General features: G+C 40.2%; 1 protein-coding gene across 1 annotated transcript; it reads right to left on the bottom strand.

The window, feature by feature from the left end:
- Window positions 1-70,855: 70,855 nt before the first annotated feature.
- Window positions 70,856-143,813, bottom strand: def6.L (DEF6, guanine nucleotide exchange factor L homeolog). Its single transcript, NM_001089966.1, is given in 11 exon segments — window positions 70,856-71,161; window positions 75,982-76,072; window positions 87,619-87,817; window positions 90,880-91,046; window positions 99,898-100,196; window positions 102,613-102,721; window positions 111,680-111,826; window positions 112,033-112,251; window positions 114,288-114,464; window positions 116,055-116,195; window positions 143,378-143,813. Coding segments are annotated over 11 exon segments (1,791 nt in total). The 5' UTR covers window positions 143,474-143,813; the 3' UTR covers window positions 70,856-71,015.
- Between the last annotated feature and the right edge of the window lie 366 nt (window positions 143,814-144,179).

The following is a 144,179-nucleotide window of genomic DNA, read 5'->3' as shown; positions in this document are numbered from 1 at the left end:
GGGAGTTTCCTTAAATGAGAAGGATCTTGGGGTCTTTGTAGATAATACGTTGTCTAATTCTGGGCAGTGTCATTCTGTGGCTACTAAAGCAAATAAAGTTCTGTCTTGCATAAAAAAGGGCATTAACTCAAGGGATGAAAACATAATTATGCCTCTTTATAGGTCCCTGGTAAGGCCTCATCTGGAGTATGCTGTGCAGTTTTGGACTCCAGTCCTTAAGAGGGATATAAATGAGCTGGAGAGAGTGCAGAGACGTGCAACTAAATTGGTTAGAGGGACGGAAGACTTAAATTATGAGGGTAGACTGTCAAGGTTGGGGTTGTTTTCTCTGGAAAAAAGGCGCTTGCGAGGGGACATGATTACACTTTACAAGTACATTAGAGGACATTATAGACAAATGGCGGGGACCTTTTTACCCATAAAGTGGATCACCGTACCAGAGGCCACCCCTTTAGACTAGAAGAAAAGAACTTTCATTTGAAGCAACGTAGTGGGTTCTTTACAGTCAGGACAGTGAGGTTGTGGAATGCACTGCCGGGTGATGTTGTGATGGCTGATTCAGTTAATGCCTTTAAGAATGGCTTGGATGATTTTTTGGACAGACATAATATCAAAGGCTATTGTGATACTAAGCTCTATAGTTAGTATAAGTATGGGTATATATAATTTAATTAAAAGTAGGGATGGGTGTATGTATGGTGGGTTTTCATTTGGAGGGTTTGAACTTGATGGACTTTATCTTTTTGTGTATGTATGCTGGGTTTTCATTTGGAGGGGTTGAACTTGATGGACTTTGTCTTTTTTCAACCCAATTTAACTAACTATGTAACTATGTCCTGTTGCTATGCAATGAGAACCCACTTATCGGTGGGTATATGAACTTGACTGCATTATACTTGTCTAATAATCACATATGGGTTTAGGAGCAGTTTCATAGTGGTTACAACATACACAAAGATTTCAAGATATCCAATGTGATTTTATTATTACAATTTTTGGATATATTGTTGCACATCAATTATTTTCTGTTGATGGTAGCTTTTATTTCAAAAGAGGGGGATTATTTTTCCAATACATAGGAGTGTAAGATGGATGAATAATATTATGTTTTGTGTAATAACAGTAGTGCAGTTTATCCAACACAGTGGTGGAGGGTATACCATTTAAACATGAAACCCACGCTAGTACCATTTCTTTTCTGGATTGAGGTTTTGTACCACATTTAATATGGTAGTTTATGATTTTTCGCAACGCCTTCTGAAATATTGGGAGATTTTTTTACAAAATCCTTTACTGGCTTGAGTTCTTATTTAAAGGAGAACTAAGGCCTAACTACAGAAGTAGGCTAGAAATGTTGTACAATATATTTTGGGTTTCTATCCCATTGTAAGGCAACCACAGCCCTTTAGCAGGGAAGATCTGTGCCTCCAAAGATGCCCCAATAGCTCCCCATGTTCTTTTCTGCTGATTCACTGCACATGCTCTGTGCCAGTGTCGTACTGGGACACCAGGGGCCCACCCAAAAACCTTAGACAGGGGACCACCATAAAACTTTAGACCAGGGGCCCACTCTCAGTACTAATATTCTTCATCCCCTCAATCAACCTCTATTCTCCTAGTTTGTTTTCTTTATACTATAATCAATTATTCCATCTATTTAGCCTCTTTGTTCTCATAGAAATAGGGAATGGCCATGAAATAGACCAAAAGTTTAGCAGCATGAGGGCCCTCTGACACCTGGGCCCAACGGGAGTTTTCCTGGTATCCCGGTAGGCCAGTCCGATACTGCTCTGTGCTGCTGTCGGTTATTGAGCTTATGGACAGACTCACATGTGTATACAGTACACATAGAATATAAATATATATAAGACTGATTAGTAATTAATACAGATAATTACTACATGGCAGCACAAAAACCAGTACAACTTGTATGAGAATCTGATAATCAGCCTTGTAGTATCATCTTATATTACAGGCCAACCTCATTTTCTGCTTGATAATTTGCGATGGCTAATTAACCCTATGGTTAGCTTCTCAAAGCCCGGCTGAGATGCAGACAGTTTCGAAGAGATGGTCCCCTGTGACATGTTTGAAGTCCTGGATCATTGCTGCTATGAGAAGCTAAAACTTTAGGCTGGTGCAATAAGTGCAGTATATAAAATATGGCATTTTTAGCCATATAAAATTTTTGGGTTTCCTTTAAGAAATATAGGAGTTCTGCATCCTTTATTCCTTTCAGTAGTACTTATACAGGTAGATTGTATGTGCTGCTCCAGCAGTTAATTGTTTTATGTTTAAAATGTATATGTTTTATTGCTTATGTTTTAATGCTTACCCATTATTATGCTGCCACCTAGTGACCAAAAGCAAAAGGGGAGGCTCTTTGTTTGTAAAACCCTCCTCCTATTCCGTTCCTCATGTGTGATGTCAGTTCCTCCCATCATCCTTTTGTGTTCCTGCCTTCCATGAGTGAGGTTAGGAAATTAAATATTCTTTTTTGACCTGCAGCACTTGTACATCCACTGCTACATTTGTCCATCCACCCCAAATAAAGCACCAAGCGCCATCATGGGGGCATAGGGGGTACTAATGTACTGGGTCCGGGCCTAAAGGGGGGCCTGGCTGTACTGCACCTTTTAAAATAGCCACCCTTGACTGCAGAGCCGCATCTGTCGTAGTCCAGAATCGGCAAAGTCCGAAGAGCGGAAGTTGAAGTCCCGGAGCCACATAAAGACCCGAAGTCACTAAGGGGCCGAACTTGAAGTCCCGAAGCTGCGAAAAGACCTGGAGTCACAAAAGTAGTCAAAAAAGTCCTAAAGTCGCAAAAAGACCCAAAGTCACGAAAGGAGCCAAACTTGTTCCGAATCGGTGAAAAGACCCTGGGTACTGGTCCCAAATTTTTTATTATTTAACTTGTAGGAGGGCCCAATTTTTTAAAAAAACTTATGGGTGGCCCTGACGCCACAATTTTTTTAACTTATAAGGGGCCCTGACCATCAATGGCTTTTTCATAACTTGTGTGTGTGGTCTTTTAACTGTGGTGTGGGGCGGGATCTGGGGGGGCTCAGGGGGCCCCAAAAATGTTGTTGTATGGGGCTCCGTGATTTCTAATGGTGGCCTTGTACCAGCTCCATAAAGGTCCAGCAGGGAGGTCTCATGGGGAAAACAGCCATTATCACAGCAATTCACAGAATAGTCAAAAAGAATATAATTCGATAACCTGCTCTCACAGTGTATGTTCCATCAAGTCTCCATTCACTGGCAAGTCATTTATGTGCAATCTGCTTCCAAGCTAAATTCAAACTAACAACTCCCTGCAAGCACATGGTTACACAAGCACATGCTGTCACCTGTGAATGTTCAGTACTGTTTTATGCAACTGGATTGTGTTATTGTGCTACTCTCAGGGTCCTGCTATAACACTGCTGCAGTTTGCCCCACACTCCTGCCACTGTTGTAACTTTCTTAAAGATACAGTAACCATTTTCAGCAAAAGTGCAAAATGTCTCAGCAAGGCTCTGTACATTAATTTCCAACTGAATCTAAGCAAGCACACAGAGCTCACAGAGTATAAATCCATCTCAAAGGTCCAAAGAAAATTATGAGGCTACAAGGGACGAGTTTTCAAGTAATTTATCAGAACTATGAAATAGAACTGTGCACTGTATGTCTGTTCTTTCACATTCTAACAATGACGCAGCCGATTTAAGAGACGGTATAAACCACTTATTTGCTACCTATGAGTGTTTTCGGCGGCTGCTAGCTGATAACACTAAATACAATACCTTTTTAAGGGATACTAATATATAGGAATCCTCAGTAGAGCTAACCAAAACTGAAGCCTTAGACCAAGAGAGAGACCTTTCGCTAAATATAAAACAGAGCTCAGGATTGTACATTTGCAGTAGACCTGGTCTCACAGAACCTCATCATCACGATCTTATAAAACCTCTCGTTCTAGGAAATCTACACTAAGGGTTTTTTTTTCCACTTATTTATTATTACATTTTCCAGAAAATTGGCTTTGCCTTTTTTTTATCTGATTTTCACAAATTTCACAATTTTTTCAGAATTTTCACCCGAAAAATTTGGGGTATTGCATGAAACCCAGCATACATCAAAAAATCATTAGGACTTCTCCCATTGACTTATATGCAACCTCGACAGGTCTGAGATGCCGGATATTCAGATTCTGACTTTTCCATCCTCGGATTTTAATAAATTCCGAAAAATTCATGATTTTTCAAAAGTCTGATTGTATTAAAAAAAAACATGAATTTTTCATGATTTTTGCATTCGGAGTTTAGTAAATAACCCCCTGTGACAAGCTTATAGAGGCCCGTGCTAATGTGGAAGCAGCTAAGATGCAAATTTCCTATGCTAAAAGAGAGGCGAGCCTTAAAGCAGAGATGCAAGCTGGGGCTACATGCCTGCAAGCTGAGGCAGTAGCTGTGGCTGCACGCAAGCAAGCAAAAGCTGCACGCCAGAAATCTGAATCATCTGCTGAGGGCGCACACAAGCAAGCTGAAGCTGCATTGGAAATTCTTCAAATGGAAAAGGACATTAGCTATTGTAGGGACTCATAGCGTTAATACTAAAGTGTAAGGGTTAATTCCTCTCCCCAGGAGCCTCATGGCCTGAGATATGGGTTTTCTGCCTGAAGTTTCCAGGGGCAGAGCCTTTGGATTGGTGCAGCATGGCTGATCCCAAAATGAACCACAAGGTGGTGCTGTGCAACCATATAAAAGGGGATGGCATGTGCTCTGTCAGCCATTACAGTTTCAGGTTACAGTGATTGCTGTTATCTGCTGCAGATATTTGTTTCACTTTGGATAGAGTGACAACACAGGCAAAATGTAGGTTTCAGTGGAGTGCAATAGGCCTGCCAAAGGCTGGGCAGGATCCTCCAGTGCCTGGATAATTTCTGTATTCACCTTTGGAGATGGGTGAGAGATGCAGTTCAGCATGGATGTCGTTTTATGCTTGTGCTATAGACTGCGTTGGGAGCTGGAGACTACCATCTGTGTGACTCCCTTGGGAAGGGTAGGAAAAGATGAGGATCCAGTGATCTCCTGTTTATGGAAACAGGCTGTTTGTGAGCCTAATGTAACGGTTGGCACCCTGAATCTAGAACCAATGCCAAGCACCCTAGTCTCGGCTCGTGCTTCTGCCTGTAGCAGCCACCTTTGACCTCGGGAGGAGCCCTCAGCTACTCAGATGCCGCAAGAGGTGCAAGGTGAAAAGGTTCTAAACAAGCGAAGGGGCACAACTGTAAGCAAAGTTTAATGTCATCAACTGGAGCCATAGCCCTTCCATTTGACTAGATATTGTAACTTACCCGGCAAAAGGCGAGAGTCGAGGAGCTCTTGGATTTCAAATTCAGGCTGACCTTCTACCAACACTGGGGGAGGCAGAGACTGTTGGCGCACTTGTGTGGCAGGTTTCAGAAGAGACACATGAAAAGAATTAGAAATTTTGAAGTTATCAGGTAGTTTGAGACGAACAGAATAAGGGTTGATAATTTCAATGATAGGATAAGGACCAATAAACCTGGGCCCCAACTTGAGAGAAGGAACTTTTAATATTTTTTGTAGACAACCATACAGAGTCTCCTACCTGATATTTGGGTGCCTCTCTACGAGACCTATCAAATTTTTGCAAACTGTTTAACGGAAGAATTGACAGAGGGTACAGGGGACAAAGAACCAGAAAAAGAAAATGCTTTGGGATGTAAACCATTAACAGTAAAGAATGAAGATTCACCAGTTGAAGAATGAGTTGCATTATTTTAAGCAAATTCTGCCCAGGGTAATAGTTCAGCCCATGAGGACTGGTTGTCAGACACATAACACCTTAGAAATTGTTCAAGGGACTGGTTAACCCTTTCAGTTTGACCATTGGTTTGAGGGTGATAAGCGGTAGAAAATGACAACCTCAATCCCCACCAAGAAGCAGAATGCCCACCAAAATTTACTGTACCCCTCTTTTAGAAACAATATTGACCGGAAAACCATGTAACTTAAAAATATTAGAAATTAATAACTCGCCCAATGTTTTGGCAGAAGGGAGGTATGGGAGGGAAATGAAGTGGCTCATCTTGCTGAACCTATCCACCATCAGCCAAATCACAGTTTTTCCCTGAGAAGGGGGCAAATCAACAATAAAATCCATCGAAAGATGGGACCAGGGTTTATCAGGAATAGGTAGTGGACTCAACAAACCCTGTGACAAATTCCTAGAGGATTTCGACTTTTGACAGACAGGGCAAGAATTAACAAAATTTTTAGCGTCTTGCTTAAAGGAAGGCCACCAAATGCTACATGACAAAAGGGACACCGTTTTGGAGATGCCAGGGTGTCCTGACATTTTGGAATTGTGGGCTTCACCCACAACCTGTCCCCTAAGATCCTCAGGTACAAATAACCTCCCACAGGGAGTTTCTACGAGGGCAGAAGACTGAGCTGAGGATAATAGTGTGGCAAGGTCTGATCCCAGAGCTGCCACAATTAATTCACTAGGAATGATGGGAATGCACTCACTAGACTCAGCTGAATTGGATTCAAAACTCCTGGAGAGTGCCTTAGTGTTCTTGGAACCAGGCCTGTAGGTAAGTTAAACCTGGTAAAAAAACAACATCTGGCCTGCCTAGGATTCAACCGCTTGGCAGACTCGATATATAGCCGGTTTTTGTGGTCAGTAAAGACCATTATCAGATGTTTAGCCCCCTCCAACAGGTGCCACCCTTCCTCAAAGGCCCATTTGACAGCCAACAACTCTCTATTCCCAATGTCATAATTAGCCTCCGCAGGTGAAAAAGCACAAGGGTGTACCTTGTTGGTTGTTGGATGCCTTTGAGAAAGGACTGCCCCTGCTCCAATCTCAGAGGTGTCAACCTCTACAATGAAAGGAAGAGTGGTGTCAAGGTGACGAAGAATGGGGGCAGACACAAATTCCTTCTTGAGGAATTCAAAGGCTTGAATAGCCTCAGGGGACCACATGCTTGGATCTGCACCTTCTTTGGTTAAGTCTGTGATTGGAGCTACTATAAGGGAAAAGTTCTTAATAAATTGTCGATAGTAGTTGGCAAAACCCAAGAACATCTGGGTAGCACTTACAGAAAGAGGCTGAGCCCACTCTAGTAAGGCCTTAACCTTCCCAGGATCCATTTCTAGACCTTTGCTGGAGATATTGAACCCCATAAACTGAACAGAAGAAACCTCAAAAGGTTATTTCTCCTTAACATAAGCAAAACTTCCAGAACATGCTAACGATGATCAGATAGGTTAGGGGAAAAGATTAGAATGTCGCCTAACCCCAACAGGTCCCGGAAGATATCATCAACAAATTCCTGGAACACTGCAGAGGCGTTACAAAGACCAAACAGCATTACCAGATACTCGTAGTGGCTGTCCCTGGTGTTAAAGGCTGTTTTCTACTCATCCCCCTCCCTGATATGGATGAGGTTGTAAGCACCCCTAAGATCAAGCTTAGAATAAATTTTTTCATTTCTAACTTGATCAAACAATTCAGAAATCAAAGGAAGGGGGTAACGTTTTTGTATGGTGATCTTATTAAGACCCCTGTAGTCTATACAAGGGCAAAGACCACCATCTTTTTTCCCAACAAAAAAGAAACCCGCACCAGCAGGGGAACTAGAGGGTCTGATGAAACCCCTCTCAAGGTTTTCCTGGATATGCTCTCTCATTGCCTGGGCTTCAGGCAAGGAGAGAGGGTAAGTTCTACCATGAGGAGGAGAAGCACCTGGGACAAGGTCAATTGGACAGTCATACTGTCTGTGTGGGGGGTAAGGTCTCTGCGACTTTTTTAGAAAAAACATCAGCAAATTCAGCGTAAGCTGCAGGTAACCCTTCTAAAGATGTAGTAGCCAAGAGTAATCTGAAGCTCTGGAGCCAAGGTAATCCCAATATTAAAGGAGATGAAGCACCCTCAATAATATAAAAGGTTAATTCCTCACAGTACAGGTTGTTAGAAGACCTTAGTCTTCTTGCCTTTTTGACAAGGCAAAAGGAACCGGACTCCCCTGCAATCATCAGTGAACCATCTGGGATAAGAAGAAAACAGATTTGTTTGTACCTGCTAGTTTGTTACTTCTTATTCCAAACATGCTTTATCCTGCATTTCTCCTCCTTTCACTCTCATGCTTCATAAAACATTTTTCACTACCTCCTCCGGCAAGTCCCACTTCTATAAAAATCTCAGCCTCTCTTCTCTCCTCTCCTTCCCTCTCCACACATGAAGTTTATAAAGTACTCGGTTTAGCTATTCCACAAAACTCCTCCTTTTCATACAAACGAAGGACTTATAAATCCCACTCACACTTAGTCTTTCTTTCCTTTCTATTGCTGGCAGCTGGGGACATTTCCCCAAACCCTGGCCCTTACCCCATCCCAGTTATATCACGACCACGAGCTCCTTCTCTCCGGAGCAAATTCCAACAGTACAGAACACTTACTCCTATACCCAAAAACCCAGTTAATCTTTCCTGTGCTCTCTGGAATGCCAGATCTGTCTGCAACAAACTCACCGCTATACACGACCATTTCATTGCAAATTCCTTTAACCTACTCGCACTTACTGAAACCTGGCTTTCTCCTACTGACACCGCCTCACCTGCTGCCCTGTCCTATGGGGGCCTACACCTTACTCATACTCCCAGACCTGGTAACAGACCTGGAGGTGGGGTAGGTTTGCTTCTCTCTCCCCGCTGTACTTTTAAAGTTCTTCCACCTGTTCCCTCTTTATCATTCTCCTCATTTGAGGCTCACTGCATTAGGCTCTTTTCTCCGGTTTCACTGTGCATTGCTGTTATATATCGACCACCAGGACCAACTGCACAATTTCTGGACAACTTTGCTGCCTGGCTTCCTTACTTTCTTTCATCTAACATACCATCCATCATATTAGGTCACTTTAATATACCCGTTAACAACATTAACAACTCTTCTGTCTCTAAACTTCTTTCACTAACCTCCTCCCTAGGCTTATCTTTGTGCTCAGACTCCCCCTCTCACTCCAATGGTAATGCTCTGGATCTCATATTTACCAGACTCTGTTCAACCACCAATTTTACTAACTCACCATTTCCCCTCTCTGATCACAATATGCTCACATTTCAACTCTCACTAACTCCCTCCTCACCCCCTGCTATTCCCCAAACACGTACCTACCGTGACTTGCAAGCTATAGACGTGTCACATCTCTCTTCTTCCTTTGACTCTCTTCACTCTAATATCTCAGCCATCTCATGTCCTAATGTGGCTACCTCTGTCTACTATAGTACTCTCACCACTGCCCTAAATGAGCTTGCTCCTTTAAAAACTAAACATTCTAGACCCAAACCACTTCAACCTTGGCATACTGCTCATACAAAAGCGCTCCAAAGACACTCACGTGCACTTGAGCGTCGCTGGCGCAAATCCCGTTCAGAATCAGACTTTTGGAGCTACAAATCTGCCCTGCGCTCCTTTAACACCAGCCTCTTCCAAGCCAAACAAACATACTTTACTTCACTCATTAACTCCCTTTCTAAAAAACCAGCACAACTTTTCTCCACCTTTAACACTCTCCTTTCCCCTTCTCCACCCCCTCCATGCACATCTGTCTCTGCTCAAGATATTGCTGAGCACTTCAAAAACAAAATTGACACTATCAGAAGGGACATTACACTACTCAACCCCCCTAGACTTCCACCACCCTCCCTCCACACTCCCCAGTCCCTCCTGTGCTCCTTCACCCCTGTCACTGATGAGGAAGTCTCAAAGCTTCTGGCCTCTTCTCACCTTACCACCTGCCCGCTTGATCCAATTCCCTCAAAACTTCTCCGCAATACCAATCCGTGTCTAATCAAAGCCTTAACTCACCTATTTAATCTTTCCCTCTCAACTGGACTGTTTCCTTCTCAACTAAAACATGCTCTTGTCACCCCCATCCTGAAAAAACCCTCTCTTGATCCCTCCAATCTTGACAACCTCCGACCTATCTCTCTGCTACCTTTCATCTCTAAACTACTTGAGCGCCTAGTCTACAACCGACTTACCTCATTCCTCTCTGACAATAACCTGCTGGACCCCCTACAATCTGGTTTTAAGCCACAACACTCCACGGAAACTGCCCTGACTCGACTGACTAATGACCTTTTAACCGCTAAAGCCAACAATCACTTCTCACTACTAATACTGCTTGACCTCTCAGCCGCATTTGACACTGTAGATCACCCTCTCCTCCTCCAGTCCCTCCAGTCACTTGGCCTTCGTGACACAGCCCTGTCTTGGTTCTCTTCTTACATCACCAATCGTTCCTTCAGTGTCTCCTACAATGGAGTAGCATCTTCTCCCCTACCTCTTTCTGTTGGAGTTCCCCAAGGCTCTGTCCTGGGACCATTACTATTCTCCCTCTATACTTCCTCCCTTGGCAAATTAATAAATTCTTATGGTTTCCACTACCACCTCTATGCTGACGATACTCAGATCTATCTCTCATCTCCTGATCTCAACCCAGAACTCCTAACTCGCGTCTCCTCCTGCCTGTCCGCTATCTCTACCTGGATGTCACAACGCTACCTTAAATTAAACCTCTCTAAAACTGAAATGGTTCTCTTTCCTCGAACTAACACCAGTAGCATCCCCGAAGTATCCATCATAGTTAACAATTCCACTATCACCCCCTCTCCCCAGGCCCGGTGCCTTGGGGTTATCCTAGATTCTGCCCTGTCATTCACTCCTCATATCCAGTCACTTATTAAATCTTGTCACTTCCACCTAAGGAACATATCCAAAATACGATCATTTATCACCCAAGACGCTGCCAAAATTCTTATTCACTCTCTCATCATATCGCGTCTAGACTACTGTAACTCTCTTTTAATTGGCCTCCCCCTCCAGAGACTGTCACCTCTCCAGTCCATAATGAACACTGCTGCGAGGCTCATACACCTCAGCAACCGCTCCTCCTCTGCCTCGCCATTCTGTCAATCCCTGCACTGGCTTCCGTTACCTTTCAGAATCAAATTCAAATTAATGACACTGACTTTCAAAGCACTTCATAACTCTGCCCCACCCTACATCTCTAAACTCATCTCTATATACTCACCCACTCGCTTACTACGCTCCTCTACTGACCTGCTACTCAACTCTTCTCTCATTACCTCCTCACATGCTCGCATTCAAGACTTTGCAAGGGCTGCACCCCTCCTCTGGAACGCTCTCCCACGGTCTGTCCGACTTTCTCCCAACCTTTCTACTTTCAAGAAATCTCTGAAAACGCACTTCTTTCGAGAAGCCTACCCTCACTCTGCTTAACTACCAAACGCAATACCACATTTCTCACCCACTTAATTCGATCTTGCCCACTCCCACACCTTGTGTATTACTCCCTTCCCTTTAGACTGTATGCCTATGCATAGGGCCTTCCTCACCTTTTTGTACCTGTATTGATTGTGATGTTTGTTACTCCATATATTCTATGTATGTAATTCATGTGATGTAGTTGTATAATCACATTTACTTTACAGTGCTACGCAATATGTTGGCGCTATATAAATACATGTTAATAATAATAAAATAATAACCTGACCCCAAGGGTTTTTTATCCACCGCTAATATTCTCATGGGAGGATTTAAAGGGGTTAAGGGAATATTAAACCTTGTGCCGAAGGCAGTATCCAAGAAATTCTCCTCCGCCCCCTGAATCCACAAATGCGGAAACTTTGACAGAGCCCGTAGGCCAGGTTAAGACATGAGCAGTGATGGGCGAATTTATTCGCCAGGCGCGAATTTGTGCGATTCACCGCCAGCGAATAAATTCGTGGAACGGGCGCAAATTTTCGCCAGTGAATATGCGCCAGTGTCCAAATAAATTATTTATTTGTCGAAGCAAATTCGACCATCACTAGACATGAGATCATCCAAGTTGGTAGATAGAGGGTAGTTAACTAGACTGTCTTTGACTGTCTTTGACAGAGTCAGATAGCCCTATATGGAAGTGGCTATGAAGCTACAATATACCTCTGCATCCCGTTTTCCCTGGCGTAACGAATCGCGGATGATGATGCACAATCCGGGTCATCATAGAATACCGCCATGGTGTTAAAGAACGTTTCTAGGGAAAAGCGGGCAGGATCAGTGGAGGGTAATCTTAGGGCCCAAATTTGGGGATCACCCTGTAACAGGGTCATAACAAACCTCACTTTCTCCTCACCGGTTGTGAAAAATTGAGGGAAAAAGCTAAGGTAAAGTTTGCATGCCTCTTTAAATACGAAAAATGTTGTTCTATCCTCATTAAATTTTGTCAGGGAAGACAATTTGGGGTTCATGGGTTTTAGTAACGTTATACAACATGGCAGGAGAACCCACTGGAGCGCCCACAGGAGGGGTGACTACTGGACCTGGAGACTGTAGAGAAGAATCCAGTCGGCGGGTCAGATTATGAAAACCTTTCATCAGGTAATCTTGCCTCTGCTCATGTTCTTCCAGGCACTGTAACAGAGTGGTGAGTAGCGCATAAGTGGTGGAAGAAGCAGCGCCAGCAGGGCCATGACCTTCTTCATCCATGGCCCGTGATAATGTGACGGTTGGCACCCTGAATCTAGAACCAATGTCAAGCACCCTGGTCTCGGCTCATGCTTCTGCCTGTAGCAGCTGCCTTTGGCCTCGGGAGGAGCCCGCAGCTACTCAGATGCTGCCAGGTCATAAAACGAGAGGTGCAAGGCGAAATGTTCTAAACAAGCGAAGGGGCATGACTGTAAGCAAAGTTTTTGGGCAGAAGGTTGTGGTACAAGGTGTAAGGCAAAAATGTAGTCAAATGTAGCAGACAGAGAATAAGCGTAGTGAGGCAAGCAAGGGTCAAACCGGGAGATCAATCAGAAGAGATTTAGCAGAAGAGGTAGTCAGTATTCAGGCAAGGTTCATGGTTCCAGAGGTCAGTAGTCAAAAGCCAGGCAGGGGTCACAACAGGAATCAATCAGAATCAGGAACAGGATCAAACAGATAGCACAAGGCTCAAAAGCACCACAGAATAAACCTATCACGGGCAATGTGTGAATGAATGGAATCCCTTTAAATACCCTTTTGAATTTGCCCCATTGCACACGCTGGCGTGATGACACCAGCGCGCCCTCATCAATATTACCAACGAGACGCGGGCATTCTCTAAGTAGCCGCAATGGGGGCTGAAGAGGAGCTGCGGGGCGTCCCTGCCGTTGGCGTGGCGGGTGTCCCTGTCGCACCACTGGACCACCAGGGTGATTTTCATAAATGTTAGTCTCTCAAGTTTTGATGACTGCCCAGAGAATTACAGAGCCTGGAGATCTACATTTAAAGCTGTAATTGCTGACCTCAACCTCACAGCCAAAGAGGAACTTGATTTACTCATCAAATGGCTAGGTCCAGAGTCTGCAGATTGTTTGTAAGAGACCATGAGTTGTGCACGTTGACTTCCCAGATGCAGGTGGTGCTGCTGCTTGGGGCAGACTTGAACAAACACCGTGTCTCTTATAACAGACATCCCTCCTATTACAACCTCTTCAGCTAGCAAAACTTCTAGTGGAAAAACCGAAGATCCCAACCATCAGTGTCCAATACACAAGAAACCACTCCCACTTAAGAAATGTCGTGGGTTCAGGGCAAAGTCTTTGCAGGAGTGCAAGGAGCTTCTCCAGAAGTTTGGGGTTTGCTATAAGTGCTGTGCCTCCTTAGACCATTTCGCTAAGGACTGTAACGGTACTAAGTGCAGCAGTGACAAGCATTTCGCAGCAATTAAAGGTAACATTAATTTGCCTTTACCTATGCTAATTTAATTTGATGAAATACCTAATAACAGGGAGAAGATTCCCACACCAGAAGCTGCTTACCACCAACCCCACTTAAGACACCTAGATTCCTGTCATTGAAAAGGATGCATGAAATCCTGCTCTTGTTGGGGAGAGACATTCTCAGAGTCCAAAAGGTATGCCAACAGTGCAATGGTCCTCATGATGCTCCCTATGCACAAAGACTTGACTTAGGCTGAGTAATAGTGCGTGTTGTGTGCCTAGACAAAATGCACAGACCATCTGAAGTTGACTCCTTTAAAACTTGTGTATTGAGAAGTGGACGAGCAATGCACTTCAGACCGTGCCCTCATCATTTTAAGATAAAGGAGAATCCTAAAGATATGATCCCTGCATCCGGTGTCATGCCTATCTCTTGAGATTACAACTTTGGGGATAAAGTTTTTCATACTACAAATGATGACAACAAAATTGCACCTTCTGTTGGGGACAAAGAGTTCATTAGAATAATGGACATCAAATTCTTAAAAGACAACTCTAACAGTTGGATTGCAACTTCCAAACAATTGTGAGCAAGCCATGTCCAGATTTGCCTCACTGCATAGAACCCTTAAAAGCAAGCCTGAAATGAAAGACTATTTTGTTGCCTTTATGAAGAAAATATTTGACATTGATCGTGCTGAACCAGCCCCACCTCTACAAGAACATGATGAATGCTGGTACCTACCTTCCTTTGGCACATATCACCCACGCATACCTGTAATGAAAGCCTTTCAGTCTGATGATCATGCCACAGAATTTAAAGACTTAAACTTGTGAACAGAGAAGGTGCCCATTCAGAGAAGCCTAGGCTTAAGATGTGGCTTATTGAATGACAAATGTGGTTTCCAGATTGCCCCCGCAAAAAAACCATTTACCAGATGCGGTGTCTTAGCAATAGTGAACAGCCAGTATGATCCATTGGGGTTTGTAGCACCCATCACCAGGGCCGCCATTAGAAATCACGGGGCCCCGTACAACAAAATTTTTGGGGCCCCCTGGGCCCCGCCCACACTGACGACCAAGCTCCGCCCCATATCCCGCCCACATCGCAGTTAAAAGACCACACAGACATCAGCGCTAAAAAAGTAACCCCCCCCCACACAAGTTGTAAAAAGCTATTGATGGTCAGGGCCCCCTTATAAAAAAAATTGGGGCCCCAAAAAAAAAAAATTAAAAATTTTTTTTTTTTAAAAACATTGGTTAAAAAAAACTTGGGGCCCCAACAAAAAAAAATGTAAAAAAAACTAAAAAATAAACAAACATTGGTGGCAGGGGCCCCCTTCTAAGTTAAAAACAAATTGGGGCCCCAAAAAAAATTTGAAAAAAAATTAATTTTTTTTTGAAAAAAAAAAAAAAACATTGGCGGCAGGGGCCCCCTTATAAGTTAAAAACAAATTGGGGCCCCAAAAAAAAATTTGAAAAAAAATTAATTTTTAAAAAAAAAAAAAAAAAAACATTGGCGGCAGGGGCCCCCTTATAAGTTAAAAACAAATTGGGGCCCCAAAAAAAAATTTGAAAAAAAAATAATTTTTAAAAAAAAAAAAAAAAAACCTTGGCGGCAGGGGCCCCCTTATAAGTTAAAAACAAATTGGGGCCCCAAAAAAAAAATTTTTTTGAAAAAAAAATTTTTTTGAAAAAAAAATTTTTTTGAAAAAAAAATTTTTTTGAAAAAAAAAAATGGTGGCAGGGGCCCCCTTACAAGTTAAAAACAAATTGGGGCCCCAAAAAAATTTTTAAAAAAAAATAATTTTTTTTTGAAAAAAAAAAAAAACTGGTGGCAGGGGCCCCCTTACAAGTTAAAAAAATTTGGGGCCACCAAAAAGAAAATTAATTTTTTTTTTAAAAAAAAAACCCAAAAAAAAACAATGGTGGCAAGGGGCCCCTTACGAGTTAAAAAAAAAATTGGGGCCCCAAAAACAAAAGTTTTAAAAAAAAGATTGGTGGCAGGGGCCTATAGAATATTAAAATAATACATTGGTGGCCAGGGGATTAAAAAAAAAAAAAAACACAAACTGGTGTTCAGTAGAATTGAACTCATGGCTTCAGTACTTCAACTTCGCCTCCTTTCGTGACTTCGGGTCTTTTCACCGCTTCAGGACTTTCGGCTTCGGCTGTTTTCGTGACTTCGGGTCTTTGCGCTGCTTCAGGACTTCGGCTTCGGCTGTTTTCGTGACTTCGGGTCTTTTCGGCGCTTCGTGACTTCGGGACTTCGGCTTTTTCCGTGACTTCGGGTCTTTTCGTCGCATCGGCTTCGGCTTTTCGGCACTTCCGCATTCGGCACTGAAGAGGCAAGACGTACGGCTCGGGCGCTCGTAAGGGGGGCCCGGAAAATGCAGCGCTGCCGGGCCCCCCTTCATGCCCGGGCCCGGTACGCTTGTCCCCCCTGTCCCCCCCTGATGGCGGCCCTGCCCATCACCATACAAGGTAAATCTTTACTAAGACAGCTATCAGAGACTGTTAAAGACTGAGACACTCCTTTACCAATTGATAAGCAATCAAAATGGGAGTCATGGAAGCATTCCATGGAAGCTACATTAGATAGCTTTAAGAAGGGGTTGGATGGCTTTTTAGCAAGTAAGGGAATACAGGGTTATGGGAAATAGTTCATAGTCCAAGTTGATCCAGGGACTAGTCCGATTGCCATTTTGGAGTCAGGAAGGAATTTTCCCCCTCTAAGGCAAATTGGAGAGCCTTCAGAAGGGTTTTTTGCCTTCCTCTGGATCAACTGGCAGATAGGTAGTTAATAAAAAAAAAAAAGGTTGAACTCGATGGACATGTGTCTTTTTTCAACCTTACTTACTATGTTACTATGTTACTATGTATTCTATTAAGGCCCTGAAGCTTCACATACCTGGGTGCTTCAATCTATTTTGCTTCAAGTCAGAGGAAAGAAATCCATGTTTTCTCAGATGCATCTACTGAGGCTATAGCAGTTGTGGCCTACCTCAAGGTAAAAGACATTTATGGCCAACCTAGTGTATGTTTTCTGTTTGGCAGGGCTAAGTTAGCACCAAAGCCTGAGCACACACTCCCAAGGACGTGAACTTTGTATAACATTTGTGAACTTTTGTATAACACTTGGAATCCACAAAGGTGCTTTATTTGGGGTGGGTGGACAAATGTAGCAGGCTCCAGTGAAGTTATTCACTGGAGCCTGCTACATTTGTCCACCCACCCCAAATAAAGCATCTTTGTGGATTCCAAGTGTCAGATGAGTTCAGCTATGTGGCAATGATTGCCCTCAGTGGTTGTACCAGCTCTATACAGTCCCAGCAGGGAGGTCTCACAGGGAAATCAGCCATTATACAGCAATTGGAGTGTTTGTATATTGTATGAGATTAAACAATATTTTGTCTTAGCATAGTAACAGAGTAGGTTAGGTTAAAAAAAGATACACGTTCATCAAGTTCAACCATTTGACTCCATTTTAAACTGCCTAACTGCTAGTTGATCCAGAGGAAGGCGAAAAAAAAAAAACCCCATTTGAAGCCTCTCCGATTTGCCTCAGAGGGGGAAAAAATCCTTCCTGACTGGAGAGGCTTCAATTTTTTTTTGCCTTCCTCTGGATCAGCTAGCAGTTAGGCAGGTTATACTGTACAGTGCTACGCAATATGTTGGCGCTATATAAATACATGTTAATAATAATAATAATAATAATAATAATATATAGACTTAAAAGTTTGAACTTGATGGACATGTGTCTTTTTTTCAACCTAACTTATTATGTTACTATGCTACTATGTTCTGAGTGAGATGCCCCAAGATTCTGTTTTGCGTCCACTGTTATTCAATTTGTTTATTAATAATTTGGGGAAGGGAATTTTAAGCAAATTTTCTGTGTTTGCTAATGGCACAAAACTATGCAGGCCAATTGATTTCAACCAGGATGTATCATCCTTTCAGGGTAATCTAGACAAACTTGCAATTTGGGTGACAAGTAAAATTCTATGAGGATAAATGTGACATACCTCCCGACATCTGACAAATAGAAAGTGGGACAAAAAGATATGGTGCGCATAGCAATGCAGACATTTTTGATCATGCCCATTTTATGGTCACAACCCTAAATACCAAGTGTATAATGAATTTCGGGTTAGCAAGCAATGCCAGTCAGCAGCAGGAAGGGCGAGCAAGGAATTGTCCTGTAATAGAAGGGGTATAGATTGGGGAGGGTCATTCTTCCCCCTTTACAAAGCACTGGACAGGTACAATTTATGTATAGTTGTTAATTAAATCAGTGGCAAAACTACAGAGGAAGCAGATCCTGGGGGGGCAGGTCTGCTTTCTCTGTAGTGGGGCCCATAGGTGACAGCTGCAATTTTGACCGGGGGGGGGGCAAAATAGTTTTGACACTGAATGAAATCTTGAAAATACAAACAAAACTAGCTCAGTTTGAAAATCCAAAACAAGATTAGCTCAGTTACAAGGAAAAACTGGGATTGCTTAAACTGGATAAGAGGTGCTGTGGGGGGGGGGGCTATGTGATATGTAATTCTCTCTAATATATTATTCAACAGAAGATTCATTCAACAGACACATGGTAATTTTTTTACACTAGGAGGAAGGATGTTCCACCCTATGCAAAGTTTTTGGTTACAGTGAAACTAGTTCTCTTCATGGTGTTTTTAGAAAGTTTTTAGGAACTTAAAAAATATTACTTAATTAACTTTAAGTACAAATTTAATCCATAAACTGTTTCCTGTGCCCTTATGGAGTCAAGAATGAATGCTTCCCCCTTTGAAGCAAGGTTTAAGTTAGTTCCAATGAATCAACTAGTAGTTAATCAAATAGCACTAGGCACAAAGGTTGAAATTGATGGTCAAAATAAGCTTGCACCTTGTATCTACAATTAGATACGCAACACAGAATGGGCTCCAAATCCCAAAAGACAAGTAAAACATACCTCCCAACTGTCCCGTTTTGAGCGTGACAGTCCCGCTTTTGACAGCTCAACCCGCAGTCCCGTTTCTCTTTGATCTGCTGCAATGAACTGCCAGAAAAAGTTACAAAGTTTCTAACTTAATTGGCTCTTGGCAGGGAGCCCAGAACACATACTTAAGATACTTTTGTAACAGTTTTAGATACGATAAAAACGAAGACTCGCAGCTTAACCCTTTCACTGCCAGCCAATTTGGCCAAGTTGGAACTTCTATTGCCAGACCGTTTTTGAACATTTTTTGCTCTTTCACTTTAGGGGACTTTCCTGGGGGGGTCTTTTAGTTTACCCATGAAAACAAGATATTGTTTTTTTCAGGACAACCTAAGCTTTCAAAATATGCTAGAATTTAGTTGTCATTCCAGTCCTGTAAAAAGATATGGGCTTCTAAGTGTATAAAAAAAACAGTTTCACATGATACAAATGCATATATCAGAAGCATAATTTATTTTATGCATGAAAACATGGCAGATTTGGAAAGTTCTGTGTCTCCCGAACGAACCAATACCAAATATATATAATTTTATGGAGATTTCTCACTTCGATAGTTGAAAACTCCGAAGCAGTAAACTACCAAATTTCCAAAGCACCGCTCCACAAAACAGCATACATCTGATTTCAAGGCCAAACATTCCACTAACAGTAGGTTTACCCTAAAAAACTACCCCTTATTGGAAAGAACAGATTCTAACGAGTTCAAAATGGGTAAATATATATTTGTACTCCAAACTAACAAGTTGCAATTCTTTCCTAAAGTTAGCAGTTTTTATAAAAATGTGTTACATTTTTGAAAAATTACCTCAAAGTGTCCAGTCTACAGCATTGTATCTCCCACATATCATTATATACCAAGATACAACACCCCAAATATGAAAGCCCAGGGTCCGCTGAACAGTTTGATGCCCAATATGCATAGGTGCACCTAAGTATGTGGCATATAGGGGCCTCAGAACGAAGACACCCCATATGAGTTATCAGTTCTGGAATTCCAAATACTGCAAAATCTGCACATTTACATCATTTTTCAAGGGGCAAAAGTACAAAAATGTATGTTCACCCCAGAAAACCATATACTTTTGGAAAGTACACATTCCGACAAATCTAATATGGGTATGCACATCTTTCTACTCCAAAGTACCAAGCCGTAAAGCTTTCCTACATTTCGCAGTTTTTATGACATTACCGAAAATCAACTCGATATTGCAAATCTGAAGCATCGTATCTCACACATATCATTATATACCAAGATAAAATAACCTAAATAAGAAAGCCCGGGGTCCGCTGAACAGTTTGATGCCCAATATGCATAGGTGCACCTAAATATGTGGAGTATAGGGCCCCAGAACGAAGACACCCCATACGAGTTATCAGTTCTGGAATTCCAGATACTGCAAAATAAGCACATTTACAGCATTTTTCAAGGGGCAAAAGTACAAAAATGTATGTTCACCCCAGAAAACCATATGTTTTTGGAAAGTACACATTCTGACGAATCTAATATGGGTATGCGCGTCTTTCTACTCCAAAGTACCAAGCCGCAAAGCTTTCCTACATTTGGCAATTTTTATGACATTACAGAAAATCACCTCAATATTGCAACTCAGAAGCATCGTATCTCCCACATATCATTACATACCAAGATAAAACAGCTAAATATGAAAGCCCAGGGTCCGCTGAACAGTTTGATGCCCAATATGCATAGATGCACCTAAGTATGTGGAGTATAGGGGCCCCAGAACGAAGACACCCCATACGAGTTATCAGTTCTGGAATTCCAGATACTGCAAAATAAGCACATTTACAGCATTTTTCAAGGGGCAAAAGTACAAAAATGTATGTTCACCCCAGAAAACCATATGTTTTTGGAAAGTACACATTCTGACGAATCTAATATGGGTATGCGCGTCTTTCTACTCCAAAGTACCAAGCCGCAAAGCTTTCCTACATTTGGCAATTTTTATGACATTACAGAAAATCACCTCAATATTGCAACTCTGAAGCATCGTATCTCCCACATATCATTACATACCAAGATAAAACAGCTAAATATGAAAGCCCAGGGTCCCCTGAACAGTTTGATGCCCAATATGCATAGATGCACCTAAGTATGTGGAGTATAGGGGCCCCAGAACGAAGACACCCCATACGAGTTATCAGTTCTGGAATTCCAGATACTGCAAAATAAGCACATTTACAGCATTTTTCAAGGGGCAAAAGTACAAAAATGTATGTTCACCCCAGAAAACCATATGTTTTTGGAAAGTACACATTCTGACGAATCTAATATGGGTATGCACGTCTTTCTACTCCAAAGTACCAAGCCGCAAAGCTTTCCTACATTTGGCAGTTTTTATGACATTACAGAAAATCACCTCAATATTGCAACTCTGAAGCATCGTATCTCCCACATATCATTACATACCAAGATAAAACACCCTAAATATGAAAGCCCAGGGTCCGCTGAACAGTTTGATGCCCAATATGCATAGGTGCACCTAAGTATGTGGAGTATAGGGGCCCCAGAACGAAGACACCCCATACGAGTTATCAGTTCTGGAATTCCAAATACTGCAGAAGCCACAAAAAAGAAAGCTCTCTGTTTGATTTCAAATTAAGCAGAGAAATCCCTGTTTAAGGCAGGATTTTTTGTTCTCATTTGGTGTGTGAAGGTGTTAGCTACTTGGTGTGTGAATTTTGGGAAGTTTTGAGTTGATTTACTTTATTTAAAATCGATTTTTATTTTGACCCAGAAGGTGAGTGATTGCTAGCCCAGTTCCCTTCACTTCCTGTGGGCTACAAACTCACTGACAGATCCCCTACCCCTCCCCCACACCTGGGTGTCAGTTTCACTTGTTTTTTTTTTTTTTTTTTTTTTGTATTTAGTTTCAGCTGAAATTTATCACTATTTGCACAGATTGTGTGTGTGCTTTTACTTTTATCCTTGTTTTGTAAGGAGAGAAAGCTAAAGGGAGAAGGATTTAAGAAAATAAAACATTTTCTAGTAGCAGTGCAACTCCCAGGCACCTGCTCTCGTTAACCCTCTCCCTGCTAAAGCTTCTCATTGTTGCATTTACTTTTGCTGATTCATAGAATTAAGCTTACTTTTTTGTGGATTGTTTTGTAAAATAATGGGAGGGAATAAAAAACAAAATTATAAAAAAATACCTCAGGCTCCTAAAGGAAAAGGAGCTGAAAAACCTGGTTGTAGCTCTGCTAAAAAACACCAGTCACAGCCTTTGCCTAAAAGCTCCACTGCTTTTGTTTCTGCTGCTGCAGCCAATGTGACCACTGCTAAAAGTTTTGCACAGGCAGTGGCTACTGGCAACAACCCAAGCCAAGTCACTGCTGGGGTAGAGCAGCTTACAAGGAAGCATGGGTGTAATGACAGGAGCTCATGGCATAGAGGCTTACATAAAAGCTGCAGCTAAAGTGGTGGGCCCCTCTGTAATAGTGGCAGCAAGTAAAATGTATGGGAAAGCCATAATATTTGCCCGTACACTAACTGCAGTGCATACTCTAGTGCAGAGAGGCATCACAGTAGGGGGTAGTTATATCCCTGTAGAACCCCTAGAAGAATTAGGCATAAAGATAGTCCTATCTAATGTGCCCCCCTTCCTGCAAGACCATTTATTGCTACCCCACCTGCAAGCCCTCGGTGAAATAAAGTCAACTATTTCTAAACTTCCCTTGGGTTGCAAGGAGAGCAGATTGAGACATATCCTCTCTTTTAAAAGGCAGGTGCAATTACTTTTGCCTCGGGGTCAAGATACTATTGAGGGGTCCTTTGGTGTTCCATTTGAGGGGGTGCTGTATAAAAATTTTTATTGCACAGAAGAAGTGAGGTGCTTCCTTTGCAAGAACCTGGGACACACTCGCCAGAGTTGCCCCAAAGGGCATATTAAGACCACAGTCCCTGTTCCTGCCACCAGTACCTCTAATGCAACATCATACCCTGCTACAGCTATTGCTGCAGGCTCCTCAAAGGAGAAATCCCCTTCAGTAAAGAACCTTAAGGTGGTTGTTACACAACCCACCTCTGAAACCTCCAAACCTCCTCCTTCTTCACTCAAGTTATCTAAGGATGCAGTCTACATTTCAAATTCAGCAAAAGAGAAGGGGGGGGAGGAATGTCAATGCATCCCCCAGTGCTGCAGTTGTTTTTGCCAAAAACCAACTTAACCCTGTTATGAGCAATCCTAAGGGTGTGGGGGTGCCGGTGGTTGTAACACCTGTCATGGTGGAAGCAGAGAGTAGCATTTCCTCTTCAAATGATAAGAAAAAGAAGAGGAAATTTAAATCCAACAGGCTGATACCTGAGGAATGGGTTTCAGTGGTCAATGATGGAGCACCCCCATCCAAGGGCAAAAAGGGCAGCAAAACATCTGCTCCTCATGTGGTGATATTGTCTGGTCCAACTGTTGGATGCAATCAACTGGTGCCAGACCATGCACCTATAGACCCAGTTGGGGAAGAGGAGAGGATTATGGGTCTCCCCACAGAGTCAGGGGTGCTGCATCTGTCTCCAACAGAGGATCTTCCCCTGGAATATAAAGGGATGCCTAATGAAACCCCTGCAGAGTGGGCAGTAAGTGTTCCTGAGGTGTTGAGCTTTGGGAACTACAACCAACCTCAGTGTTTAGTGCCTCAGGGTATTTCACTCCAAGAAATGGAGAACATTGGGACAACCCCCATACAGGATCCTGCAGACAATGCTGCGAGGGAGGATAATGAGGCTAGAGTTGTAAATATGGAGGATAGCCAGACAGACTCTGTAAGGTCTACTGTGCATGTTAAGATCTCTCCTCCATTCTCTTCCACTGATCCCAATGTTATTGCCATTCAGGAGGCACAGGAGGCAGTGGAAAGAGCAGAGGTTGCCCATCGAGCCTCTAAAGCTCCTGTTGTTAAGGAGCCAATTCCATCTGCTACCCCTGAGCCAAACACCTCCAGTGGTGTTCCAAGCAAAATCCAAGTATTATCTGAGCCGTTGCAGGGTCTCCAGATAGCAGGTGCTTCTGATCCTTCTCCTGCAACTTCTTGTGTAGATATTATCAAAGCTCCAGTGGAGAGGGGGAATTATCAATCCCTTAGCCAAGAAGAGTTCTTGGATGAGGGGGCATCGAAGAGGAGGTTGACACAGTTGTGACAAATCCTTCTACCCCAATCATCCCAGCTGAGGAACTCAAGATGTTTCTTGAGAGCACCCTTGGTGTTAAATTGGGGAAGAAGCTACATATGGCTCTAGAGAAGTGGCATGATTTGACTTTGGTGATCAGTTCTGTGAGACAATACATCAAGGTCATAAAAGAGGCCAAAAACTATGGAACCGCAGAATATCTCCGTAGTGTTAAGTTCCACAAAAAGTGTTTGTCTCACCAGGCCTCTGTGAGGGCTAAAGCATTTACTAACACACAATAATGGCTCTAAGTATAAGCACTCTTAATACGAATGGCTGTCGGGAGCCTTTTAGAATGTTTCAGGTACTCTCCTTTCTACGCCAAGGAGGGTACTCTATGAGTTTCCTTCAAGAGACCCATATCACTCAGGAGTTTGAAGCGACCTGGCATCTGGAATGGAAGGGCAGAGTCTTTTTTAATCACCTCACATGGACGTCATGTGGGATGGTGACCTTGTTCTCAGAATCCTTCCAGCCAGAGGTACTGAGTGTTAATTCTGTAATCCCAGGCCGTCTGTTACATCTCCGGGTCCGGGAGTCTAGTGGAACATACAATCTGATAAACTTGTATGCCCCAACTACTGGACCAGAAAGAAAGTATTTTTTTGAAAGTTTATCAGCCTATATGGAGACAATTGACTCAGATGAAGCCGTGATTATAGGGGGTGATTTCAATTACACCCTTGAGGCTCGGGACCGAAATGTTCCCCAGAAAAGGGATTCATCTGAGTCAGCTTTGCGGGAACTCATTGCCCATTTCTCCTTGGTAGACATCTGGAGAGAACAACACCCAGAAACCGATGCTTTCACCTATGTTAGGGTGAGGGATGGCCGTGTGTCTCAGTCCCGGATTGATAGGTTTTATATATCTAGCCATATTATGTCACGAGTTCGGTCCAGTAATATTAGCTTGGCACCTTTCTCAGACCACAATTGTGCTTCTTTGATAGTGGCAGTTGCACCATCTCTGCCCAAAGCAGCCTATTACCACTTTAATAACAGCTTATTAAAGGATGAAGGGTTTGCAAAGGCAGTCCGGGGAATGTGGACAGACTGGAAGGGTTATCAGGATGAATTTGCCACACTGAGTCAATGGTGGGATGTAGGCAAGGTTCACCTAAAGCTCTTGTGTCAAGAGTATACAAAATGTTTGAGCAGACAGAAAAATGCAGAGATTGAGGCTCTGAATAGGGAGGTGCTTGATCTTGAGCAAAGGCTGTCAGGCTCTGAAGACCAAGCCATACAGTGTGAATATGTAGAAAAGAAAGAGACTCTGCGTAACATGGAACATCAACAGGCTCGTGGTGCTTATGTACGAAGCCGCATGCAGTTACTCTGTGATATGGATCGTGGCTCACGATTCTTCTATGCTCTGGAGAAGAAGAAGGGGAATCGAAAACAAATAACATGCCTTCTTGCGGAGGATGGCACCCCCCTTGAAGATCCGGAGGCTATCAGGGACACAGCCCGGGCCTTCTATCAGAACCTTTTTTCTCCGGATCCCATCTCTCCAGATGCCTGCAGGGAACTATGGAATGGGCTTCCAGTGGTTAGCGAGGAGAGAAGAGAGAGGTTGGAAAAACCAATCACTCTGAATGAACTCTCTCAAGCACTCCACTTAATGCCCCATAATAAATCTCCAGGGCTGGATGGATTGACTGTAGAGTTCTTCCAGTTCTTCTGGGATGCTCTGGGACATGATTTCCATAGGGTTCTAAATGAGGCCCTCAAGACCGGTGAGATGCCACTTTCTTGTCGTCGAGCAGTGTTATCACTGCTACCTAAGAAGGGGGATCTCCGCCTTATTAAGAATTGGCGACCGGTCTCATTGCTCAGCACAGACTATAAAATTGTAGCCAAAGCTATATCACTCAGGCTCAAGTCTGTGCTGGCAGAGGTGGTTCATCCTGACCAGTCCTATACAGTCCCCGGCCGGACAATTTTTGACAATGTCTTTCTGGTTCGGGATTTACTACATTTTGCCCGGAAGGCTGGTCTATCTCTCGCTTTTCTCTCCCTGGATCAAGAGAAGGCATTTGACAGAGTAGATCACCAATATCTTTTAGGCACTCTGCAAGCCTATAGCTTTGGCCCACAGTTTGTGAGATATCTGAAAACACTGTACACCTCTGCAGAGTGTCTAGTTAAAATCAACTGGTCTCTGACTGCACCTCTGGCCTTCAAACGAGGAGTTCGACAGGGATGCCCTTTGTCGGGATAGCTGTATGCACTGGCCATTGAGCCTTTCCTGTGTCTACTAAGGAAGAAGCTTACAGGACTGGTGCTCAGGGAACCTGACATGAGGGTAGTTCTTTCTGCATATGCTGATGATGTCATCCTTGTGGCCCAGGACCTAGTTAATCTTGAACGAGCACAAGAATGCCAAGAGGTTTACGCTGCTGCCTCATCAGCTCGGATCAACTGGACCAAGAGCTCAGGCCTTCTGGAAGGTCCTTTACATGTAGATTCTTTGCCTTCTGCTATTCGCAACATCTCATGGGAGACTAAAGTCATCAAATATTTAGGTGTCTATCTGTCAGCTGAAGAGCGTCCCGTTCCACAGAATTTCATTGAACTTGAGGAGCATGTTCTTACCCGCCTGGGAAAGTGGAAGGGTCTTGCTAAAATGCTTTCTATGAGGGGGAGGGCTTTGGTCATTAACCAGCTGGTGGCATCTCAACTCTGGTATAGGCTGACATGTCTTAGCCCAACCCAAGAATTCATTGCTAAAGTCCAGAGAAGGTTGCTGGACTTTCTCTGGATGGGAAAGCACTGGGTCTCTGCAGGTGTTTCAAGCCTACCCTTGAGAGAGGGAGGTCAGGGAGTTGTATGCATACGCTCTCAAGTACATACTTTCCGTCTCCAACAGATACAGAGATACTTGTATGCAGATCCTTCTCCACAGTGGTGTACCCTAGCATCCAGCTTTTATCATCAGGTATGCAACATGGGGTATGACAGGCAATTGTTTGTCATCAAACCTGAAGGATTCCTAAGAAGCCTCTCACCATTGCCGGCTTACTACCAAGAGACTCTAAAGACCTGGAGCATGGTAACTGTGCAAAGGCAAGGAGGCATTCAGGGGGAGGACATTCTAACTGAGCCCCTACTTTACAATCCATCATTAAAGACTAGAATGTTGGAGTCCACCAGCATCCGCCACCGCCTTTGCAGGGCTCAGCTAACCAGAGTTGGGGATTTTCTGGATTTCGAGAGGTCAGATTGGGTGGAAGCTCGGGCAGTTATGCCACGCATGGGGTACCTTACCACTAGAGTTCCACATTGTCTGCTCCAGGAGATCAAGAATAACCTCTCTCCTGAATCTCACACATTTATTGATGGGGTTTTACGTGGGGGAGAGCCACATCCACCTTGGAACTCTCCACCTCCAGCCATAAAAATAGCACCCAAGACCCGTCAATCCCCTGACACACCTCCTTCCCCCAACTTGAGCCAGTTGGAGAATTTTACCTCAACGTGCTTTTTTGACATGACAAGAAAGCTATTGTACTCCCTCATGCTCCACACTGTACACTTTCTTGCTCTTGTCTCCCGCTATGATACCATCTGGAGGCGGGTGTTTAATGAGGGTGAGAAACCCCAGTGGCGAGCCCTTTATTCCAGCCTGGTGCCCAGACCCACTGGCGACTTGAGTTGGAGAGTGCTCCATGGTGCTTTGAGCACAGGAGAGTACTTGGTCCATTTTACAGACTCCACAGCTGCTTGCCCATTCTGTGGCAAAAGGGAGTCTGTGTTTCATGCTTATTTTTCATGTGCCAGACTGCAACCTCTTTTGGCTCTTTTGAGGAAACTTCACCTGCAGTTCTGGTTACATTTTTCCCCTCACGTTTTTATTTTTGGACGCCCAGTATCCCGGGACAATCGAGAGAAAGACCTTTTCTTCAACTTGCTCCTAGCTTTAGCCAAACTAGCCATTCATAAGTCTAGAATGCAATGTTTGGAGGGTGGGAATCCTCTACCGGTAGAGGCTTTGTTCCGGGTGCTGGTGCGTTCCCGCATCCGAGCAGAGTACACCCAGGCAGTGTTTACTGGCCGGTTGAGTGAATTTGCTGACCAGTGGGCAATAGATGGGTTGCTTTGCTCAGTATCCCCAGATTTGGTTTCTGTTAAGAGAACTCTCACACTTCATATTTAAGTGCACTTTAATTTAAGTGACAGATCTATTATATTCATCATCAACATCTCCTTTGAGGTGTAATTCATTTTGGTGAGCAATCACTCACCTGTAATTTGAATAATATTCCAAATACTGCAAAATCACCACATTTACAGCATTTTTCAAGGGGCAAAAGTACAAAAATGTATGTTCACCCCAGAAAACCATATGTTTTTGGAAAGTACACATTCTGACGGATCTAATATGGGTATGCACGTCTTTCTACTCCAAAGTACCAATCCACAAAGCTTTCCTACATTTCGAAATTTTTATGACATTGCCGAAAATCACATCAATATTGCAACTCTGAAGCATCGTATCTCCCACATATCATTATATACCAAGATAAAACTCCCTAAACATGAAAGCCCAGGGTCCGCTGAACAGTTTGATGCCCAATATGCATAGGTGCACCTAAGTATGTGGCGTATAGGGGCCCCAGAACGAAGACACCCCATACGAGTTATCAGTTCTGGAATTCCAAATACTGCAAAATCAGAATATTTACAGCATTTTTCAAGGGGGCAAAAGTACAAAAATGTATGTTCACCCCAGAAAACCATATGTTTTTGGAAAGTACACATTCCGACGAATCTAATATGGGTATGCACGTCTTTCTACTCCAAAGTACCAAGCCGTAAAGCTTTCCTACATTTGGCAATTTTTATGACATTACAGAAAATCACCTCAATATTGCAACTCTGAAGCATCGTATCTCCCACATATCAATATATACCAAGAAAAAGCACCCTAAACATGAAAGTCTGGGGTACGCTGAACAGTTTGATACCCAATATGCATAGGTACCCCTAAGTATGTGGCATATAGGGGCCCCAGAAAGAAGACACCCCATACGAGTTCTGTAATTCCAGATACTGCATAATCAGCACATATACAGCATTTTGCAACAGGCAAAGGTACAAAAAACTAGGTTCACCCCAGAAAACCATATATTTTTGGAAAGTACACCTTCTGCCGAATAAAAATTTGCTAAAACTGTCTTTCTACTCCAAACGTACATACTGCAAAGCAACGCTAAAGGCAGTGGTTTTTATGATATTTCTGAAAATCTCCTAAAAATATTGCAGTTGGTCGCATTTATCTCACCCAATTTCTTACATACAATTGGAAAACACCCTAAATATTGACGCCAAGGGTCTACTGAACAGTTTGATGCCCAATATGCATAAATATACCAAAGCAGGTGGGCATGTGCGGACCCCAAATGAAAACAGTGCATAAGAATTTTCTCAGCTGTCAATTCGCCTTCTGTGAACATTGCGCCCTGACTGCATATAATGTGCCGTAAGACCCCCTAACAGTACAAAGACCCCCCAAAACCATATATTTTTGGAAAGTATACATTCTGCTGAATAAAAATTTGCTTCGACTGTCTTTCTACTCGAAACGTACATACTGCAAAGCAACGCCAAATGCAGCGGTTTTTATGATATTTCTGAAAATCGCCTAAAAATATTGCAGTTGGTCGCATTTATCTCACCCAATTTCTTATATACAATTAGAAAACACCATAAATATTGACGCTAAGGGTCTACTGAACAGTTTGATGCCCAATATGCATAGATAAACCAAAGCAGGTGGGCACGTGCGGACCCAAAATGAAAATAGTGCTTAAGAATTTTCTCGGCTGTCAATTCGCCTTCTGTGAAGATAGCACTCTGACTCCATATAATGTGCCGTAAGACCCCCTAACAGTACGAAGACCCCCCAAAACCATATCTTTTTGGAAAGTACACATTCTGCTGAATAAAAATTTGCTATAACTGTCTTTCTACTCCAAACTTACATACTGCAAAACTATGCTAAAGGCAGCGGTTTTTATGACATTTCTGAAAATCGCCTAAAAATATTGCAGTTGGTCGCATTTATCTCACCCAATTTCTTACATACAATTAGAAAACACCATAAATATTGACACTAAGGGTCTACTGAACAGTTTTGATGCCCAATATGCATAGATAAACCAAAGCAAGTGGGCACGTGCGGACCCCAAATAAAAACAGTGCATAAGAATTTTCTCGATTGTCAATTCAACTCCTGTGAACATAGCACTCTGACTGCATATAATGTGCCGTAAGACCCCCTAACAGTACAAAGACCCCCCAAAACCATATATTTTTGGAAAGTACACCTTGTGCCGAATAAAAATTTGCTAAAACTATCTTTCTGCTCCAAATGTACATACTGCAAAGCAACGCTAAAGGCAGTGGTTTTTATGATATTTCTGAAAATCACCAAAAAATATTGCAGTTGGTCGCATTTATCTCACCCAATTTCTTACATACAATTAGAAAACACCCTAAATATGGACACCAAGGGTCTACTGAACAGTTTGATGCCCAATATGCATAGATATACCAAAGCAGGTGGGCACGTGCGGACCCCAAATGAAAATAGTGCTTAAGAATTTTCTCGGCTGTCAATTCGCCTTCTGTGAAGATAGCACTCTGACTCCATGTAATGTGCCGTAAGACCCCCTAACAGTACGAAGACCCCCCAAAACCATATATTTTTGGAAAGTACACATTCTGCTAAATAAAAATTTGCTATAATTGTCTTTCTACTCCAAACTTACATACTGAAATACTATGCTAAAGGCAGCGGTTTTTATGACATTTCTGAAAATCGCCTAAAAATATTGCAGTTGGTCGCATTTATCTCACCCAATTTCTTACATACAATTAGAAAACACCATAAATATTGACACTAAGGGTCTACTGAACAGTTTGATGCCCAATATGCATAGACAAACCAAAGCAGGTGGGCACGTGCGGAACCCAAATAAAAACAGTGCATAAGAATTTTCTCGGCTGTCAATTCGACTCATGTGAACATAGCACTCTGACTGCATATAATGTGCCGTAAGACCCCCTAACCGTACAAAGACCCCCCCAAAACAATATATTTTTGGAAAGTACACCTTGTGCCGAATAAAAATTTGCTAAAATTATCTTTCTGCTCCAAATGTACATACTGCAAAGCAACGCTAAAGGCAGTGGTTTTTATGATATTTCTGAAAATCGCCTAAAAATATTGCAGTTGGTCGCATTCATCTCACCCAATTTCTTACATACAATTAGAAAACACCCTAAATATTGACGCCAAGGGTCTACTGAACAGTTTGATGCCCAATATGCATAGATAAACCAAAGCAGGTGGGCACGTGCGGACCCCAAATGAAAACAGTGCCTAAGAATTTTCTCGGACGTCAATTCGCCTCCTGTGAACATAGCACTCTTACTGCATATAATGTGCCATAATACCCCCTAACAGTACAAAGACCCCCCAAAACCATATATTTTTGGAAAGTACGCCTTGTGCCGAATAAAAATTTGCTAAAACTGTCTTTCTGCTCCAAATGTACATACTGCAAAGCAACGCTAAAGGCAGTGGTTTTTATGATATTTCTGAAAATCGCCTAAAAATATTGCAGTTGGTCGCATTTATCTCACCCAATTTCTTACATACAATTAGAAAACACCCTAAATATTGACACCATGGGTCTACTGAACAGTTTGATGCCCAATATGCATAAATATACCAAAGCAGGTGGGCACGTACGGACCCCAAATAAAAACAGTGCATAAGAATTTTCTCAGCTGTCAATTCGCCTTCTGTGAACATAGCACTCTGACTGCATATAATGTGCCGTAAGACCCCTAACAGTACAAAGACCCCCAAAACCATATATTTTTGGAAAGTACACATTCTGACGAACACAGAGTTGCTAAAAATATGTTTCTATCCCAAATTATCAAAGTGTAAATGAGGCTAAAAAATTACATAAGGAAAAACAATGCAAGCATAAAACTGCAATAAAAATCACAAAAAAGCAAATACAATTAGGAAAATCAACGAAAAAACAAAATAACTGATCCGACAGCGTGGTTAGAGATCAGAATGCTTGATCCAGTAGTCATGCTGTGAAATCTAAAGTTTTTAGGGAAATATCATAAGGGAAACTTGAACTAAAAAAACAAAAAAAAACCCCTATAAGTGTGTGTTTGTGTATGCATGGATGTACAGCTCTAAAAAGTGTATAAATATTTGCATATATGTATTTGAGTATGTAAATATGTGCAAAAGTTTGAAAAATCAAAAAAATCAAAAAAAAACAAAAAACTACTTTTACTAGTATGTGTACTGTGTATATGTAAATGCCTGTAAATGCCTGTAAATACCTGTAAATACCTGTAAATAAGTAAAAAAAAAGGGGCACTTACCAAATCTAGATGAAGAGGAGTCCTTTTCAGTGCTTTTCAGTTGAGACACGCTGAGTCACTGCACCAGGAAGTGCGTGGGCGGAGCAGGAGCATGTGCTGTGCTGCTGCTTGCGACATGGAAGCTGCTGAATCGGTTGCTGCGTCTCTCTGCGACCCTGGAGTGGAGGATCGCCGATCTTTTTCAGGTAAGCTCGTTGCCTAGGGGGTTCTGCTGCTAGCTGCTCCTCTCTGCACGCTGATTTTGCAGTGTGTGCAGAGAGAGAGCTGTTTTAGTAAAGAACGTAGCTCCTACGTTCTTGGCACTTAAAGCCTTTTTTCAAAGAACGTAGGAGCTACGTTCTTGGCAGTTAAAGGGCAATTCACCTTCATTGGCAAAACTGTAATAGCATATAAAAACCATAGAAATGTGTTCAAACTTTCACAACCTACCAAATTTTGTAAAATGGACATGGTAATTAGCGGGTGTGGCCACAAAAATGGGCTCGGTCAAAAAATGGCAATATCTTTTTGTCCCTCTTTCTGTTTCCAAAATGTTGGGAGCTATGAGTAAAAGGTTAAATACGTGTGCACTTCCTGTAAAAGACAAACCAGGTCTCTCCGATATTCTCCTACTCCCCACCAGCTTAACAGGCTCTTTAAAAACATTGTATCCCTGGAAAGCAGTCTGCTTTCACAAGATCCTGTACAAAGAAACATGTATCTGTCCCTGCCGTATATCTGATGCTTCTGAGAATCAATCAAATGTTTCTTTGTACAGGATCTATCCTAAACCTAAATTTAAGTTTAGGTTTGAGCTTCGTGGATTGACCCTTTGGAAGACCCGTAGTTGCACGAGGCAACCAGGAAGTGAATCAGAGTGTGGGGATTAGAGGAACAGGAGAAGGCAGCATACCGGATAACGGAGGATCCTGTGAGTATAGATGGTAGTTCTGACCAACAACATTGCGGGATTGCACAAATCGTCTTTATCGTTGTATCTTTGAGGATCAAAGAGGAGTGCAGAATTTTTGAAAGGAGACGGATTTCCAGGGATACAACGTTTTTAAGGAGACTGTTAAGCTGGTGGGGAGTAGGAGAATGTCGGAGAGATCTGGTTCGACTTTTACAGGAATGTAGGGACCTATAGGATATCCTATCCCTATAGAGTTAATTCCCTACCTCTTGTATGTAGTTCTCTTTTCCCTTGTTATTGGGCCAAGCCCTTCTAACTGGTAAAGTGTAACACCCACACCTATTGGACAAAGAGTGTAATGACACTCCCCTGCCACACTGCTATATAGTGTTGTGCAGGGAGTGTCCTCTTCCTCTTTGGCTCCTGGTGCTGCTGCTAGGTGAATCCCCATTGAGCCTGGGATCACCATAGGCTCCAGTAAGCATTTACCCCAGAGGGATCTGACACCTTTGGTGCTAAGTCGGGGACCAGGTAACCCCGTGAACGAGGACTAGCTAAGATAGTAAGATCTTGTTATAGACTCTCTAGGAGAGTAAGACAGAGAGGTGTAGCATAAAGAGCAGTTGTCGCTCCAACAAGGATTGTAGGAGGAAGTAGCTTCCCACAAGGCCTGTTTGCCTTTAGAGCAGGGAACTCAGTTGATAGGCATCTAGGTGAGCAAAGGACTACCTGTACCCTACCTGATCGATCCCGATCCCCTCACTGTGCAACGTCGGTTAAACTGGGAATTGATGTACACCTATCTGCCATATCCTTTGGGAGTCGCACCTGTACTGTCCAAAGTGATTCCACCTGCTGTGTCCTACCTATATTTGTAAGTAAACCTGTGGTCATTTGCCTCTGGCATAATAAATCTGTGCTCCTGTTTTACCTTTTAAAGAACCTCCTGGCGTCCATTATTCTATTTTACACTTATATGCCTGTGAGTTGTAGTTCAACTACAGTTTAAAGGGGAAGCTTCCATTTGGCGAAGGCTCTGCCCTGGGTGAGGATTCGCAATGTAACCCATGCTCTCTACCTAGCTGGTCACCCTTAACTCCTAATTGGCAGAATAGGCCAAGAAAGCGTTACATTTTTGGCGCCCAAAGTGGGGCCACGTCCCTAAATCCAGGCTATTTTTGTATTTTTGTGATTTAGTGTTTTTGTGCACTGTCGCTTTAAATTTTCGTGACAGGCGGCGGACCCGATTGGCAAAAGGCTGCCTGCACGTCTTTTTCTACTAAATTTGCTAGGTATTTTTCCCCTAGTATCACAGGGCCGTGGGTTCGGGCTTGGAGGTTCTATTTCCCGATACACAAGCCTGCGCCATTGTTTTTCCCGCGCAGTAACTGTTGGCACGCTTTTGGGATTAAGGCGGTCCCTGACGTCACGTCCCGCCGCCATTTTGTGAAGAGACTTTGCAGAGAGAGGACATGTGTATCACAACTCCACCTGTTTGTGCCTGGGGACTTCCGGCAGCTGCTTAGAAAGTTTCACTGCACTTCCTACTCTTCACACCAAGCGGTACCTGCTTGCTACCGTTTCTCATTTCAGCAAACCGGAGGATTTTTGCATCGCTCCTGTTCAAGGTGCTGCACCATCACGGACCACGGCTGTGGCCCTCCAAGTGCGGACCTTCCGGATTCCTTCACCAAGCATTGCCCTGCGGCTGCGGGCATAGTGGAGGACTACACTACATTCTTCATTCCGGTAAAACCCTTTTCCGTTATTATGGCTGACCATTCCTGGGAGGGTTGGGCGGATGCGGAAGAAACCCTGACTGGGGCCCCGCTGTTCTCGGATGAGGACATTGAAGATGTAGACTTTGGCCTTAGATATATTTGGGCCGGGACATATGGTGGAAAGCTTAATGTCCACTTTAACCGGATAGTTGTTCCCTACTGCGGGCACTGTACCCGTGAACTATCCACAGAGACCTGTAATTTCAACTCTTCGTGCCCCTATTGTTTCCACGAGTGCTGTTTAGGTCCCTATGTGCTTTATGCTGATCCTAAAAAGGGCATAAAGACAAAATCCATTGCTACAGACACGGATGGACTGTCTTCAGTGTCAGGAGACTCTGCTCCTGCACCTGTTCCCGCATATCCTCATCACCTCTCCTCAGTGCGGCCACCCACCATCCAAAGCCTGCCCACTCCTCTAAAGGCTTTGTCTATTTCACAGTCACAGGGAGTAGGTGCTAGTGGGGATGCAGCCACAAAGAGTGAGGACCCGCGTGTTCCACCCAGAGGGAGGGAGAGTACTATGCGCAGGAACCCAGATGTCGTACCTAGGCCTATCACTCCTAGGCCTGCCACACCCAGGCCTGCCACGCCTAGGCCGGCTACTCCTAAGCCAACCATTGCACCAAAAGATGAGGATTCATCCACAGTGGTTCCATCAGAGTATCCAAATTCTCAGCAGCCTGTTGCCTGCTTGTCTAAACCATTGCTATCTCCAGAGGCACAAGGATTCTGGGTTGCTCAGGGAAGGGCCGACCCTAAGAAGGCACGCACAGTTTCTAGGGTGCAACGTATTATCAATGCCCGTGTTTGTGACCGTTGGGGTAATCCAATGCCCTATGCACCTGAGTGGGTTTATGACGAAGAATGGCTTTATGGAGAACTTTTAAAGAAAACAGATGTAGGACCCAAGGGATTGTTTCAAAGCGATCCACAGAAGCGGCAGCGTGACATGGTCTTCCTCTGTGACACCCTCAGCGAATGGTGGTATGGGCGTACCATCTTAAAGCACCATGTTAAAAGTTGTGGGACGTTTCAAGAGGACCGCTTCTTCAGCTTGTCGTCCACTCTGCCTAATGGAGGGAAGGTAGAGAAACCTCACTCAAGAGTGAGAATTCCTCTTAGAGATGATTTGTTTACACTTGAGGATGTCGAAGTTTTGGGCCTTCTTCATTTCCTGATGTTCTTCAAGATTGATGCCCCAAGTTTTGGGCCTTCTTCATTGTTTTGTTCACTCATTGTTCCATTTCTGGACTTCTGAACATTGTCTGGAACTTGTAAATAGTTGGGTTCATGAGACAAAGACTGCTGAGCCCCCACCAAAACTCTTCTACCTCTAACTACTCGCTGAGTAGCACCTTTATTCTTTGCCTTACTACTCCCCAAGTGACTCTCAGAAACTTTGGACACTTGGGTAAGGGGGGTGTGATATGGAATAAAGCTTTTGGTTTTGGTGGGGTCATGTAACTCAACTGCAATGAAAATGATTGTTCATGTGTGAAAAGAAATCTATGCTAATTTTTCTTTTCAGCCAAGCCTGTGCCTGGACCTCCTGATACACTATGGATGGTTCAAGTATCGTACATTAAGTGCCTGAGTGTTCCTATAAGGACCTCATGAATGTAATAAAGTTATGCAACTGATGTTATTTGCACTGAAACTTATCCAATACAGTATTGCACTTTTGCTCTTTACTGTTCTTTTCTCCACAGTACCCATTGCTACCAGGTATTTCCTCAGGAGAGGATACCAGAAGAGTGATGTTCAATGGTATTATTGGTTTGCACTTATATATTCACTTTGTTACTATTGTGTCTATATCATTTCACCATTGTCGGGACGAAATGGATTTTCCCCCCGGGTGTATGTAGGGACCTATAGGATATCCTATCCCTATAGAGTTAATCCCCTACCTCTTGTATGTAGTTCTCTTTTCCCTTGTTATTGGGCCAAGCCCTTCTAACTGGTAAAGTGTAACAGACACACCTATTGGACAAAGAGTGTAATGACACTCCCCTGCCACACTGCTATATAGTGTTGTGCAGGGAGTGTCCTCTTCCTCTTTGGCTCCTGGTGCTGCTGATAGGTGAATCCCCATTGAGCCTGGGATCACCATAGGCCCCAGTAAGCATTTACCCCAGAGGGATCTGACACCTTTGGTGCTAAGTCGGGGACCAGGTAACCCCGTGAACGAGGACCAGCTAAGATAGTAAGATCTTGTTATAGACTCTCTAGGAGAGTTCAACTACAGTTTAAAGGGGGAAGCTTCCATTTGGCGAAGGCTCTGTCCTGGGTGAGGATTCGCAATGTAACACATGCTCACTACCTAGCTGGTCACCCTTAACTCCTAATTGGCAGAATAGGCCAAGAAAGCGTTACAGGAAGCATACATGTATTTAACCTTTTACTAGAAATTGATGGTCGTGTGTCTTTTTCAATTTCATCTACTGTGTTGCTGAGTGTATAACTGCATGAGGGCATAACTACAGAAAAATGTCCAACATTTAAACAAGTACTGAACTATACTGAACAAGTACTATACCAAAGAAATATGGTTATCATTTTATTAAAAAAATAAAAGATTTGAACTCATAAAGATCCAAACTATGAATAGCCCAAAAAAGTGTTTTAAAGGAGAATTCAACCCTTAACTAAGAAAAAAACCCTAACTCCCTACCCCACGTAGACCCCCCTCCCCCCCCGCCTAGCTGCTACCCCAGAGAAATTCCCTAACTTTTAACTTACCCCTCTGTGCAGATTCAAGGATCGCATTTCACGGCAGCCACCTTCTGGGTCTTCGTGTTTTTTTCAGTCTCTTCTGCAATCTCCGTCTATCTAGGCGAATGCAAACTGGGAAATTGCTCCAACTGCGCATGCGCTGCTTCACTGGTCTCAGTCTCAGATTATCAAATACCCAGAAGATGGCTGCCCTGAACTGCAATCCCTGAATCTGCACCGAGGGGTAAGTAAAAAGTTAGGGGAATTTCCCCCTAAGGTCTAGGGGAGTAGGGTGCACACAAAAGAGGGCAAGGGAGGTGTTGCACAACCCACAGTTTTACGCAAGAATCCACATTCTCATCCTCCTGGTGTTTTTTAACATATAGTCAGTGGAGTAGATCTACTCCATGTGGATCTACTGAAAAATATTTTATTAAAGGGAACACTACAGGGCAATAGTGCTTAATGATTGGGTTTTTTTTTTCTCAGTATGTATAATACCCAGCATTTGGGTCAGGGGTCCCCAACCTATTTTTTACCTGTAAAAAAGAGTTGGAGAGCAACACAAGCATGAAAAGGGGCTGTGATTTGCTCTTTGGTATCCCCTATGTGGACTGGCAGCCTACAGAAGGCTCTGTTTGGCAGTAGACATGGTTTTTATGCAACCAAAACTTGCCTCCAAACCTGGAATTCAAAAATAATCACCTGCTTTGAGGCCACTGAGAGCAACATCCAAGGAGTTGGTGAGCAACATATTGCTTACAAGCTACAGGTTGGGGATCACTGATTTAGGTGGTTGTACAAAAGGCTTAGCTAAATTCTCAGTGATTAATACATGACTTAGTACATAATCATTATTTTAAAGCAAATAGACGTAAAAAGGCTCCGCTGCCCATTGGTATAAACCAGGGATCTGCGACCTTTTGGACCCGTGAGCAACATTCAGAAGTAAAAGTAGTTGGGGAGCAACACTAGCTATGAAAAATGTTCTTGGGGTGCCAAATAAGTGCCATGATTTGCCATTTGGTAGCCCTATGTGGATTGTCAACCTACATTGAGGCTCTGTTTGGCAGTGCACCTGGTATTTATACAACCAAAACTTGCTTCCAAGCCAGGAATTCAAAAATAAGCTCCTGCTTTGAGTCCACTGGGAGCAACATCCAAGGGGTTGGAGAGCAACATGTTGCTCACGAGCTACTGGTTGGGGACAACTGTAACTAACAAGTACCTATTGGCTTATTTATCAAAATTCTAATTTGTGCAATCTTAGAGATTTTTTCTTCATCGAACAAACACACATTTTTAAAATGATTTGAATCCTTGTTTATCTACTAAAAAATCCAAATATAAAAAGTTTAGGGAAAAATAGCTTGAATTTTTACTTTTTTAATCGGTCAAAAAATTTGAAAAAAAAACTAAAATTGTCACATAAGGCTCCCATTGACTTTCCCATTGACTTCTGCGTGGATTTGGCAGCCATTTGTGGCCATTAATGCTAATCTTCTTACATTCCCTCTCATCTAGTATGGTTTCATGGGATTGTAAGGAAACTAATTTATTTATGATATTCAGAATAGGTTCACAGTATCACTCTGGCAAAATAAGATCTTTAACCCTTTCCCTGCCACCTGATTTGTCCTACTGCCAAGCAGTTTTTAGACATTTTGTACTCTTTCACTTTAAGGGCCTTTCCTGGGAGTGTCTTTTAGCTTACCCAGGAAAACAATATATTGTTTTTTCAGGATATAGGCTTCTAAGTGTCTAACAAAATTAAAAAAAATCATGTTTCACATAGTACAAACACATAAGATTTTATATTTAACATGGTTTTATAAACTACTGTGGTTTTATTTTTTTATAGTTTATTTCTATCTTGGGTGCTAAATAGCAAAGTTTGGTGTGCTAGTGTGCTTACAGCAAGTTTGTCACAACCTACTTTACTTTGCAGTTAGTTTTCCCTCAGTTTGAGGGGGTGGGGTTTGATCAGTTGCACCTGCTCTAGTGTTTAGCTGCTCTTAAGTGTTTGCTCTTTAACCCTTTCCCTGCCAGCCGTTTTGTCCTAGATGCGAACATCTACTGCCAAGCAGTTTTTAGATATTTTGCACTCTTTCACTTTAAGGGCCTTTCTTGGGGCGGTCTTTTAGTTTACCCAGGAAAACAATATATTGTTTTTTTCAGGACAACCTGAACTTTCAAAATATGCAAGAATTTTGGTGTAATTCTACTTCTGTAAAAAAATATAGGCTTCTAAGTGTCCAATAAAATGAAAAAACTCATGTTTCACAAAGAACAATCACATATATCAGAAACATCATTTATTTTATGTACGAGAACACAGCCAATTTGGAAAGGTCTATGTCTCCTGAACGCGGCAATACCAAATATATATAGTTTTATGGAGATTTCTCACTTGTATAGATCAAAATCTAGAAGCAGTAAACTTCCAGACCGCTCCCCAAACGGCATACTTCTGATTTCAAGGCCAAACATTCCACTAACAGTAGGTTTACCCTAGAAAACTATCCATTATTAGAAAGAACAGATTCTAGTGAATCAAAAATGGGTTAATATATCGTTGTACTCCAAACTACCAAGTTGCAATTGTTTCCTAAAGTTATAATGTTTTATAGAAATTGGTGAATTTTTTGAAAAATGACCTCAAAGCTTCCAATCTACAGAATCATATCTCCCACACATCATGAGGGATCAATGTAAAGCACCCCAAATATGAAAGCCTGGGGTCCACTGAACAGTTTGATGCCCAATATGTATAGGTGTACCCAAGCATGTGGCATATAGGGGCCCTAAAATGTAGACACCTCATTTGAGCTATCGGTTCTGTAATTCCAGATACTGCAAAATCAACACATTTGCATCGTTTTGGGGGGGGTGTAAAAGTAGAAAAAAGTAAGTTCACCCCAGAAAACCATATCTTTTCGGAAAGTACACATTCCCACGAATCTAAATTGGGTATGCATGTCTTTGTACTCCAAAGTACCAAGCCGCAAACCATTCCTAAATTTGGTGATTTTGGCAACATTTCCAAAAATCACCTCAAAATTTCTACCCTGCAGCATCGTATTACCCACATACTTTTAGGTATCAAGAGAAATCACCCCAAATATGAAAGCCTAGGGTCCTCTGAACAGTTTGATGCCCAATATGTATAGGTGTACCCAAGTACATGGCATACAGGGGCCCCAAAAGGAAGACCCCCATATGGTCTGTCATTTCAGTTACTGCAAAATCAACACATTTACATCGTTTTGGGGGGGTGTAAAAGTAGAAAAAAGTAAGTTCACCCCAGAAAACCATATATTTTCGGAAAGTACACATTCCCATGAATATAAATTGGGTACGCATGTCTTTGTACTCCAAAGTACCAAGCCGCAAACCATTCCTAAATTTGGTGATTTTGGCAACATTTCCAAAAATCACCTCAAAATTTCTACCCTGCAGCATCGTATTACCCACATACTTTTAGGTATCAAGAGAAATCACCCCAAATATGAAAGCCTAGGGTCCTCTGAACAGTTTGATGCCCAATATGTATAGGTGTACCCAAGTACATGGCATACAGGGGCCCCAAAATGAAGACCCCCATATGGTCTGTCATTTCAGATACTGCAAAATCAACACATTTACATCGTTTTGGGGGGGTGTAAAAGTAGAAAAAAGTAAGTTCACCCCAGAAAACCATATATTTTCGGAAAGTACACATTCCCATGAATCTAAATTGGGTATGCATGTCTTTGTACTCCAAAGTACCAAGCCGCAAACCATTCCTAAATTTGGTGATTATGGCAACATTTCCAAAAATCACCTCAAAATTTCTACCCTGTAGCATTGTATTACCCACATACTTTTAGGTATCATGAGAAATCACCCCAAATATGAAAGCCTAGGGTCCTCTGAACAGTTTGATGCCCAATATGTATAGGTGTACCCAAGCACATGGCATACAGGGGCCCCAAAAGGAAGAACCCCATATGGTCTGTCATTTCAGATACTGCAAAATCAACACATTTACATCATTTTGGGGGGGTCAAAAGTAGAAAAAAGTAAGTTCACCCCAGAAATTCATATATTTTCGGAAAGTACACATTCCCACGAATCTAAATTGGGTATGCATTTCTTTGTACTCCAAAGTACCAAGCCGCAAACCATTCCTAAATTTGGTGATTTTGGTGACATTTCCAAAAATCACCTCAAAATTTCTACCCTGCAGCATCGTATTACCCACATACTTTTATGTATCAAGAGAAATCACCCCAAATATGAAAGCCTAGGGTCCTCTGAACAGTTTGATGCCCAATATGTATAGGTGTACCCAAGCATGTGGCATACAGGGGCCCCTAAAGGAAGACTCCCATATGGTCTGTCATTTCAGGTACAGCAAAATCAACACATTTACATTGTTTTGGGGGGGTCAAAAGTAGAAAAAAGTAAGTTCACCCCAGAAAACCATATATTTTCGGAAAATACACATTCCCACGAATCTAAATTGGGTATGCATGTCTTTGTACTCCAAAGTACCAAGCCACAAACCATTCCTAAATTTGGTGATTTTGGCAACATTTCCAAAAATCACCTAAAAATTTCTACCCTGCAGCATCGTATTACCCACATACTTTTATGTATCAAGAGAAATCACCCCAAATATGAAAGCCTAGGGTCCTCTGAACAGTTTGATGCCCAATATGTATAGGTGTACCCAAGCATGTGGCATACAGGGGCCCCAAAAGGAAGACTCCCATATGGTCTATCATTTCAGGTACAGCAAAATCAACACATTTACATTGTTTTGGGGGGGTCAAAAGTAAAAAAAAATAAGTTCACCCCAGAAAACCATATATTTTCGGAAAGTACACATTCCCACAAATCTAAATTGGGTATGCATGTCTTTGTACTCCAAAGTACCAAGCCACAAACCATTCCTAAATTTGGTGATTTTGGCAACATTTCCAAAAATCACCTAAAAATTTCTATCCTGCAGCATCGTATTACCCACATACTTTTATGTATCAAGAGAAATCACCCTAAATATGAAAGCCTAGGGTCCACTGAACAGTTTGATGCCCAATATGTATAGGTGTACCCAAGCATATGGCATACAGGGGCCCCAAAAGGAAGACTCCCATATGGTCTGTCATTTCAGGTACAGCAAAATCAACACATTTACATTGTTTTGGTGGGGTCAAAAGTAAAAAAAAATAAGTTCACCCCACAAAACCATATATTTTCGGAAAGTACACATTCCCACGAATCTAAATTGGGTATGCATGTCTTTGTACTCCAAAGTACCAAGCCACAAACCATTCCTAAATTTGGTGATTTTGGCAACATTTCCAAAAATCACCTAAAAATTTCTACCCAGCAGCATCGTATTACCCACAAACTTTTAGGTATCAAGAGAAATCACCCCAAATATGAAAGCCTAGGGTCCTCTGAACAGTTTGATGCCCAATATGTATAGGTGTACCCAAGCATGTGGCATACAGGGGCCCTAAAATGAAGACTCCCATATGGTCTGTCATTTCAGGTACAGCAAAATCAACATATTTACATTGTTTTGGGGGGGTCAAAAGTAGAAAAAAGTAAGTTCACCCCAGGAAACCATATATTTTCGGAAAGTACACATTCCCACGAATCTAAATTGGGTATGCATGTCTTTGTACTCCAAAGTACCAAGCCGCAAACCATTCCTAAATTTGGTGATTTTGGCAACATTTCCAAAAATCACCTCAAAATTTCTAGCCTGCAGCATCGTATTACCCACATACTTTTAGGTATCAAGAGAAATCACCCCAAATATGAAAGCCTAGGGTCCTCTGAACAGTTTGATGCCCAATATGTATAGGTGTACCCAAGCATGTGGCATACAGGGGCCCTAAAATGTAGACACCTCATTTGAGCTATCGGTTCTGTAATTCCAGATACTGCAAAATCAACACATTTACATTGTTTTGGGGGGGTCAAAAGTAGAAAAAAGTAAGTTCACCCCAGAAAACCATATATTTTCGGAAAGTACACATTCCCACGAATCTAAATTGGGTATGCATGTCTTTGTACTCCAAAGTAACAAGCCACAAACCATTCCTAAATTTGGTGATTTTGGCGACATTTCCAAAAATCACCTCAAAATTTCTAGCCTGCAGCATCGTATTACCCACATACTTTTAGGTATCAAGAGAAATCACCCCAAATATGAAAGCCTAGGGTCCTCTGAACAGTTTGATGCCCAATATGTATAGGTGTACCCAAGCATGTGGCATACAGGGGCCCCAAAAGGAAGACTTCCATATGGTCTGTCATGTCAGGTACAGCAAAATCAACACATTTACATTGTTTTGGGGGGGCCAAAAGTAGAAAAAAGTAAGTTCACCCCAGAAAACCATATATTTTCGGAAAGTACACATTCCCACGAATCTAAATTGGGTATGCATGTCTTTGTACTCCAAAGTACCAAGCCGCAAACCATTCCTAAATTTGGTGATTTTGGCAACATTTCCAAAAATCACCTCAAAATTTCTACCCTGCAGCATCGTATTACCCACATACTTTTAGGTATCAAGAAAAATCACCCCAAATATGAAAGCTTAGGGTCCTCTGAACAGTTTGATGCCAAATATGTATAGGTGTACTTAAGCATGTGGCATACAGGGGCCCTAAAATGTAGACACCTCATTTGAGCTATCGGTTCTGTAATTCCAGATACTGCAAAATCAACACATTTACATTGTTTTGGGGAGGTCAAAAGTAGAAAAAAGTAAGTTCACCCCAGAAAACCATATATTTTCGGAAAGTACACATTCCCACGAATCTAAATTGGGTATGCATGTCTTTGTACTCCAAAGTAACAAGCCACAAACTATTCCTAAATTTGGTGATTTTGGCGACATTTCCAAAAATCACCTCAAAATTTCTAGCCTGCAGCATCGTATTACCCACATACTTTTAGGTATCAAGAGAAATCACCCCAAATATGAAAGCCTAGGGTCCTCTGAACAGTTTGATGCCCAATATGTATAGGTGTACCCAAGCATGTGGCATACAGGGGCCCCAAAAGAAAGACTTCCATATGGTCTGTCATGTCAGGTACAGCAAAATCAACACATTTACATTGTTTTGGGGGGGCCAAAAGTAGAAAAAAGTAAGTTCACCCCAGAAAACCATATATTTTCGGAAAGTACACATTCCCACGAATCTAAATTGGGTATGCATGTCTTTGTACTCCAAAGTACCAAGCCGCAAACCATTCCTAAATTTGGTGATTTTGGCAACATTTCCAAAAATCACCTCAAAATTTCTACCCTGCAGCATCGTATTACCCACATACTTTTAGGTATCAAGAAAAATCACCCCAAATATGAAAGCTTAGGGTCCTCTGAACAGTTTGATGCCAAATATGTATAGGTGTACTTAAGCATGTGGCATATAGGGGCCTAAAATGAAGACCCCCACCTCATATGGTCTGTCATTTCAGGTACTGCAAAATCAACACATTTACCTAGTTTTGGGGGCGGCAAAGTTAGAAAAAAATAAGTTCACCCCAGAAAGCCATATATTTTTGGAAAGTACACATTCCCACGAATCTAAATTGGGTATGCATGTCTTTGTACTCCAAAGTACCAAGCCGCAAACCATTCCTAAATTTGGTAATTTTGCCGACATTTCCAAAAATCACCTCAAAATTCTACCCTGCAGCATCATATAACCCACATACTTTTAGGTATCAAGAGAAATCACCTCAAATATGAAAGCCTATGGTCCTCTGAACAGTTTGATGCCAAATATGTATAGGTGGACCCAAGCACGCGGCATACAGGGGCCCCAAAAGGAAGATCCCCCATATGGTCTGTCATTTCAGATACTGCAAAATCAACACATTTACACAGTTTTGTGGGGTGCAAAAGTAGAAAACAGTAGGTTCACCCCAGAAAACCATATATTTTCGGAAAGTACACATTCCCACGAATCTAAATTGGGTATGATGTCTTTGTACTCCAAAGTACCAAGCCGCAAACCATTCCTAAATTTGGTGATTTTGCTGACATTTCCAAAAATCACCTAAAAATTTCTACCCTGCAGCATCGTATTACCCACATACTTTTAGGTATTAAGAGAAATCACCCCAAATATGAAAGCCTAGGGTCCTCTGAACAGTTTGATGCCCAATATGTATAGGTGTACCCAAGCACGTGGCATACAGGGGCCCCAAAAGGAAGACCCCCATATGGTCTGTCATTTCAGATACTGCAAAATCAACACATTTACATCGTTTGGGGGGGGGGCAAAAGTAGAAAAAAAGTAGGTTCACCCCAGAAAACCATATATTTTCGGAAAGTACACATTCCCATGAATCTAAATTGGGTATGCATGTCTTTGTAATCCAAAGTACCAAGCCGCAAACCATTCCTAAATTTGGTGATTTTGGTGACATTTCCAAAAATCACCTCAAAATTTCTACCCTGCAGCATCGTATTACACACATACTTTTAGGTATCAAGAGAAATCACCCCAAATATGAAAGCCTAGGGTCCTCTGAACAGTTTGATGCCCAATATGTATAGGTGTACCCAAGCACGTGGCATACAGGGGCCCCAAAAGGAAGACCCCCATATGGTCTGTCATTTCAGGTACAGCTAAATCAACACATTTACATTGTTTTGGGGGGGTCAAAAGTAGAAAAAAGTAAGTTCACCCCAGAAAACCATATATTTTCGGAAAGTACACATTCTCACGAATCTAAATTGGGTATGCATGTCTTTGTACTCCAAAGTACCAAGCCGCAAACCATTCCTAAATTTGGTAATTTTGCCGACATTTCCAAAAATCACCTCAAAATTCTACCCTGCAGCATCATATAACCCACATACTTTTAGGTATCAAGAGAAATCACCTCAAATATGAAAGCCTATGGTCCTCTGAACAGTTTGATGCCAAATATGTATAGGTGGACCCAAGCACGCGGCATACAGGGGCCCCAAAAGGAAGATCCCCCATATGGTCTGTCATTTCAGATACTGCAAAATCAACACATTTACACAGTTTTGTGGGGTGCAAAAGTAGAAAACAGTAGGTTCACCCCAGAAAACCATATATTTTCGGAAAGTACACATTCCCACGAATCTAAATTGGGTATGATGTCTTTGTACTCCAAAGTACCAAGCCGCAAACCATTCCTAAATTTGGTCATTTTGCTGACATTTCCAAAAATCACCTAAAAATTTCTACCCTGCAGCATCGTATTACCCACATACTTTTAGGTATTAAGAGAAATCACCCCAAATATGAAAGCCTAGGGTCCTCTGAACAGTTTGATGCCAAATATGTATAGGTGTACCCAAGCACGTGGCATACAGGGGCCCCAAAAGGAAGACCCCCATATGGTCTGTCATTTCAGATACTGCAAAATCAACACATTTACATCGTTTGGGGGGGGGGGCAAAAGTAGAAAAAAAGTAGGTTCACCCCAGAAAATCATATATTTTCGGAAAGTACACATTCCCATGAATCTAAATTGGGTATGCATGTCTTTGTAATCCAAAGTACCAAGCCGCAAACCATTCCTAAATTTGGTGATTTTGGTGACATTTCCAAAAATCACCTCAAAATTTCTACCCTGCAGCATCGTATTACACACATACTTTTAGGTATCAAGAGAAATCACCCCAAATATGAAAGCCTAGGGTCCTCTGAACAGTTTGATGCCCAATATGTATAGGTGTACCCAAGCACGTGGCATACAGGGGCCCCAAAAGGAAGACCCCCATATGGTCTGTCATTTCAGGTACAGCTAAATCAACACATTTACATTGTTTTGGGGGGGTCAAAAGTAGAAAAAAGTAAGTTCACCCCAGAAAACCATATATTTTCGGAAAGTACACATTCTCACGAATCTAAATTGGGTATGCATATCTTTGTACTCCAAAGTACCAAGCCGCAAACCATTCCTAAATTTGGTGATTTTGGTGACATTTCCAAAAATCACCTCAAAATTTCTAACCTGCAGCATCATATAACCCACATACTTTTAGGTATCAAGATAAATCACCCCAAATATGAAAGCCTAGGGTCCTCTGAACAGTTTGATGCCCAATATGTATAGGTGTACACAAGCACGTGGCATACAGGGGCCCCAAAAGGAAGACCCCCATATGGTCTGTCATTTCAGGTACTGCAAAATCAACACATTTATATTGTTTCGGGGGGCCCAAAGTAGAAAAAAGTAGGTTCATCCCAGAAAACCATATATTTTCGGAAAGTACACATTCCCACGAATCTAAATTGGGTATGCATGTCTTTGTACTCCAAAGTACCAAGCCGCAAACCATTCCTAAATTTGGTGATTTTGCTGACATTTCCAAAAATCACCTCAAAATTTCTACCTTGCAGCATCGTATTACCCACATACTTTTAGGAATCAAGAGAAATCACCCCAAATATGAAAGCCTAGGGTCCTCTGAACAGTTTGATGCCCAATATATATAGGTGTACCCAAACACGTGGCATACAGGGGGCCCAAAACGAAGACCCCCCCATATGGTCTGTCATTTCAGGTACTGCAAAAGCAACCCATTTACATCATTTTGAGAGGGGCAAAGTTAGAAAAGAGTAATTTCACCCCAGAACACCATATATTTTTCGGAAAGTACACATTCCCCCGAATACAAATTGGGTATGCATGTCTTTGTACTCCAAAGTACCATACTGCAAAGCTACGCTAAATGCTGTGGTTTTTATGACATTTCTAAAAAATCACCTAAAAATATTGTAATTGGCTGCATTTTTCTCACCCAATTTCTTACATACAATTGTAAAACACCCTAAATATTGATGCCAAGGGTCTACTGAACAGTTTGGTGCCCAATATGCATAGATACTGTATACCAAAGCAGCTGGCATGTGCGGACCCCAAATACAAATAGTGCATATGAATTTTCTCGGCTGCCGATTCGCCTTCTGTGAACAAAGACCTTTGACTGCGCATTGTGTGCCACAAGACCCTCCTAACGGCACATGGACCCCCAAAACCATATATATTTGGAAAGTACACATTCTGACTAACCCAAATTTGCTAAAAATGTGTTTGTACTCCAAATGATCAAAGAGCAAATGACGCTAAAAAAATGTAAGGAACAACAATGAAAGCATAAAATCCCAAAAATCAAATACAATTAGGCAAATCAATAAAATAACAAAATAACTGATCCAACAGTGTGGTTTGTGGTCAAAATGCTTGATCCACTAGTCACACTGGTAAAGCAACAGTTTTTTAGGGAATAACAAGAAGGAAACTGGTAAACTGAAGAACTAAAAAAAAAAAAAAACTAACAAAGATCCTATAAGTATGTGTTTGTGTATACATGTGTGTGTTTGTGTATACATGTGTGTACAGCTCTGACAAGTGTATAAGTGTGTGTATATCTGTATGTGACTCTGTAAAATACATAAAAAGCCAGTAAATTACAAAAAAAAAATCTACCTTTAGTTATATGTGTGCTGTGTATGTGTAAATGCATGTATGTATGTGTGATTGCATGTATGTGTGTGTGTAACTGTGTAAATAGAAGGGCACTTACAGTTTTTTGGAGAAGAAGGGATCAGAAGCAGATCTGCACACTCCAGGATCGCAGAGATCAACAGCAGGAAGTGCGTGGGCGGAGCTTCACACGAGGTCAGTCCAGGAAGAAGCAGCACAGTGGGAGCAGCATTCAGCACACAGGATCAGGTAAGAAGTCGGGTCCTGCGACAATCGCAGCACAGGACCCGACTGGCAGCCCCCTAGGCTAGTTGTTTAGGGGGTGGAGGGGCCAGGAGAACCTCTCTGCACTTTGATTTTTGCAGGAGTGCAGAGAGGCAGCTGATTAAAGAAAGAACGTAGCTCCTACGTTCTTGGCACTTGCAGCCTTTTTTTAAAATAACGTAGGAGCTACGTTCTTGGCAGGGAAAGGGTTAAGTGGGGGATCTGTAAGTGGAGTTACAAACACAAGAGTTAAGTAGGGGATCTGTAAGTGGAGTTACAAACACAGGAGTTAAGTAGGGGATCTGTAAGTGGAGTTACAAACACAGGAGTTTCAAACTAAAGGAGGTCCAAACTAGGTCAAACGTTTGTACTAAACCCTATTTTTTCCCCTGTTTTGATCTGTAACTGGGATAATGAGTGCTAGTAAGATTGAAGGTCTGATTCAGTAACAGTAACATAGTAACATAGTAAGTAAGGTTGAAAAAAGACACACATCCATCCAGTTCAACCTTTTTATTTTTTTTATTTTTTATTATATCTGCCTAACTGCCAGTTGATCCAGAGGAAGGCAAAAATACCCATCTGAAGCCTCACCAATTTGCTGGCAATCGGACTAGTCCCTGGATCAACTTGTACTATGAGCTATCTTCCATAACCCTGTATTCCCTCACTTGCTAAAAAGCCATCCAACCCCTTCTTAAAGCTAGCTAATGTATCAGCCTGTACAACTGATTCAGGTAGAGAATTCCACATCACAGCTCTCACTGTAAAAAAACCCTTCCAAATATTTAGGCGGAACCTCTTTTCTTCTAATCGGAATGGGTGACCTTGTGTCAGCTGGAAAGACCTACTGGTAAATAAAGCATTAGAGAGATTATTATATGATCCCCTTATATATTTATACATAGTTATCACATCACCCCTTAAGCACCTCTAATCCAGCATGAACATCCCCAATTTGGCCAGTCTTTCCTTATAGCTAAGATTTTCCATACCTTTCACCAGCTTAGTTGCCCTTCTCTGTACCCTCTCTAATACAATAATGTCCTATTTGAGTGATGGAGACCAAAACTGTACAGCATATTCTACATGGAGCCTTACAATTGCTCTATACAATGGAAGAATGACACCCTCCTCCCATGACTCTATGCCCCTTTTAATACAGCTCAAGACCTTATTTGCCCTTGATGCTGCTGACTGGCATTGCTTGCTACAGCCAAGTTTATCATCTACAAGGACTCCAAGGTCCTTTTCCATAATGGATTTGCCTAGTGCAGTACCATTAAGGGTATAAGTGGCTTGGATATTTTTACATCCTAGGTGCATGACTTTACATTTATCAACATTGAATCTCATTTGCCACTTAGCTGCCCAGATTGCCAGTTTGTCAAGATCGTGTTGCAAGGATGCCACATCCTAGATGGAATTAATTGGGCTGGATAGTTTTGTGTCATCTGCAAAAACGGATACATTACTTTCAACACCCTCCCCTAAGTCATTAATGAACAAGTTAAATAAAAGTGGACCTAATACCGAGCCCTGGGGGACCCCACTAAGAACCTTACTCCAAGTAGAGAATGTACCATTAACAACCACCCTCTGTACCCGATCCTGTTGCCAGTTTCCTATTCATGTGCAAACGACTTCATTAAGTCCAACAGACCTTAGTTTAGAAAGCAGTCATTTGTGGGGCACAGTATCAAACGCTTTGGCAAAATCCAAATAGATCACATCTACTGCCCCCCCACTGTCCAGCATCTTACTTACCTCATCATAAAAAGCAATCAAATTTGTCTGACATGACCTATCCTTCATAAAGCCATGCTGATTGCTGCTCATAATGCCATTGACTAGGACATATTTTTGAATGTGATCCCTTAACAAGCCTTCAAATAATTTGCCTACCACAGATGTCAAGCTTACTGGCCTATAATTGCCAGGCTGAGATCGTAATCCCTTTTTAAATATTGGAATAACATCAGCTTTTCTCCAATCCATAGGCACCATACCAGATGAAAGTGAATCTGAGAAAATCAGAAATAGGGGCTGGTCTAAAACTGAACTAAGCTCTCTAAGAACCCGGGGGTGTATGCCATCAGGCCCTGAAGCCATGTTTACATACATTTTTATTAAAGCTTTGTGAGCATTTAGGGAATAGTGATCATAACATGGGCTCTGTTGCAAAAGCAATTCTATAAGAGAGTAACTAAAACTTCGTTTTGGTTCAATAAAAGTGTTGTTGTTGAGGTGGGTAAGAAAAGACATGCTTTTAAGGCTTTCAAGTTAGGGTCAGCCCTATCATTTATAACAGAGATCCCCAACCAGTAGCTCGTGAGCAACATGTTGCTCTCCAACCCCTTGGATGTTGCTCCCAGTGGCCTCAAAGCAGGGGCTTATTTTGTAATTCCAGACTTGGAGGCAAGTTTTGGTTGTATAAAAACCAGGTGCACAGCCAAACAGAGTCTCAGTGTAGATTGGCAATCCACATAGGGGCTACGAAATAGCCAATCACAGCGCTTATTTGACAACCCAAGAACATTTTAATGCTAGTGTTGCTCCCCAACTCCTTATAATAAATCATGCAAGCTAAAATTGATATGGAAAAGGATATTGCAGCTAGCAGTAAATATGTTAATAGTAAAAAAATGAAGCAGGAAGGGGTGGGACCTTTACTATCAGAGGGGGGTCAGCTGGTTGATGAAAACAAAATAAAAGCACAGATTCTGAACTCATATTTTTCATCTGTCTACACAAATGAGGGACCAGTTAATGAAGGTTTCCTAAATAATAGTCCCAATTCTAGTAATACAACTAATGATGCATGGTTCACACATGAGGAAATTAAAAAGAGACTAGAACATGTTAAGATTAACAAAGGTCCGGGGCCAGATGGTATTCATCCCAAGGTACCTAGCGAGCTTAGCTCTGTGATTGCCAAACCTCTTTACTTAATTTTTCAGGATTCATTGCAGTCTGGCATAGTGCCGAGAGACTGGCGAATTGCTAATGTGGTGCCTCTGTTCAAAACAGGAACCCATTCTCAGCCTCAAAACTATAGACCAGTTAGTCTGATGTCAGTGGTAGGAAAGCTTTTCGAAGGGTTATTAAAGGATAAGATACTGGACTGTGATAGCAAATCACAATACTATGAGTTTGTGCCAGCATGGTTTTATGCGTAATAGATCTTGCCAGACTAATTTAATTTCTTTTTTTTTTTTTTTTACTCAGAAATTTTTATTAGTTTTACAAAAAGAAAAGTAAACCAAGTAAAATAGTGCACAATTACATAGTGGACATCCTTGCACAAAAAGCCTCATGAACATTGTATCCAATACAATATAGACGGCATAAGTTATCGCATAACAAACGCAAGATTAAACAATGCCACAAAATTCTCCAATTATAGAAGAAAAGAAAAAATAAAACAGATAAAAAGAGGAATAGGAAAGAGAGAAAGAGTTCAGAGAGTAGGGTCCCCCACATATGCAACAGAAAACACAATGATGTACACAAATTATCTTTCACAGATCGACTATGCATACAATGCTATAAAAGAAGCTGTTTGGTCGCCACATAGCCAATCCATGGGGCCCAAATTTCCGAAAATCTGTCCAAGGTTCCCTGAACACGAGCTGAAAGCTGTTCCATAATGTAGATAGCCTGTATTTTGTGCAAAGTCTGTTGCCATGTTATGGCTGGGGACAACCAACTAATAGCCAAACTCCATTTAGCAGCCGAAAGAACATGCTTATTTAACTGCCTGGACCGTTTCTTTAAATCCGTGATTGGAGAATTATGTAGCAGTTCCCAGGGGTTCAATGGAAAGGAAACCGAAAACATCTCTTGTAACAACAAATGTACTTTAATCCAGTGAGCTTGTGCAATAGGGCAATCCCACCAAACATATACCAAAGTACCAATGTCAGGACAACCCCTAAAACACAAAGGGGAGTGTACAGCAGAAATTTTGTGTTTCCTTTGTGGAAGAAGCTTATAAGACAGCTCCTTAGTTGCCACATTTTCAGAGACTCCTTTGGTGGATGCCCAAATCTTACGCCAGCCATCTCCTTGTAATGGAACCAACAAATCCCGTTCCCATGCTGCACAATATGCAGGTTGTGAAGGAAGAGTAACCTCCAACAAATGAGTGTAAAGTAGAAAAATCATCCCTTTGGCCAGCGGGCAATTATTACAAATGGTTTCAAATACTGTTAAATCCTTAGAAGCCATATTCTGTATCGTAGACTGCACAAAGTGCCGAACCTGGGTATAAGCATATCGATCTGCCTCGGTGAAATCATAAGTATACTGGAAAATCTGAAAAGATTTCATATTAGTCGTGCTCAAAAGGGATCCGATAGTGACCAGATGATTCTGTGTCCATTTTTCAAAAATTTGAGATTGTAATCCAGAAGGAAATGAGGGGTTGCCCACTATTGTTTGCATAAGAGAACCAGGTTTGCTGAGCGATTGACCCGACCAAAGCAAATTAACTGTCGACACTGGATGACAATCAATCGATTCCATTTCGACCCCGACTATTGAAGAAGGAGGGAGCTGCCATTTAACTAATTGCCCAATTTGCCCCGCCTTGTAATACAGTGAAATGTTCGGAACACCAAGTCCTCCATTGCCGACTTTTCGTGGGTTAACCGTCAAGCCTGAATAACGTGAGATCCGGGTAAGCAATGCAAATAGGTTGGGTAAACTAGTCAATGGCTTAGTTAAAGTCAATAATATATCGTCTGCATAAAGACTTATTTTATAATCCTTAGCCCCCTTCCATGTATAACCAAAAATCATTTAGTCATCCCGAATCATTTGGGCCAATGACTCCATGGACAATGCGAACAACAGTGGCGACAATGGACACCCTTGTCGGGTTCCATTGTTAATTGTAAACCTGTCAGATAAGTGACCTCTAACTTTAGTGCGAGCAATAGGGTTGGAATATAGGCCTCATATCGCAGTCAGAAATGCTCCCGTAATCCCAAAATTTTGTAGAACAGAAATCATATAGGACCATTGTAAGGAATCAAAAGCCTTTTGAATATCCAAACTAACTATCAACACTTGTTCCCCAGTCTGGTTCACCCGCTGTATGACATTAAGAATTCTCCGAATATTGTCCGCTGTGTTGCGCATGGGGATAAAACCAGTCTGGTCAGGATGTATCAACTGTGGCAAATATACAGCTAATCTGGATGCCAATATTGAGGTAAATAACTTTAAATCAACGTTAATCATAGAAATAGGCCTATAATTAGTATAATGGTGATGATCAGTATGCGGTTTAGGAATAGGGGAAATAATCGCCTCTAAAAGCTCCTGAGGGAGAGAGGTGCCTTGAAGTATACTATTAAATGCAGCGAGTAGATGGAGAATAAGCAATTTCGAGAAATACTTATAAAATTTAGACGAATATCCATCTGGGCCTGGTGCTTTATTGTTCTTCAATTTACTAATTGCCATTTCCAATTCCTCCTCCGATATGGGAGCATTCAACCGTTCGCGTTGAGACAAATCCAAAGATGGCAATTTCAGCGGAGCCAAGTCTACCAGACACTGTGCTTTATCCAAGGCAACTTCCTGATTATATAACTTAACATAATATTGTCTAAAAACATTCGAGATATTGGTGGGATCAACAACTGAGTTACCAGCACTATCAATTATATTGGATATTGGAGGCCCTTGATCATCTAATCGAAGCTGCCTAGCAAACTGAGTGGAAGCTTTATTAGAAAAGGCATAAAATTTATGTTTTGACCATTTTAAGCATTTTTCTGCCTCAGCAAGCTGTAAATCTGCAAGTTCCCGTTTTAATTTCTGTATATCCTGAAGAATAGTGGGAGATCCTTTCCAAGAAGGGTTTTCATAACATTGAGACAACTGAGCTGTTAACAGTTGACATTGGGCCAATCTACGTCTTTTAGCTTGGGATCCTAACCGAATTAAATGGCCCCGCAAAAACGGTTTAAACGCCGCCCAGATCATAAAAGGGGAAACCGTGCAGTTATGCAAAAAATATTCCTCAATATAATGATGTAAATCTGAAGTGATTTGGGAATTTAGCAGTAAAGATTCATTAAATGCCCAAACTTTAGAGTGTAACACGGAAGGCGCCAATTGGATTGTCAACGAACATACGTTATGATCGGACCAACCTACCGGCTGTATGTCCCCCTCCCGAAAACATGGGGCAAAATCAGAGTGCGCAAAAATGTAATCGATACGGGAAAACGAATCATGGGGCGCTGAAAAATATGTATAGTGAGATGAGGTCGGGTGCAGATATCGCCACAAATCTAGTAACAAATTTTGTTCTAGGAGGCGTCGCGCTTGCTTAGAAATTTCACGAGAGTATGGGGTTAAACTAGACCTATCTTTGGAAGCCTGCATCACTGTATTATAGTCACCCGTTTATATAATTTGCCCTTCGCATGCCTCCCCAGTAATCCCAGAAATCCCACCAGAAAAGGATTAGGGGACTCGGTGGGTGCATAGATATTAGCCATGGAAATCTTTTTCCCAGCAAACGTAGCGACTAATATTATATAACGACTCTCCCGATCCTTAATAACATGGTCAATAGTTAAAGGGAAGCCTTTCTTAATAAAGATGCCAACACTTCTGGTTTTAGAGTCAAAAGTGGTATAAATTGTCTGTGCATACTGTGTATCAAAAAAGTTAGGTGTTCGTCCAGTGGCAAAATGAGTCTCCTGCAGCATAACAACATCAGCCCGCACCCTTCGGATATGGGGGTTTCCATGAGTGTCCACAATCACGGAGCTCCATCCAGGGGGCAACCCCTCAACGCTGAGAAGAAAATGTAGCATAATAATAGAAAAGTTCGAACCAAAACTCACATAACTTTTGCGACAACTGGTAGCCTATAGCAGATAGATCAGGGAGGTTCAGACTTGCAGGCTTTCTTCAGAGTTTGCCATTCTGGTTCCACGGTACTTGAAGTCGAAGCCATTGCCTCTCGAGTAGAAGAGCGCCGGTCGAAATCGCCCTCCAGGCCTAGCTTCTTTGCAAACGGAACCAGATCTTCCGGGTCGTGTAAGAGAAATGTTTTGTCCAAATGGGTAACAATCAGCTTAAATGGAAATCCCCACTTGTAGCGAATTCTTTTCTCTCTCTCAATTGAGTGGTAAGACCCTTTAACGCCCGTCTTTTAGCAAGAGTGGAGGGTGCGAGATCCGAGAATATCTGTAATTCACGCTCCTTAAACAAGACCGAAGCCATATTGCGGGTGGCCTGTACAACGGCTTCCTTGCTAGTATAATAGTGCAAGCGAAGTACCACATCTTTAGGGCGGTCCGGGAACTCCCTGTTGCGGCCCAAGGCCCTGTGCGCCCGGTCAAGCCTCCACAGAAATAGTAGGTACAATGGACTGGAACAACTCCAGTAAATACGCAGGTAGCTCTGCTGCAACAACACTATTGGGGATACCTCGGATCCGTAGATTCTGTCTGCGATCCCTGTTTTCCATATCCTCAATATGATGTTGTGCCATGGCAAAATCGTTTGCCAAACGCTCAAATTCGTCAACCAGAATGTTATGGCGACGCACCGACTCAGTCATTTTATTTTCCAAATGTGACGTTCTTTGGCCCAACTCGGTAATATCCGCTTGTAGCGTAGTAACAGCTTTGTTAACAGAGTCCGAGATGACTCTGGAGATTCTGGTGTAAAGCTGGTCCAGCTGGGTCTGCAATTCCTGCGAAATCACAGCTGCGGCCCAGTCACCGGAAACTTCAGACTGCGCAGGTGAAGAAGCTGCCGCGCCATCTTGAGAATGGGCCTCGCTCCGCCTCGGCTGAGAGCGCTGTAAATAGCTGGAGAGGCTCTGCTGATCTTTCTTTTTAAATTTAGATGGCATCTTCTGCTGCTTACCAACTATCGAGTAGTGTTGTAGCAAAACAAAATGCCCGTCTGTTAGCTTAACAGTGAGGTTGGCACCCCCTTGGGACGGAGCTCACAGCAAACATGTCCACACTCTACATAGCGTGCATGCGCCCCCACCAACTTAATTTCTTGTAATGAGAAGGTAAGTAGGGACCTTGATTCTGGGATGGCAGTGGATGTGATTTTGTCACGACTGGCACCCAATACCAGAACAAGTGCCAAGTACCCTGGTCTCGGCTCGGCTTCACCAGTAGTGTGACCACCTTTGGGCTTCGGGAGGAGCCCTCAGCTTACTTGGGTGCCACCTGGACTTAACGAGAAGTACAAGGCAAGATGTTCTGGCTGGCAAAGGGGCACGGCTGGTAGCAGAGTCTTTTGGGCCGAAGGTCACGCTACAAAGGATTAGGCAGAAGGATGGTCAGACGGGCTGAGTTGAGGCAGGCGGATATCAGAATCGTCAGGCAGGCAAGGGTCAAAACCATGTAGTCAATCAAGGGGTTAAGCTAGAAGAGTTGTCAAAGGCAGGCAAGGGTCAGGATACAGATTGGAGAGTAGTCAGGAACAGGCTGGGTCAAACACGAAGAATCAGGATCAGAATCAGAATCACTGGAAATGGCACAAGGTACAGGAACCACAGAACACAGTTCTATCACGGGCAAAGTCTGGAAGCCCTTTCACACTATTTATACATTTTGAATTTGGCGCCATTACGCGCTGGCGTCATCACCTCGTACGAGGCGGGAATCGAGGAACTCTTGGATCTCAAACTCAGGCTGACCTTCAACCAACACTGGGGGAGGAACAGACAAAGAACGAATATCAGATGCAGGTTTCAGGAGGGATACATGAAATGAATTGGAAATCTTAAAATTAACAGGTAATTGAAGGCGAACTGAAGATGGGTTAATGATTTCAGAAATGGGATGTGGACCGATAAACCTGGGTCCCAGTTTGAGAGAGGGCACCTTTAACTTGATATTTTTGGTAGACAACCAGACCTGATACCCCACTTCATACTGGGGTGCCTCTCTACGTGATCTGTCAGCAGCTTTTTTTTGAGCAGAAGTAGCTGCAGACAGAGATTCATGCACTTGAGACCAAACCTTAGAGAATTGTTTGACAGATGAATTGGCAGAAGGTACAGGGGAACCAGACCCAGAAAAAGAAAAAGCTTTGGGATGCAACCCATTTACAATAAAGAAAGGGGACTCCCCAGAGGAAGAATGGGTAACATTATTGTATGCAAATTCTGCCCAGGGTAACAGTTCCGCCCACGTGGACTGGTTGTCAGACACATTACACCTGAGGTGCTGTTCCAGGGACTGGTTTACCCTCTCAGTTTGACTGTTGGTTTGGGGGTGATAAGCAGAGGAAAAGGATAACTCAATCCCAACCAAAGAACAGAAGGCACACCAAAACTTAGAAACAAATTGAACCCCCTTGTCGGAAACAATATTTTCAGGAAAACTATGAAACTTAAAAATGTGGGTAACAAATAGGTCAGCCAAAGTCTTAGCATAAGGGAGGTGTGGAAGGGGAACAAAATGGCTCATCTTGCTAAAACTATCCACCACCACCCAGATCACCGTTTTCCCCTGAGAAGGGGGTAAATCAACAATGAAGTCCATTGACAGATGGGACCAAGGTTTTTCTGGAATGGGTAAGGGGATTAACAGACCCTGGGAAGAATTTCGAGAAGACTTTGATCTTTGGCAGACTGGGCAGGAATTAACGAAAGCCTTAGCATCATGTTTGAATGATGGCCACCAAACATGATGGGATAACAGGGACACCATCTTTGAAATGCCTGGATGCCCTGCCATCTTAGAATCATGAACCTCCCTCAATACTTGCTCCCTTAACTCCTGTGGTACAAACAACCCCCCCGAAGGGGTATCCGAAGGAGCAGATGTTTGAAGAGGGAGCAATAGAGAAGAAAGGTCAGATTCAAGGGTGGCTTTGATCATTTCTCTGGGAATAATGGGAGTACACTTACTAGAGTCAGAAGAAATGGATTTGAAACTCCTAGAGTGTGCATCCACCTTGGTGTTTTTAGTCCCAGGCCTGAAAGTCAAAAAATAAACCTTGTGAAAAATAGAGCCCACCTAGCCTGCCTCGGTTTAAGGCGTATAGCGGACTCTATGTATAGTAGATTCTTGTGGTCAGTATAGACCGTCACCAGATGTTATGCACCCTCTAGGAGATGCCGCCATTCCTCAAAGGCCCATTTGACTGCCAACAATTCCCTGTTACCTATATCATAATTCACCTCTGCGGGTGAAAACTTCCAGGAGAAGAAAGCACAGGGATGTAACTTGTTGGTAGTTGGGTGCCTTTGAGAAAGGACTGCCCCAGCTCCCACCTCAGAGGCATCAACCTCTACAATAAAAGGAAGTGCAGTGTCAGGGTGAGGAAAGATTGGGGCAGAACTGAACTCCCTTTTGAGGAATTCAAATGCTTGAGCAGCCTCAGGGGGCCACATGCTGGGATCAGCTCCCTTCTTGGTTAAATTAGAGATAATAAAGTTAATAAACTGACGATAATAATTAGTGAAACCGAGGAACCTTTGGGTTGCACATAACGAAAGGGGTTGGGTCCAATCCAGGACTGCTCTCACCTTGCATGGATCCATTTCCTTGCTGGAAATGTTAAATCCCAAAAACTGAACAGAAGAAACCCCAAAAGTACATTTCTCCAGTTTCGCATAAAGATTATTCTCCCTCAGTCTTAGCAAGACTTCACTAACATGTTTTTTATGTTCCTTCGTGTTGGAGGAAAAAATCAGGATATTGTCAAGATAGACCACTACGAATATCCCCAACAGGTCACGGAAGATGTCGTTGACAAACTCCTGAAACACAGCGGGAGCATTACAGAGACCGAATGGCATTACAAGATATTCGTAGTGGCCATCCCTGGTGTTAAATGCAGTCTTCCACTCATCACCCTCTCTGATACGTATCAGGTTATAAGCCCCACTAAAATCAAATTTGGTAAAGATTCTAGTATCTTTAACCTGATCAAAAAGTTCGGAAATCAAAGGGAGGGTAGGCGGTTTCTTATGGTGATCTTATTGAGCCCCCTATAATCAATACAGGGGCGAAGACCACCATCTTTTTTCCCGACAAAAAAGAAACCCGCCCCCGCAGGGGAACTAGAAGGTCTGATGAAACCCCTTTCCAAATTTTCCAAATTGCCTGGGCTTCGGGGAATGAAAGAGGGTAGGTTCTACCACAAGGAGGAGTTGACCCAGGGACAAGATCTATTGGGCAGTCATACTGCCGGTGTGGGGGTAAGGTTTCTGCTGCCTTTTTAGAGAAGATATCAGCAAATTCTGCATATGCAGCAGGTAACCCCTCAAGAGATGTAATTGCTACTACAGAGGGAAAGCATACCCCACCACACATAGTACCCCATTGAACCACCTCCCTTGAGACCCAATCAATCAGAGGGTTATGCCTCTGGAGCCACGGTAACCCCAAAATAAGAGGAGAGGAAGCACCCTCTATGAGGTAAAAAGCTATCTCCTCACAATGCAAATTATTAATGCACATGGAAAGAGTTACCGTCTCCTTAGAAATTACACCTGACCCTAAGGGTCTTTTGTCTACTGCCATAATTCTCATGGGGGCACTTAGAGGATCTAAAGGGATACAGAATTTAGCTGCAAAGGCAGAATCCAAAAAATTACCCTCTGCCCCTGAGTCCAGTAATGCGGACACCTTGACAGAGCCCGTAGGCCAGGTTAGTTTAACTGGTAACAAAACCTTAGAGGCAGATTGAGGAGAGGAAACTCTTGCACCCAAATGGAGCTCCCCTTCTCCATTTAGGCTTCGGATTTTCCCGGCCTCTTAGAACATTGGTTCAGAAAATGTCCCTTTTCACCACAGTACATGCAAAGACCCAGGGAACGCCTGCGTGCCTTTTCCTCAGGAGTTAGATGGGATATGCCTAATTGCATAGGCTCCTCCTGAGGTAGAGGCACAGAGGGGTTAGGAGATTTTACATTGGTCACCACATTAGATCTTATATTAGTAACCCCAGAGAAGTTTGTACTCCTCTCACCCCTTCTCTCCCTTCTATCTACCTGGATGGCGAGGGACATGAGACCATCCAGGTTAGAATGTAGGGGGTAATTAACCAGACTATCCTTTACTGAATCAGATAACCCCAAATGGAATTGACTCCGTAGAGCCAAATCGTTAGACCCAGTTTCCACTGCCCACCGGTGGAATTCGGTGCACTACACCTCTGCATCCCTTTTCCCTTGGCGCAACTTACGAATCGCCGTATCGGCAGAAGATGTACGATCCGGGTCATCGTAGAGAATTGCCATGCTGTTGAAGAAAGTGTCGAGGGAATAACGAGCAGGGTCAGAGGAAGGCAGCCTGAGGGCCCAAATTTGGGGGTCACCCAAAAGCAGGGTCATTACGAACCTTACTTTCTCCTCACCAGATTGGAATGAGTGAGGGAAAAAACAAAGGTATAACTTACGTGCCTCTTTAAAGACGAAAAATTTAGTGGGATTCCCCATTGAATTGCTTGGGGAACACAATTTTGGGTTCATGGGGTTTAGATGAGTTACCCCAATTGGCAGACGAACCCACAGGAGGTTCTGGAACAGGATTAGGCGGCTGCTGCGAAGGCCCCAACTAACGGGTCAGATTGTGGAACCCTTGGAGCAAATAGTTCTGCTTTTGCTCTTCCTCTTCCATACGTTGCAGCAAATTGGAGGGCAACATCTCAATGGAAGTTTGAGGAGATGGTGTAGCAGAGGTAGCAGCAGTTTCGTGACCGTCGTCCTCCATGGCCCGTGATAATGTCACGACCGGCACCCAATACCAGAACAAGTGCCAAGTACCCTGGTCTCGGCTTCACCAGTAGTGTGACCACCTTTGGGCTTACTTGGGTGCCACCTGGACTTAACGAGAGGTACAAGGCGAGATGCTCTGGCTGGCAAAGGGGCACGGCTGGTAGCAGAGTCTTTTGGGCCGAAGGTCACGGTACAAAGGATTAGGCAGAAGGATGGTCAGACAGGCTGGGTTGAGGCAGGCGGATATCAGAATCGTCAGGCAGGCAAGGGTCAAAACCGGGTAGTCAATCAAGGGGTTAAGCTAGAAGAGTTGTCAAAGGCCAGCAAGGCTCAGGATACAGATTGGAGAGTAGTCAGGAACAGGCTGGGTCAAACACTAAGAATCAGGATCAGAATCAGAATCACTGGAAATGGCACAAGGCACAGGAACCACAGAACACAGTTCTATCACGGGCAAAGTCTGGAAGCCCTTTCACACTATTTATACATTTTGAATTTGGCACCATTGCGCGCTGGCGTCATCACGCACCTGCGCCTTTAATAAACAGGGAGACACGCGCCCTTAGAGGGACAAGATGGCGCCGGAACAGGACCATGCGACGGGCGTCCCCGCCGCACAGGTATTTTTATTACAGATTTACTTAGACTTTGCTAAAGCATATGATACAGTGCCACAGAAAAGGTTACTGGTTAAATTAAGGAATGTTGGCCTGGAACATAGTATTTGTACCTGGATAGAGAACTGCATAGACTACAAAGAGTGGTGGTAAATGGAACATTTTCTAATTGGACCAGTGTTGATAGTGGAGTACCGCAGGGCTCTGTACTAGGTCCCTTGCTTTTCAACTTGTTTATTAATGACCTGGAGGTGGGCATTCAAAGTACTGTTTCTATTTTTGCAGATGATACTAAATTGTGCAGAACTATAGATTCCAAGCAGGATGCTGCCACTTTGCAGAGTGATCTGTCTAATTTGGAAAACTGAGCAGCAAACTGGAAAATGAGGTTCAATGTTGATAAATGCAAGGTTATGCACTTTGGCAAAAATAATATAAATTCAAGTTATATACTAAATGGCAGTGGGTTGGGAGTTTCCTTAAATGAGAAGGATTGAGGGGTTTTTGTAGATAACAAGTTGTCTAATTTTGGGCAGTGTCATTCTGTGGCTACTAAAGCAAATAAAGTTCTGTCTTGGATAAAAAAGGGCATTAACTCAAGGGATAAAAACATAATTATGCCTCTTTATAGGTCCCTGTGAGGCCTCATCTGGAGTATGCAGTGCAGTTTTGGACTCCAGTCCTTAAGAGGGATATAAATGAGCTGGAGACAGTGCAGAGACGTGCAACTAAACGTCTGGAATGGATGGAAGACTTAAATTATGAGGGTAGACTGTCAAGGTTGGGGTTGTTTTCTCTGGAAAAAAGGTGCTTGTGAGGGCACATGATTACACTTTACAAGTACATTAGAGGACATTATAGACAAATAGCAGGGGACCTTTTTACCCATAAAGTGGATCACCGTACCAGAGGCCACCCCTTTAGACTAGAAGAAAAGAACTTTCATTTGAAGCAACGTAGGGGGTTCTTCACAGTCAGGACAGTGAGGTTGTGGAATGCACTGCCGGGCTGATTCAGTTAATGCCTTTAAGAATGGCTTGGATGATTTTTTGGACAGACAAAATACCAAAGGCTATTGTGATACTGAACTCTATAGTTAGTATAGGTATGGGTATATATAATTTATGTGAAAGTAGGGAGGGGTGTGTGTATGGATGCTGGGTTTTCATTTGGAGGAGCATAGCTCCACAAAACGGCATACTTCTGATTTCAAGACCAAACACTACACTAACAGTAGGTTTACCCTAGAAAACTACACATTATTAGAAAGTGCAGATTCTTCTGGCAAATCAAAAATGGGTAAATATATCTATGTACGCCAAACTACCAAGTTGCAATTCTTTCCTAAAGTTATATATTTTTTTTATAGAAATTGGTGAATTTTTTGAAAAATTACCTCAAAGTTTCCAATATACAACATCATATCTCCCACACATCATTAGGTACCAATGTAAAACACAAAAATATGATTGCCAGGAGCCCACTGAACAGTTTGATGCAGTTTTTTGTGTAAACATGTGTGTACACTTCTAAAAGTTGTGTGACAGTGTATAAGAGTGTGTGTATATTAGAATATATGTGTGCAAAATAAAACATGCAAAAAAAAAAATATATTTACTGAAATGACTGTAAGAGAGTATGAAATGTATGTAATTGTATTTAAGTGTGTGTGTAAGTGTGTAAATAAAGGCCATTTACCATTCCTGGAGCGAGAAGGATGATATGATGGCTGGAGGATTCCTGGAGGTCCGTTGCTGCAGAGTCCCGCGTAGCAGGAAGTGCATGGGCGGGGCTAAGAGAAACAGCAGAATGTGGATCGTGTGGCATCGCAGCAGATGTGCGATCCGCTAATGCAGAGTAAAGTGCATATTTTGCCAAAAACGCACAAGGTACGTTCTTGGCAGTGAAAGCCCTTGCCTGCCAGCATGTATAGCGTTTGTGCTTGGCAGGCAAATGGTTAAAGTGTTTTCACAAGTTTCACAGTCAGCACCCTTCACCTCCAAATAACTTTAATCTGATGCACGTCCAACGGTTTCCACCTTCAATCCGTTCAATGAGACCACATTAGTTATTGACGGCACCAGTCAATGGTATCTTTTCTTAAAATGCCTTTATTTGGACATGGGCTCTGACCCCAAACAATTGGCAAAATTTTTTGGGGTCAGAGCCCATGTCCTAATAAAGGCATTTTAAGAAAAGAAACCATTGACTGGTGCCTTCAATAACTAAAGGGTTAAAGGGGACCTGAAAATATTTTCAAATCCCATGTTATCACAAAAATAAACTTACACTATATACAGTAAATTATTCAAATCTTGTTTCCTAAAATTAGAGCTACAGACTAGACTAGAAAAGTGGACATGAGGCACATGTCCATGCCACAGTTATAGACAGTGACAAGGGTGGGGAAATGTGAGTAGTCCGGTGACATCAAGGAAGTGCAGAAGTGAAAGTGATTGGTGTGCCTTAGGCATAGAGTCAGTAAGGCAATATATGATTGACAGCTGGGATTTTTACATAAAGGTATGTAGAGTATGTTTTAATAATAAAAACAAGTTTTCAAGTTTAATTTGAAAAGGAATTTAATTATACATCTTTTTATATCTGGGAGATGAGATGAGGTCCCCTTTCTATGGGGTTCTTTTATTTCAAGGTATGTTTAACTTTAATTTTATAATTTAGAAAATGATTTAGTAAGAAGGAAGTTCTTACTAGTCTCTAACTGAACTAAGGTTCTAATTGTGTTGCAGGGCTTTGAAATGTCTACTTTAAGGTAATCTGTCTATTAAAGTGGACCTGTCACCCAGACACAAAAATCTGTATAATAAAAGTCCTTTTCAAATTAAACATGAAATCCAATTTCTATTTTTTATTAAAGCATTCATAGCTGTTGTAAGCTCATTTAAAAATCTCAGCTGTCAATCAAATATTGTCTGCCACTCCTCTATGCCAGTGGCATAGAGGCGGGGCAGACAATTACTTTCACTTTCCATTCAGCAATTACTAGATGTCACTGCTCTCCCCACATTCCCCCGTTCTCTTTACCATTTAATTGTGTAGCCAGGACATGGGGATGGACATCGGTCCCCCATTCTGGTGTACAAACAAGATTCTGAGATGATACAAGGCTTGTCTTAATAACAGTGTCCACAAAATGGCTCCTGCCTGCTTGTTATAATTTTGAAATCCCAGACTGAAGGAAGCAAGATTCAAATAATTTATATAGTGTAATTAAAGTTAATTTTGCTTGACTAATGTGATAAAATAGGATTTTGAATAATTTTTTTGGGTGACGGGTCCCCTTTAACAACTTCCAATGATAAAAAAAATGTAACAACCTATGCAAAATGATCATGTCCAAGCAGAATTCATCATTTTTACATGGAGATCTGGACAAACTGGCGACTTGGCTGCAAATAATATCCAATTGTTTAATTATTTAGGAGTATTTTTAGGCATTTGGGATTCTAAAATATGCTACTAATAATAGTCTCTGGAATTAAGATCAATAATATGTGAATGCGGATAATCTTGGATGTAGCAATCAATGTCTATGGGCACCAGTGAAGGCCAGCAATCTACATAAAGGTGTATAAAATCATTGGAGCTATTTATTCAATTAGCAGGGGCATTAATGAAATAGAGTCCAAGGACATTTGCATAATTTTTGAAATAATAGCATTCATATTCTGCTTATTTTCATTTTGCAATTGTTAAAAAAGGATGCAAATATTGAACTGTTGGAAATGGTTCTGGATTCTTGACTTTGATTTTTAAGAAATCTAGCACTAATTTAAAACATCATTATCCTCCCAGTAGGTACCATCTGTTTTCCTATCATCTCTGGATAGCAGTACCCACTGATGTAAGCCACACACCAGGATCAGCACATGCACATGCATGGTGTAAACATACTGCTCAGGAAGTTGAGGTACCCTTGACTCAGACATGAGGATGTAGGGGCATTACTTGAGTGGTATAACGTAAGGGCATATTTTTAAAGCTACATAAAATGTTACAGCTAAAAATTGGTGTAAATAGCATATTCATAGAACTACATGTAACCAACGCCATGCATCATGATCAGGGAAATAAAAAATTGTCTTTGAATGCAATATGCTATAATGGAGCCTGGTATTTTTTTCTCAATAAAAATTAATGAAATTTGTGGGTAATGCTGATACACCCATTCACAATGCTCTGATGATTTGTGTGTGAGTGCAGGGAGCATTGGGCACAAGGATGAAGGAAAGCTTAAAAGAAAGTAGGATAAGAAAGGTATACGTAAAAACACCAGTAAACCCTCAAAGTAATGCTGCTCTGAGTCCTCTTTCAAAAGAAACACTGCATTTATTTTCTTCTATTGTGTACACATGGGCTTCTTTATCAGACCTTCTTCTTTCCACTTACAGGGCACTGGCTTGAGCATGCTTAGCTTTCTCCTCTCGCACTCTCCCTCCCTGCTGTAATCTGAGCCCGGAGCTATGAGCAAGCAAGGAGAGACTCAAGAAGTCATATTAAGCTAATATGGCAGCTGCTATCCTAAACAAACAGTGAGAGTCTCTAGAGCTGTTTACTATTGCAGCTTCTAAATTCTATTGGCAATAAACTGCCTTGGTAGCATTAGTTCTCCATTAACACCTTCCCTGAGGATGTGTTGCTTCCTGGTTTCCCTTAGAAAGCTGCATCTACACACACAATTGCCTTGTGTGTCTCAATTATGTCTTGTGTGTGACTAGGGAACCTCAAGCCAATTTGTTGTTATGCAGGCTGTGGCAGGAAGGATTCCAAAACAAATTCTGTAAGAAAAGCCATTCCATTTGACAAAGTGAAGCTAATTTGCACCTCCATTGGTAAATTGTATTGCATCTCCAGCTCTTGTGCTGTGGTAAAATGGTATATTGTAGGTAAAAACATTATGCAACAATTTTTATGAGCCTAATAATCAATCCATAACAGACAGATAATAGTGGTACAGTCATATGAAAAAGTTTGGGAACCCCTCTCAGCCTGCATAATAATTTACTCCACTTTCAACAAAAAAGATAACAGTGGTATGTCTTTCATTTCCCAGGAACTGAAACTGGGGGTGTTTTCTGAACAAAGATTTTTAGTGAAGCAGTATTGAGTTGTATGAAATTAAATCAAATGTGAAAACCGGGCTGTGCAAAATGTGGGTACCCTTGTAATTTTGCTAATTTGAATGCATGTAACTGCTCAATACTGATTACTGGCAACACACACAATGGGAGGATTGTAAGGATGGTTACAGACAACCCAAAGATCAAAGCCCTGCAAGAACATCTTTCTGCAGATGGTGTATCTGTACATCATTCTACAATTCAGTGCAATTTGCACAAAGAACATCTGTATGGCAGGGTGATGAGAAAGAAACCCTTTCTGCACTCATGCCACAAACAGAGTCAAAAAAGCTCATTATGCAAAAGCTTATTTAGACAAGCCACAGTCATTTTGGAACAAAGTGCTTTGGACTGATAACACAAAAATTTAGTTATTTGGTCATAACAAAAAGTGCATGGTGAAAGAAGAACACACATAATGTTCAAGTATCAGTCACAAATTTGAAGTTATGCAGGGGTTGGATAATGGTAAAGACAATGACCTTAAACACACTTCGAAATTTCTCTAAATGCCTTTGTAGATTTCGAAGTGTGTACAATATTCTGGAATGGCTGTCACAGTCCCCCGACTTGCATATGATCAAAAATCTATGGGATGATTTGAAGCAGGCTGTCCATGCTCGGCAGCCATCAAATTGAACTGAACTGGAGAGATTTTGTATGGACGAATGGTCAAAAATACCACCATTCAGAATCCAGACATTCATCAAAGGCTATAGGAGGCATCTAGAGGCTGTTAAATTTGCAAAAGAAGGCTCAACTAATTATTGATGTAATATCTCTGTTGGGGTGCCCAAATTTATGCACCTGTCTAATTTTGTTATGATACATTTTGCATATTTTCTGTTAATTTCATAACCAGAAAAAATAATCTCTACTTGCACTCAGTAGGTATAACTGAATTCATTAAATTTTATTCAAAGTATATACTTAGTTAATCACCAACGATCAATTTCATACAAATTAATTCATTTTAAATAGTATTATAATTGTTATAGAAATTCATGTGTAATAAATTATTCAAATCAATTATTTGCAAATTCATTATCATTTCATTCTTTAAATAGGTAAATTCATGGTAGAGCTATTTGCAAATTCATTATCATTTCATTCTTAAATAGGTAAATTCATATTAGAGCTCAGTTAAAAATCTATAGTGCAATTAATGATTTCCATGTCCCACAAAACCTGTTAAAAAATACTGGAGGAAGACAAAAGAGTTATTGTGTCCCAGAGTGTGAGCTTCTAAGAGTCCCTAATAAATTGGAAATAATCCGAATTTAGTGAAGGATATAGAGGATTTCAAACGCCAATTGCTTCATCCTATGTAGGGAGTTATAGTTTTAATCCTCGATGCAGCGTCCCAGTTTTTATCCAGATGGAGGGAATACTACAGCGCTATTACCAACTTGAAGTCAATATTGAGTGCTTTATGTGAGGTTGTTACCGCTTCAGAAAAATTATTATTTGTGGGCAATTGTCTCTTGTACAGGACAACTTAAAAATCAGTCCTCATGTTTAATGTGCAGTGTTAGCATTTGGTAGATAGTGACAACTCTACCGCACCGCTCCTTGGGATATGTCTCCATGTCCTCAAGACACTTCCATCACCTCAAGACGCTTCCATCATGCCTTCCGATCTGAATTTTGGTAAAGTCTTATCAAAGTAGTTCCTCCTCACTGCTACATTCAGTCCGGGGATATCTAGTTGCTTCCTCCACATGTTTCGTCTTGACTGGTTTAATCAGGGCGCACTGAATTTCCTACATAGGATGAAGCAATAGGCGTTTGAAATCCTCTATATCCTTCACTAAATTCATATTTTTTCCAACTTATCGGGGACTCTTCGTAGCTCACACTCCGGGACACAATAACTCTTTTGTCTTTCTCCAGCATTTTTTAACAGGTTTTGTGGGACATGGAAATCATTAATTGCACTATGGATTTTTAAGAGAGCTCTAATATTTACTGAGCTCTATTTAAGAATGAAATGATAATGAATTTGCAAATAGCAACATGAATTTACCTATTTAAAGAATGAAATGATAATGAATTTGCAAATAATTGATTTGAATAATTTATTACACATGAATTTCTAGAACAATTATAATACTATTTAAAATTATATTTATATCAAATTGATCATTGGTGATTAACTAAGTAAAACCTACTTTGACTAAAATGTAATGAATTCAGTTATACCTACTGAGTGTGAGTAGAGATTATTTTTTCTGGTTATGAAATTGATTACTAACATTAATCTAACGCACCGTCATTTAGTGCTGACTAAGTAGATTCTAACCATTTGCAATAGAGTGCACAGCCACCTCTTTATAAAAATATTTTCTGTTAATCCAATAAACTTGGTCACTGCTGAAATTCTACTGTTTCCATAAGGCATGTTAACTATTAAAAGGAAGTTACTACTTTGAAAGTTCAGCCAATGATAAACAAAACTCCAAAGAATTAAGAGGGGTTCCCAAACTTTTTCATATGACTGTATTTCTAAAGGTGTGTTTTTAATACCAAAACATAACACCATTATTTCATACCATACCACAACTTGTATAACCTGCCTTTTTCTTGCCAATAAAATATTTTTATGTTAGAATTTTACCCTAGGCTTAGCAAAGGACAAATTTATTTACATGACTTTATAACTGTTTGATTATATACATTGAGACAGCTTTACAAACATATGTGCACAATTGTGCAAGTACAGTTGCCAATATTATAGATACAATTTACCATCTATGGTTGTAAATCAGAACCATTGTATAATATGATGCATGGCACATCTTAAAAAATACACAATGTGGAACTAAAGTAAGCAGTGCAATAGTTATCTGTGACATTTTGTTTTTTTTTGTTTTTATCCAAGAAAATGGGTTTCTGTCTCATAAAATATGTTTACAGAGCATTTGTGTCATTATGACTTACTCATTTATAGAAAGCCGTATAAATTCATATACATGCAAACATAAATCACTTCAATGTCTCAAAAATAGATAATGCTGCATCTCTAAGACTTAATGAAAAGTCTCCACATGTTCTCCTGCTGGGTGTGTATGGTCTTTCCCATCCAGTGTCTGCAGACGTTTTAGAGATGAATCACGTCGTGTGAAAGGTATGCCCCATAATCCTTGAAATCCACTACCAGAAACGATTCGCTTCTCTGAAAATATATTACATGTAAAAAATGATAAGAAATATCAAAGGGGAATCTACAGTGTTCTTTTATGCTGGTCTGGTGGTTGCTGGATTCTACCATGGGTGACACTTAAAGGGTCAAATGAAATGTAATAATTGCAACCATTTTTGCTCTATCTTGATGTTTCTTTGAATTTTTACATGATTTGAAAACTTTAATATATGGGACAGTTCTCCTTACCAGGAACAAAGTATTTAGGTTAACAATATTCACCTTTCTGTGGTACAAAGTGCTATGGAATCCTTCTTCTTTCCCCTTCAGGCAAATCCAAATTTGAAACATTCATAGATATAAAGACTTACTCAGACTTCTCCCTATGCACTTTATCCTCACACATTATTTAATCTTTCTAATAAGCAGCATAAGCCACCATATGTAACAATATGAGTCACTAATTTAAACAAAGGACAAGCCAGATACTTTGATTACTTTTAGTAATGCTGAATTGCAGCCTAGGGGTAGCAGAAGAGGCACATGCCTATTCTGCCATCTTGCCCCTAGTTCAGACCATTGTTTCCCCACCTGTGGCAGCAACAGGGGTGCTTCGCCAATGAGGCGAGTTGAGGCTGTCGCCTCAGGCGGCAGCGCCCCACTAGGTACCAGGGGCAGCAAAAATGTTGCTCCTGGTACTTTAAGAGCAAATTTCCGGGGGAGGGGGGGCAGCAGAAACTGCTGCTGCCTCAGGCGGCGGAGGGGCCAGGATCGCCCCTGGGCAGCAATGCCCTTCTTCCTGGATGCATGCGCTCTTCTGCACATGCGCGCTCAGCTTCTGCACGTTTGTGCGTGTACACGCATGCGCATCAGGAGAGGGGCGATGTAGTCGCCGGGTTGCCTTGGGTGCCCGGCTGACTTGGCCTTGTTGAGTAATTTAGAGGGGAAAATTGGCCAAGTATTGCTGCACCTTGCATGATCAGCCCTAGGTGACATTATGTCACTTAAGGGAGAATGTAATTAAAATCTCTAAGCAAAGATTAGCGTTAACACCTGCTCTGGAATTTCGTTGAATATTTTGTTGCAAATACCGCTTTGCGATTGTGATATGTAATTACATACACCGCACATGTTCGCAAAAGCCATTTGTTAACAAAATTTTTGAGAAAGTCGATGAGGTCTGAAATTAGTCAAAAAGGATGCAAACATTTGGTCACTAATGTTTGCTATATACATGAAAGTTAAATATTGGGGAGCACCAACCATCAGTTATAGAAGAATGGTGTGCAGAGTCAGATAATAAATATTAAATCACAGAGAAAAAGAGAAAGAACTGACCCATATGGCTGCACCTTCCCATCCACAGCATCCACGTGTATAAAGGAGTGATTAAAACATAACTTTTAATAAAAAATCTAAAATTGATATCCAGTGTTCACACTTAAAAATAGGCTAACTGCAGGAATACTGATTGATTTGGGCAAGGTAAGTCAGTACTTTAGGTCAGTAGCTAATACAGTTATATGGTAGATAAGTACTACCAACCGCATTCAGTGTGTAGCAAGTTCAGAAAGTCCCAGTAATGGGCGCCAATCACACCAATTGAAGGATTCCGATTCCCGTGCCAACCCCTTCACCCACTTCGAGATCCCTCCCATAAAGTAGTGATCTGGGCGCACTTAGTCAATGATGCCAGTAACCCAATATGAAGGATTACCCGCAACTTGGCGGGTGAAACGCGCATCAGGCGCACTTTTAGCTTACTGGTTAGGCAGGACTACTGATAGGGACCTTGGAGGGCTAAACTGAATGGATCGGGTGGGAACTTGATGCGGGTGAAGGGGTTGGTGGCTTTTTAAGATCCGAGGAATAGCTTTAATAGCAGTAATTTTTTATGCTCAAGGTACACCGGTTTGGTGTGAAACGCTGAGATAAAAGGTGCAACTTCATCACGGGTAACAATTGATTGAGTGCGATTAGGACACCACTCGGGAGGGATCTTCAAGTGGGTGAAGGGGTTGGCACGGGGAATGTAATCCTCCATAATGGGTTACTGGCATCAATTGACTAAGTGCGCCCAGATCACTACTTTATGGACCGGATCTCGAAGTGGGTGAAGGGGTTTACTATTTTTACTATTTTTGTAATGTTAAATTTTAAATATTATGTTTCTCAAGAGCCACTGAGTTAACCAGGCTTCTGACTTTTTAAACTGTTACTTTTGAAAACATTGCTTACAATCTTCAGGCCTCCCCCAGCTTAGTTATGTATGATACATTTCTTGTTGCCATTTTTATGATGCTGCTGAGAAATTAGAATTTAGAATTAGACTATGCTCGCACGCAAAAGGGTTTCTTCAGCAAATGAATGGACATAACGCTGTTTTTTAATCTCACTCTTCTTTGTGTTACAGATGGAGCCTACATTATTTCTTGTGAGCACAGAGACCATCACTAAACGGTGGCTCAAAGTTAATCTCCAGAGATAAATATCTGCTTCTGTGGGCAACTAATCTCGTGTCAAAGCTTTTCCAGCAACAGTAATGTGAATCGTAATGGTTAAATCCATGTGTCGCTTCAGTCTCCCGAAATCACTTGAAGTTGCCTCAAGAGGAAACTTCTATTGGGCTTCTAAGTAAATGTTATTTGTACTCAATGACAGCAATAAAACTGAAGTAAAATAGGTGTTCTGAACAAATACTGATTGAACTGATCATTTATATACTAATAAGTGACCTATTAAATAATGTAATCTTGAGTAACCATTTCTGGTGTTTAGCTTGCTCTCTCAGAGATCACCTGATAATAATGCAGGTTCAGTTTGTGATTAATAGAAACAGCACTGACTATTCATTACCTGATGGAATCTAGCATGTATGTGTGCCATTGGTTTGTGTCTGAGCACAGTGCCTCAAATGAGCCATAGAGCAGAGTTTAGTACTTAAAACTGCAGTTTTTTTAAAATAGGATTGTAAAGGGGTAAAAATAAAGAATTTATTTTTTATAGCGTAAATAGTAAGCATTGTGCAGGTTTAGCCAGCAGGTGGCGCTCAGCTGACTTATGAGCTAGTGATGTGCGGGACGGCCCGATACCCACGGGTGGGTCAGGTTCGGGCCGACCTTGCATCCCCCTTTACAGGTAGCCACCTTCAACTGCCGACTTCCGGCCCCTTTTGTGACGTCATTGGCGGGGTGGGACGGCACGGATCTATAAAGGGAAGCCAGAGGTCAGGCTCAGGTGGGCGCGGGTGGAGGGCAGGTGCAGATCGGTTGTGGGTCAGGAAAAACCCAACCCGCACATTACTATTGTGAGCCTATATAAGACAGTGCCTTGATGAGGCACTTCCTCTTTGGCCTATAACATCTAAGAAGCATAAGCAGACCGAAGTGGCCAGACCCTTTATGGGGGAGTTTGATGCCATTAAGGCTAGCAAGTGCATAGTAGGAGCAAGTGAGTTTGTTCAAGGAGTGAAAGGTACAGAGGACTAGCGAGCACAGACAGCCTGTTGTCCCAACAAGAAGTAATAGTTTGGGCTAGAGCCCTGAGGTGACCAGAGATAGGGAAGTGAGCATTCAGTTGTAGATTAATGGAGAGCCTACAGTAAAAACTTGGGCATTACACGTGAGGTTGTGGCAGAGAATCGGGGTAAAAGTTCCTTAGACGAGGAAGCCCCTGTACAGCTGATGGCACTCCTGCCTATGTGTCTTGCATGACCAGTGCCCTGGAGGCTTCTGAGGGGAGAACGCTGTATATGTACGTGAGTAATCAGTATTGTGTGGAAAAATACCCTTGTGGGCAACCAGAGCCCCAGTCTGAGTGGCACCCTGTACCCACTGCATTAAAATAAGTGTTTTTAGTTCACTGCATCTTTTGTGACTTCTTTGAGGCAATAAAGGCCTTATATATAACATCTAGTAACAGGGCAAGCACGTGGCCCTGCTACAGGATTATACAGTAGTAGTACACAATGGTGTAACTAATGGCGCCTGCCCCCCCCCCCAAAATTTTTTTTTATCCTAGCCCACTTCCCCACCCCAGAGGAAACTCCAGGTGACTGCAACTTGGAAAAAAATTCTGGGTAACCCACGATTTCAAAAACGTTGTGGGTCACCCATGGGCCCCTCTGCAAAGGATCTGTTTCCTCTGTAGTTACATAATTTGTATCACATACTAATAGAAAAATATATTTTTAATGAAATAGTCTTATTTATATGAAAAGTGTTTACAAATATGGATTGCTTTGTGATATATTTCTATAGACACCAGTATCTTATATCATAAGCTCCACTGGCAGGAACTGATGTAGATGTTGTATAATCTCATAAAGCAGTATGTATGTGTCAGCTCTATATAAATAGCAGATAATAATTATAAATAATTATAATGTATAGTTTCCTTTTAAATGATCAATGTACATGATATGGAGTAGCAATTCTACCTTATCCGAAATCCACAAAAATATTGAAGAAAGAAATCCATGTTTATATTTTTTATCCTGTTCTGACTACAATGTTGGTAGAATTGAAGGTCTCCTCCTAGTTTTCATATTTAATAATATGCAAGTTAAAAAAAATCAAAGTTTCAAAGTTAAAAAATCAAATATAATGCACAATGTAGAAGCACAAAAAGTCTGCAAAAGTAAAAGTTTTAGTTTTCCTGATAGGTTGCATGTGACATCTATTAATTCTGCATTTGAACATACATTGTATGAAGAGTCGATTTGATTTCTGTGTATGGACAATGCTAGGAGGCATTAATATGAATACATTTTTTATCGACAATATTTTTTATTCTCTTAAATTGTTTGCTGAATGACGTTTAATAACAACCAATTTGACAGTGATGACTCTTACCTCCTGGGGATATAGGATGCATTAATCTGTTCATCTGGATGTTCCAATGTCTGACATTTGTACTGGCCTGACGAAGCTTTTTTTGAGCCACCTTAAATTTAAAAAATATATAAACATATAAATAAACAATAACTATAGACACATTCACATATTGAATGACCCATATGAATTTACATATTAAATGCTTCTATAAATAGTATTGACTTTTCTTCAATTGATGTACAGTAGTAGTTATACAAGCAGGAACAAGTTGACAGTTCAAAAAAATAATAGCAGCCCAGATTCACATATGTACAGGTATGGGGTCCCTTATCTGAAATCCCCATATCCAGAAAGATCCGGATTACGGGAAGACCATTACCATAGACCATTTTAATCAAATATTTAAACATTTTTTGAAAAATTTCCTTTTCTTTATAATAATTAAAAAAACAGCACCTTGCACTTTTCCCCTCCAATTTGTGCCTGTTAAACTGTAAGCTATATGAGACAGGGACCTGCTTCCTACTTTTTCTCTTACCACATGGCACTTAAGCAGTGTCTATTTATATAGCTATGTGTACTTTTATAGATATTTATCGTATTCTTCATAGTAACATAGTAAGTTAGCTAGACACACGTCCATCAAATTAAACCGTTTAGGTCTATATGTAACATGCATAACAGCTAGTTGATCCAGAGAGACAAAAAAGTCCATTTGAAGCCTCTCCTTTGCTTCAGAGGGGGAAAAAATCCTTCCTGACTCTAAGATGCTGGACCAACTTGTACTATGAGCCATCATCCATATCTTCTAAATATATTGAGATAGAACCTCCATCCCCTTATATATTTATACTTAGTTATCATATTATCCCTTAAGCACCTCTTCTCCAGCATGAACAACCCAAACATTGCACAGTTTTTCCTCATAGCTGAGATTTACCATACCTTTTACCAGCTTAGTTGCCTTTGTTTGTACCATCTTTAATTTGATAATGTCCCGTTTGAGCGCTGGAGACCAAAACTGTATGGCATATTCTAGATGGGTCAGTGTCGGACTGGCTCACCGGGATACCAGGAAAACTTCCGGTGGGCCCAGGGGTCAGTGGGTCTCTTGCATCTAAACATTTGGCCTATTTCATGGTCATTCCCTATTTCTTTATGAGAAGAAAAAGGCTTAAAGGGATACTGTCAAAATGAATCAGTTAATAGTGCTGCTCCAGCAGAATTCTGCACTGAAATCCATTTCTCACAAAAACAAACATATTTTTTTATATTCAATTTTGAAATCTGACATGGGGCTAGACATATTGTAAATTTCCCAGCTGCCCCAAGTCATGTGACTTGTGCTCTGATAAACTTCAATCAATCTTTAGTGTAAGTTAGAGTGATATCACCCCCTCCCTTTTTCCCCCCAGCAGCCAAACAAAAGAACAATGGGAAGGTAACCAGATAGCAGCTCCCTAACACAAGATAACAGCTGCCTGGTAGATCTAAGAACAGCACTCAATAGTAAAAACCCATGTCCCACTGAGACACATTCAGTTACATTGAGAAGGAAAAACAGCAGCCTGCAAGAAAGCATTTCTCTCCTAAAGTGCAGGAACGAGTCACATGACTGGGGGCACCTGGGAAATTGACAAAATGTCTAGCCCCATGTCAGATTTCAAAATTGTATATAAAAAAATCTGTTTGCTCTTTTGAGAAATGGATTTCAGTGCAGAATTCTGCTGGAGTAGCACTATTAACGGATGCGTTTTGAAAAAAATATGTTTTCCGATGACAGGATCCTTTTAATAATGGAAGAATATAGTATAGTACGTAGAGGAAAGAGATTAGGAAAATAAAGTGAGGAGAGGAGGTATAGTAGTTTGGAAAGTGGGCCCTCAGCCTAAGGTTTTCTGGTGGGCCTCTGGCATCCCATTCCGACACTGAGGTGGGTAGAAAAATTTACTGGCACACGTGACAGCCCAGCTTGCATCTGCCACATGTGCCAGTGAATTTTTCTACCTGTTGAATTGGGAGGGTGCTGATCCCTCCATTATTGCGCACTGGGCTTCTATCATCTTAAAGAATGTTTGGTGGCTAAATAAAAGGGGATACTCCCCAACTGCATTAACCAGAGTGTGTGCGGATCCGTTTTCTATACATATGCGGTTCTATCATCTTAAAGGCCATGATGTACGGGTTTGGATACATTTTTATTTTATATGGGGCCTGTACAGTGGAAGTATAACCCCCTGCATCCGCAAATCTATGCCCCTTTTAATATAGCTCAAGACCTTGTTATCCCTTTAAGCTGCTGACTGGCATTGCTTGCTACAGCCAAGTTTTTTATCTACAAGGACTCCAAGGTCCTTTTCCATTATGGATTTGCCTAGTGCAGTCCTGTTAAGGGTATAATAGGATAGCATATTTTTACATCCCAAGTGCATGACTTTACATTTATTAACATTGAATCTCAATAGCCGTCCAGATTGCCAGTTTTAAAAGATCCTGCTGCAAAGATGCCACATCGTGGATGGAATTAATTGGGCTGCATAGTTTTGTGTCATCTGCAAACACTGATATATTACTTGCATTACCCTCCCCTAAGGCATTAATGAACAAGTTAAATAAAATTGGACCCAGTAGAGAGCCCTGAGGGACCCCACTAAAAATCTTACTCCAAGTAGAGAATGTACCATTAACAACCACCTTCTGTACACGATCCTGTAGCCAGTTTCCTATCCATGTGCAAACGACTTCATTCAGCCCAACAGCCCTTAGTTTAGAAAGCAGTTGTTTCTGGGGCACTGTATCAAATGCTTTGGCAAAATCCAAATAGATCTCATCTACCGCTCCAGCATCTTACTTTCCTCATCATATTATGTTACTTGTTCTCCTTGTGTGTATATATATATATAATCTACAGTCTGGTCATTTCCCTATGGGACCAGACTGTAAATTATATTCTTATAAACAGCGTGTTCTGACGTCGGAATGCGCCGTTTATTGAGTCAGCACTTCCTCCGCTGCTCACCACTTCCGTCTCCCTGCAGCTTTACTGTACCTCCACTCTTGCCCTCTCCCTTCTGACTGCCAGGATTAAATCGTACTAACTTACGCAGCGCATGCGGCATGGAACGCTCCTCCTTTCCCCAGAGCCAAAACTCTAAGCCCCAGGGAGCGGAGATGTCAGCCAGTGAGTGACGTCTAAGGAGGCGGGTTTTGACCTTTGACCTAATTTCCTCCCCCTCCTGTTAGGAGCAGCGCCGCTGTTTAGTGACTGCTGCAGCCTGACACAGTGTTCGGGCTGCCAAATAGCCCTGCTGCAGGAAGGCTATTTAAGAGCAGCAGAAAAGCTTGTGCTCTGAAACACAAATCAATGGGGAATGATCACAGCCTCTCTCCCTCTTCTGTTCCGCCTCCAACCACTCTATCTGCCCCTCCCACACCCTGTCACTCTTCAGTCTTGGAGACTGGGTGGGTGGGGAGACAGAGTGTGGACGTCACAGCTGTGCTGCACCAGCACGCCTCCCTCCCCTCTGCTTCGCTGGCTGGCTGGAGTCAGACTGTGTGACTGCCCTGTATGGAGACTGGCGAGACTGTGGAGTGTGGAGGTCTCGGCTCACGAGACTCTAACAGAGAGACTGCCTGCTGCAGCGTGCCACCACCCACCATGACCACATGGTAAGCCTCAGTCAGTCTGTGTAGGAGTCTTCTCTCCCTCAGCACTCACACAGGCACACCCCTCCACAATTTCCCTTCTCTCTCTGAAACTTTAGATTATAATGAATAATGTACCCCCTACTTGAAATTTATAAAGATATTAAAAGTCACCTCGGAGTTATGTGACCTGTATAAAAGCACTCGGCCTGCGGCCTCGTGCTTTTATATGGTCACATAACTCCTCGGTAACATAATATCTTTATAAATTACAGTAGGGGGTACATTATCCACTATATATATATATATATATATATATATATATATATATATATATATATATATATATATATATATATATATATATATTGTACAACACTGCAGGAACCTTCTGTGCTTTACAAATGAAGGCATACATACATACATGTATATATGTGGTGTTTATACAAATGGCCTGTAGGTGTCACTGCACATGAGTTGTGTGGGGGAAAACAAATTCACCACACATTAGAGAGAGACTGCTCCTAGAGCAGGATTTAACCCTTGCAAAGGCTATTACAGTTGCTAGCCAAATTGAAACAGCAGTGGCAGAGAACTGCTAGAAATTAACAGAATTTACACTCCATTAACCTGATGCTTGATACAGGTTCAATTGTTTCTATACTACCAAAGGATGATTTCTTGAAATACTTTGCAAAAGATCCACTTATTGCACCTGCCCTGAGACTGTCAGTAACTTAAAGGATCCAGTCCCTGTGCTTGGTTACTTGCCAGTGACTGTACCATTTGAATCAAATACTGCAAAATGTGACTTTTACATTGTGAATAAGGGTGCTGCTATTCTTGGAAGGGATCTCTTAGCTGCATTAAACCTACAATTAGTTGATGGTCTCATTACTACAGCACCAGTGCCTGCCACACAGCCTGTTTCTAAAATTTCACCACAAAGTAACACTTCACTGGGTTGTGTAAAGAACTTTGTACACAAAGTTAAGTTGAGACCAGATGTAAAACCAGTACACAAGAAGTTAAGGTGATTGCCCTACTCTATAAGGGAGACTGTCTCACAGAAACTAAAGAAACTGGTATAGCAAGATGTGATTGAAAAATCAGAATCCTCCAAATGGGTTTCACCAATGAAGAAAACTTTAGGTATTCGATTGTGTGTTGATCTTCGTGAACCTAATAAAGCAGTTGTTATGGATAATCATCCTTTGCCACACATAGAGGAAATATTTTCAGAATGAGGAGCAAAATTCTTTTCTACTCTGGATCTTCAGTGTACTTATCAAGTATTACTGCATGAGGAAAGCAAAGACCTGACTGCATTTATCACCCATGATGGTTTTTTTTGGTTCAAGCGCGTACCTTATGCACTGGCTTCAGCACCGAGTTGTTTTTAAAGACTGATGTCTTCTATACTCCATGGCATACCTGGTGTACAATGCTACTTGGATGATATAATTGTCTACACTCCAACTATGGATCTTCATGACAAATACCTAAAAAATGTTCTGAAATGCATTGATTACAAATGCCACTTCAGACAAACTCAGCTGTCATTTCTGGGTTGTTTAATTTCACAAGATGGATTACTGCCTGAGCCTGACCATGTCAACGCTGTTACGCATGCACCTACTCCATCTGATTTTCAGACTTTATGAGCTTTCTTAGGTCTTACTTCATGAAATTCTAAGATTATTCCCAACTATGCTTACGTTGTGGAGCCACTTCAAAATAGATAAACAGTTAATTGTGAACAGTCCAGTGCTAGCCTTATTTGATCCTGCACTACTCACTATGGTTACTATAGATGCTTCAGACTATGGTGTTGGTGCAGTTCTCACACATATCTATGCTGATCATGCAGAGAAAACTGTTGCATTTGTATCCAGAACACTTACAGAGACAGAGCGTAAGTATTCAACTGTTGAAAAAGAAGCTCTAGCATGTGTTTGGGCAACAGAAAAATGGAGAACCTACCTATGGGGTAGAGAATTTACCTTCTGCACTGAACATAGCCCTTTAACTACACTGCTTAAAACAAGGGGACTAGGAAGAGCTGGAATGCGTAAAGCTAGATGTTCAGCAAGGCTACTGAATTTCAATTAAAAAATGCAATACAAACCAGGTTTGAAAAATTTTATTACTGATCGTTTGTCACATTTAACTTTACCTGCAGCTTCTGATACACTGGATGAGGACATAGAAGTTGTAGCACTGACTTATATACTAACATCTACAGTTACAGCAAGCTTGCTTCACATGTCCAATTCAAGTAGAACTACAGGACATCTTAAAAAGCAAATGGCCAAATGCTGAGAAGAAACTGTCCTGATCTTCAACCTTACTACAGGATTAGACATGAACTGTCCTTAGTAGATGGCTATGTTGCCCATGGAGCTCACCGCTTACTGGTACCAGAGACCTTGCGAGAAAAGCTCATAAAACTTGCTCATGAGAGTCATCAAGGAATTGTAAGTACAAAACAAATATAACAAAGAACTATATGGTAACTGCCATTCATTCTTGCGTTACTTGTCAGAATCATGACAAAACATCTATCACACATACACCACCACTTCAGCCAGTACCATTTCCTGATTCAGCATGGGAAAAACTTGCTATTGATATTGTGGGTCCTTTTGCAGATGCTCCTACAGACTGTAGATATGCTATAACCTTGATAGACTATTACAGTAAATGACCTGAAATTGCATTTGTTTCTCATAGAACATCAACTACATTAATACCATTTCTGTCTACAGTCTTTAGCAGAGAAGGTAATCCAAAGGAGGTAATATCAGACAACAGACCACAGTTTGTCTAATTTGAGTTTGAATTCTTTCTGAGAGAGAGGAATAGAGAGAGGAAAGTCTAAAAGAACCACTAGAGACAGCAAATCTTACTGGTAAATCTTGGAAAGAATTTACAATAGAGTTCCTACATAACTACAGAGCAACACGCCATGCAACAACCCAATCATCTCTAGCTGAATTATTACATGGCAGACAGATGCTAACTAAGTTACATGTTGCAGACATCAAACTTCCACAAAATACTGTGCCAACAAAATCGTCTACTGCTGACATTGTCAAACGTCAACAAGCCAAATGCAAGGCTTATACGGACAGAAAACCTGGTGCAAGAGAAGTGCACTTTCAGCCTGGATGTTTAGTCAGAATTAAGAAACCAGGACTACTGAAACAAGGACAATCTAAATTTACTACACCACTTGAAGTGAGACACCAGCGAGGACCATACACATATGAACTGTCTGATTGACACAAATATGAGAGAATCAGAAAACTACCTGCATGGACCAAGGACTATTTGATGTGAAGAATGTATATTATTGCTTTAAGATGCATTGTTGTTTATTACATTTTCCCAAATGCTTTTCTACTGTATGGGAAATATCTGGTGTTTATATAAATGGCCTGTTGGTGTCACTGTGCAGATGAGCTGTGCTGTGCATGCAAAGTACTTTCTATATATCATGTGGTGTTAGAGAAAAGCTACTGTTAATGTGTAATGGCTGCATGAACCTGCTAATAAAGCACTGTTATACTTTACTCTTCTGCGGCTACCAAAACACCACAATATACATAATTCTAATTAGGATATAATAAATCACTATTTGATGCCAAAACAATTCTATTCGAGTTATTTAAAGGGGAACTATCATGAAAATGTAATATAAGCTTTAGCATACTGAAATAAGAAACATTGTAAATACAATCAATTAAATATTCTGCATTCTGAAATAATCAAGTTTATGTACACTATCCCTCTCTCTCAGCATCTATTTCTCTTGATCCTGTCTTCATGCAGCAGTTGGGTGTCGGATAGTGATGGGCGAATTCGCAGCAAATTTACATGGTTTGCTGCCGGTGAATAAATTTGCAAAATCGTGGTGAAAATTTGCCGGCATCAACATTTTTATGCCGGCAATTAATAGACGCCCATTGACTTTAATGTGCGTCAGAATTGTCACTGGCATCAGAATTATCGCCGGCGTCAAAAAAATTCGCCCATCACTAGTGTCAGGTAGTTATTGACAGATTCAATATATCTTATAGGGGGGGGGCTTCCTTTCCTAGTAGATGAGAGCTCATTCAAATAACTGATTCCAGTACAAACAAAACAGGATTTCTGGTGATTTTAATAGCGTGAGCTCTAATACATCTTCTATGCAAAATAAGCTCCCCTATAAGATAAATTGGATCTGTCAGATTATTTCAGAAGTCCAAATAGAAGAGTGGGATGGAGGTAAGCACAGCTTTTCCAAATGGTATGCGTCCAATTCCTTAATAGTTGCTCTGTGCTGCAACTGCTGCAAATGATCCAAGTATAGGAGAAGGAAGAGGAACTCCAGCAGTATTACTGCAAACAACTTTTTATTAGAGGCAGTGGTAAGCACAACATGTTTCGGGTTCAATACCCTTTATCAAGTGTATAAGGACCATTAACACGTGCACCCATTTAAAACTCATATGCACTTTGACCTATACAACATAGTGCAGTTTGGGTAATCAATTTAAAGAGAAATGTACTAATACATTTTAAAACATTGGTGCGTATATAGGTTGTATTGCAACACATAAATAGTGAAGCCGGTGCTCAGACCATAATTGTGTGCACAGATATAAAAAATACCAAAGCTCAGGGCCACACTCTCTGCTTGTCTGTAACATGGATTCCCTGCTAGAGGCTGCTGGGAGTTGTAGTCCATAGTGAGGTGGTAAAGTGACAGTTGTATCTGTGTGTGTAACATTATTAACATATAAATAGTAAATTTCTTATATTTGTACACACAATTATGGTCTGAGTACTGGCTTTACTATTTATGTGTTAATAATGTTACACACACTTTACCCCCTCACTATGGACTACATACTTTGATTATTTCAGAAACAGTACTGAATATTTAATTGATTGTATTAAGAAAGTTTCTTATTTCAGTATGATGAAGCTTATATTAAATTTCCATTTCCTCAATAGTTCCCCTTTAATGTTGATATTATGTAAAGACCCCTCATCCAGAACACCCAGGTCCTGACCATTCTGTACTGCCTGTGTTCCATTTTGCAGGTATATAGAAAGAGAAAATCAGTAAAATCAATAAACACTGGTAATTTAGTAATTAGTAGTAATTAGTTTGTTGCTAAGTTTGTGTTGGTGTATAATGTCAAGCATCAGTGCAGCTTCACAACAGACCATACATATAATAGTTGCTGCTTATTAGGTGCACGAAAGCGCCAATGTGCATTTATTAATATATTAAATATGAAGGGAACAAGTGCTATTGAACACATCATGATAGCATACTGGTATTTGCTCTGGATACTAGTGATCGGTCAGCCACCAAGTATAATAGGGAAAGAGGTGCCCCCTTTACCCAGGCCATTCAATACAGGAATTGGTCTCCTGCCTAAATTGAGCATTCAGACAAAACAGGTCCATCAATCAAAATGTCAAAGACAATAAACTAAGTATATATCATATGCAAATTAATATTACAAGGCTCGGTAGCTGACCCAGTGAGTGCTCTCTAATGAAGATATTCAGATCTGTGTACAGGAAATAATAAGTAGTACATCAAAATGAGCAAGTTAAAACCAGAACATTAATACTGATTGAGATTTGTCATATTCGCTAACAATTGACAAATACATTATACAACAAACATCAAGCAATAAACAACTCTTTAAAAACTTGAACCAAAGGTCACAGACAGAATTTCTGTTAAACCACTCTAATGTGCCTGTTAGTAAATAAAAATACAAGCAAAAAACAATAATTCAGAAACTGAAACATAATGCCTTAATTGAAGACTAGCTAAACAGGGTAGAACAGACAAGTTAATTAAAACCAAAGGGACCAAAGGGGAATGGTTTTTAGTCTGTGAATCCATTTACATTCTTATTGTAACAATATCCTTTCTTGGTTCCCAGCACAGGCTGAGATTGGGACATCAGACTTCCAAGCTTGTGTTGTAGTAATAAAACTTGTAAGGCCACTGGTATAGTGCACTTTCCTGATGCCAATGTTGTTTCTATAGAAGGCTGATTAGCCATTCTGTCGCTAAAATTATTGCTAACTTTTCCGAAGTACATGAGTCTGCATATAGAGTAGATTACAAACTTTGAAGTACAAGTCACTCTATGCTGGATATGTATAGATTTCCCAGAGTGTGGATGGTTGAATGATGGACCGGATATCATCTGTCTACAAGTTGCATCTATTAAACATAGCAACCCAGTTTAGGGGTAATGAGCCAGGTTTGAGGTTGAATTGTTTGTAGCATTGTTGTGAATCTTTTTTATATAGAATGTCCCTTAGGTTGCATCACCTTCTGTAAACTGTCCTAGGGGTTTCTCTGAAAATAGGAGGTAGTTTTAATGTTGTTTTTCAGTACACAGATCTAACTCACTGGGTCAGCTACCAAGCCTTGTAAATATTAATCTGCATATCATATATACATAGCTCATTTATACTTTGATATATGGATCGTATTATAGTTATAGTATATATAGATAGTTCTTTTAAATAAGCTAGCATTCAAAAAATAAAAGCATGAAAAGTTGCTTGCGTTTTGTCATTGAATTTTTTTTGTGGCACTTTTTTTTCTCTTACTGCTATTAGCACTGGTTCCAGGAAAAGTAAACTGTCACCATTCTCCCTTGCTGCTAGCATTAAAGGGAAACAATACCCCCCAAACAATGTACTGTAGGTCTCTATGAAAAGATATTGCATAAAACAGCTCAAATGTAAATCCCTGCTTCATGTAAATAAACCATTTTCATAATAATATACTTTTTCGCCATTTTTGTGCCATTAGGTAATCAAAAATAGAAAATTGCCATTTTAAAAAATAATTCACTGTGCACACAAACATATCAAACAAACCATACATGTTAGGTCACATGAGCCAATTAACAGAGTTCTGTCTTTTGCTTCCACACTACTTCCTGTTACAGTTAGAGTTGTGGTATTTCTGGGCAGGTGATCTCTGAGGCAGCACACATACCATCACGAAATGTTGGCTCAAGGCAATATTTACTTAAATATGTATTCCAATTTGGTAAGATTATTTAATATGCCAATTAATATGATGTAAACTATGTGTTGCTTAAGTATTCATTTTGGGTATTAGTTCCTTGGTTTGAAAATGGCAGTGTTCCTCCAACTAGTAACAATTACAAATTAAAGGCACAAACAGTGCAAAGACTGCACTGACCCAGTTAAACCATACCCCCGGTTTGTATACTTCAGACCTACCAATAAATTAAAAGAATGCTTGTGATTTGCTCACCATGTAACATGTAACCATGTACTGGGTGCTCAAGCCCTTGACCCCACATAAACTCATTCCTAGATTCTCATCCAAACAAAAATATATTGAAGTTAAACCAGAACTCTCCAGAGCTTCTTTAGATTCCTGGTGCAGCTGCCCCAGACCCATCGCTAAGGTCAATACAAAATCCAAGGACACAGACACAGAAACGAGGAAGAGACTGATTTCCCTTAAAACCATAAGCTTCATTAATCCACCTTTATACCCCTGTCATGTTTCATACCTAAAGGATACTTAAGGGCAATGAGTGATTACATAACATTAAGGAATGTAAATCATCAGAGGAATGTAACTCATCAGACGTATTGTGCTTTTATCGATGGACTCATAAAGCTTATAGTTTTAAGGTATTCAGCCTGTACCTCATCTGTGGTTTCCAGAATGGCACCAACCCACTAATGTGTCTTTAGATACCATTTAGTGCGAGATTTATTCTTGGGAAAGTCACACGGTTAGGAAAGGAAGCATTCTATTCAAGAAGTTAGCAATAGTAGAACCCAAAGTACAAAAAAAGCTTCAATCAAAAAGGATATTATCATTTTCTGTACCTGCACATCACTATATGCTCTTTCTCAGTTTTAGAATTATCTAAAAGGGAGAGAGTATCAATAACTTACATAAATTAAATTGGATATTATAATTTTCTGTACCTGCACATCCCTATCTGCTCTTTCTCTGTTTTCCCTCACATCTTCAAGTTGCTTCTGGGCTTCCTGTAGTTCTTTGCTTGTCACTGCCATTTCCTGTTGTAGCTCTTGTTTCTCCTTCTGTGCTCTCTCCACATACTGAGTCTGTTCTTCACGCATCCTTAGCAGCACCCTTAGCTTTTCCTCTTCTTGCATCAACAGCCTGGGGAACAGCGAAAATCATAAACTTTATGCCAGTAATATGCAAATGTATAAATTAATGTTATACACATTTTTGGTAAAGTAAATGAATTAATGGGATTATAATTAGTATATTTATAAAGCACTAGCATATATTACAGTGCTGTGCAATAACAATAGGGTTTAGCACTAGTGTGCAGGTTGCCACTTTGCAGAGTGATTTGTCTAAGTTGGAGAACTGGGCAGCAAACTGGAAAATTAGGTTCAATGTTGATAAATGCAAGGTTATGCACTTTGGCAAAAATAATATAAATGCAATTTATACACTAAATGGCAGTGTGTTGGGAGTTTCCTTAAATGTGAAGGATCTAGGGGTTTTTGTAGATAACAAGTCTAATTCTGGGCAGTGTCATTCTGTGGCTACTAAAGCAAATAAAGTTCTGTCTTGCATAAAAAAGGGCATTAACTCAAGGGATGAAAACATAATTATGCCTCTTTATAGGTCCCTGGTGAGGCCTCATCTGGAGTATGCAGTGCAGTTTTGGACTCCAGTGCTTGAGGGATATAAATGAGCTGGAGAGAGTGCAGAGACATGCAACTAAATTGATTAGAGGGATGGAAGACTTAAATTATGAGGGTAGACTGTCAAGGTTGGGGTTGTTTTCTCTGGAAAAAAAGGCGCTTGCGAGGGGACATGATTACACTTTACAAGTACATTAGAGGACATTATAGACAAATGGCAGGGGATCTTTTTACCCATAAAGTGGATCACCGTACCAGAGGCCACCCCTTTAGACTAGAAGAAAAGAACTTTCATTTGAAGCAACGTAGGGGGTTCTTCACAGTCAGGACAGTGAGGTTGTGGAATGCACTGCCGGGCTGATTCAGTTAATGCCTTTAAGAATGGCTTGGATGATTTTTTGGACAGACATAATATCAAAAGCTATTGTGATACTAAGCTCTATAGTTAGTATAGGTATGAGTTTATAGAATTTATGTGAAAGTAGGGAGGGGTGTGTGTGTATGGATGCTGGGTTTTCGTTTGGAGGGGTTGAACTCCTTTCTTGTGTCTTGTTAGCAAAACCTTTGTCTTGGGAGCATAGAACTAAGTGTTCCTCTATAGCACCAGCTGGCCCACTATCTGCACAATTTGCCTTCAGTGATGGATTACTTAAGTTAAAAAACTAAGGAAGGTGAGAGAGCTCCTGAGTTGAATGGTGAGGATGTCAAAATACTCAAAGCAGGTTTTAAACTAAGGTCTGTAGTGTCAGGACCGCCGGGAGTGCCCGACTCGACACGATGAATTAAAGATGGTGGCATTTATGCGCTGCACGTGGGTGCTGCGGCGCCGGCGCGATGACGCAGGCATGATGACATCACCGCAGGCGCCGGAATTCAAAATAAAAGGGCACTCAAGACGCTCAATCCCTGCCCAATTATAGAACCTGTTTTTCAGCATTCCTTGGTGCTATTATATTGCTTCTTTATTGATTACTGGATTTTGATCTCTGCTTGTTCTGGACTTTGACCCTTCGCTGCCTGCCTTGTGAACTCTTGCCTGTGCCCTGACTACGTCTCCTGTTTAACCCTTTGGCTACTACGATCTGGACTTTTGACCCTGTGCTTCCTCCTTGGTCCAGGATTACTCTCGCTGGGAGCCGATAGGCCCCCTGACACGTAGGTCTTGGTAATGTTGGGAACATAACTAAATGATCATGTATAGAAGGTGGCTGTCAATGGTACATTTTTTTATTTGGAGTAGGGTTGTTAGTGGACCCCCACAGGAATTTGTATTGGTCCACTCTTAATTTGTTCACTAATGACTTGGGGGAGGGAATTGTAATTAATATATCAATCTTTGTGATGACACAATACTATGCAAGCCAAATAATTCTATCCAGGATATGTCATACATGCAGGGGGATCTGGACAAATAGCAGGTAAGTGGCAGATTCAGCGATGATGAATGTAGAGTTATGTATTATGGACTTACAAGGGGATATTTTATATACCCCCCGGTTCAATATGACAAATATACTTTGGGGATATAATTTTAATCATGAGAAATGTATGTATTTTTATTATTTCTTGAGCTAAGCATGGAAAACTGGGAGATTTAAGCTACTCAATATTTGTCATTGTGAGTTAAATAGATTACAGTATACAACACCCTCCGTTTACCTTTTGTTGTTACATTTACCTGTATATAAGAAGTCCATTATGTAGAGGGATTAGCTGTAACCCATTTATCTACCTTCCAAGGACCAAACATGGAATAGTTTATAACTATAAATATTTAAGGGACCATAAAAAAACTATCTGATGCTTTATTGACTAGTAGATATTTCCAGCAGACATGATGGTATCCACTTGACGAGAAGAGGTTCCTTCTTGAGGTGCTAGGAAGGTGTTTTTACAGTGAGAGCTGTGTTGTTGTGGAATAGCTTTAAGAATGGTTTGAATGCCTTTTTTAGAATGGGCGACTTTGTTACAAAGCTTATCCAGGGTCTGGTATGATTGCCATCTTGTAGTCTGAAGGGGGTTTTTTTCACTCAAATTGGAGATGGTTTCAGTGTGTTTTTTTTTGTTTTTTGCTTTCTTTGGAATTAACAAGCAGCTAGGAAGGTTTCATTTAGACAAAAAAGATGTATTTGATGGACATGTCTTTTCAACCTAAATTACTATACTGTGCAGCTTTTAGTTTTTCTTATTTTATATATATTTATTAAAACAATGTTAAATATTACAGTCACAGTGTAAGGGCAGGTAGGGATTGGAGGCAAGTACAGAGTTGGGAAGGAACATTCACCAATCCTGCAGGCCATAGTAAAGAACTTTTACTTTGATCTTACTGAAAAATAAAATTACATATTTACTGTACCTTTAAAATGCCACATGTTGCTATGGTTATTATTTTGTTGCTATGGATATTATTTTGTTGCTATGGATATTATTTTGTTGCTATGGATATTATTTTGTTGCTATGGATATTATTTTGTTGCTATGGATATTATTTTATTGCCATATTATATCTATTTACATGTAGGCATTTTTAATTTATATAACTGTATAAATGTGCAGTACTTTGATTGCGCATGCCTGAATGCCTCCTCATCATGTCGAGCTCGTATCTCCTGTGCCAGTGCTTCCTGTAAATGATCCTGCAACTGCTCCAATTCCTGGATCCTTTGTTTTTGTTGCACAGCCTCAGTCTCTTTGAGTTGCATTTCAGCTTGCATTGAGGCACGCGCCTAAGAAAATATTTTAAAAAGAAATGTAAGGTTGGTTACTGCATCCATGGGCACACAATTTATAAGCTCATTCGTTAGTAACTTAAATGTTTCATATACAATCCACATTGAAGATTAATATATTATACCAAAGCTGCAGTGCAACACTGCCAATGATTATGGTTTAAATATATCCAAGTTACTCATAATTCTATACACTTGGGGGCAGATTCACTAAGGGTCGAATTTCGAAGTTAAAAATACTTCGAAATTCGACCCTCGAATTGAAATCCTTCGACTTCGAATATCGAAGTCGAAGGATTTAGCGCTAATCCTGCGATCGATCGATCGAAGGATTTTTCGTTCGATCGAACGATTGAATCGTTCGAATCGAACGATTCGAACGATTTTAATTCAACGATCGAAGGAAAATCCTTCGATCAAAAAAAGATTAGCAAACCTATGGGGACCTTCCCCATAGGCTAACATTGACTTCGGTAGGTTTTACCTGCCGAAGTAGGGGGTCGAAGTTTTTTTTAAAGGGCAAGTACTTCGACTATCGAATGGTCGAATAGTCGAACGATTTTTCGTTCGATTCGTTCGATTTCGTTCGAATTCGAACGAATTTAACCAATTCGATGGTCGAAGTACCAAAAAAATACTTCGAAATTCGAAGTATTTTTCATTCGAATCCTTCACTCGAGCTTAGTGAATCGGCCCCCCACTGTATGTGCAACCTTTTGTGCCAGAGCAAAACATGACCTCAAAATGGTACAAAGCTGAAGACACAGGGGCTCATTTACAAAGATTGGACAATTTTCTACCAGCTCAGTAAACTGTTTTGAACAAATGAGCAAACAGGCTCATTACTAAGTGCAAAGAAAATCACCATGGTTTTTACACACAATGCAATAGTTTTCCCAGAACTTTAGCACAATAGCAAGCACTTGTGATTTACCAATGACTGCAAACTGTATTGCCAATGCAAGCCCCTGGAGTAGCCTGTTCTGTTCAGAAATAAGTCCCCTAAAAATAGTGTTTTATTTAATTGATTTTATAATACTGTAAATTGTGAAAACCCTTCCAGCTGATTTTTATTTAAGCAACTAAATAACATACTGTATGAGCATTTATCGGTCTAGAACATTTGAAATATGCTAGATCAACAAGACACTTCAGAAAAGACAATGTTACCTCTCTATTAGCATAATTTCAATATCACATCTTTTGCAGACTATTTCAGAACCAGTCAGTACAGTCATTTAACTGGGGAGGCTGATTTCCTGTTTCCAAATTAGATTTTTTCTTCACCAGCATATTTACAAAAAAACTCAAATTGGGAAAACTTGATCACATTATATCGCACAAAAACGAATTTCAGAGGTACTCATGAAGCAAAGCAGGGGGTGCAATTGTACCAGGGTCCGCCCTGCGAGCCTGCCGGCAGTTTGCACCATCGAAAAACCACTTCCAGAGTGGCATGGGCGGGCCCGGCTGAACGGTCTGCATTAAGCCAGTTTAGGTGCAGGCATACCCAACTGATTTCGATGAAGAAACGCAAAAGTTTGCATTCTTGCTCCAAAATCAGCCAAGTGTGCCTGCACCAGAGCCGACAAAACAGTTCAGGGTACAGACAGGATTTTAGCCTCTGTGTGGCATTAGCCATCAGGGCCAGAACTAGGGATAGGCAGAAGAGGCACATGCCTAGAGAGGAAGGTAAAGGGGAGCCAAGCTCATACTTCTTCTCCATTACTGCCCCTAGGTCGTGAAGAGCTCGACCGCATGGCACTCCTGCCTCCCCTTCCTGGTGCACATTATTGTGAGAACAAGCACAAAGTAATGCATACATGCACATGCCAGGGGGGAGTATGGATTAATGAGAGTACTTTGTCTTAGATACACCAATGACTTGGCCTGGCCCTGCTGGCCATAGATCTGTAGAATAAAATTTGATCTGTGTAAAAACTAAAACCACTGTATTCTACTCAGCTTATCTGCTGTGTAAACATGTGCATTTATTACACCATTCAGCTTGAAAGGCTGCCTCTATGGCTACACATCAGCTTATTTATATTCCCTGTAGCAATGTTTCTAAAGCAAGCATATCAATTTTTACCATTGGCAGCAAAGGGCCAATGCCTGAAACTTAGGCACTTTTGCGCTTCTATTTGTGTCTGTACATTATCCACCCACTCTATTGTAAACTTTGGCCAGCGACCTTTACCCTAATCTCTGTATAACTATATGTATTCATTGTTTAACTATATTTATTCATTGTTTATATTTAATTTGTTTATTATTACAATGTTGGTCATAACGCTGTGTATTCCAGTAGAACTATATAAAAAAAGTTATACATGCATACATACATACCAGTGCAGGGTAAAAGTCTGTTATATTTAAATGTGTATAAGCCTTTTAATGTTTTTGTTTTTACTAATCCTTAAAGGATAAGGAAAGTCTGTTTGCACTTGGGGGTGCCAAATGCTTGCCCCCCCCAAGTGATTGTTTTGACTTACCTGAAACCCAGGGCCAGTACTCCTAGCAGCAGAAAACTGCACCTGCCCGGGGGTTTTCTAGCGAGCACCACAAAGCGATCCTCTTCCAGAGTCTTCTTTCTTCAAATTTCCCCGGGTAAACACATGCGCAGTGGAACAAAATAGCCGACTTTTTAGTTAAAGTTCGGCTTTTCGTTCTACTGGAGGTGCGCAACCGCGCGAAGAAAGAGGAAGCGGAAAGAAGATCTCTCCATGGTGCTCACTGGTATAACCCCGGACCGTTGCAGTTTTCTGCCAATATGAGCACCGGCCCGGGGTTTCAGGTAAGTCAATACAATCACTTGGGGGTTCCTAACATTTGGCACCCCCAAGTGCAAAAAGACTTTCCTTCTCCTTTAAAGAAGGCCAATCTTTGTGTTATCTGACTGATCAGCCTGTGGGTTAAATGGACAGATATCAATCCAACTGTCTGACCAAATTTTGCACTTTTGCATCTTAGGGTCAGATTTTTTAAAGTTTGAATGGTAAATTCAAATTCGAAATTTCCAAATTTTTTTTTGGTTGAAACTTACAAAGTCAAATTTTAAATCACCAAATTTATCACACCTTGACCCTGGAAACAGTTCTAATTTGAATATTCGCCACCTAAAACCTGCAGAGTTCATGTGCAAGTCAATGGAAGAGGTCAGTTGAACCATTTGAAGTTGTTAACTGCCTTGCTGACATTCAATTTTTTTTTTTTTTTTTTTGAGGAAACTTCAATTCGAATATTCAGGTAGAATATTAGAAGTTCGAGTTTTTTCATAAATAACCTCACATTCGAGTTGTGAGTTAAAATAAATTCACATAACTTCAAAATTCGATCTTATATAGCAGCCTATGGTCAAGGCAGGCAAGGAGAATCCAAATAACGAGGCACTGTAACTAAAAATCCACAGCAGGCAAGGGAGGCAGATTCATGAGGCATTTATTCATGAATTTTAAATTTTTATTTAATTCACTTATTCACTTTACAACCTTGAATGTGTCTTATTTTAGATTATATTAGAGTATGTGACACCCTGCAGTGGCGGAACTACCGGGGGAGCAGGGGGTGCAATTGTACCAGGGTTAGCGGCAGTTTGCATCATCTAAAAACCTTTTCAGGAGGGGCGTGGGCGGGCCCGGCTGCACTGTCTGCATTAAGCCAGTTTTCATTCTGTAGGTTAATGTCAGACAGGAGGCTCAAATTGGCCTGATGAAATACGCAGGCACTAGCCTTCTCTCCTGAATGCACCTGGAACCATTGTGTCGGCTCGTGTGCAGGCAAACCCAACAGATTTCGATGAAGAAACGCAAAAATTTGCATTCTTGCTCCAAAATAAGCCAAGTGTGCCTGCACCAGAGCTGACAAAACAGTTCCGGGTACAGACAGGATTTTAGCCCCTGTGTGGCATTAGCCATCAGGGCCAGAACTAGGGATAGGCAGAAGAGGCACATACCTAGGGCACAAAGCTCATACCCCTTCTCCCTTACTGCCCCTAAGTCGTGAAGAGCTCCACCGCATTGCACTCCTGCTATATGCTTATTTATTAAAGGTGTGATTTATCTTTAAGTTAGTATGGTATATAATGGCCAATTATAAACAATTTTTCAATTGGTCTTCATTTATTTTTTATAGTTTTTTAAATTATTTGACTTTTTCTTCTGATCATTTACAGCTTCCAATTTGGGGTCAAACATCTGTTAAACTAAAAAGAATAAAACAATGTCAATAGGGCTCATTTACAGTATATCAAGCAGACACAATGGGCAACTTCCAATGTTCCCCACAGTGAGTTGCATCACAGTGAGTTGCATCTGAACACAATGTTCCCCACAGTGAGTTGCATCTGAAACCTCTCATTAAAAGTACTTGCATAAAACTCCACTCTTTGCACTTCTGTATCATTGTGTTCACTGCTGATTAGTCCTTCCTGCCTTCTGTTAAAAATTGAGCACTGCAGTGACTATTGATGCACCACACTGTAGGGTTGCCTTAGCGCCCTGTATCAGTAAAGGAAGCACACTTGCACCTAACAAATCAGTGCAGACATCATTTGCATGCTGAACACCAAAACTGACACCAGAGAGACTGTGTGATTTACAGCGAATCACACACACAGTTGCATTCATTTTGATGAATCAGACACAGTTTCAGCAGATACAACCTGCATGAGTCAGGAGTAATTAAGTCTGATTCCCTTTAAGAAACCTGATCAGGGTTGTAACTACAGAGGAAGCAGATCCTGTGACTACAGGGGGGCCCAGGAGGTAAAAAGGCCCCACAAGGCCCTAATTCATATACAATTTTAATACATATTGGTAAAACTGGTCAACTTCTAGACATTTTGGGGGACTGAAAAATAATTTGCTGTTTCAGAAACTCAAATTTATTATTTTTGCTGTTCATAAGATTTTTTATAAACTTTCCCTCTGTGTTGAATTTGTTAATAACCAGTCAATATGACTGATTATAATTATCATGTTCATATTTAAATGTTCTAGATCTATTGATCGTGACCACCAAGGGCAATATCATATGTACATAAAAAATGTAGTAGATTATGTTACAGTGATGCTTTACTATCTTGAGAAAGGCTTATATACCGTATATACTTGAGTATAAGCCGAGTTTTTCAGCATCCAAAATGTGCTGAAAAAGTCTACCTCGGCTTAAACTCGAGTCAGTGGGCAGTAGCTGAGATTGCAGTCACTTTTAATCATTCCTATACCAACAGTTCACTTGGGGAGAATCTGCAATATCACACAGTGCCCTCTGTTGGTGTGACTGCAATTATGAGGGTAGACTGTCACGGTTGGGGTTGTTTTCTCTGGAAAAAAAAGGCACTTGCGAGGGGACATGACACTTTACAAGTACATTAGAGGACATTATAGACAAATGGCAGGGGACCTTTTTACCCATAAAGTGGATCACCATACCAGAGGCCACCCCTTTAGACTAGAAGAAAAGAACTTTAATTTGAAGCAACATAGGGGGTTCTTTACAGTCAGGACAATGAGGTTGTGGAATGCACTGCCGGGTGATGTTGTGATGGCTGATTCAGTTAATGCCTTTAAGAATGGCTTGGATGTTTTTTTGGACAGACATTATATCAAAGGCTATTGTGATACTAAGCTCTATAGTTAGTATAGGTATGGGTATATAGAATTTAACTAAAAGTAGGGAGGGGTGTATGTATGGATGCTGGGTTTTCATTTGGAGGGGTTGAACTTGATGGACTTTGTCTTTTTTCAACCCAATTTAACTATGTAACTATATGTAACTATGTATATGAAAGAATAACAGTGACTGCAATATCACACAACGCCATCTGTTGGTTATATGAAAGATTAACAGTGACTGCAATATCACACAGCGCCCTCTGTTGGTTATATGAAGGATTAACAGTGATGGCAATATCACACGGCGCCCTCTGTTGGTTATACGAAAGATTAACAGTGATGGCAATATCACACAGCACCCTCTGCACATGGTAGTGGGACAGTGGGACAATGCACACAGTAATCCGTTTGGCAATTCTCTGTCACCATCAACTTTGCAAAGAAGCCCGGTTGATCGCTGGGGGGGTCGCTTTGGCTGAATGTATGCTGCTGGGAGACAGGGCTGTAGTTGTGTCTAGGCTTATACTCGAGTCAATAAGTTTTCCCAGTTATCGTAGGTAAAATTAGGTACCTCAGCTTATACTCGGGTCGGCTTATACTCGGGTCGGCTTATACTCGAGTATATACGGTAGTCAAAAAAAACTGCTGTGACCATAACAAATATAAAGGCAGTTTTATGGTACACCAAGGGAATGCTATATCATTCTGCATCATTAACAAGGCAGGACCACAGGAACCAGGCAGAGAATCAAGAACTCAAGAACTCAAGAACTTCAGAACATAGGCAACAGGCTATATCTCAGCTAGTGACTAATGAACAATGGTATCTAGATGGATGTTTATATAGGCCCTTCATTATTAGCATCTGGACTTTAGATTAAGACTTAACAACAATTAGTATTACTTACAAGCCTGAACTACAAAAGTCTCAACTGACTTAACAGAGAAATGTACTGGATGGCTATCATGCAGACCAGAGTTTAAATCCTGAGAGGTCCTGACTTTGCTATCATTACTCTTAGGGTAGGACTACACGGCTGACTTCGATGTGTTTCCGTCGGATCCGACGCTGGGTCTCAAAACACATGCGTCAAGTCGGATGCGACAGGAACAAGTTAAGTAATATAAAGTCGGCTGGTGTCGCACCGGTGATCTGACGCGACACGACTGTATGATGCAGATGCAGCTTGCAGCATTTGCATCCGACTGTTGTGTCGCGTTAGATCGTCGTTGCAACACCATTGTTTCGCCCAGCGTCGGATCCGAAGGAAATGCATCGAAGTTGGCCATGTAGTCCTACCCTTATCTTCACCATTAAAATACAATTTTAAATAAGGGTTTCTAAAAGTATCTTGTTTCTATAAGATTTCTCATTAATTATCAAATATATCAGTATGGAAGGAAAGACTGTAACAGTCCAATTACCCTTTGTGTGCATAAGGTGCAAGTATGTGCCTTTATACACAATTAATGTATTGTCTATAATGTTCCCCCCACTTTTTATATTTTTATATCATTTTTCTTTTTTCCTTTTTTCACTTTTTTCTTTTGAATTTTGCCTAAAAAAATCTCTTTTTTTATTTTTGCTTGAATTTTGTATTATAAACTAATTGTTTTGAGACTTTTATTAGCTACGAAAATTCTTTACACAATATTCTTTTTTCTAGACCAGACCGATTTGAGATCTAGATGTGTAATTCTTGTTGGCCATCTATTTAATATTTCCTATGGATTTTTTTTGTTTTTTGTTAAGTATAAAATGTACAATTCTTTTGTGGTAGAAGACATCATAGAAACGATGCTGGAACACATATGCGTTCCATATCTTATTCTCTCTAACCCTTTAGGTCACAGTAATAGGTTGTGATGGGTCTTTTTGTGATTACAGAGCATCACCACCATGATACTTGTTAAATACGCATGTTACTTCGGACGGATGGGTCATTATTATATTTTGGGAAGATATATTTACTTTGTCTACATTAATTAATTTTATAGATGGTTCTTTAATGCGCTGGAACACTCAAGCGTTCCAAATCATTATTTTAAGGACAATGTTCCGCTCCACTGGAAGCAGAAATGACATCATACGCTGGTACACGTGGTTTTCCAATACGCCAGAATGCACATGCGTTCCAAATCATTACCCAAAGGATATTGCTCTGCTCCTCTGCCACCACAGGACGCCTGATTTTCGTTGAGGAAAATCAATTTCTTTGGGTATAAAACCTCCACGGACAGAAAGACTCGTTTTGCCTTTTTTGATTTCTTTATTATTTGTGCCCCTGAGGAAGACCTTTAAGGTTGAAACGCGTTAGGCTCACTAAGTATTATTTTCTGATTTTTGATTACATTCTTTTCTTTGTAATAAATTTATTTTTTGTTAATTGGGTGTGCTATCTATTTTTTGATTATCTTTGGTTATTTTTGGAGACCCTCATGGGGAGCCTCCTATGGATTAGCACACTGTATTTCATTTAGAGGGTGTGTGCCTCCTTTCTCTATTCTGTAACAGTGTTCTTCAGATCTTGAACAATATCCACGCACTATTGCTATTTGTTTATTTTTCGATAATCAGACAGGTTTGAAAATTTCATAGCACTATATAAATGAGCTATAAACAATTGCTTGCATTCAGGATTTTGAGGTTTAGAAGTTCTGGATCAACAGATAGAAATGTAAAAAAAACATTTTAACTATATGACATTACTGGTCCTTTAAATGACTCCATCTTTAAAACATATATAAATAATGATCCAGCCACCCTATTGAAAATGTCTGAGGTGTTACATCTTTAAGTATATATGTTTGGGACAAGCAAGTGCCATAGCTATCAATTTGAGATTTGCTTTCATTATTCAACTTTCGGTAAACTGTTCAAAGTTAATTGCTGATAGAATGCAATGTGAGTTGCATTTTAACACTGGGGAAGAGGAACAGGAGATGGTAACTGTAATTCAGTAAAAAAAATTAAGTAAAGAAAAGAAAAGCATCAGACACAGTCTAGAAAGCAGATTATAAAAATAAAAATGTAAGGATTGTTCTCAGAAAACACTTTCCATTATACTCAGCAGCAAAACTGTTGTAAAAATGCCATAGGCGTGCTGGGATGTAAAGAGATCACATCAACTTCATAATACATTTCACATCATATATGTATCTGTTTCCCATTGTACTTTTCAGTTCGCATAGTTTTGAAATTTCTTCACTTATCTTCCTTTTTCACTTACCTCTTCTGCCTCTCTTAACTGGCACTCAAGCTGTCGCTTCATCTCTTCTTGTTGCTCCCTGTGTCTATGTTGTTCCTGTAGCATGATTTCCTCAGATTTCTTCTGTGCTTCCCTCAGCTGTTCTAGCTCCTGCTGCTGTCTTTCTTTTTCATTCTGTAGTTCTGCTAGTCTCTGCATCTCCAACTCCCTTGCTGCTCTTCGTTGCTCACGCAACTCTCTTTGTTCTCTGCGACGCTTCTGTAGTTCTCTGTGTAGTGACAGAGAACCAGACTGCTGGAGGCGAATAGCAGTCTGGATGGCTATAATAAAAAGGGTGTTATATTTTTATTTTGAATAGCAATTCAAGTTAGAAAATAAACATTTATGTTGACAAAGTTAAAATTTAGTATATGGCTCAACAGTGCTTTTAACATCTCATCAATATAATGTTATTAAAATCTCTTCCTACATTCCACAATGTTAAGTCTGAGATTACCTAGATCAGAGTCATAGTATTGGTCACTCAAGAAACTTTCTCTCTCCTGATCTTCCTCTTCCATTAGTCTTCCATAATTGCCCCCCACCTTCATGTCAACGTTTTCTCTCTGTAAACTAAGCAGTTTCTCTTTCCCAGTATCAATAATTTTTAATCCTTAAATTTCATGGTTAGAGCTAGTATCACTCATTCACTATTCAAAGTACAGGCACTATAAAAAGTGAATTTTTTGCCTAGGGTGCCGTTAAGAGCAAGATTTCATAGTGATTGACCAATGCCGACTGGTGCAGTGGTAGGGGGATGCTGGGGGCGCAAGCAGGCAGGGGCAGGCTGTGGGCCAGCAAAATATAAACCTATTTTATGGAAACTATTAGCTAAGGTTTCTAGAACAGATCAAGTCCAATGCAGCATTTGTTCTGACTGGGTCCTAATTTATTTGTGACCTACAATGCTGAAAAAGCAAATTTGAAAAATAGTTTCCTTTAACTTATTTGGAAATAGTATTGTTACTTAGGTCCATAACTTAGGTTATCCAGGTTTTTAAGATCTGCCCCAGACTTTTGGTTTCTACATGAACTAAGCCTCTTTTATTACCTATAAAATAATGGTCTATAAAATACTGTTACAATTTACTTTCCCGTTATCTTTTATTCATTGATACACCATCATTTAACTTTCTAAGAATGTTTATAGGTGTATACCACTTCGTTTTATACACTTAAGGGCAGATTTATCAAAGTGTGAATTTATATAGAAAATTATAGAAATTATATAGAAATACATTTGTAGGGATGGGTAGATAGCCACCCCGAGTATTTTGTGTCAGGCAGTCCCTCCATGTTATGGACACCTAAATGGGTCCTAAAATACAGTTGGGAGGGGTACTGTTGACTCTTGCTATTTCCCACAGTGACCAGCAGAGGCACTGTGCTAGAGTATAAAAGGCTCTGAAGGCAAACTTTCAGTGTCCATCTTGTGCTGGCTCTAGCCTGTGCAGGAGGCAGAGCTCGAGTTGGAACCTAGACAGGTCAGGTCTAGTAAGAATAGGCTACTCACCTTTATAGATCACTCTAGGAGTGATAGTCAGTCAGATTATTTAGCTGAGCAGTCTGAGGCTCCTACGAGGATTGTAGTGGGATTAAGATCCCAGGGTACTCATTGCCCAGAAGTAGGGACTAAGTGTACAGACCTAGGGTTGATAGATTCCCCTCAGGTTCCACTTAGGGAAAAGGCTGAAAGCTGGGTGTACCTCCTCAAAGCTGCATGTATTGTTCCTATCTCTGAGGAGAATCATACTGACCAAAGGTGTTGTGAGTACTGCCTATTCAATGTACTGTATGAACCTGCAATGTTCTGATCTATGTACACTCCACTGAGGATTGTATACTGTGCTCAATAAATCTGTTATTTGGTTAAGTTATAAGAACCACTGGCGCCCAATTCTTTGCACCCTGATTACAGTTACAGTTGCACTACACCCTGCTTCCACCTCGATGCGAAGGCTCACTCCCTAAGATTTAAGGTCTCATCCGGAGCAAAATGTACTAGGAGTGAAGCCCATAGTAGAGTAAGGTGCAGTCAATTTACTATAGCGCTACACATTAATCAAATAACCTCTAATTTTGCTTCTAAAAATCCCACAGGGATGAATAGAATCAGTGATTTATTCGGTGGTGAGCTCAAATTTTACACTTAAAACACTATAAATCTGCTCCTTTGTTTCCGTAGTGCTACCTAATTCAGTAATTCAATTCAATGCTGGCTTTAGGCATTGGCTTTTGTTCATACCCCATAATTTTTTCTGTACCTCCCCCATGTCACATTCAAAATCTCTTGCAGTCTATAGTCAACCATTTCCATCAAGCCACCTGATTTGCAGGGCTCAGCCCATTTTTGCAAAAGAGTATGTTCAAATTTGAACATACCAATCACTTCCTCATTTGTTAATCTCCTTAAGCTTCCTGTGCCTCATTGATTCAGCACATGGCAGCACATGGCACAAATAATTTTTTCTGATATAGTGAAAGCTCAATGTTCTGTTAATGCTTATTTCACACCCAGTCCTTTACTTTGCATGCAAGCTTGCCCATTTTAACAATCAAGCAGCTCCCTCTCATTTCTGCTCAGATCCATTCGACTATATCCCACTTTTAAGCCTGTTAGACAATCAGTCTGAAAGCAGTTTTCTTCATCGTTGCATGGCCTTTAGTAATTATTGTTTGCACACTGTGAATCTGTACCTGTCACCCACTCTTGACGGTGTTTGGTGTCAGATGCACACATTTCATGTGTTTTTGAAGTTGTTTTAACACAAAACATACATCGTCTTCCATCTCGGTCAGGCAGAATCTAGGAAACACAAATTAGAATCTACAATCAGTGACTTTTTATTTTATTTTTTTAAATCATTAGTATAAGGCATAGCCTTCACCTGAGCTGAGGTTAGCCACTCCCATTGTACTTGCCCTCCCCAAAGCAAATGGTAAGTGGGTAAAGATTTTTCAGCATGTGTATGGGTCTGCTTTTATTTAATTTGTTCATTAATGACTTAGGGGAGGGCATTCTAAGTAATGGATTAGTATTTGCAGATGACACAAAACTAGCATCATCATTTATTTTTCATAATCATCATTTATTTATATTGCACCGAAAAGATATGCAGTTATAACAAATGGAATAAATGGTGGATAACAAACAAGGGTTTACAGAGTACAATAGGATAAGAAGGCCCTACAAATTATAGTTTACAAACTAAAGGTTAGGGTACATTGAGACATTAGGATTTTTGATACAGCAATGATCGATTAATTAAGGTACATTGAATAAGCTTCTTTAAACAGGTGGGTCTTTAAGGAACATTTGAAAGTTTGGAAGAAGAAGAAAGTCTGACAGCTCGAGGCAGAGAGTTCCAGAGAAAAGCAGAAGCCCAAGAGAAGTTTTGTAGACGAGAATGGGCAGAAGTGATGACAGGAGAAGCGAGGCAAAAGTCAGAAGCAGAGCGAAGGTTGCGAGAAGGAATGTATTTGGAGATCAGAAGTTAAATATAGGGAGGGGCTTCATTATTAAGGACCTTGAATGTGAGTGTTAGTAATTTGAATTTGATTCTAGAGGAGATTGGAAGCTAGTGAAGGGACATTCAGATGGGAGCAGCTGATGTTGAGCGGTGAGATAGATACATCCAGGAGGAGACAGCAGAGAGGCATACTGTATTTTGGGAAAAGACTGAAAGAGAGAGGTCAGGAGTAGACAAGTAGAGTTGGGTGTCATCAGCAAAAAGGTTATATTGAAGTCCAAATGACTGAATAAGATTTCCTAGTGAAGCAGAATAGAGCGAGAACAGCAGAGGCCCTAGAACAGAGCCTTGAGGAACTCCGATAGAGAGAGGGAACATAGTAGAATAGAGACAGAGAAGGACACTTTAAAGGAACGGTCAGATATATAAAAAGTAAACCATGAAAGAGCAGTGTCACGATTACCAGCTGAGTATAGAATGTCTAGGAGGAGCGGGTGGTCAACTGTGTCAATGGCTGAATAGAGATCTAGAAGGAATAGTATGGAATAGTGATCTTTAGACTTTGCCAGTAGAAGATCATTGGTTACTTTGGTGAGTGTAGTTTCAGTTGAGTATGTTGGATGGAAGCCAGATTGCAGGGGGTCGAGAAGGGAGTTGTGAGTGAGATGCTGGATCAGGTGTTTGTAAACAAGCTTTTCCAGTAATTTGGATGCAAATGGAAAAAGGGAAACCGCATGATAGTTAGCGGTTAGAGCTAGGATCAATGGAAGGTTTTTTGAGGATAGGAGCGATTAGTGCTTGTTTAGTGCTTGTTTGAGGCCACGTTCGAAAATGCTGCCCCGCTAGTGCAGGGAGCAAATTGCACTCGCTGTGCTAGATAAGCCGAATTTCCAGTTTAATAACTGGAAATTCGGCTCTTAAAGTTACCAGGAGCGGCTTTTTACCACTCCTGGTATCTTCTGGGGAGCTGCCCTCTGAGGTAAAGTAAGTAAGTATATTATTGTATATAATATATTTAAATACGTTGGATAATAATACTTCATACTTCGTGTAGCACCCGCTATACATAACAATTCATTTATTAAGGATAATATTTAGTTTTCAGATTTCGCTTACCAATAAATCAGCAGTGAACAAGAACGTAATCAGATAGTAATTAGTATGCAAAGTTTAGTTTTATCGGATCTTAAAGATTCAGGGGATATGAACCATCAACTGAATTCCCTGATGCATAAAGAAACTAACCTAAGTGCCATCTGCTGAATAAATGATGTAAAGGCATTGCCGAAGGAATTAGTGTGCTTCTTCCCTTTGGGAACTCAAATGTGATGTAAGTGGTGTGCTGAAGAAATTTATTGAAATACATTTGAAGTGGATGAAGTCAGGATCAGTTTGTGACTTTCTCCACCGTCGTTCAGCTGATCTACTACATCTTCTGAGTTACAGGGTTACACTAGTGTGCCAGGGTTGGGGTTTAGCTGGTTGGCTGTGATGGGTGGTAAAAGGAGCAAGGGAGTCAGAGCTACATACATATTAACATAGTAAGTAAGGTTGAAAAAAGACATACGTCCATCAAGTTCAACCTTTTTTTTTTTTTTTTTTCTGCCTAACTGCCAGTTGATCCAGAGGAAGGCAAAAAAACACATCTGAAGCCTCACCAATTTGCTTCAGAGGGGGAAAAATTTCCTTCCTGACTCCAAAATGGCAATCGGACTAGTCCCTGGATCAACTTGTACTATGAGCTATCTCCCATAACCCTGTATTCACTCACTTGCTAAAAAGCCATCCAACCCCTTCTTAAAGCTACCTTATGTATCAGCCTGTACAACTGATTCAGGGAGAGAATTCCACATCTTCACAGCTCTCACTGTAAAAAAACCCCTTCCAAATATTTAGGTGGAACCTCTTTTCTTCTAATTGGAATGGGTGACCTTGTGTCAGCTGGAAAGACCTACTGGTAAATAAAGCATTTGAGAGATTATTATATGATCCCCGTATATATTTATACATAGTTATCATATCACCCCTTAAGCGCCTCTTCTCCACCGTGAACAACCCCGATTTGGCCAGTCTTTCCTCATAGCTAAGATTTTCCATACCTTTCACCATACCTTTCACCAGCTTAGTTGCCAATCTCTGTTCCCTCTCTAATACAATAATGTCCTGTTTGAGTGATGAAGACCAAAACTGAATGGCATATTCTAGATGGGGCCTTACAAGTGCTCTATACAGTGGAAGAATGACCCCCTCCTCCCGTGACTCTATGCCCCTTTTAATACAGCTCAAGACCTTATTTGCCCTTGATGCTGCTGACTGGCATTGCTTGCTACAGCCAAGTTTATCATCTACAAGGACTCCAAGGTCCTTTTCCATAATGGATTTGCCTAGTGCAGTCCCATTAAGTGTATAAGTGGCTTGGATATATTTACATCCCAGGTGCATGACTATACATTTATCAACAGTGAATCTCATTTGCCGCTTAACTGCTTAGCTGTTGAAAAAGCATTGTTGTAGAGAGAAACTGCCTATTTGGACAGAGAAGATTGTTAATATGAGAGATGGGTTGTGCTCATACTGTTGATAAATGATGTGGATCAAATGCATTAAGGTTTCTGTATGTGTGGGTGGAGAGAGATGGTTGTGATAGTGCAGGTAAAAGTGTTATCTGAAAGGAGAGTAGGTGATGGTCAGATAGGGGGTAAGGAGAGTTCATAAGGTTGGATGGGTGGCATGAGTGGCAGAATATAAGATCAAGAGCATGACCCTCGATGTGGTTAGGTGAATCGGTCTACTGAGAGAGATCAAATGAAGTTGTTAGAGAGAGGAGTTTAGTGGTGGCAGGAGTTAGTAAGGTTGGATGGGTGACATAATTGGCAGACAGGGAATATTGAAGTCACCTTAAATAAGAGCAGGTATCTCGCTGGAAAGAAAGTATGGAAGCCGAACAGCAAAGTGATCCAAGAAAGTAGAATAGGGACCAGGGGGGTGATAAATGACAGCGACACACAAAGAGATTGGAGAAAAGAAACATATGTTGTGGAATTCAAAAGAAGTGGAGAGAGAAGTTGGTTGAGTTGAGGTTAGATTTTGAAACTTACATTTGGGGGAGAGAACAAGTCCAACCCAACCGCCGTGATGGCCATCCGGTCTAGGGGTGTGACTAAGTGAGAAGCCTCCATAGGAGAGGGCAGCAGGTGAAACAGTGTCGGTGGGAGAGAGCCATGTTTCAGTGATACCCAGAAGGTGAAGAGATTTGGATATAAAGAGATCATGGACTGCTGTGAGTTTATTGCAGATTGATCGTGCATTCCAGAGGGTACATGAGAAAGGCAGAGAGGGTGCTGGCTTTATGTGAATAAGGTTTGCAGGATTAGAAGTGCGTAAAATTTTAGAGACTGGAAAAGACATTGTTAAATGCATGAGAGTGGGAATAGGTGAGGGTAGGAACGAGTGGGACCAGGGTTTGGGGAGATGTCTCCAAGAAAACACTGGCACTCAAAGGCAGGTAACAGCAGGGTTATACCCTTGCGTATTTATTTTGCAAACGTGCAACATTTCGGGGTCAGACCCCTTTGTCAAGCATAGAAAAAATGTGCAAGTGCAAACAATTTAACACCCCTCACATAACTTGATTGGTCAATCCCCACATTTGCATACACACTCAGGGACACAAAGTTATCCCTAGAAAATCCAAGTGTAAAATCACATATAAGATGATAAAAAATCCACAACATAAATCGTAATAGCCAATAGTGAAAAGTAGAAAAATGATCAAATATATATAAAAAAATGTTTTAAAAAGTTATTCAATTATTCAATTAAAATTTTTTATATATATTTGCTAATTTTTCTACATGCTTGACAAAGGGGTCTGCCCCCGAAACGTTGCACGTTTGCAAAATAAATACGCAAGGGTATAACCCTGCTGTTACCTGCCTTTGAGTGCCAGTGTTTTCTTGGAGAGTCTGTTTAGGAGGGTGCCGATCCCTTCAACACCGTGCACCAGGCGCTGAACTACTGAAGGCCAGGATGTGCGAGCGGGCTACAACACATTGTTTTGGGGAGATGTCGCCAGTGAGACAAGGTATGACCTAGATTTGACAGTGCGAGCACTGTATTGTTTGATGGGTTGAGAGGGGATCAGAGAAATAACATTGTAAGGCAGGGTGTGTATATTGAGAGCCCAATTTATTGAATCCAGGGTATAGCATCCTTGCAGCAGTATCTTCGCAGAAAGAAAGGGTAAACGCTGATTGTAGAGGAGAGAGAGAGAGCAAAAAACATCCACTCACCGGTTAATCCCACATCACCGCTCTGGCCACGGCAACAAACAATCAACATTGATGCATGGCAGTAGGGATTGTACTACCGGAACACGATCCATGGTGAAACCAAGCTTTGTAAACCACAGCTTTATTGATCTGTTTAAAAATACAGAAAGCGGGCAGGGAGACAAAAGCTTAACGCCTCTTGTGACTAGTATGTCGTCTTCATCAGAAGCCAAGCTTGGTTTCACCGTGGTTCATGTTCCGGTAGTACAACCCCTACTAAAATATGCAAGCTGCCTATACCCTTAATTGGACTGCATTAGGAAAATGCATTATGGAGAAGTACCTAGGGATACTTGTTGATATTAAATTTGGCTGTAGCAAACAAAGCTGGTAAAGGGCATGGAAAGTCTCAGTTATAAAGAATGATAACTGTGTATAAATATATTAGGGGAACCTACCATTGCTTTATTTACCAGTAGATCCTTCCAGTGTACATGAGGGCATCCATTGATATTTTAAGAAAGGAGGTTCTATTTTAATATTCACAAATGTTTTACAGTGAGAGATGTGAAGTTTTCAAATTCTATCATTGAAGTAGTTGTATTGGCAGATACATTAGATAGTTTTAAGGAGTTGGATGTATGTAAAGCCTGAATTAAAGCCATGCACTAAAGAAATAACCATTGCTGGCACTGTTGAGGGTGTGGAATCCCTCTGGGTAGAGATTTTGACTGGGCAAAAGATTACAAAGAAAATTATCATTGGTGTATGCTATAAACCACCTTGTATAAGTGACGTGTATGAAGCCCAGCTACTCTTGCAGATAGAAGCAGCTTCACAGCTTGGTCAAGTTGTTACTATGGGTGACTTCAATTATCCAGACATTGACTGAGGTAATGGGGTTGCCAAGACAGAAAAAGATAGTAGGTTTGTAAATATGCTGAATGACAATGTTTTATTCCAGCTCGTTCAAGAACCTGCTAGGAATAACTCTCTTTTGGACCTAGTAATAACTAATAATACTGAACTCATCTCTAGCATTTGTGTGGGTGAGCATTTAGGGAATAGTGATCATAACATGGTCTTCTTTGAGATTCTGTTGCAGAAGCAATTCTATAAGGGAGTAACTAAACACTAAATTTCAGACATGCAAACTTTGACAGTATAGGGGAATCTCTGCAACATATTTAGTGGGAAATGCTTTTCACAGGGTTAAACATAGAACAAAATTGGGAAGTCTTTAAAATGCTGCAAGGAACATCGTTGCAAAGCAAAACCTTTTTGGTTCAGTAGAAGTGTTGGTGTTGAGGTGGGTAAGAAAAGGCGTGCTTTTATGGCTATCAAGTTAGCTGGGACAGCTGTATCATTTATAAGGTACAAGGAGGCAAATAAATCATGCAAGAAAGCTAAAAGGCAAGCTAAAATTGATATGGAAAATGATATTGCAGCAAGCAGTAAAAATAATCCAAAATAATTTTTTAAATAAGTTAATAGTAAAAAAAAGTAAGCAGGAAGGGGTGGGACCTTTAATATCAGCTGGGGTCAGGCAAAAAAATAGTGCAGATTCTGAACACATATTTTTCATCTGTCTACACAAATGAGGAACCAGTTAAGAAAGGTTTCCTTCTTGATAGTCCCAATTCTAGTAATACAACTAATGATGCATGGTTCACACATGAGGAAATTCAAAAGAGACTAGAACATGTTAAAATAAACAAAGGTCCAGGGCCAGATGATATTCATCCCAAGGTACTTAGTGAGCTTAGCTCTGTGATCGCCAAACCTCTTTACTTATTTTTTCAGGATTGTTTGAAGGTCTGGCATAGTGCAGAGAGACTGGCGAATTGCTAATTTGGTGCCGCTATTCAAAAAGGGATCCCGTTCTCAGACTCAAAACAATAGGCCAGTTAGTCTGACTTCAGTGGTAGGAAAGCTTTTCAAACGGTTAATAGAGGATAAGGTATAAGATACTGGACTTAATAGCAAATCATAATACTATGAGTTTGTGCCAGCAGGGGCGATCCTGGCCCCTCTGCCGCCTGAGGCAGCAGCAGTTGCTGCTGCCCCCCCTCCCCTGGAAATTCACTCTTAAAGTACCAGGAGCAGCATTTTTGCTGCCCCCTGGTACCTAGTGGGGCGCTGCTGCCTGAGGCGACAGCCTCAACTCGCCGGGCGATCCTGGCCCCTCTGCCGCCTGAGGCAGCAGCAGTTGCTGCTGCCCCCCCTCCCCTGGAAATTCACTCTTAAAGTACCAGGAGCAGCATTTTTGCTGCCCCCTGGTACCTAGTGGGGCGCTGCTGCCTGAGGCGACAGCCTCAACTCGCCTCATTGGCGAAGCACCCCTGTGTGCCAGCATGGTTTTATGTGAAATAGATCTTTCCAGACTAACTTAATTTCTTTTTATGAGAAGTTAAGTAGGGACCTCGATTCTGGGATGGCAGTGGATGTGATTTACTTAGACTTTGCTAAAGCATTTGATACAGTGCCACACAGAAGGTTACTGGTTAAATTAAGGAATGTTGGCCTGGAACATAGTATTTGTACCTGGATAGAGAACAGGCTAAAAGATAGACTACAAAGAGTGGTGGTAAATGGAACATTTTATAATTGGACCAGTGTTGTTAGTGGAGTACCACAGGGCTCTGTACTACTGTAGGTCCCTTGCTATTCAACGTGTTTATTAATGACCTGGAGGTGGGCATTGAAAGTACTGTTTCTATTTTTGCAGATGATACTAAATTGTGCAGAACTATAGGTTGCGTGCAGGATGCTGCCACTTTGCAGAGTGATTTGTCTAAGTTGGGAAACTGGGCAGCAAACTGGAAAATGAGGTTCAATGTTGATAAAAGCAAGGTTATGTACTTTGGCAAAAATAATATAAATGCAAGTTATACACTAAATGGCAGTGTGTTGGGAGCTTCCTTACATGAGAAGGATCTTGGGGTTTTTGTAGATAACAAGTTGTCTAATTCTGGGCAGTGTCATTCTGTGGCTACTAAAACAAACAAAGTTCTGTTTTGCATAAAAAAGGGCATTAACTCAATGAATGAAAACATTAGTATGTCTTGTTATAGGTCCCTGGTAAGGCCTCATCTGGAGTATGCAGTGCAGATTTGGACTCCAGTCCTTCAGAGGGATATAAATGAGCTGGAAAGAGTTCAGAGACGTGCAACTAAACTTGTTAGAGGGATGGAAGACTTAAATTATGAGGGTAGACTGTTAAGGTTGGAGTTGTTTGCTCTGGAAAAAAAGGCACTTGCGAGGGGACATGATTACACTTTACAAGTACATTAGAGGACATTATAGACAAATAGCAGGGGACCTTTTTACCCATTAAGAGGGTCACTGTACCAGAGGCCATCTCTTCAGACTAGAAGAAAAGAACTTTCATTTGAAGCAACGTAGGTGATCCTTTATACTGAGGTCAGTGAGATTGTGGAATGCAACCTGATTTTACTATGTAACTATATGGCTTTTTAGCAAGGTTTATTGAAATTAGCTCTTTGGGCAAAGTTGATCCAGGGAATGGTCCAGATGCCATGTAGGAGTCAGGATGGAAATTTTCCCCTTCTGAAGCATATTAGAAATTATTCAGATAAGGTTCTTTTTTTCAATTCTCTGAATCAATTAAAGTCAGGAATGTTTAATTTATTACAAAAACATTGAACTTTTTTATGCAGCAGCAAGAAGCAGCTCCTGGTAATGTTAAGAGACGAATTTCTGGGTTTCAAACAGGAAATTTGGTTCTTTTAATGCAGAGAACTCACTTGCTCTCTCTACACCAGGTACATGGACTCCCCCGAAACACCTCTGGTGCTGAAATGGTGAGCATGGGGGGGGGGCAAGGGGGCAGCAGCCATAAAACCACCTCAGGACAGGAGAGGGGCCTGGGTCACACCTGAATAGTAGCATATGTTAGGCAAATTAATATGGAATTATTTATACACTATTAATATCACTAGTGTACACTAATACGACTACTGTACAAGCTGGATACAGCATAAAAGTGCTATACATACTGACCTCCACACCACAGTCCTTATCTATTGTTATGATTCCTTTTCTCTCCTTACATTCCTCACTCAGGTAATAACCCAAAGAACTTGGCTTGAGAATAAACCAACGCTCTGTCCATGTTCTTCGCAGGTTAGCTTTCTTAAGGAGATAGCCCTAAGGGTGGAGAAGGCTATGATATGAGTGGTGTTAAAATTGGATGAGCAGATGTAATCTTCTAGAGATTATGCTGTTGAAAACCCAGTTAAACAAAATGAAAAAAAACTTAAATGTAATCAAAATAGCTAAAGAAATATAAATGTGTGTGGTAGACACTAATATTTTAATATATTATATATAAGTATGAGAATTATATCACTTACCTGTTTCAGAACATCTTGAATCACCTCTTCATACAAGTCCTGGATTGCTATGCTTAGAGTTTCAGTACTCATACTCTTTAAGAATTTTGGCGATGTCATCACCTGAAGAAACTCCCACACAGTGACCACAGGGCTTAATGAGGATAAAACATCTCCCAACTCTACTTCTGTCACCTCCATTAGGGCTATAGAAAGCAGCTTTTGCAGAAGGTACTGCACCTTGAAAGAAAATATATGTACACTGTATATATAGATTTCTCTTTTCTTGTATATAATTTACATTTTACGTTTTTAGGTGGTTGTAAAATAATAAAGTATGCTTGCAAATTGCACATAGCTGAATTATATGCAATATCCAGAATGCTCGGGACCAGGGCTGCCATTAGAAATCACAGGGCCCCGTACAACAAAATTTTCAGGCCCCACCCACCCCAAGCCCCACCCCAGATTCCGCCCACACCACAGTTAAAACTAGGGATGCACCGAATCCACTTTTTTGGATTCGGCCCAGCCCCTGAATCCTTTGCAAAAGATGTGGCCAAATATCGAACAGAATCGGAACCCTAATTTGCATATGCAAATTAGGGGTGAGATGGGGAAAACATTTTTTACTTCCTTGTTTTCTGACAAAAAGTCACGCAACTTCCCTCCCCACTCCTAATTTGCATATGCATATGCAAATTAGGATTTGGATTTGGTTCAGCCGGGCAGAAGGATTCGGCCAAATCCGAATTCTGTTAAAAAAGCCCGAATCCTGGCCAAATCCCAAACCGAATCCTGGATTCAGTGCATCCCTAGTTAAAACACCACACAGACATCAGCGCTAAAAAAGGCAACACACACACAAGTTATAAAAAGCTTTTGATGGTCTGGGCCCCCTTATAAGTTAAAAAAAACTGTGGCACCAAGGCCCCCATAAAAGTTTTTTTTGTAAAAAAAAATTGGTGGTTAAGTCCCCCCTACAAGTTAAAAAAAAAATTGGCGCCAGGGCCCCCCCTAAAAAATTTTTTTAAAAAAAAACATTGGCCCCCCATTACAAGTAAAAAAAAAAATTGGTGCCCCAGAGAATATTTTTTAAAAAAAAAACATTGGCGCCAGGGTCCCCCTTACAAGTTAAAAAAATGTGGGGCCCCGGAGAATATTTTTTTTAAAAAAAAACATTGGTGGCCGTGGCCTATAGAGTATTAAAATAATACATTGGTGGCCAGGAGATTAAAAAAAAATTGGTGTTCAATAGAATTGAACTCGTGGCTTCAGGACTTCAACTTTGCCTCCTTTCATACTTTGGGTCTTTTTGCCGCTTCAGGACTTCAATTTCAGCTGTTTTCATGACATTGGGTCTTTTCATCACTTCAGGACTTCGAGTCTTTTTGCAGTTTTGGATCTTCGGGTCTTTTCGCTGCATTTGGGACGTAGGGTCTTTTGCCCGATTTCGGGACTTCAGCTGTTCGGCACCTCAGCTGTTCGTGGACGGAAGAGGCGTTATGGCTGCGGCGCGGTTAAGGGGCTTTTTGAAAGGTTCAGCACAGCTGGGCCCCCCTTCAGGCCCGGGCCCCTGTGCCCCCCTGATGGTGGCCCTGCTCGGGACTAGGGATGGGTGAATTTTTCTGCCTTGTTTCGCTGCACAAATGACACCTATAGACTTGTATGGCATCGTGCAACAAAAATAGTTTTTGACGCCCATAGACTTTAATGGGAATTTCGCCGGCAGCGAATTTATGGCTAAACAAAATGGGTCAAATTCACCCATCTGTACTCGGGATCTGTGGTTTTCCGGATAAGTTATCTTTCCATAAATAGGATCTTCATACCTTAAGTCTTTTAGATAATTATTTAAATTATTATTCCAATAAGAATTACTATAAGGTTCTATTTTATTATTACAGAGAAAAATGAAATTGTTTTTTTGGATTATTTGGATAAAATGGAGTCTATGGGAGATGGCCTTCCCTTCAGAGCTTTCAGAATAATGGGTTTCTGGATAATGGATCCCATACATGTATAATAATATAATATTATATACACAAGGGTAGAATGCATAGCCAACATGGTACCCACAAAGAAACTCATAGAAAATTTATTTTACCTCCATAGTTCATACTCACACTTCCTAATTTATTAGAGCAGGCTGGGTGGATGCATTGGATGCATTTTTTTTATTTTTTTTTTGCAACCATAAATAAGGCTTTTTTTTAAATATTGGAATTGAACTATAGTTATTTAAAAAGGGAACACAACACATTTAACTGTTTTACCTCATCAGCAACCATGATGACAGGGTAGGAATCTTCTGAAAGGTAGTTGAAGAGACACCACAGATGAAAGGCATCTCTGTTAGATAGTGCAGTTTGTACTGGACGGTAGTTTTTCTTTGCTGTCAATGTCCAACATAACTCATGGAAGCTCTCCTTTACAAAGGTCCCTTCCACTGCCTTTTGCAATATCAAAACACAGAGAGAACATATAAAATATTGAATCAAAAAAGGATGAGTAAGTTGGAACTTCCATAGTAAAGGAAGTGGAAATCAGAGCTAAATAATAATTGGTACAATGGGCACAATTCAATTCAATGTAAATGGACCATCTAGAAAAATAGCTAACTTCAAAATGATATGTGATTCTCCACCTTGAGGCTTAATTGCAATTTAATCATGCTGTCTTGGAGAACTGAGTGACCAGGAATCTTTCCCAAAGAAGCATATGGCCTTTGTATACAGTACATTCTTATAAAAACATCTGCTTCCATGCCCTTTACAACTGTATAGATTCACCATTTGCCACCTGACACCCAAGAGTCTCAGAGATCCAGAAGCATTTAGGAAACATTTAGGGCTAGAGCCTGTGTATGGTTTTGTTTTTTTTTTACTTAGCTGATGGTGTGTTCTATGAAATTATATGATTAAGGATTTCATGAGAGTAGCATGGCAGAAGACTATGTGTAAAGTTTTCCCACATGTAAGATAATTTCATTTTTTAGGGGGATGGTAACTATATCAGCACTGCCATCTTCACAGTGAGCCAATTTATTCAGGGCCACTGTGGTAACATAGTAACATAGTAAGCTAGGTTGAAAAAAGACACACGTCCATCAAGTTGAACCTTTTAACTCTTTTTTTTTTAAATCCCATCTGAAGCCTCTCCAATGTGCCTCAGAAGATTCCAAAATGGCAATCAGACTAGTCCCTGGATCAACTTGTACTATGAGCTATCTTCCATAACCTTGTATTCCCTCACTTGCTAAAAAGCCATCCAACCCCTTTTTAAAGCTACAGTATCTAATGTATCAGTCTGTACAATTGATGCAGGGAGAGAATTACACGGGGAGTGAAGTTAGAGATCACCACAGTCTGCTAGAGTGAAATACAGCCTTTCTCCATTCATTTCTATTGAATTTAGACGTATTAAAGGCGTATTTATGAAATAGTGAAAGGGATAGTTCACCTTTTGATAAATACACCTTTAAAAATGATAAATATACCCCCACATCTTCACAGCTCTCACTGTAAAAAAAACCCTTTTGAATATTTAGGCAGGACTTATTTTCTTGTAATCGGAATAGGTGACCCTGCATCAGCTGGAAAGACCTGCTGGTAAATAAAGCATTAGAGAGATTATTATGTGATCTCCTTATATATTTATACATGTCACTGGGAACCCGGTGCTGATCCTTTAATTTTTTGTAGTTCCAATCACTTACTATGCATGGTAGTAATTCTGCGTGTTACCTGATCAGCCAGTGTATAACCACCTTTAGTGCCATACTGCATGTGTTCATAATCCAGCTCTCTGCACATATAGTAATGACAGAGAGGCAACAAGGACATTTTCTCAATTATGGTTAGGCTTGGCGGAGGTGCACACACGACTCACAGCTGGACAACTGCTTCACTTCACAATGAATGGAATTGGACGGATTTGCATTTAATGGATGGTGTGGATGGGTCCTATTAAATTGAATCATGCCCATTGCTTAGAAAGTGAGAAAGAGAGAGGCACTATTTTTGGAGAATTTAGAATCCCACCTTATCCAGTATGTACTGGTTCAAATAAGGCATATAGCCTTGGCTGGATACAGGCCCATCGTCGTCATCACGAAAGTGATCTTCCAAGGCCACAGGGTCATGTGGAATACATAATACAGTATATAGGTTGTGAGACAGCACCTTAGAGAAGGAATGATTTAATATATAAATATAATATATTCATATACAGATGTACTATAGAGAGTTAGAATATATGTATACAGAGATAAAGCTGAGCTGACAGTGCACATAATACTGCATAACTCTGACTTGTGGTGTCCCCCTCCTCCCCATTTCCGTTTCTCTTTCTCTCTGCTATATCCTGTTCTGCTGAGGTTTTCCTGCTGTATGAAGATAAGATTAATATACCAGCACACACATATCACTCCACAAAAAGACAGATGTCCACATGCATATATATATATATCCAATGTAATATAATCTCATTCTCTCCTCCTTTACCCATGTGCCATCTACATTATGTCCTCCCTGTATACCATTTATATATATATATATATATATATATATATACACATATATATACACATATACATATATAGATATATATATATATATATATATAAAATAACAATTCTGATGGTACCCGCACGCCGTCATCGGTTTTCCTTTTCCGAGTGCTTGGTCAATTTAATGTATATAAAAATTCAAAAGGGAACAGCACTGCATATTTCAAAGTTGCAAAAATGTATTATCACATCAAGGATAAAGTGCTTAGTGATACATCAAGAATTTAAATACCCATAAACCCTCCAAAAAAGGTGGCAAACTTACATCATAACCATAGGAAACATACAATTAGTGTACTAATTGTATGTTTCCTATGGTTATGACATTATTTTAAGTTCATACACAAGTACAGAAAGTAAACATTGCTTAAAGGGGTGGTTCACCTTCAAGGTAACTTTTAGTATGTTTAGAATGGTCAAATCTTTGCAACTTATCGATCTTCTTTATTTTTTTATAGTTTTTTAATGATTTGCATTATTTTTCTGACTCTCTCCAGCTTTCAAATGACCCCATCTAAATACAAATACACTGTAAGCCTACAAATGTATTTTATTACTTATGCTTTTATTGAGGATATATATCCAATCCAAAGGGCTACCAGCACTCTCGAAAAAATCAATTTGTATGCCTGGGTGCAGAAACAACAGTATTTACATCATACTTCACAAAGTCCTGAGAGTGTGGATTCTTCATGAAGTATGATATATATATCCTTGAAAAAGGTCCCCAGGTGGGACCGAAACATCGAATAAAGATGTATATCACTTGACAATAAAACACTATTTTTTTCTTCAATACAGTGAGTGCTGATCCTTCTTACTATATATATATATATATATATATATATATATATATATATATATATATATATATATATATATATATATATATATATATATATATATATATATATAAAAAACGAGGACTCAGAGGGACACGGAGCCGCCATTAGGCTGCACCAAGCTTAAGCTTCCACTATTTTTTAACTGGCTAGTAGCCAGTAGGAATATCTACTATTTTTTTAAACGGATTGAGGGGATATGAACTCCGTATGCTGAGCGCTCTGCACTATGTTGAACATTTATCGGCAAATGTATGTGCTATACAATTGTTGCTTTTATGTGTCCAGTCTAATGTAGTAGCAATTTTATTTACTAAATAGTTACAGTTTCACTAAATATTCATGTCTTCACACTAAAGTGTTACTATTTTAAGTTTGTAGCAATATGTTGATTGTTTTTCACTATTCTATGTATATCTACAGTCTACACACGTCACAGTGACGTCACTACTTCCTACTTTCACGCCAAAGGGGGTTTAAAAGGTTGGTGCTTGTTTGTATTTGCACTTTGAGAAAGGCTAGGGTGATAGCCAAAACATTAGTTGTTCTTTTTCTAATAAACACCTTTATATTTTTTGCAAGACCTGTGAGTGCGAGCTTTTACTTTTTACTCTCAAAGAAAGGCTGCACTTCAGGAGAGAAATGCTTTCTGGCAGACTGCTGTTTTTCCTTCCCAATGTAACCGAAGGAGTCTCAGTGGGACATGGGTTTTTACTATTGAGTGTTGTTCTTAGATCTACCAGGCAGCTGTTATGTTGTGTTAGGGACTCGGAGCTGTTATCTGGTAACCTTCCCATTGTTCTTTTGTTTGGCTGCTGGGGGGGGGGGCAGGGGGTGATATCACTCCAACTTGCAGTACAGCAGTAAAGAGTGATTGAAATTTATCAGAGCACAAGTCACATGACTTGGGGCAGCTGGGAAATTGACAATATGCCTAGCCCCATGTCAGATTTCAAAATTGAATATAAAAAAATCTGTTTGCTCTTTTGTGAAATGGATTTCAGTGCAAAATTCTGCTGGAGCAGTACTATTAACTGATTTATTTTGAAAAAATTTTTTTTCCCATGACAGTATCCCTTTAACTGGTCTGTGAGCTGCCTGCATATTAACAGAAACTGAGAGCAAACTGCTGAAACCTGGGACAGACATATACACCATCCTGCACAAATCCACAAACCATTACTGACCTGCTGTCACATACAAAAGGGGAGAACCCTGTGGAGAATTGTGGGACCTCTCAGATAGCAAACATCAGATAAGGAATAAGGAAGTCCCAGTTTTTCCCCATCTCTATCAACCACTTTCCTCAGCATCTGCTTTAGAGTTTTATTAAATCTCTCCACTAAGCCATCTGTTGAGAGTGATATACTGAAATCGGAGAGGTATGGCTTCTGGATAACAGGTGGCATAGTCTATAATTACCAGTATATACTGATGCCCTCGAGTGGACATTAGTAAAGGACCAACCAAATCCATAGCAATCCTCTTAAAAGGCACCTCAATGATGGGTAGTGGAACCAGGGGACTGTGAAAATGTGGCATAGGGGCAGACATTTGGCAAACAGGTCAGGAAGCACAATAGTGCTTTAGTACTTTAGTTATTTTAGATTTTCCCGGCCAGTAGAACCTCTGTATAAGTCTTTCTCTGTTTTTTTCTGCTCCTAAGTGTCCTCCCAGCAAATGCCCATGGGCTAACTCCAATACCAGCTTCCTGTATGTTTTAGGAACCACTAACTGTTCAATTATTTCTTCTTCCCTTTTTGAAACCCGGTATAACAGGTCCCTTTCCATTATAATGTAGGGAATAGCAACCCTCCCACGTGGGTTAACTGAAACCCAATCTACTTCTACCACATTCTCTAGTGTTCTTATCAGAGTAGCATCTTTTAACTGTTCAGTGGCAAAATTTTCCAGATGTACTTCTACATCAGGGAAATCAAGGGCGGGTTGAACATTCTCTGAGGATGCAAACTCTTCCCAGGGCTCTATTGTTTCTCCTGCTAATAACAGTCAGGGGGAACTCTGGAGAGTCCTCACGGGGAATCCCCCGTTGATCCCCATTAACATTTTCATGCTCGGCAAAAACAGATTGGTGATCAGGACAATCCCACAGCTCCCAAAATTTAGGGAAATCCCTTCCCACAATAGCTTCATGTGGTAAGTTGGTAACCACGCCCACCTGATGACATAGGTTACCAAGGGATGTTTTAAACAATACAGTTGCCATGGGATATTCTTTAGTATCCCAATGCACACAAACCACAGCTACTCTCCTACCAATGAGAGTCTCTGGTGACACAATCTTGGTTTTAACTAATGTCACCAGACTTCCTGAATCGAATAATTCCACAGCCTTTTTACCATTAACATAAAGAGTACAGAAATGTTTTTCAGTTCTCTGCATGGTGGTACAGAGGACTGTTGCGTACAGAGACTGCCGCCTGTCTCTAACCAAGTGACATTGCATAGGCTCGGTTACCACAGGACAGTTTGCGGCAATATGTCCTTCTTCTCTGCAGCGATAGCAAACAATCATTTTAGTCATCTCCTGTGAATTTGGCCGTCCAGACCCCTCACGCCATACAGGAGAATAAGTCCCCACATCACCTCTGGCTTTTCCTTTTTCACTTTCACCACCCTCATCCCTTGGTTCAATCTTACCAGAAATTGGGGACGGTCTGGTCTTGTAGTAGAAAGTCGGTGGAGCGATGCTGTTAGATTCTCTGCAGCCAAATACCTTTCGACAAGATCCACCAGTTTATCGGCTGTTGCTGGATCTCCATGGCCCTCCCACTTTTGGAGGGTGACAGGCAGGGATCTCAAGTACTTGTCCATGATAACTTGTTCCACAATCTGAGGTGCTGACAAAGTTTCTGGTTGAAGCCACCTCCTGGTCAAATGTATCAGGTCATACATCTGCAATTGGGGCGGTTTCCCCCCCTAAGTCCATTTATACATGAGCTGAGCTCAAACAGCTAGGGTTGCGCCTAGCCGGGCAAGGATTTCAGCCTTTAAGCGCTCATAGTCTCTGGCTTCCATAGGTTTCAGGTCAAAGTAAGCTTTCTGGGGCTGCCAGTTAACAAGAGGGCCAGCAGTCCAGCCCACTGTTTAGTGTGGGGCCAAACCTGTCTTCTGATATAGGAATGGCACGCATTCTGCGTATTCATGTGTTTTGTCCTGAGCAGCGCCTCACAGTAGGGGGGCGGGGTTGGTATCTGTTCATTTGCCCTTTTCTGTTCAGCATTTGCCTGCTGTTGATTTGCATTCTGCAACACCAGCTGCCTCAATAATTCTTCCATACTGGCCATTTTCCTACAGAATTGCCCGCATGCAACACCATATGTAGGGATTAGCCCAGCAATGGGATACCGGTGACTCCCTGGATGAGTACACTGAATAAATCAGGCACAGTAGAACAAGGGGGCTAAGTAAAACGCACGTGGGTTTTTTTTATTTAGATTTTTATTATTTTGTTTATTTTTTAGATTTTTATTTACACCATTTAGAGGTGAAAAAAACAAAAAGGGGAAAAAAACAAAACAGCAAAATAAACCCTTGCCAGCTAACTATATATTCAGGCTTCCCTGACTATCAGACCGGAAATAACCTAGCGTTGCTCAGATCTCTACATTAGCAATAGCAGTCTTTACCACACACAAAAAGGTTTGTATTTCACCCAAAACACCAAAAGTTTGCCTACCAAAAAAGTCTTTCACAGAACTCCCCAGCATGATATCTCACGTCAGAACTCGTTCCAGGGTGGAGCCAAACCCTAAGCAGGCTGGGAAATCTTATAGCAACCTGGATCAGCAAATTAGATTCTGCTGTGCTCATTAACTGGCCTGTGAGCTGCCTAAATATTACCAGACACTGAGAGCAAACTGCTCAAACCTGGGACAGACATACACATCATCCTGCACAAATCCACAAACCTTTACTGACTATGGGCATATGTGAACATATTCATATTCCATTTCATTAATAAAAAGCTAAGTAACACAAAAATCCACAAATAATCAAACCTAAAAGCAATCCCAAATTGTTTCAGAATATTTCTCTCTACATTATACTAAAAGTTATTAAAGGTGAACAACCACTTTAAGGGTCTCCACAACACTATTAATCCTGTATCCTTCTGCTCATGCATCCAAAAACCTGCATATGTAGTGTGTGCTACAGAAGAATGGGGTTTTGCAATGAAATTTTTTGGAAATAAAATCAAACCATGACAAATAGGCCGAATCAATAAAACTACTTCTAATTCAACAACAAAGTTAGATGAACAAATGATGCTTCAAGTGAAATGTAACTACACTGTACAACAGACCCGGCGGCTGTAATGCAAAATTTAATTAATAGGCATACCTCTGCATTAAGGATAACTTGGAAGATTTATTCCATCACATATGTAGCCTGTGGAGGTACAGTTACTGTATCACCTCACATGTATTAATAGGGCTCTACTGTGGATAGGTCACATGCTGAAATACTGTGATAAGGAACTAACAAACTATACAAGCACATTAACATATCATAATTGGCACTGTATATTTGTATATTACAGACTAACTGCAATGTTTCCTGTTCAAGGGATTGATAATGATTAATCTGAAACTTGTCAAGCAAATATTTTTTCAGTTCCTTTGAACAGGCATGACTCTGGGTCTGCTACAGCCTAGGTTGCTGCCCTCCCCCCTATTCTCTTGTTTAGAACAAGAGGGGGGGGATTTGGCAATGTAAAACAATCCAGAAACATAAGAATTACACACACTGAAACTTTGATATCATCATTCAACTGGATCACCTCCCAAACCACATTTCAGATTATTTGGATATCCTCTAGCTTCATAAATTATTTAAATGAAAGAAAGCAATTTGTTCACTTAATTCAGCACGTAAACTTTGGTACGGGAACAGGGGACAAACCAATAAAATATAAGAGATCTTACCACAAACTTGACATTATTAGTGGTGTAAATATTGTCAGGGAATTCAACACTGGTTACATAGTTAGTTACATAGTTATATAGTTAAATTGTGTTGAAAAAAGACAAAGTCCATCAAGTTCAACCCCTCCAAATGAAAACCCAGCATCGATACACACACCCCTCCCTACTTTCACATAAATTATATATACCCATACCTATACTAACTATAGAGTTTAGTATCACAATAGCCTTTGATATTATGTCTGTCCAAAAAATCATCCAAGCCTTTCTTAAAGGCATTAACTGAATCAGCCATCACAACATCACCCAACAGTGCATTCCACAACCTCACTGTCCTGACTGTGAAGAACCCCCTACGTTGCATCAAATGAAAGTTCTTTTCTTCTAGTCTAAAGGGGTGGCCTCTGGTATGGTGATCCACTTTATGGGTAAAAAGGTCCCCTGCTATTTGTCTATAATGTCCTCTAATGTACTTGTAAAGTGTAATCATGTCCCCTCGCAAGCGCCTTTTTTCCAGAGAAAACAACCCCAACCTTAACAGTCTACCCTCATAATTTAAGTCTTCCATCCCTCTAACCAATTTAGTTGCATGTCTCTGCACTCCAGCTCATTTATAACCCTCTTAAGGACTGGAGTCCAAAACTGCACTGCATACTCCAGATGAGGCCTCACCAGGGCCCAATAATCCCATATACCTATAATAATCCTATAAACCCATATTTATGTTTTCATCCCTTGAGTTAATGCCCTTTTTATGCTTTATTTTCTTTAGTAGCCACAGAATGATGCTGCCCAGACAACTTGTTCTCTACAAAAACCCCTAGATCCTTCTCATTTAAGGAAACTCCCAACTCCCTGCCATTTAGTATATAACTTGCATTTATATTATTTTTGCCAAAGTGCATAACCTTGCATTTATCAACATTGAAAATCAAAGGCATCAGCTTTGTGTTTCCAGTACTGGACAATCAGGGGCAGGTCCACACCATAGGCAAGAAGAATTCATCCTGTACTTCACACCGCCTACATGTAGGTACAGTGATTTTACCTATTTTATAAAGTTAATTTGGAGTCAAGTACAGTAGGTGTGTACAATTAATTTGTGTTGAATCAGTTTATCAGGACATCAAGAAGCCATATAATTGGTTGGTGGCTTCCATTGGTCCTCACTAAGTTTTATTAGTTCATTCTGTTATGCACTTTATACCTTTTGAAAGGGAAAATAAAAGTGTAGACAACCTAACTGGCGCATAGGGTAGAAACCATCTTGGTGCAAATTCTTGAAGTGGCCACTTATTATTACAAATGTTCAAGGAAGCATAATAAAGACAAAATAGATCATCTAATGCCCTAGACATAAGCCCACTCTAAAACAAATATGGCATGCCCCTCAAATGGTTGGAAAAAAATGTTAACACAAAAAACTTTAATAGTTGGAACTTTTGAAGGCAATCACGCTTTAAAATTTGGAAAAACTCAAGCGTTTTTTTAGAACTTTTATGACTTTTCAGGCATACAGGATATGATTGTATATATGTCGGCAGCGCACACTACTATTTAAAATTATAGAAGCTTACAAAGCCATGTACGGCGGTGCGTAAGATAAATATAATTAGTTGCAACAACAAAAAGTTTTTAAAGATCTTATTTTCCGCACACTGTAGATTGCTTCATGTAATATATTAATCAAAATTAATAAATCCTCAGAGAACCCAAAAATTGTTGATTTAATTTTTTGAGGTTTTTTAATTCCAAGTACAACAACAGCCCTGACGAAGCCGCTCAAGGTGAAACGCGCGTTGGCCATGTGGAGGAGAGAAACGCCATCATTTGAGCACATTTAACAATCTGGAAATCAGATACGTGGAACGAGGAGTGACTGGGACCTTTGGCTCTTCAGATCGGCTCTGGAAGTGCAAGCCAGGACAGCTCTGCGAGCAACGTAACCGCCACAGAGACTACACCGACAAGGTGGTAATGTATGCTTGGCGTGTAGCCGACTGACAGTCAACCCTATACTTACTACCTGAAATTTATGTGAGCCGGTCATACTACTTATCTATCTGGATTTTCAGCGCAGTATTTCAAAAGGTACAACTCTTCGTATCTACGGCTGCAAGTGTTTTGAATATATTCCCACACTCTGCTACATTGTTTCTTATTATCAGCAACAAAGTGAATATGTCCTGCATACAATGTTTAAAACCTCTAACAAGCGCTTCATTGTGACTTTTACTTAAGCAGGTTAATACCATGGACATAAGTCAATTTGACAAACAAGGAATGTTGATCCAGATGATGCGTTTTTAAACGTCTCCTCCAAGCCTCATTATCTGCATAATCAAAGATTAGCAGCTAAATTATTTTTTTTAAAATATGGTGCAAACCATATATGGTTCTATATATACATGAATTGTGGTATAATTAATTGTATTTATTAAATTGATATTTGTATAGCATTTTTCACTGTTTTTGTACTTGGAATTAAAAAACCTCAAAAAATTAAATCAACAATTTTTGGGTTCTCTGAGGATTTATTAATTTTGATTAATATATTACATGAAGCAATCTACAGTGTGCGGAAAATAAGATCTTTAAAAACTTTTTGTTGATACAGGATATGATGTCACAAAAGATTGAAGAGGATGTAGCTTCATTTAATCAGTAAAAACTGTAAGTAATCTTACTCATCTACTATGCATACGATTATTCACAGTTTTTATTAATACTTTGCCAGACGTACCACGTACTTTCTGGCAGGCAAGGGCTTTAACTGACAAGCATGTACCTCGTACATGCTTGCAGTTATAGGTGCTGTACTCTGCATCGGTGGCTTTAACTTTAGCAGAGCTTTAGCAGCATTGACAGCCCCATGGGCAACAAGGCTGGTTGGCTGTCATGTTGGTCCATGGTTTGCCTGGGGTCTTTTTACAGTTTGGGTTCTTATGGCACATAAGTCAGTACTCTGTTTTCAGCAGCTGAGTTGGCCAGCGTGAAAATTCATATGCACGTTTCTCATTTTGGGTCTGTACATACCACATACTTTGGTAAGTCATATTGGGCATCAAACTATTCAGTAGACCTCTGACGTCCATATTTATAGTGATTTTTCTTAGTAGGTAAAACATTGTGTGAGATAAATGCGTCAAACTGCAACATTTTTAGGTTTTCAGAAATGTCATATAAACCTCAACATTTGGAAAAGCTTTGCAGTTTGGTGTAGAAAGATGTCTTTATCTTTGTTGGATTTTTCAGAATGTGTACTTTCCAAAAATATATGGTTTTGGGGGGTCTTTTTGCTGTTAGGAGGGTCTTCTGGTACATAATAAGCAGTCACAGGTCTTTGTTCACAGATGGTCAATTGGCAGTGGAGAAAATTCATATGCACTATTTTTATTTGGGGTCCACACATGCCAGCTGATTAGGTATATCTATGCATATTGTGCATCAAACTGTTCTGTAGACCGTTGGCATCAATATTTAGGGTGTTTTGTATGTAAGAAATTGGGTGAGATAAATGCGGCCAATTACAATGTGTTTAGTTAATTTTCAGAAATGTAAAAACCGCTGCCTTTATCGCCAAATTTAGGAAAGGTTTGCAGCTTGTATATGCCACGTGCTTAGGTAAACCTATATATATTGGGCATAAAACTGTTCAGAGCACTCCAGGCTTTCATATTTGGGTTGATTTAGCTTGATACTTAATAGTATGTGGGAAAAACGATGCTGCAGGTTGGAAGCTTTGAGTTGATTTTTGGAAATGTCACCAAAATTGCCAAATGTTCCGCATGGTGGAAATTTTGAGGTTATTTTTGGGAATGTCACAAAAATTGACAAATTTAGGAAAGGTTTGTGGCTTGGTGCTTTGGAGTAGAAAGACATGCATAACCAATTTGGATTCAGAGGATTGTGTACTTTCCGAAAATAAATGGTTTTCTGGGGGTGAACATACTTTTTTCTACCTTTGCTCCCCCAAAACTATGTAAATGTATTGATTTTGCAGTACCTGAAATGACAGACCATATTGGGGTCTTCATTTTGGGGCCCCTATATGCCACATGCTTAGGTAAACCTATACATATTATACAGTGCTACGCAATATGTTGGCGCTATATAAATACATGTTAATAATAATAAAATGCATAAAACTGTTCAGAGGACCCAAGGCTTTCATATTTGGGGTGATTTGTCTTGATACCTAAAAGTATGTGGGAAATACGATGCTGCAGGTTGGAAGTTTTGAGTTGATTTTTGGATATGTCACCAAAACTGCCAAATTTAGGAAAGGTTTGTGGGTTGGTGCTTTGGAGTAGAAAGACATGCATACCCGATTTGGAAGATTGTGTATTTTCCGAAAATATATGGTTTTATGGGGTGAACATACTTTTTTCTACCTTTGCCCCCCCCCTCAAATCTATGTAAATGTGTTGATTTTGCAGTATCTGGAATTACAGAACTGATAGCTAAAATGGGGTGTCTACATTTTGGGGCCCCTATATGCCACATGCTTAGGTAAACATATATATATTAGGCATCAAACTGTTCAGTGGACTCCTTAAAATCATATTAAGGGGGTGTTTTACATCGGTAACTAATGATGTGTGGGAGATATGATGCTGTAGATTGGAAACTTTGAGGTCATTTTTCAAACAAGTCACCAATTTCTATAAAAAATTATAAATTTAGGAAAGAATTGCAACTTGGTAGTTTGGTTTGCTCTTTTTAATAATGCATAGTTTTTCTAGGGTAAACCTTCTGTTAGTGGAGTGTTTGTCCTTGAAATCAGAAGTATCCCGTTTTGTGGAGCAGTGCCTGGAAATTTTGATCTATGCAAGTGAGAAATCTCCATAAAACTATATATATTTGGCATTGGGGCGTTCAGGAGACATATACCTTTCCAAATCTGCTGTGTTTTCATACATAATATAAATTATGTTTCTGATATATGTGAAACATGATTTTTTTCATTAAGCCTATATCTTTTTACAGAAGTGGAATTACACCAAAATTCTGGCATAATTTGAAAGCTCATGTTGTCCTAAAAAAAACAATATATTGTTTTCCTGGGTAAACTAAAACACTCACCCTAAAAGGCTCTTAAAGTGAATGTACAAAATGTCTAAAAACTGCTTGGCAGTAGATGTTCACATTTAGGACAGAACAACAGGGAAAATTGGCAGGGAAAGGGTTAAGCCACATCCTACGTGCCAAATTGCAAATGAAAAATATGTCTGAACTGAAAATACCCAAACAATGATAAGGTCCAAACAGTCAATTTTCTCTGTTATGCCTATAAAGAAGGAATTAACCACCACATCAACAAAACCAAATAGCCCCTGATTTGTAGGAATGGTTTTCTTCACAATGAGGGATAGCAAAGAAGGCGTTGCCGGCTTTAAAGTGACCTGCCAAGGACAAGAACTAGCATGCATAGGGGAAAAGGAGAATAGTCTCTTAATTTTCTAAAGGTGCACTTCTGTATGTAATGCTTCTTGGGAACCCACCTGGTGTGCATGCAGAGTTTGAGTTTGCCACATCTTCTGAAAAACACCAATACAAGTATGCTAACAGAGATGCCATAAACAAAGAAATAAAAAATCCAAGCCCTACCCTTTATAAGGGGCAGTAAGGTTTCTATAGGACAATTCTTGCCATTGGACAGTTGTGTAACACATACAAATATTTAAGCAGATACCATACACCATTTCAATTATATTAATTCTTTCCCATAAATTCAAAGGTAGAGAGCTTCAAACTGATTAATGTAATTGATTAATAGGTAGAATGTTTAAAAGAACAAACTGATCCAGTCTGGGGTACACGTACAGCTTTTGCATTCAAATTGGGACTAGGTGCAGCAGCATTGTTCGTGTAGGGAGCACATTTTCAATTTCTACACTAAAAAACCCAGATTTAAAAGAAAAAAAAAATTCACAAAAATGTGCAATTTGTTGCATCACTGCTAAAACACCCCTGACTTTCAATACAAAAGTGAATGACTTTATATGGCCTACTTTTTTATCTCAGTTCTTGCCATAACCTTCACTTAACTTCCACTTAACTTCCACAACTGCATCATGATAGAGCACCAGAATTGCACTAAAATCACAACAATCCAAAGGCTGAGCTGCTAGCCTCATGGTTTCTATAAAGAAAGTTGTTCAATTTGAAAATACCTGTTGCTAAATAGACAGGCAACTGAAACCTGAAACATAAATTATAAAAAAAGCTAAGAGATTGTGGTCCCCGGGAAGGACATAGGGGCAGATTTACTAAAGGGCGAAGTGGCCATCGCTAGTGAAAATTCGCCACAAATCCCATCTGCAGGCACATTGCTAATTTACTAACAGGCGTAGAGGACAATTTGCTAGCGACAGAGGCTGTTACTAGAGTAGTTTCACTACCCTATCACCAGGTGCATTTTCACTCAGGCAAAACAATCGTTTATGTGCAAATTCACTAATGTGGGAATTTTACAGAATGTTACCTTTTTTGCCAGTTTCCTTCACCGCCTTAGACCTGGTGAACTGATAAAATTAAGCTGCATCCTCCTCAATCTTATGTAAGTGGCATCATATCCTGTTTGCCTGAATAGTCATAAAAGTTCTAAAAAACGCTGTAGCTTTTTCATATTTTAAAGCGGGATTGGCTTCAAAAGTTCCAACTATTAAAGTTGTTTTACATTTTGTTTACAGTTGTTAACATTTTTTTCCAACCATTTTAGGGGCATGCCATATTTGTTTTAGGTGGATTCATGTATAGGGCATTAGATGATCTCTTTTGTCTTTATTATGCTTCCTTGAACATTTGTAATAATAAGTGGCCACTTCAAGCATTTGCACCAAAATCAGTAATAAATACGTCTATACAACCTATATGTACCCACCCTATTAAAATAGACCTAATCGTAAGAGTATTAACTAAGCTTTGCTGGGAAGAAATGAATGCTAGCAAAAGTTCACTATGAAATGCTGTGCTGACAAATTAACCCTAGCAAAACTATTCCAGCGTTCAGCTACAGACACAACTTTGCATTTTAGTGAATTAGAATAGTGGAAGCAAATTTGTGTCTGGCTAAATTGTTCTTCAGTGCATCACTATTACTGTGTGATTGGTACCAATGTTTAACTATGGTTCCTTTTCCATTCTGACATTTTGTGCATAAATAAAGTACTGCACTCATATAGTTAAAATACATAACTGGGTATATAGTAAATGGCATTAAACATATTAACATAGTAAATTAGGTTGAAAAAAGACAAACATCCATCAAGTTTGTCCGATTGGCATTTTGGAGTCAGGAAGGAATTTTTTCTGGAGAGGCTTCAGATGGGGTTATACCTTCCTCTGGATCAACTGGCAGACACAGTAGGCAGGTTAAAAAGAGTAAAAAGGTTGAACTTGATGGACGTGTCTCTTTTTTCAACCTAACTTACTATGTTACTATGTTTCACCTTTTAACTCCCTTTTAACAACCTTTTAACTCTATTTTAGCCTGCCTAACTGCTAGTTGATCCAGAGGAAGGCAAAATCCCCATTTGAACCTCTCCGGTTTCTGTATGAGGGGGCTGCCATATTTGTGCAGCAGGAGTCTGTTAGCATTGGAAACTTTAACTGACAAGCCTGAAACAGTCAAATTTAGGAACGTCAAATAACAATTACTTACAAAAACAACCTCTCAGCAAAAAACATCAACGTGACCTATAGGTAAGTTTTAACATTTTTCATATTTTAAAAGTAGTTTTTTAGTGTCAGTATCACTTTAACCTGTCAGTTATAATTTCTAATGCTAATGGACTACTGCTGCACAAATATGGCAGCCCCCGCATAGAGGAACAGGGTAGTAAGAAAGGTAATGTAAAAACATCAGGCAAATACTTTTATAGCATTCAAAGACAATTTTATGATAGATAATAAAAAAGGTTATTTTCTGATGTTAGTATCTCTTTATGCACCTATTCTCCAGCATGAACAATACCAACATGGCCAGTCTTTCCTCATAGCTAATATTTTACATACATTTTACCAGCTTAGATGCCCTTCTCTGGACGCTCTCTAATTCAATAATGTCCTGTTTGAGGACTGGAGACCAAAACTGTATGGCATATTCTAGATGGGACCTTACCAGTGCTCTGTACATTGGCAGAATAACCCCCTCCTCCCTAGAATCTATGCTCCTTTTAATACAGCTTGTTTACCCTTCATGCCGCTGGCTGTCATTGCTTGCTATAGCCAAGTTTATTATCTACAATGACCCAAGGTCCTTTACCATTATGGATTTGCCTAGTGCAGTCCCATTAAGGGTATAAGTGCCTTGGATATTTTTACATCCCAAGTGCATCACTTTATATTTATCAACATCAATTAATCAATCAATCAATATCAATCTCATTTGCTGCCCAAATTGCAGAAAGTATATGAAGTCACATTTTAACCAATAAAGTTTCAAGATTTTTAAATAAGTAAGTGCACATGCTGAGTTTTTCGCTCTTTCAAATAAACAAAAATCAAAAATTAGAATTCTGATAAATAGGCCTCCCCTGAGAGAAATGGAAATTCTATAAATGCTTGTTGCTCTAAATATGATCAAATTAATGTAAATTTGTCCCATTATTTTTGGTCTTGTAGTAAGCTGAGAAGAGTCTTGTATTCAGTGAAAATGTCTTTCTTCACATAGAAAAGTAAAGAATGTATTAATTTTATTTATGACAGCTACCATATTTTCTGTATGGTTAAATAAAAAAGTCCAATCTATAAAATACTGTCCTATCTATTCATTTTTTAATTATTTGTCGATTTTTAAGTTATTTAGCTATTTTATACAGGAGCTCTCCAGTTTGCAATTTCAGCAATATGGTTGCTAGGGTTTACCCCAGCAACTATGCATTGATTTGAATAAGAGACTGGAATAAGAACATAAGAGGCCCGGGATAGAAAGATGAGTAACAAAGAGTTGTTATAACAATACATTTGTAGACTTACAAAGCATTTCTTTTTTAGATGGGATCAGTGACCCCAATTTGAAAACTGGAAAGATTGAGAAGGCAAAATCAAAAACCATAAAAAAGAAAAAAATGAAGGTCAATGGAAGAGTTTCTTAGAATTAGCTATTCTGTAACATACTAAAAGTTAACTTCAACAGGAACCACTCCACAAAACTTGCTTAGAAATTGTCAGATGAGATTATAAATATTGGAATTACATCAGATATCTTCCAATCCATAGGTATGATACCAGATGAAAGTGTGGATTTAATAATGCCATGGGCCTTTGTGCACATTAACTTTGCTTAGACACTGTAAGAGTAGTAAATTACTGTAAGTTACTATATAATGTGACATTTAGTTGCCTAATTTTTTCCATGATTATATTGTTAACAATAGCATTGTGACATTTAGTATACAGCAGACACTGTACTCCACCCAAACCAGTTTCATGACATTTTCTCCCACTGTCTGAGTGGGGGAGTTTGCACTAGGATCATACAGGAAAATGGAGGCATCATAAGTTAGTTCTGATAGGTCCCTGTGTACAGGTGGAGTTAGCCAAAAATGGATGGACTGTGTGAGAAACATATTGGGAGGCAAGACTTACATTCAAGCAAATAAACTACATATTTACTACAGCGATTGTTGTACGTGTAATTTTTAAATACTTTGCCTGTAATATTTGATTTAAATTCAGAACTGATTGTAATTGCTTTACACGTCTTGCAGGGGTGTCTTCTACATTTGTAAGTCCCTTTTGTACATAACCAATTGCCTGAAGACAGAACAGCAGGACTGGAAACCAAACTAGGAGATAGATTTTTACCTAGTGTAGGTGATTTCCTCGATATCAGTTTTAGGGGATTATTTGACAATATGTCTTTTAAAATAGTATCATTAAAAAGAATTGAAAGATGATTACGTATTATTTTGCAAACATCATTATATTCAACACTGTACTCTATACTGAAATAAATAGAATTGTCCTGAGTGGTTGCGTTTTTAGTATTCTTACGAGCTGTGCTTTTTTCCTGAAAGGAGATTGTTCCTATTTCGTGAACGTAACCTACAGTAAGCCAATTCAATTACATCCATAGGTAACCCATTTCCATTAGTTTCTGTTTTAGTACATTAGATTGTTCATCAAAAATTAAAAAAAATGAGGAATTTCGTCTATATCCTAAAAATTGGCTGAATGGAATATACATTTTGTTATGTCTGGGATTTACTTGCTTGAATGTAAGTCTTGCCTTAAACAATATGTTGGTCGCACAGTCCATTCCAGAGACAGAGTCAGGGAACACCTAAATGCCATTGAGAAAGGTGACTCTAGATTTCCCATTGGAAAAATTTTAGTTTGTGCAGCAAACAGAGCGTTTAGGATTTAGGAGTTAAGGTAATTGAGAAGGTACATACCCCTCTAAGAGGAGGAGATACGTTACATTTCTTGAACACACTTTGAGGCCTTTTGGATACTTACTCTGCACACACATAATGTTATTTACGTTATTTACTATATTTGTATTTTCTTTTTCCTTTATAATTGGTATATTTAGTATTCCCACTATATGATGTCTTATGCCATATAGATGGCCATCTATTTATACTGATTTTCCAATTGCTGTTCCTCTATGCTTATGATTAAGGGCGCCCGCACCCGAAACGATTCAAGCTAGACGTGTTATGTGTCTTTTTAATGGATTAATAAAGATTCTGGATGTTAAAGTACTCCAGTGTGTGGAAACTCTGTTCTTTTCATCCTATTATCCTACCTGCCACCTAATTGCATCACCTACCCCTGACTCTCCAGATCCGAGTGGGGTTAATGAGGCAAGAAAAGCTGTTTCCATGGTGAATATATCCACCACCCATCCTGGAAAAAAGGCTGCTGCTTCCTGTGGTAGGGATCGCGGACGTGCCCCCTCCACTATCAATAAAGGTACAGCCACTACAGTTTCTGCTCTTACTGACTCTATCCCCAGCTCCCCTGAAAGAGATAGCCTACCGTCTATTTTGTCTCCAGAGCCAGACTGAACAGAGATGGATTTTGGGCCACTACCAACCCCATGTTCATCTCCAAGAGAAGAGGTACACTTCTTTTTCACAGAGCCTTGCCTGTTCTTGCTTCCTGTTCTACCTTCTACCTTTCCCTGACTTCACCTTTAACCGACCTTGCCTTGCCTGTTCCTGATTTCTGCTTCCTGTTCTGCCTTGTACCTAACCCATCCTGCTCTCAAGTCCTCTTGCTATCATGCTCTCCAGTACTCTCTCCTTCTGCTCCAGTCTCCTTCTGATCCTGTCCTCTCACTATCTTGTCCTCCAGATCTACTCCCTCACCGCTGTCTCATCCTTTCAGTCTGCCCCTGATCTACGCCCTCACCGTCCTTTCCTATCGAGTCTGGTCCTGTCCTGACCTTCGTCCTGTTCCCTCTTCACCAGTTCCAGCCTGACTCATCACCCTCTTCATCCTGTCAAGTCCATTCCTGATCTTTGTCCTCTCCGTCCTGCTCCACACTGCACCTGTTCCAGTCTGACTCATCGCCCTCGTCACCCCATTCCTGCCTTCCTTGCTGTGTTCCTTCTGGCACAGACAGCTCCTGCCTCAAGGACTCGTCCTTCCCTCATCAGCATCCACAGCGCCTAACCTAATCCACCTAATCCTTGACAGTGGTTTATGGTTAGATGGAAAAGCACCTAGATGAGTGGATCTACAGGGAACTACTCAGAAAGGAGGGCATTGGGTCTGGAGGCCTTTTCCAAAGTGACTCTGCAAAAAGAGAGCAAGATTTAATTTTTTTGTGCAAAGTTGCGCATGAGTTAAGAGCTGTGGCAAGTTTCAAGAAAAATAAAACTTCAGCCTCAGTGAAGCTCTTCCTAATGAAGGCCGCATTGACAAGCCGCAACCCCAATTATTATATTTCATATAAGAATACCTGGTCCAGGTTTTGCCTCGGGAAGGAGATCCACAGAGTATCTTAGGGATTTGTGTGAACTCTAGTTCCTGGTGTTTCAGGACCTCCATTTTGTAAGTTAAGGGATCCATGGCTCTCAAGGACTCCTGCAGTAGAGACTGAGTGCCTGCCTATCCTGGGTAAAAAGTAAAATTACACCCAGGCCCTTGCTTCTACATAATTTGGCCTAGCCAAATGGCCATTGTTCTGTTTTTGAAGAACTTCAAAACCTCTGTATATAATTTGGGTTCACAAGAGACTGTTGAGCCCCCACCACAAACCTTCTACCTCTTACTACTCGATGAGTAGCACCTTTATCCTTATGCATTCTCTCTCAAGTGACTGGCAGGTTTTGGACACTTGGATGGGGAGGATGTGATGCTGGAATAAAGTTTAGTTATGGTGGGGCACTTCTATGGGTAAATGACTTTCTATGCAAAGAATAATTATTATTCTTTACAGCTAAGTGTATGCCTGGGTTATCTTTTTCTCTAAGTCATGTGCCTGGAACTCCTAATGTGGAGCAGGTTATTTCCAAGTGTTCCACAAGTATGTGCCTGGGTTAATTCCTGATGCAGGGCAGAATGATCAATTCTATTTTGATATTTGTTTATTTATTTTGCACCATCGATGGGACAAAATTGTTTCCCCCCCGAGTGCATGTAGGGACCCATAGGGTTAATATGCCCATTTGGCTTTAATTTTCTGCCCTTCCCCCTTTTCCCTAGTTGCTGGGCAAAAGCCCATGTATCTAGTTTACTTTTACCTATCCAGTTATTGGCCAAGAGGTGTAATGACCACTTCCTACCACACTCTAATATAGTGCATGGAAAAGGGTGGACCTTCCTCTTTGGCTTCTGGTGTTCCAATCAACTGGACATGCCCATTGAGCCTGGGTACATCAAGGCCCAGTAAAGTTATTGCCCTAAAGGGACAGCACCTTTAGTGTCTGAGTCAGGGAGCTGGGACCCCGTGAACGAGGTTAGCTAAAGACAGGGTTATATCTGTTATAGACTCTCTAGGAGAGTAAGATAGAGAGCACAGATAGTAAGAGCAGCTTTGTGCTCCATCAAGGATCTGTAGCAGGGAGTAGCTTCCCAGGTCTCCTAGATTGCCTTTAGTGAAGGGACCACAGTGGATAGGGCATCAGGCTTAGCCTCCTTATCCCTGAACACTCCACTGGGTGGGTTCCGGACCACTTCAAGGTACATCTGCCTGGCGGCCTGCCTTACTACTTTATTACAATCCTCAGGGGAGGCAAATTCCTCAGCTGTCTCAATATCTACCTGTCCAAGCTGATGATTATATTGTGCCTGTGCCTCATCTTACTGTAAGTAAACCTGTGGGATATTTATCTTGCACAAATAAATTGTTATTCCTTTGTTTTTAGAGCAAAGAACCTCCTGGTGTCCATTATTCCATTATTTTTCCTACTTTATTGCACAGTAGCCTGTGGTAGTTGTTGTTACACTATACCACACCTTAAATCTTCCACTTAGCGAAGGCCCTAGCCTGAAGTGTTAGAGTCACATGTAACCCATGTTCTAATCACTAGCTGGACATTAACCCCTTTTGGTCTGCCTAGCCCAAATTAGTGTTACATCTGTGTTATTTCTTAAGCTGAATGGTGCAAACAGGAAAACTGAAGTGACCCCATGTTTGGGCATTGTGAGGTAGAGATAATTAAATTGGAACATTAATTAACCTTTTCCTCACCCCATTTTCTGACTGTGTCAGCTGTTTTGGCATAAGCAGGAGGTCATTATGAATGAGGGTGATCTGTGCACTGGAAATCTAATTATCTACCTATAAGGACCAAACACAGAGTAGCTTAAATTTTCCTATATGCTCTGTTTAACTTAAGAGATAAAAATCCATAACTTACCTGTGATTAAAATAATAGTGACAACGCATATTTAAAACAAGCCATATTCATTAAACTCATGATCAACAACGGCTTATTCTGCTTATTTAAGCAACTCTTTCACAGTGGAACATACATCAACTTGGGCAACCATTCCTCATAAGGAAGACCTAACATAACATTTGATAGCATAGTCACACTTCTTTTGGACTCAGTTTCATAAACATCCTTTTTAAGGTCCAGAGACCAAAATTGCACTGCATATTCTAGATGGGTCTTTTGCCAAATTTGTCAGTGATTTGTAAAGGGGAATAGATATCTCTTTTAATACAGTATAATAAATTATTATGGTTGACAGCATTGCTTGCTACATGCAATTTTATTTATTTAGGCATGCACCGAATCCACTATTTTGGATTTGGCCGAACCCCCGAATCCGTTGCGAAAGATTTGGCCAAACTGAATCCTAATTTGCATATGCTAATTAGGGGTAGGAAGGGGAAAACATTTTTTACTTCCTTGTTTGGTGACAAAAAGTCACGCAATTTCCCCCGCCGCCCCTAATTTGCATATGCAAATTAGGATTCGGATTCGGCTGTGCAGAAGGATTCGGCCGAATCCGAATCCTGCTGAAAAAGACCGAATCATGCTTCAGAAGGAGAGAAATGACACTTCATTGGAAAAAGTCATTATTTCTGGTGATCTATCTGAAATCAACTAGTTGTTTGAAGGTGAACAATCCCTTTAAGGGTAGAGGTGGTTTGCATATTTAACTCCCAAATGCATAACTTTACATTTATAAACATTGAATCTCATCTGCCACATAGCAACCTTAGACTAGCTGGATCATATCTCCCTGTATAGATGTCATACAGTATTCCAAATGGATTTAATAGACCTGCATAGTTTTGTGTTATCAGCAAACAGATATAAATTGCTTACAATGCCATCTCCCTTGTCATTAATGTACAGAATAACTTATGCATTAAAGGATAAGTAAACCTTTAAAATAAGTGCCTGTAAAATTGATGAGGGGCTATTCTAAGAAATTTTTCAATGTACATTCATTATTTAAATTCATAAAAAAAGTTAATAAATTGAGGTTAAAGGATAAGTAAACATTTAAAATAAGTGCATGTAAAATTATCTATGCACTTTTATAATGTACATTCATTATTTATTTGGTTTTTATTCCAAAATATTAAGGAATACATGTACTGTTAACATGAATGAATTTGGTGACAACAGTGCCACCTACTGGCTAGTTTCTGACCTGTCAGACCAGAAAGTAGTCAAGGAAGTTGTCAGGAGTAAGAAAGAGACTGCTCTGATGTTCTTCTGCTTAGGAAAAAAAAGTAGAAACCCTTTCTAAAATCTTTCCTAAGCAGAAGAACATCAATGCAGCCCCTTTCTCTCTCCTGACAACTTCTTCCTTAACTACTTGGTGGTCAGAATGGTTGGAAACTGACCAGCAGGTGGTGGTGTTGTCACCAAATTCATTTATAATAACAGTTCATGTATCCCTTGATACCTTGGAATAAAAACTAAATAAATAATGAATGTACATTACAAAAGTGCATAGATAATTTTACATGCACAATTTTTGCCCAATTTAATATAATCAGCAATAACAGAGACAATACTTAAAATGCCAACCTAAAGGTCATAAATAAACAAGTTAAAAAACAAAGGGCCAGGGATAGACCCCTGTGGCACTTTACTAACAACACTTGTCCAATGAGAAAATGTTTCATGTATCATCACTCTTTGTAATTTATTCTTAAACCAGTTCTCTATCCAAGTACAAATATGATAATCCAATCCAATGTTATTTAATTTAATCAGTAACCCTTTGTGTGGTACTGTATCAAATTCTAAAAACACATCCACTGCTACCCAAATGTCTAGGTTTCTGCTTCTCTAGAAAGCTCTGAATTATGGAATTTTATACAAATAATACAAATTTGATTCAATGGGTTGAACAAAAAGATAGCAGTTTAATTACTTAGCGTTTTAGAGTTGCCAAACTGTGAGACTGGCTAGCCACAATCTTCCTTATTGCCTACAATACCCCTCCAGTAATGTTGACATGATGTGGGCATGGTTTATTGGAAAGTGTAGTGAATTACCTTGGCAGGCACAAATGTTTCTGTTTGTACAAAAAGATACCACAGCATTATGCCAGCATATGTATTGCCCTGTCATTTTAATAAAGCAATTGTACAGTTTAAATGCCCTGCCTATACTATGTACAATATATTTCTGAATGTTTCTGTTCATGGAAATCATCCTTATATTTCTAATTTTATATCCACCCCTTATTTTTCTACCGTTAACTTCTCTTTCTTGTTCCTCTTATCTTTAAGTAACCAGGATTCTTTTTTAACATCAGTATACTTTTTATTGTATTCAAAGTGTTTATATTCTGTGTTTTCCTGCCCCCTGCATACAAAAATGTGCTGTGTATATACAATATCTCTGTCTCTCAGCATTCATACTACCTGCATTTTACTTGCATGTTTGATCTTGGCTGTTGAGGTCTACCTTATGGGGGATGGGGTACAATCAGTACTTCTGCAAGCATCTGCCCTATCTCCACATGCTGCTGTTTATTCTTGAGGTGTGTACCCTTCTATACTGTCCTGATGGGTGTCATAGTGTCAGTATTCATAATCTGTTGATCTGTGTAACAATAACAACTCTGTACCATTTTGTTTTTTAACAGCACAGAATGGCAGATATACATAGAACAAAAAAAAAAGTGTGGTATGTTTCACAACCTGCATATATATGGAAATTGCCTCATTTTACCAAACAAGAACATTCTCTTGTTGTTGGACTTATGAAAAGTAAACAGCATGCATTTATAAAGAACTGGAAGAAAAGATACACAGGAATAAAGTAGCACGTTAGCAAGTTTAATAACTTTGGAAAATAAATTTCTTTGTGACAAAAGATTAAATGCCATTCTCATAGCAACACAGTAGGTACAGAAGACTACATGATTAACTTTCTTTTTGAAGTCTGTATATAACCTGCTTAACTACTAGTTGATCCAGAGGAAGCCTCTCCAATTTGCCTCAGGGGGGGCAATTGGACCAGTCCCTGGATCAATTTTAAGATATCTTTCATAGCCCTGTATTTCCTCACTAGCTAAAAAGCCATCCAACCCCTTCTTAAAGCTATCTAATGTATCAGGCAGCACGACTGATTCAGGGAAAGAATTCCACATCTTTACAGATCTCACTGTAAAAAACCCCTTCTGAATATTTAGACAGAACCTCCTTTCTTCTTATCGGAATGGGTGACCTTGTGTCAACCAGAAGGATTTACAAGTAAATCACACATTAGTAAGGTTATTGTATTGTATGATCCCCTTATATATTTATACATTGTTATCATAACCACCCTTAAGCACCTCTTCTCCAGCGTGAACAACCCTAACTTGGCCCATCTTTTCTCATAGTTAATATTTTATATACCTTTTACAAGCTTAGATGCCCTTCTATGGACCCCCCCCCCTTAAATCTATGCCCCTTTTAATGCAGCTTGTTTGCCCTTGAGCCACTTTTATCATCTACTGCAAGGTCCTTTTCCATTATGAATTTGCCTAGTGCAGTCCCATTTAGGGTATAATTTGCTTGCATATTTTTACATCCCAGGTGCATGACTTTACATGTATCAACATTGAATGTCATCTGCCACTTAGCTGCCCAAATTGCCAGTTTGTCAGGATCCTGCTGCAAGGATATCACATCCTGGATGGAATTAATTGGGCTGGATAGTTTTGTGTCATCTGCAAAAACTGATACATTACTTACAATACCCTTCTCTAAGTCATTAATGAACAAGTTAAATAAAAGTGGACCCAATACATAACCCTGAGGGACCCAACTAAGAACCTTACTCCAAGCAAAGAATGTTCCATTAACGACCACCCTCTGTACCCGATCGTGTAGCCAGTTTCCTATCCATGCGCAAAAGCCCCACAGTTTAGAAAGCAGTCGTTTGTCTGATATGACCTATCCTTCATAAAGCCATGCTGATTGCTGCTCATAATACCATTCACTAGGAAAACATTTTGAATATAATCCCTTAACAAGCCTGCAAATTATTAAGGCCAGTCTAATGCTTACCATGCACAAAAACAGATCTGTCCATTTAACCAAAAGCCCAATCCCAACCTGTGCCGTACAACTAAAATTTCAGATATGATTTTTTGAAAGTAGACTGAATGAGTGGACCCCTGGCGAGGGATTAAATTCAGTGTGTTAATCATTGAATTCTCTTAAATGGATTAATATAATTGGATGACTGAAATTTGTTCTGATGGTGTGTACTTAGCTCAAGCTTTGCTATGATTTCGGTATAGAAAATGATTTAATATGCAGACATTTAGAACACTGCTAATTAGGTCTATGTGAACACAAAGTGAATACATCAGTGAACACAAAGTGAATACATCAGAGAAATACAAGAGATATAGCTAGATTAATTCTACACTGAGGTGCATGATAATTTATTTGCTGATATTGTACCACAAATACAAAATAATTTCTGCTCTACATCTATCTACTAATGCTGAAATGTGGATTGGGTCATGTCTCATTTTGCCCAAAATGTAAGCATGAGAATGTAGACCTGTTTCATTACTTTTGGCATTGTCCCCAGATTAAGTTGGTCTGGAGAAGAGTAAAAGACTTCATTAGTTCAAAGTTGAAAATATGCTTTAATTTCTCTCCAGTATATTGGCTCACCAATAGATAAATCAATGCAATGTCAATGTTAAAATGTTAGCCAACTTAATCCTTCGTTTTGTTGCTGCTAAGAAAAAAACTTTACTCTTATATTGGCTTTTAGAATCTCCCCCTCCATGAAAGATATTTTATCACAGATAAATCAATTGTGTTGGCAAGAAGCAATATGGGCAAAAACAGCTGAACCACATTTAAAGCGCAAATTCATGGATGACTGGTTTCTTTTTTTCAAACTAATTGATCCTGGTCAAAAAACTAAAAAAACTAAAAAAAAAAAAAAAAGTAAACTACTACAAATCTAAATATATTGAAATGTAAGGTGGCTTTATCAGTTCATGAATATTTTGTATACTTGATACTGCCATTTTAGTTGATAATTCTTTTTACATAAATTAGTAAATCAGTGAAGTTTGGTTTATTATTGTTTCATTACTTTATTATTTTATTTACTATGTTAATTTTTTTCCTTTGGAATGTGTGCTTTTGAGTATATATTTATAGATATTTGTTTGTATCTTTGGCATGTTATACAGCATTGTATATTCTTTTCTTTTGTTATCTTGACATACTCAATCTGCGTAATATATTCTATTGTGTTTATGGAAAACTCAATAAAATTATTGAAAACAGTTACACTGAGGAGAAACAACAGCCTGCCAGAGCACCCTTTCTGGTGCTGGCTCTTTCTGAAAGCACATGACCTGAGATGATACTTTCTGGTTCAGGAATTACATTTTAGATTAGAGTAAATTATTTGCAGTGTAAACAGTGTAATTTAGAAATAAAAAATACATCATAAAAATCATGACAAAATCCATTTAGGTTAAAATGTATTTTTATGTTCCTGTCTTACAAAATGTGACTGACAATTAAAGTAAATGTAAGTCATTGTTGATTGATATACAGTATTTATATACTGTATTTATATATATATATATATATATATATATATATATATATATATATATATATATATATATATATATATATATATATATATATATATATATATATATAGTGAAAAAGGATTGCGGCACTCACAGGGTTTTAATGAAAAAACAAAAAAATATTTTATTATTAAGCCTCAACGCATCGATCCCCCACAGGGATCTTCGTCAGGAGAAAAAATAAACAAACATTTTTCACTGCTTATTTCCCATGTTGGCACCCAGGTATTAATTTTGTCTACGAAGTGCACCATTCCTTTGGTTTTTTATATATATATATATATATATATATATATTGGCCAGCTTAAATATATTGCAATATATGGACAAACAATCCCTGTTTTGTTTAAAGGGTAAGGCATTTTTTAGTAGCAGTATGCACAAAATGTCGCTGTCTTAAATATATTGATAATGGGTTGAGTGCAGAGGACTCTTGTATTTGACTATATATATATATATATATATATATATATATATATATATATATATATATATATATATATATATATATATTTTTTTTTTTTTTTTTTTTTGATCTACATAATAGTGATGCAAGTATATATGTATGCTTAAACTAGTAATACATCACTTTAAAGTTGTTTTTAATATACTTTTAACAAATTATAATTCAATATTTTTATGAAATAGGATAGGAGAAGAAAACATGAGATTTTGCAGTCCTTACATGTGGCCTGTGGCTACTTAAAAAGTCCATGGTGATGCAATACAATTTTGAATTTTGAACAAACAATCTATCCTAGCTCCCATGTTAGGTTTTAAACCATCCCCTTAATTTACTGCAGTTGCTATGCATTTGTGAATTAAACACCTACTTGGAGTAGCTTTCTGGAAACAATATGAAATGTGCAGTATGATGGTTTGGTCCAATCAAATACTCAATAAAGGATCATACTTATTTGAAAACAATCACACATGGGGGCAGATTTATCAAGGGTCGAATTTCGAAGTGCAAAAAATGTCAAAATTCGACCATTGAATAGGTTAGTTCGACATTCGAAGTCGAATGCAAAGGATTTTTAAGATCGTACGATCGTACTTCGAATAGAACGATTCAAACGATTTAATCGTACGATCGTACGATTTTACAAAAAAATCCTTGGCTATATATATTAAATATACATGAAAACACACTAAAACCATCAATGACCAATACAAGAGGTAAAGAGGGCCTGGGCCAAAAGCGCTTCCAAAGCACAAATCTTAGCCCACTGCAAATACTGATATATGTCTGTCTTAAACTTCAGTTAAACAATGTTAATTATTATTCACCCTCTTCAATATTAATCATTGTCTCCTGTCAATGATCTGCATTGATTAGACTAGATTAAAAAACAATGATTTTTTAAAGTAAAACTATGGTGCTTTCACACATTGCCCTCATTATTACATAGAAAACAATGTAAGTATATTTTCCAAGCTGTGGATGCAAATGTTTTTTTGGCAAATGTCGCAGCATATCATTTTAAAATTCTACTCACCTTTAGCTGGGATTTGGAAACTTTTCCACTTTTTTCTGTATCCAAAGATGTAAAGGCATACCACACAGACTTTAGAAGCTCAGTCCGTAGAGACATGCTGTGTATACGACACACTCACTATGTCATGCAATTGTGCTAAAAAAATATTTTGAAGACTCACTTTCTACTACACAAGACACTGTAAAATGTGTTTTCTGTCATTTTTCAAGCAAAATACAGCCCAATACATGAACTCATATTTGGTGCTCACTGTTACATAAAAATGCCACAGCACATAAAAAGTCTGGGAAGACGCACCCTTTTACAAGGTTATACATATAAACCTCGAGTACCAAAATGTCCTTTCAGCCAGATACCCGCTTCCAAACATACACACACTGTCTCTTTCACAAGCAGCACTCTGCTTGCAAAGCTCTGCTGTACTCTGATGTCTTGCACACTGCTATAAAATTTCAAGACTATGCTGCAAAATGTGAACACCACCACAGATAAATTCCTGCAAAGGGAAATGCACAGCCGAGCTACTGCTACACTTTGTGAAATGCTAGCAAACACTGACATTCAGCACTTCCTGCTGACAAAGCCACCCAATTACATAAATTGTTTCAACACAATCTTAGCTGTATTTCAGTTGCTTGCATCACCAAAAGTAGTGAGTGCAGGGCTGAAGTAAAAAAAAAAAAAAATGCTTTTTCTCTGTCACAAAGCACAGTTTAATCGATTTGCTCCATTTTCAGTAACTTATGTGAAAAAAGATTAGTGATTGGTGAAAAAATTTGCCATAGTCAAATTCGCAGGGAAT

This window comes from Xenopus laevis, chromosome 2L (genome assembly GCF_017654675.1).
Source record: "Xenopus laevis strain J_2021 chromosome 2L, Xenopus_laevis_v10.1, whole genome shotgun sequence".
NCBI lineage: Eukaryota > Metazoa > Chordata > Amphibia > Anura > Pipidae > Xenopus > Xenopus laevis.
This window is presented reverse-complemented; position numbering and strand designations above follow the sequence as displayed.